Source organism: Myotis nattereri (assembly GCF_964212035.1).
Source record: "Myotis nattereri genome assembly, chromosome: 6".
Classification (NCBI taxonomy): Eukaryota; Metazoa; Chordata; class Mammalia; order Chiroptera; family Vespertilionidae; genus Myotis; species Myotis nattereri.
In genome coordinates, this window is record NC_138081.1 from 96,338,297 (window position 1) to 96,479,212 (window position 140,916).

At 45.2% G+C, this 140,916-nt stretch overlaps 6 protein-coding genes and 2 pseudogenes across 15 annotated transcripts in view; 6 read left to right on the forward strand and 2 right to left on the reverse strand.

The window, feature by feature from the left end:
• Positions 1-32,920: 32,920 nt before the first annotated feature.
• Positions 32,921-42,621, reverse strand: SOD2 (superoxide dismutase 2). Of its 2 annotated transcripts, none has more exons than XM_081093689.1 (5): positions 42,452-42,621; positions 41,145-41,347; positions 37,581-37,697; positions 35,893-36,072; positions 32,921-33,633 (listed from the first exon to the last, which is right to left on the reverse strand). In XM_081093689.1, the coding sequence occupies exons 2-5, from the start codon at positions 41,329-41,331 to the stop codon at positions 33,488-33,490; spliced, it is 630 nt and encodes a 209-aa protein (XP_080949815.1). In that variant the 5' UTR covers positions 41,332-41,347; positions 42,452-42,621; the 3' UTR covers positions 32,921-33,487. The 2 variants fall into 2 exon arrangements, with proteins under 2 accessions (XP_080949815.1, XP_080949814.1); XM_081093688.1 differs by lacking the exon at positions 42,452-42,621 and adding an exon at positions 41,718-41,870.
• A 1,287-nt stretch (positions 42,622-43,908) lies between these two features.
• Positions 43,909-47,971, forward strand: LOC308520881 (eukaryotic translation initiation factor 2 subunit 3-like; annotated as a pseudogene). The gene is made up of 3 exons: positions 43,909-44,013; positions 44,138-44,804; positions 47,920-47,971. The product of its transcript is annotated as a eukaryotic translation initiation factor 2 subunit 3-like (transcript).
• Positions 47,972-48,015: 44 nt separating this feature from the next.
• Positions 48,016-55,472, forward strand: LOC308520882 (ragulator complex protein LAMTOR1-like; annotated as a pseudogene). Its single transcript has 3 exons — positions 48,016-48,052; positions 54,448-54,509; positions 54,952-55,472. The product of its transcript is annotated as a ragulator complex protein LAMTOR1-like (transcript).
• An 8,028-nt stretch (positions 55,473-63,500) lies between these two features.
• On the forward strand, positions 63,501-91,163 carry WTAP (WT1 associated protein). 5 transcript variants are annotated; one of them, XM_081094062.1, is made up of 8 exons: positions 63,501-63,699; positions 70,416-70,453; positions 75,156-75,211; positions 78,150-78,208; positions 79,444-79,571; positions 83,307-83,485; positions 88,358-88,512; positions 89,940-91,163. In XM_081094062.1, the coding sequence occupies exons 2-8, from the start codon at positions 70,424-70,426 to the stop codon at positions 90,521-90,523; spliced, it is 1,191 nt and encodes a 396-aa protein (XP_080950188.1). In that variant the 5' UTR covers positions 63,501-63,699; positions 70,416-70,423; the 3' UTR covers positions 90,524-91,163. The 5 variants fall into 5 exon arrangements, 4 of the variants coding, with proteins under 4 accessions (XP_080950188.1, XP_080950189.1, XP_080950186.1 ...); XR_013996144.1 differs by lacking the exon at positions 63,501-63,699 and adding an exon at positions 63,815-63,971 and having other exon boundaries at positions 83,307-84,044; XM_081094060.1 differs by lacking the exon at positions 63,501-63,699 and adding an exon at positions 63,842-63,971.
• Positions 91,164-100,286: 9,123 nt separating this feature from the next.
• Positions 100,287-110,942, forward strand: ACAT2 (acetyl-CoA acetyltransferase 2; the record flags this gene model as incomplete). Its single annotated transcript, XM_081094346.1, has 9 exons — positions 100,287-100,453; positions 101,120-101,254; positions 103,855-104,036; positions 105,953-106,070; positions 107,325-107,468; positions 108,724-108,846; positions 109,683-109,837; positions 110,311-110,421; positions 110,772-110,942. Exons 1-9 carry the CDS (start codon positions 100,399-100,401, stop codon positions 110,940-110,942), a joined length of 1,194 nt encoding a protein of 397 aa, XP_080950472.1. The 5' UTR covers positions 100,287-100,398.
• A 102-nt stretch (positions 110,943-111,044) lies between these two features.
• TCP1 (t-complex 1) lies at positions 111,045-121,427 on the reverse strand. Of its 2 annotated transcripts, none has more exons than XM_081094344.1 (12): positions 121,196-121,427; positions 120,154-120,239; positions 119,836-119,964; positions 118,187-118,284; positions 117,701-117,811; positions 117,234-117,415; positions 116,755-116,881; positions 113,706-113,881; positions 113,238-113,361; positions 112,744-112,936; positions 112,207-112,370; positions 111,045-111,342 (listed from the first exon to the last, which is right to left on the reverse strand). In XM_081094344.1, the coding sequence occupies exons 1-12, from the start codon at positions 121,257-121,259 to the stop codon at positions 111,126-111,128; spliced, it is 1,671 nt and encodes a 556-aa protein (XP_080950470.1). In that variant the 5' UTR covers positions 121,260-121,427; the 3' UTR covers positions 111,045-111,125. The 2 variants fall into 2 exon arrangements, with proteins under 2 accessions (XP_080950470.1, XP_080950471.1); XM_081094345.1 differs by having other exon boundaries at positions 120,614-121,373.
• A 521-nt stretch (positions 121,428-121,948) lies between these two features.
• MRPL18 (mitochondrial ribosomal protein L18) lies at positions 121,949-125,130 on the forward strand. 2 transcript variants are annotated; one of them, XM_081094348.1, is made up of 5 exons: positions 121,949-122,370; positions 122,489-122,608; positions 122,867-123,053; positions 123,986-124,217; positions 124,741-125,130. In XM_081094348.1, the coding sequence occupies exons 2-5, from the start codon at positions 122,557-122,559 to the stop codon at positions 124,810-124,812; spliced, it is 543 nt and encodes a 180-aa protein (XP_080950474.1). In that variant the 5' UTR covers positions 121,949-122,370; positions 122,489-122,556; the 3' UTR covers positions 124,813-125,130. The 2 variants fall into 2 exon arrangements, with proteins under 2 accessions (XP_080950474.1, XP_080950473.1); XM_081094347.1 differs by lacking the exon at positions 121,949-122,370 and having other exon boundaries at positions 122,468-122,608.
• An 845-nt stretch (positions 125,131-125,975) lies between these two features.
• The window catches only part of PNLDC1 (PARN like ribonuclease domain containing exonuclease 1), a 16,966-nt gene continuing 2,025 nt past the window's right edge, over positions 125,976-140,916 (forward strand). The window contains exons 1-18 of the mRNA XM_081093975.1: positions 125,976-126,171; positions 127,079-127,136; positions 127,412-127,485; positions 129,214-129,253; positions 129,833-129,956; positions 130,120-130,208; positions 131,352-131,452; positions 133,070-133,146; positions 133,320-133,463; positions 134,132-134,201; positions 134,952-135,037; positions 136,787-136,842; positions 137,587-137,651; positions 138,134-138,187; positions 138,836-138,878; positions 140,182-140,281; positions 140,529-140,704; positions 140,811-140,909. Of these exons, the coding sequence (XP_080950101.1) occupies positions 126,096-126,171; positions 127,079-127,136; positions 127,412-127,485; positions 129,214-129,253; positions 129,833-129,956; positions 130,120-130,208; positions 131,352-131,452; positions 133,070-133,146; positions 133,320-133,463; positions 134,132-134,201; positions 134,952-135,037; positions 136,787-136,842; positions 137,587-137,651; positions 138,134-138,187; positions 138,836-138,878; positions 140,182-140,281; positions 140,529-140,704; positions 140,811-140,909 (1,532 nt within the window). The 5' untranslated portion in view covers positions 125,976-126,095. The remainder of the gene's footprint in view (positions 126,172-127,078; positions 127,137-127,411; positions 127,486-129,213; positions 129,254-129,832; positions 129,957-130,119; positions 130,209-131,351; positions 131,453-133,069; positions 133,147-133,319; positions 133,464-134,131; positions 134,202-134,951; positions 135,038-136,786; positions 136,843-137,586; positions 137,652-138,133; positions 138,188-138,835; positions 138,879-140,181; positions 140,282-140,528; positions 140,705-140,810; positions 140,910-140,916) is intronic.

The following is a 140,916-nucleotide window of genomic DNA, read 5'->3' on the forward strand; positions in this document are numbered from 1 at the left end:
AGTAAAAAAAAAAAAAAAAAAGATAAGTAAGGAAATATTACATCTTTGACTCCTGTTAAATTCACCCTCTACGATCAGAGTATCTCCATCCTGGAGTGGACATGAACATCCGAGCACCTACTCCTAGGAGTGCAGTGTACATGTCTGCATTTAACTAGAGAACAATCATGTAGTGTGACTTCCTTAAGTCATTACATAGAATTATCTAAACTTTGGCACTAAGGAAACTAAGTTTTTTGGTGAACGTCCAAGGGAGAAAAGATATCAAAAAGTAAAAATTCTATTTTTCCTTTATTCTCCCATTTAATGAAATCACTTGTTTTTCTTCCTTTTGCCTTTCATTCAATGATCATTTATTTAATCATCATGTCCTTCAGTGGGGAAGCCAGAAGACTTCAGAAACTAGAATGAGGGTGGGAGTTGACATATAATTTCCAGACATCCATACTGGACCCAAAAGACCTGTCAAGATGCCTAATTGCCCCATAAGTCATATATATGAAGCCATGAATCCTTATTCCCTGGATCCGGAAAGTAAATTTTGTCAAGAAAGCCTTTCCAGTATGATAATTAAGTCCCTTCTCCAGGTCAGCCAAACACTAGGCCCACAGGCAAATGGCTGAGTCTCAGGGGCTGGAAGTGACCGAAGAAAAGAAGCTGAAAATTGGTAGGAGAGTAAGAGGGGCCAATTCTCCATGGCCCTGAGCTCTCAGGCTCATAGACATTAGGTCACAAAGGGGACACAAAGGGAGTGCTGGTAATGGTCAAAGGGAAAACTGAGTGGAGAAAAAAATGAAATTAAAGAAACCAAAATTGTATCACATCAACCTTAGGGAAATATGCTTTATTTCCTGGTTTTGTTCAGTGAAGTGCTCCTATAGCTAATGTTGCATTTGCTTTCTTCATTTCCTCTTTCCTACTGATATTTCAATTCTCTGGATTAATTTAATGGTGCTAGACAAGTGCTATATAACTAAATAAATGTGTATACTGGATGCCAGAAAAGGTTAAATATTAGTTCATGTCACCCAGCTGGTATGGCTCAGCAGTTGAGCGTTGACCTATAAACCAGGAGGTCACAGTTCAATTCCCAGTCAGGGTACATGCCCGGGTTGCAAGCTCGATCCCTGTGGGGCGTGCAGGAGCCAGCCGATCAATGATTCTCTCTCATCACTGATGTTTCTATCTCTCTTTCCCTCTCCCTTCCTCTCTGAAATCAATAAAAATATATATATATTTAAAAACATGACTGCAGACACAGCTGATTCTCACAGCCACTTGGTCTGGAGGTCAAATCCCCCCTAGTATTATCTACAACAATCAAGGTTTAACTAAAACAAGACTGCGCACAAAGACCACTAGGGGGTGCGCCAAGAAAACATAAAAAAATGCGGAGACAAACAGGACGCAAATGTCAGAAATGGAAGATATAGAGCTCAAAACCACACTTTTAAGGTCTTTCAATAATTTTCTGGAAACTGCCGATAAATGTAGTGAGATCCTCAAGAACTCTAATGAGACCCTTGATGTTGTGATAAAGAACCAACTAGAAATTAAACATACACTGACTGAAATAAAGAATATTATACAGACTTCCAACAGCAGACTAGAGGAGCGCAAGAATCAAGTCAAAGATTTGAAATGCGAAGAAGCAAAAAACACCCAACCAGAAAAGCAAAATGAAAAAAGAATCCGAAAATACAAAGATAGTGTGTAAGGAGCCTCTGGGACAGCTTCAAGCGTACCAACATCAGAATTATAGGGGTGCCAGAAGAAGAGAGAGAGCAAGATATTGAAAACCTACTTGAAGAAATAATGATAGAAAACTTCCCCCACCTGGTGAAAAAAATAGACTTACAGGTCCAAGAAGCGCAGAGAACCCCAAACAAAAGGAATCCAAAGAGGACCACACCAAGACACATCATCATTAAAATGCCAAGAGCAAAAGACAAAGAGAGACTCTTAAAAGCAACAAGAGAAAGAAACTCAGTTACCTACAAGGGAATACCCATACGACTGTCAGCGGATTTCTCAACAGAAACTTTGCAGGCCAGAAGGGAGTGGCAAGAAATATTCAAAGTGATGAATGCCAAGAACCTACAACCAAGATTACTTTATCCAGCAAAGCTATCATTCAGAATTGAAGGTCAGATAAAGAGCTTCACAGATAAGGAAAAGCTAAAGGAGTTCATCACCACCAAACCAGTATTATATGAAATGCTGAAAGGTATCCTTTAAGAAGAGGAAGAAGAAGAAAAAGGTAAAGATACTAATTATGAACAACAAATATGCATCTATCAACAAGTGAATCTAAGAATCAAGTAAATAAATAATCTGATGAACAGAATGAACTGGTGATTATAATAGAATCAGGGGCATAGAAAGGGAATGGACTGACTATTCTTGGGGGTTAAGGGGTGTGGGAGATGTGGGAAGAGACTGGACAAAAATCGTGCACCTATGGATGAGGACAGTGGGTGGGGAGTGAGGGCGGAGGGTGGGGCGGGAACTGGGAGGAGGGGAGTTATGGGGGGGGAAGAGGAACAAATGTAATAATCTGAACAATAAAGATTTAATTTTAAAAAAATAAAAATAAAAAAATACCATAAAAAAAGAAAAAAGAACATATATATATACATATATATATGTATATATATTAGTTCATGCCTTCATAAATATTAGCATCCTAAATTTAAAATATGAAAGGTAGAGAAGGAGAAAAGCATGACTGAGAGCATACCAGAAGCTTCTCTTAGTTTCAGACAAAAATAATCAGGTAATGAGCCCTAACCAGTTTGGCTCAGTGGATAGAGCATCAGCCTGAGGACTCAAGGGTCCCAGGTTCGATTCCGGTCAAGGGCATGTACCTTGGTTGCGGGCACATCCCCAGTAGGGAGTGTGCAGGAGGCAGCTGATTGATGTCTCTCTCTCATTGATGTTTCTAACTCACTGTCCCTCTCCCTTCCTCTCTGTAAAAAATCAATAAAATATATTTTTTTAAAATAATTAGGTAATGAGGATGAGGTGATGGACAGCTGGGTGAGAAACAAGCACTCAGTCACGTTGTTCTCCCTGTGCCACCTCAGTCAGTGGCAAGAAGCCAGCTGCTCATTCAGTGGGGTCCTTCAACTGCCCAGGCAGGACTAGTGCATTTCATCTAGAGCAGACAACTGTAATATTTGCAATAATAAAGGTAATTTTTAAAAACAGAATTAATGAATGTTTTCAATAAAGTGATCAAAGTAACAAAAATATTTAAATAATTTTCCAATATACCAGCAAATATATATAATGAAAGAAGACATTCTATTAGGAAAGTATCAACAATGCTAAATACTTAGGAATAAAGAATTTGTATGCCTTTCTTTTTAAAAAATATATTTTATTGTTTTTTACAGAGAGAAAGGGAGAGGGAGAGAGATAGTTAGAAACATCGATTCAGCTGCCTCCTGCACACTCCCTAGTGGGGATGTGCCCGCAACCAAGGTACATGCCCTTGACCGGAATCGAACCTGGGACCCTTCATTCCGCAGGCCGGCGCTCTATCCACTGAGCCAAACCAGTTAGGGCTTGTATGCCTTTCTGAAAAATAACTTGTGTCCAGGAAACATAATCAAAGACCTTCTTGTAAGATGATAGCATTCAGCTCAGTGCCTGACACATACATTGTAGGTTCTCAAAAATATTTACTGAACTGACTAGAATTGAAAACGTAACACATTTTGGCAAACTGACTTGGTTTATCCAATCATGTTTGAAGATAAACACAGTTCTATGTCAAGTCTGCCAAGTTTTATCCACAAGGCTCTATGCTTGACAATTTTGTTATTGGCTAGCTTTCTTTGGTTAAAGAGAACTAACTGCTCGTGTGTGATGAGAACAGTATCTCTACGTAATGTTCAAAATGGTGTCTCCAGTGGAATGTTCGCCCAAAACCCAGAAACACCAGGGCAATTGCCTGGGCAGAGTGGTGTGAGTTGGTGGGGAGGAGGGGAGGCAGGAATCTTTGCTAAACTGGGAAGGAGACCAAGTTTTCGATCAGCATTATGGAAGCTGGTCAAAAGCCCATCTGCCTACACACACACATATGCAGCAGAATGAGAAGCAGGAGTGCTCACCATCTAAAAGTGCATCTACACATAGAGTGTAGCAGCGGGCATAGTTAGAAATAGGTCAAACTCTAGATCCCTCAAAGCTTTGCCCATTTATGGGGTACAAACGAGATCACATCAATTGTAAGAATTCAAAACTATACTGGTCTGGCCTACACTTGCCAATTTGAGACCCCTTGGTCCTCCAACCCTGCCCTCTTCTCCCCCACACAAATAGCCCCCCTCACTTTTCAGTCTTGGTATTTTCTCCAGCACTCTCCATCTCCACCATGTGCCCTGCCCCAGCTGCATTCAGGCCCTTACAGTACCTAAGCTGTTGAGGCAAAACGAGGCAGAAGCCTCATCACCCATGTGAGTTGCATGTGGGCAAGATCACTAGAGAGCGTCTGTGGTTGTCCCTGTCTTACAGAGGCTATTAGTAACATAGCGTCCAGGACATTGAACTAGAGACAGATCACAGCATCCATGGTGAAACCTGGGTTTATCTCTCCCCTCCAGGATGGACACTTGCCAACCTAGAGTGCCCCTGGTGCAGACTTGGGCAAACATGCTTACCTTGGCCTCTTCCATCACCAGTGTGCCAATCTGTCCAACTCTAGCATGGTCACAGTTCAAATTCTATCTCAGAAGTCTCCTCATCGGTGGTGGTTCCAAGAAGGCACTGAAAGAACCTGCCTTCTTTCCCCCACCCCACAATCATCAGCAGCATCCCTCTTCCATGTTCTTTTATGAGTAAAACAAATATCACCTCAATCTTGTATAAAGTACTACCCATATGCAGCTGTAAGACAAGCCCATCTAGCCTGACGACCATCCTAAGCCCACGCTATATAAAATTCTGGCATCTCTGCCTCCCAGGATTCCCACCCTCACCCCCAAAAGTGAGACTCCAGTGGGGCCTGTCCAACTCAGGTGACAGATTTGGAGGGGCACTTCTCAGTTCCCCTTAGATTCAAAACTAGGGCCCTCCAGCACCTACAGCCTAATGTCCCACCATCCTCCCCCCCCACACACACACACCCCACCCCAACACTTTCTGAACGAGCAGGGAGGCAGGAAAGCTGCACCCTCCCAAATTCCCGCTCCTACCCTATGCTGTTTTCCAAGTGGCCTTTCTAAGTAGAGGAATTTTATGATAATAAAGAACCAGAAACAAAGTATAAGAATTTTAAAAGAGTTGCTCATATCTGAATTCCCACTTGGCATGTTGAGAGCTGTACCCTCTACTTAAGAGCGAGAGGAATTAGGAAAAAAAGGATTGTCTGGCTTTAATTCAAAATGAGGACCTATTTGGAGAGGTTTTTGGTTAGATTTGAGGTGTTTGGGGTTGGCTTGTTCATTTCGTAGGGAGTGGTTCGATTGGTTCATTGATAGATGAGCATTTTAAATCGTGGAGACTAGTTTCGTTTTGACAGAGCAACTTTGACTGACTTTTAAAAAAAAACAAATAAACTCAGTGACTCAGAGACCAGAGGGAATATAAAATATCCAACCACCCTTCAGTCTTCTGCCACAGACAGTAAGGGATGAGTTTCCCCTGAAGTATTCTTTAAAAGAAGAAAAGGAAGGAAAGGAGGGAGGTAGAAAAACAGAAAGAAGAAGAAAATAAAGAAAAAATAGGTTTGTGGGGCGGGGTAATTCTTTAAAAACATTATTAAAATATGTGTGTGTGTGTGTGTGTGTGTGTGTGTTCAAAAACATAAACAGATATTGAAGGATGATTAAGAATTTAGTAATCTGCTGTTTTAAAACTTTAGCTCTGTACAGATCTCTCCTTAAAGAGAAGTAAATATATGTAGAAAGAAATAAGAAATTGGGTGTAAATTTGGAATAGCAAGCTAGGTGGTATGGCCAGAGCATTGAGGAGAAGGTAGAGTTTTTTCTAAACACAAAGAAAAGGCTTGGAATTGTACATTTATACTCTGTAAAGAAATGAGAGCACGGCTGTTAACACTCACATTTGAAACACATTACTGCTTTGGAATTTGCTTTTTATTGGACTTTGCAAATGGCTAAAACCAGGACTACTAATCATTCTCCTTGACAATGATTTTCTTCTTTTCATCGAATGCAGTCCTGTGAGAGTGGTGCTGACCGGCCTTTTCTGACCCCAGAGAAGCCCTTAGCCCAGCAGTCAGCTTCTGGAAGGGAGGACAGCACTTGGTCCCGAATACCATACAGCAGATCCAGCATTTAACTAGAAAATCAAGTTTGTCCAAATTCGTCCCCTGACACAGAAAACAACAGTGCCCACCTCCTAGGATTGTCGTGAGAGTTAAATGGGTTGACAGCTGTAGAGCACACCGCTCTGGGCTCGCTCTGACCTTGCTTTGCTTGCCTCGCCACTCTATTGGAGAACTCTGCAAGATCATTCTCAGCATTTTCCAACAATTCTTCAAATGGGAATGATCCCAGCAACCAAAAGCTGCAGATTCTCATCATCCTACATTGTCATCTATCCTGTATGACAGTGAGAAATCTCTCCTAAAGGATATCTTTAAGCAGTTGAGATGCACACATCTCTCTAAACAAATCATCCAGAAAAAATATCAAACAACTGCCAAGTAAGTTTTCCTAAACTTCATCTCTCTACCTCAAGCATCTAAAAGTGAAAACCTTTTTCTCTCAGAGAAAATAGCTTTTTCCAGCATCAAAAGTCTATTTTAATTTCTAATAAAGAAAATAAAAACAGTAAAGTCTTCTTTAAAGTCATTGAATAGAACAAAGTAGGACATCTGAAAGACAAGAGTGAATTTCTTTTAGATTTATGTAAGTTTCTTCTACTTATTTACCCAGGAAATATTTTTTTCCCATGGGCCATTAACATGTTTTGAAAGGATAACAAAGGAAAGAAAACAATAAATATATAAGTTAAAACAAGATGTATAATATGGAAATGTAAATATATCATATTTTGATGCATAAAAAATGCAATACTGCGTATATGTGGAGAGTTTTTCTTCACTTCCTCCCCACCAGCCAGATCTGAGGTGCAACATTCTCTAGTCAAGGTCCAAAAGCACTTGATCACCAGATTGTCAAGTCCTTCACCAGCCTGCCATGGGGGGTTTACTACTATACATTCCAAAGAACTGTGGGAACATCTTATAAACAGATAACAAAAGACTATGAGGGACATTGTATAGGCAAGAAAACACCTTAGTCATCAAGTCACTGCTCCTCACAGCCTCTGCCTCCTGCTGCTCTCACAGTCCTTAAGCCTTCCCCTCTTTGTGAATTTTATCTTAATTAACTAATCTAAAATATTAAAAAAAAATGCATGCATGCATACTTCCAGCTTTTACATTATTTACAATAGAAATAAATGGCCCTATCAGTTTGACTCAGTGGATAGAGCATTGACCTGGGGGCTGAAGGGTCATGGGTTCGATTCCAGTCAAGGGCATGTAGTCAATACCCAACCCTGGTTGGAGTGAGTGCAGGGGACAACCAATTGATGTGTCTCTCTCTGTCTCTGCCCCTCCATTCCACTCTCTAAAAATCAATGAAATACACTTCCAAGCTCTTTCTATGAAGGCAGCACTACCCTAATCCCAAAACCAGATAAAGACACCACAAAGAAAGAGAACTACAGGCCAATATCCTTGATGAACATAGATGCTAAAATCCTCAACAAAATTCTAGCAAATGGGATTCAGCATTACATTAGAAAGATCATTCACCATGACCAAGTGAGATTTATTCCGGGGATGCAAGGATGGTACAATATCCACAAATTAATAAATGTGATACATCACATAAACAAATTGAGAGACAAAAACCACGTAATCATATCAATCAACGCAGAAAAAGCATTTGACAAAATCCAACACCCTTTCTTGATAAAAACTCTCAGCGAAGTGGGAATAGAGGGATCATACCTCAACATAATAAAAGCCTTATATGACAAACCTACAGCCAACATCATACTCAATAGGCAAAAACTAAACTCATTTCCCCTAAGAACAGGAACAAGACAGGGATGCCCACTTTCACCACTCCTGTTTGATATAGTACTGGAAGTGCTAGCCATAGCAATCAGACAAGAGGAAGAAATAAAAGGCATCCAAATTGGAAAAAAAGAAGTAAAACTGTCCTTATTTGAAGATGATATGATACTATACATAGAAAATCCCAAAGACTCCTTCAAAAAACTACTAGACCTAATTAATGAATTCAGCAATGTGGCAGGATATAAAATTAACACCCAGAAATCTATGGCCTTTTTATACACCAATAATAAACTCACAGAAAGAGAAACAAAAAAAAATAATCCCATTTACCACTGCACCAAAAAAATTAAGATACCTAGGAATAGAGAACCCAGAAATCGACCTGAACCAATATGCTCAATTAATATTTGATAAAGGAGGCAAGAACATACAATGGAGTCAAGATAGTCTCTTCAATAAATGGTGTTGGGAAAATTGGATAGATACATGCAAAAAAAATGAAACTAGACCACCAACTTATACCATTCACAAAAATAAACTCAAAATGGATAAAGGACTTGAATGTAAGACGGGAAACCACAAAAATACTAGAGGAATCCAAAGGCAACAAAATCTCAGACTTATGCCGAAGCAATTTCTTCACTGATACAGCTCCTAGGGCAGGGGTCCTCAAACTTTTTAAACAGGGGGGCCAGTTCACTGTCCCTCAGACCGTTGGAGGACCGGACTATAGTTTAAAAAAAAACTATGAACAAATTCCTATGCACACTGCACATATCTTATTTTGAAGTAAAAAAAAAACAAAACCGGAACAAATACAATATTTGTATTTGCATGTGGCCCGCGGGCCGTAGTTTGAGGATCCCTGTCCTAGGGCATTAGAAACTAAGAAAATAGACAAATGGGACTACATCAAAATAAAAGGCTTCTGCACAGCAAAAGAAACCATCAACAAAACAACAAGAAAGCCCACTGCATGGGAGAACATATTTGCCAATGATATCACTGATAAGGGTTTAATCTCCAAAATTTACAGAGAACTCATACACTTAACAAAAGGAAGATGAATGATCCAATCAAAAAAATGGGCAAAGGATCTAAATAGACACTTTTCGAAAGAGGACATACAGAAGGCTCAGAGACATATGAAAACATGCTCAAAGTCACTACTTATTCAAGAGATGCAAATCAAAACAACGAGATACCATTTCACACCTGTCAGAATGGCTATCATCAACAAATCAACAGATGACAAGTGCTGGTGAGGATGGGGAGAAAAAGGAACCCTCCTGCACTGCTGGTGGGAATGCAGACTGGTGCAGCCATTGTGGAAGACAGTATGGAGTTTTCTCAAATAGTTAAAAATGGAACTCCCATTTGACCCAGTAATCTCACTCTTAGGACTATATCCCAAGAAACCAGAAACACCAATCAGAAAGAATATATGCACCCCTATGTTCATAGCAGCACAATTTATAATACCTAAGATTTGGAAACAGCCTAAGTGCCCATCAGCAGAAGAGTGGATTAAAAAACTGTGGTACATCTACACAATGGACTACTATGCCGCTATGAAAAAAAAGGAACTTTTAGCATTTGCAACAGCATGGATGGAACTGGAGAGCATTATGCTAAGCAAAATAAGCCAGTCAGCAAAAGATAAATATCACATGATCTCACTCATATGTGGGATATAAGGATCAACATAATTTGATGAACAAGAATAGATCCAGAGACAAATGGCAGGGGAGGGAGGGTTACAGAGCAACCAAAGGACTTGTACACATGCATATTAGCATAACCAATGGACACAGACACTAGGGCGGTGGGGGCTCGCCCGGGGTGGAAATGGCTCGGGGGGGGGGGGGTCAATTGGGGGGAAAAAAGACTTATGTAAAACTTTAGACAATAAAATAAATCAATGGAAAAATATCCTCTGGTGAGGCTTAACAAATAAATAAATACAACAGAAAAAATGAAACAACCTAAATATACAAAAGTTGAATGCTTAAATTATGGTATGCCAAGCCCATAGACTGCTGTGAAGACATTTTAAATAATGGTGATGAAGGCTATGGAAAATGAAAACATCAGAACACTTCACATCCTGAGCTTCATCCCTGTAGCTATGGCCCCAAATGTCCTTGGGTAATGAAAATTGGGAAACACAAAGACCATTTGACTGGCAAAACTTAGGAGAATCATATTATGAGGGTCAATAAATATTTGAGATTTCCCTCATAATTATTTATGAACTCCAAAATTGCAATCACTTCCTCCCCGTTCTTACACATATTCCATCCTTATCTCAATAGACACTGTGGCCCCTGTATGACTGGACGGTGAAAGGGAGTGGACAGAACCTTAAAGACAGGATGAGCATAAAATTTGTCACCCAAATGAGGAAACTGCTGAGGATATAAAGAAGCACTCTCAGAATTACGCCAGCACAGCAGTTGTAACCCAGGAATGTTCCAGTAGAACTACTACATCTCATCACCCTAGCACAGTGGTCGGCAAACTGTGGCTCGCGAGCCACATGCGGCTCTTTGGCCCCTTGAGTGTGGCTCTTCCACAAAATACCACATGTGGGCACGCACATACAATGCGATTGAAACTTTGTGGCCCGTGCGCACAAGTAGGTATTTTGTGGAAGAGCCACACTCAAGGGACCACTGACCTAGGAGTCTACAAGTTGTGGGAGAGAACACTTGTGCCTCTAACCTTAGCCTTTTTTTTCTAATTGGCTATTTTATCCTACCACATGCTCTTGCCCTTTTAGATACACCTTCCATCACCCAAAGCAAAAATCCAGGCTTTCCCAGATATCTTTTCTTTAATATATTTTTTATTGATTTCAGAGAGAAAGGGAGAGGGAGAGAGAGATAGAAACATCAATGATGAATCATTGATCACCTGCCTCCTGCATGCCCCCTACTGGGGATCGAGCCTACACCCCAGGCATGTGCCCTTGACTGGAATCGAACCTGGGACTCTTCAATCTGCAGGCCGAAGCTCTATCCACTGAGCCAAACCAGCTAGGGCTCCCAGACATCTTGATGAACCCTGCCAAAACTAGGAAATCCTGAATACCAATCCTAGATATGCATATTCTTGGCCTTTCCCGCCTGTGCCCTTTTTCACAGGGAATCAGGGATTTCCAACAAAAGAATGCAAGTGATTAGCCATTCAAAAGCATCCTATTGTAAAGAGCTGCCTCTTGCCCAGGCCCCTGTGCACTAAGAGGTCACAGTTTGATTCCTGGTCAGGGCACATGCCCAGATTGTGGGCTCGATCCCCAGTGGGAGGCATGTGGGAGGCAGCCCATCAATGTTTCTCTCTCCCTATCCCTTCCTCTCTCTCTAAAAATCAATTTTTTAAAAAAACATATAAAAGCTGGCCTAGTTGGTGCATCTCAGTTGGTTAGGCGTCACCCCATGCACCAGGAGGTTACCAGTTCCAGTCCCAGTTGGTGCACAAGCCCAGGTTTTATGCTCAATGCCATGTGGGGATGTGCAGGAGGCAGGGATTGGGGTATCTCTCTCTAAAAAAAAATTCAATGAAAACATTTTTTTAAAAAGAGCTGCCTCTTGTTCATTAAAAAAAAAAAAAAAAAAAGCATTTATTAAATGCCAGGCACCCTTCTAGGTATTAGGTGATAGGGCTTTTAAAAAGACAGGACTGTCACCCAGCTCACTGGATCATGCATTCAGAGAGGGAGGCCGACAATGAGTAAGTGATAGATCATTGTGAGACTTCCTGACTGCAGTACTCTCCTTCATCTGGGGTAGAGGGAGAGTCCAACTCAATAAGAGAAGTCAGGAAAGAATCTCTGAGAAGGTGCCATTTTACCTAACTGGCAGGACAGGCACTGGCCAGAGTGACAAGCCAGTTCCACAGGTCAACACCAATGTTGTTTCCTGCTTCCCCTGTTTGCTCCCAATTTGCGTAAACCACATGTGTTACTATCAGTGGTAGTGACACCTCAATGGTTTTCTCATGAAATGAAATGAATACAGATGAAAACCAAGAGATTTCCATTGCACACGTGGGGAAACCACGGGGAGTGGAATCATTGCCATCAATCTCACTGTTATGGGTTCACTCAGCGAGATAGACCACCAACTCAGAATTTAAATTTAAGAGCCTTTATTAAGCTGGCCAGCTGACTGCAGCTACAGCACCCCGCCGAAGCAAGGGCTGAACTGCAGCGCTGACTGCAAGAGTTACATTTTATTATTAAATTTTGTGGAGGCCTAGAGAAAAATGTGTCTTTCAAATTCTGGGCCCCCAATATGGAGGAAACTCTCTTTATTTATACTTTTTCCAGTCCTTAGTCTCCCAAATTTGGAATGAGACTTCCAGGCCTTCTGAGAAAGAAGGCCTGCATGCTGGGAAGGGGCCATGAGACCATATCTCAAGGCCTGGCCTGATGTCAGTACCTTCCTATCTATGTGTTCTAGGATAGCGTGGCCCACCTGGCCGAAGCGCCAGATATGCAGCCCAAGCACATCACGAGATGGCCACAGGTGCCCAAAACTCCGAGGCGTGTAGTTTAATCATTATGCTCCCCTAGTCATCTTTGACTTGGGGCCAGTAATTAAAGTCTATACTCAGAGAAATACTGAGGATAGATCAGTGCTCACTGGACTTAACTGACCACAGTATTTTCTCAGGACAATTTTGAGATCAGGTTTATGCTAAAGCCAGCCTGAGGGGCAGTTTTCTGAACCCATAATATTCTCATTCCCAACTTCCATTGGCTGCTGGTCCCACTAACCGAATCATTCTTGTGGTTAGGTTCTTCCTGGTGTTCAGTATTTATTCCCCCTGCTGGAAGTTTTACACTGTGATTTCTTATTCCACTGTTCTGGACTAATCAGAATACAGTAATGGAAGCTTCTCTCTTACAAACATGAGCCACAGGTCGTTAAGTCCCCATCAAGCTGGTTTGGGTGCTTAATAGTTGTTCGTATTCCTCTTTTTTTCCAAACTTCAGGTCAAGATTGTACTCCTTTCAACTTTATGCCAACATGTGATTTTTGGAAATATAACAAAAAGGAAGTCTGAATAGGCTTTTTTAGCTGGGGCCCAGCAAGAGCCAAAGGAAATGGAATAATGAAGCATGTTCTGCTCTTCAGGCCAGTTTGTTCCCATGCCTAAATGTGGCTTTTGCCTTTTATAGTATTTAGATCATATCACTGACTCATGTTCCATAAGAACCATTTTTATTTAGCCGCTATAGCCTATTCCAATCCCCACTTCCTTTCTTACTCTTTCTTCCTGTGAACCTTCTACCCAAAGCCAGTTTTTTATAACGGTATATTTGATGGTACCATTGTTCGGAGATAATTTACCCAATTGTTCTTTTTTTTTAAAATATATTTTATTGATTTTTCACAGAGAGGAGGGGAGAGGGATAGTCAGAAACATCGATGAGAGAAACATCAATCAGCTGCCTCCTGCACGCCCCCTACTGGGGATGTGCCCGCAACCAAGGTACATGCCCTTGACTGGAATCGAACCTGGGACCCTTGAGTCCGTAGGCCGATCCGCTGAGCCAAACCGGTTAGGGCCAATTGTTCTTTTTTTTTAATTTTTATGAATTCAGAGAGGAAAGGAGAGGGAGAAATAGAAACATCAATGATGAGAGAGAATCATTGATTGGCTGCCTCCTGCACACCCCACATTAAGTATCAAGCCCGCAACCCAGGTATGTGCCCTGACCAGGAATCGAACAGTGACCTTCTGGTTCATAGGTCGATGCTCAACCACTGAGGCATGCTGCTGGCCACCCAATTGTTCTTTATTAACTCTCCTTTGATTGCTTTCAGATGTTTTCTCCTACTTCACAAGTTAGGTAATATATTCCTCTTCTACATATAAAATATTTGCCATATTATTTGGTTCCTCAATAGACTGTGTGTGCTGGTTGTTGTTTTCAGGTATTCTTACCACCTGACATCCAGGTAATGCCCACTAATAACAGCAAACTCTTAAATAGCACTTACTATGCTCTAGGCCAAGCATGTCAAAATAAACGAGGCATGTGGCCCGCCAGCCGCAAGTTTGACATACTTGTTCTAGGCACTATTCTGAGCACTTTATTAACTCATGAAACCCCCAACAACCCCCAAGGAAGTAGGTATTTTCACACTAGAACAATGTGCTCACCAGAAAGGGGAACTCCAGGATTAGGAAGAGGTAGCAGACAGCTTCGAGCTGGGGTCTCCGGTACAGAAGGGGAAACATTCTGGCACAGAGGCAGTTCAGCTGCTAAGATGGCCAGTTGTTTTCACTTTTCCATCGCTTTCTGTGCTGTAAAGTGAAAGCAAGGCTCACAATCAGCAGGTCTGCATTGGGCCTAAATTACCACCTTTTATTTAAATGGTAACATGTTCTCTCTAAAATTCTTTCTAGTTAGTGACTTCAGTCAGGAAAAAAGGTTGCATCACTATTTAATGACACAGTACCATTGTAGGTGGCCTTATTTTTACAGAAGAAATGCATGCAAAAGGCAAAAGAGGTAGCTCAGTGGCTAAAATGGACATAAGTACTAGCACATACTCTCTGCCTCTCTATTCCAATTCCTTCCTCGAGGTGGCACTGGGGAACAAATGTACTCCAAGACCGACATCTGCTATATTTAGTAATAGTGTTCATGGCACCGTTAAAGACAAGGCAACAGGCCCACACCAAAATAAGGCTTCAGCACAGTCTTAGCTCCCTCCTCCCCACCCCCCCCCCCGCCACCGCCGCCCTGGAATCTTAAGCCAGGCAATCAGGAGGCGCCTGCTCAGCATTAATCCATCTGCGGGATAGACCCCTGCCACCCCCCTAAGGAAAATAATCTGCCAACAACTTACCTGCTCTTTGGCCCAGAACAAAGTCCTTGTTCCCGCGCCTTCTGCCCATAAAGCCTCTTGCCTTTCATGGCTCTCGGGGCTGCTTCCTACCTGCTCCATTTGATGCTGCCCGACTGACGAATCACTATATAAAGCCCATTTGATCTTTAAACTTCACTCCACTGGACTTAGGGTTTTGACAGCACTGACTATGAAACTGAGTGACCATACCTCATTTGTGGGCGAGAAGGCCTGGAGTTGATATTCCCTGATTAAATATTGTCCTTATTCCTAAAGTCCATCCCAGGAAGACTGTAGGAATTGATGTGAGAATCACTGATTCCAGCCTTTATTCTATTTTTATTTCAGAGAGGAAGGGACAGGGAGAGATAGAAACATCAGTGATGAGGGAGAATCATGGATCGGCTGCCTCCTGCTCCCTGGGCATGTGCCCTGAGCGGGAAGCGAACTGAGCTCCTGGTTCATGGGTAGATGCTCAACCCCTGAACCACGCCGCCCGGCTGATTCCTGTCTTAAATCCCATAATATTCTGACTTGTTTCCATTATAACTGAGCTCATATATTCAAATAAGCAAGAAAGAACCACGTCACAGAAAAGGCAGGCCTAGAAGTCCCTCTGTGCCCCCGACACACACACACACACACACACACACACACACACACACACCGCCCCCGTGAAGGCGGCTGAGCCCAGTTCTCCCGGAGAATGAATGCAGAGTCTGCCAGACACCCCTTCGCCCTTCCTGCCCGGAGCCTCGGGACCCGGGGGCCTCGGGACCCTGGAGCCTCGGGACCCGGGAGCCTCGGGACCCTGGTGACGGACTTTTTTGCCAACTGAAGGCCACGCTCGAAAGCAAGCACGGGCAAGTACTGGGAGAAAGACGGAAACGGAACCAGCGAAGAGACAGAGGGAAACAATCCCTGAGGAGCCGGCACAGGTGGGACGCCCATCGCCAGCGCCAGCTCTGCAGCTCTGGGGGGTGGCAAGGACCCACCTGTGAGGGCACTTACAGCAGGGCCTGCCCGTGGGCCGCGGGGAAACGGAGAAACCGGAGCCCCGTTTAAAATGGAGCCGGAAGGCTGTCACTCAAGCACCGGTCTGACCCCACAGCGAAGGAGGCACCTGCATCCCTGACAGGAAGTGATACTGCTTCACTGCCTCGCTGGAGGAAGGAGCGTTCCTCACGCCCAGCAACAGCCCCGCCAATGGGAGGCTGCCGTGGCCCCGCCAATGGGAGGCTGCCGTGGCCCAGCCAATGGGAGGCTGCCGTGGCCCCGCCAATGGGAGGCTGCCGTGGCCCCGCCAATGGGAGGCTGCCGTAGCCCAGCCAATGGGAGGCTGCCGTAGCCCAGCCAATGGGAAGTCACTAGGAACTATCGTTTCCTGCAATGGGATCTTCCTTTGCAACAGCATCTTCCTTTGCAACAGCCTCCCAGGTCCATAAAAGGGCATCCGTCCTTTCTCTGGACCAGCCTGCGGGTTCGCCATTAGACTGCATGTCACCAACTGCAATTGTTTGTTGTTCCCAAATAAAGCCATTTGCTGGAGGCATATCTAGCCGTTTATTTGTTTAAAGTCAACAGTAATCACTGATATTACTTTAGCAGGAAGAAGATTTAACCCAGAAGGGAGAAGAGTGCTTGAAGCAATGATGATCCTAAAACAAACAATTGAAGACTTGAAGAAACTAAACAGGAATTCATCTCAAAAATAAAGATAACAAGCCCTGGCCTGTGTGGCTCATGGGTCAGTTAGACAGTCCTCCCTGCACTGAAAGGTTGCTGGTTGGGTTCCCGGTCAGGTCACATGCCCAGGTTGCAGGTTTGATCCCCAGTTTGGTGGCGTGCAGGAGGCAGCCAATTGATGTTTCTCCCTCACATTGATGTTTCTCTCACTCTCCCTCCCTCTCTCTTACTCTCTCTCTAAAAATACATTTTAAAATATTTTTTAAAAAATTAGTCTAATTTTAAGATTACAGTAAGTTTGCACCACCCATGTTCCACATTATAAGTAACTCTTTCCACCGGCTAAGAAAATAGATAATAATGTAAGATGATAAGCAAATTCAAAAGGAAGTTAAAGCATTCTACAGTCATCGTCATGCTGAGAAGTGTGGGGCATGCAGGAGGCAGCAGGCAGCTATCAATGATTCTCATCATTGATGTTTCTCTGTCTCTCTCCCTCTCCATCTCTGAAATCAACAAAAATATTAAAGGGAATGAAATCTTTGTTTATTTATTTGGGGAATGAATTCCTTTTTGGGGGAGGGATGAATTCTTGATGTGCACAACAACATAGAGGAATCTCACCACGATTGTGCGAAGTTAAATTAATTATTTAAAAAAGAGTACATATTGTATGATTCCATTAATATAAAGTCCTAGAAAATGCAAACTAATCTATGACAGTGACTTTCAACCAGTGTGCCACAAGAATTTTTAAAACATGCAATGCCTGCCCTAGCTGGTTTGGCTCAGTGGAGAGAGTGTCGGCCTGCAACTGAAAGGTCCCAGGTTTGATTCCGGTCAAAGGCACATGCCCGGGTTGTGGGCTTGATCCCCACTGGGGGACTTGCAGGAGGCAGCCAATCCATGATTTTCTCTCATCATGGATGTTTCTCTCTCCCTCTCTTTCTTCCCCTCTGAAATCAATAAAAAAATATTTAAAAAAAAAAAAAACATGCAATGTCTGAGGATTTAGTCAGGGCACTAACCTCTTTTCCCTTAGATTGTCAAATAAAAAATTGATACCAGTCAACACTACAATAGCCTTCGAGTGTGAATGAATCAAAATCATACCTTTTTTTGTCAGATCGGCAAAAAGTACAATATATTTTTTGTTGTGCTGCAAAATTTTAGTAATTAGTTTATGTATGCATGAGATGAAAAAAAGTTGAAAATTTCTGATCTATAGCGATGGAAAGCAGATCAGTGGATACCTATGGGTGAGGAGTCAGAGCGGGACAAAGATAAGGGATTGCCAAGAAGTCTCATCATAAAACGTTGTGGGGGATGGGATGGTCATTGTTTTAAGTGCAGTGATGGTTTCATGAATGTATAAGTCAAATTTATGAAATTAAAAACTAAATATATGCAATGTGCTATATGTTAATTAGACCTCAATAAACCTGTTTAGAAAATAGTTTGATATCTGTGCACAATTGATAAAAAGATCAATGAGTAAGAATAGAGAACCTAGAAATTGACCTGTATATATATGGAAACTTGACATATGATAAAGATGGCATTACCAACCAGTGGAGAACTGATGAGCCATCCAATAAATAGTATTATAGCAAATGACTTTTCAAATTGAAAAATTAAATTAGATACATACCCCCAAATCAATACCAGATTGCTCTAAGATTCAAATATTGAAAGAAGAAAAATGGCTTAAAAGTATTAGCATAAAGTATAGGAGAATATATTTATGACTTCAAGGTAGGTAAGGATCTATTGTTGTTTTTTTAATCCTTACCCAACAATATTTTTTGCATTGATTTTTAGAGAGAGTGGAAAGGAGGGTTGGAGGGGGAGAGAGAGAGAGAAACATCAATGTGAGAGAGACGCATCGATTTGTTGACTTCCACACAGGCCTGGACTGGAGCCAGGAATCGAACCTGCAACTCAGCTACGTGCCCTTGACTGGGAATTTCACCCTGGACCCTTCGATGCTTGGGCCGATGCTCTAACCACTGAGCACAACAGCCAGAGCTAAGGATCTCTTAAATAAGACACAAAAAGCATAAATAATAAAGGAGAATATCTGTTTGACTTCATCAAATATAAACTTTAATTTTTCAAAAGATACTATAAACAGACTTAAAAGAGAAGTCACAGACTGAGAAAAAGTCTTTGCCCTTAAAACAAACCAAGAGTTAATATCCAAATATGTACTTCTTTGAAACTTACAAATCAGTAAGAAAAAGGCCAACACCCAATTAAACATGCAAAGGCAATGACTACACAATCCTCAGAGGAAGGAGTCCAAACAGTGAACAAACAAATGGGAAAAATTCAACTCCATTGGTAATTAGGGAAGTGCCCATCAAGAGTAGGAAATAGCACTTCACACTCATAAGACTAGCAAAATGTAAGATGTGAAAATATCAAGAGTTGAGAAGGATATGGAGAAATGAGAGTTCCCATACAATCCTGAGGGGCAATGTTGAACAATTCATTGGAGAGCAGGTCGGCACGATCTAATAACATTGAAAATACATTTATCTTCCAACCGAGTGGTTTTATTTGGTGGTGGGGAGAGGGAGGGAGTGATGACAGTCCAGTGAGTTTGCACCACGCATGTTCCACATTCTAAGTAACTCTTCCCACCGGCTGGGAAAGGAAATGTGGCAGAATGAGGTGACACGGGAGGAAAGGAAAGGCCATCTGTTACTGCTCCCACTCTACCGTTAGCTCATCTGCACTGACCCAGATGCCTCTCTCTTCCTGCCACACTCTGCCCTCCTGTGTGACCAGGCCTGCTTCCTCCCACATTTGTGGCTGTGGCCACCACACTACTTAGCCCTGTCAGACAGTAATGCATCTGAGCACAAGATATTAACCACAGGCCCTGGCATCGTGTCTGATCGGGCAAAACTGGGGGAGAGAGTTTTCATCCTCACCAGCAGAACTAAACAGCCTTCCCACAAGAACATAAACAACTTTTTCCATTTGCAGAAAACAGCAAAGACAATTCTGTCAGTTAGGGCATCAAGCTTGCTGGTCTCACGTGAAAATGACCTCACTGACCCCCCCCTCATTACAGCTGGAAGTTGGAGATGTTCCCTAGTCAGGGAGATGGGCTGGTGCCAGCAAACCCACACTCATCGCTCAACAGCCCTTGGTGTGGCTTGATGGGGGTGTGCGATGGAGCGAGCCCACAGCCAACAGAGGTGGAGCCCACAGCCCTGACCTCACCATGCCCTTCCATGGCCCCCAGAGCTCGCCAGACCCAGGCAGCTGCTATTCCAAGGAGAGAGACCTCAACACTTTCATCATCCTACTAATTGGAACACAAAATTACAGATGTCTGTGGGCAACCAATCAGCCAAACAGATTGTCTTCAAATATTCTTTTGATATTTATTTATTGAGGCCAATATTTACTGATTGGTTTTCTATCACTGAAAGTCATGTGCCACATAAATTTTGGTCAAAGACTGACCATATATAGCACAGTGATCCCATAATATTGTAAGGGATTATAATCAAAAAGTTTGTTTTCGCCCTGACCAGTTTGGCTCAGTGGCTAGAGCGGAGGCCTGCGGACTGAAGGGTCCCGAGTTCGATTCCAGTCAAGGGCATGTACCTTGGTTGGGGGCACATCCCCAGTGGGGGGTGTGCAGGAGGCAGCTGGTCGATGTTTCTCTCTCATCGATGTTTCTGGTTCTCTATCCCTCTCCCTTCCTATCTGTAAAAAATCAATAAAATAGCCGAAACCGGTTTGGCTCAGTGGATAGAGCGTCGGCCTGCAGACTGGGGGGTCCCAGGTTCGATTCCGGTCAAGGGCATGTACCTGGGTTGCGGGCACGTCCCCAGTGGGAGATGTGCAGGAGGCGGCTGATCGATGTTTCTCTCCCATCGATGTTTCTAACTCTCTATCTCTCTCCCTTCCTCTCTAAAAAATCAATAAAAAAATATATTTAAAAAAATCAATAAAATATATATATTTTTTTTTAAGTTTGTTTTCGATGTTGAAAGAAAAGGCTGGACCCGACTATGATGCTGAATGTACTGCTAGCTCTGGGTGGTTTAGACAAGGCTCCATGTCCTGTCCACTTGATCTGTGCCCCTCTCGGCCATGCCCTGGAGTTGATGAGGGAGCAAGAGGCACAGGCTGAGCAAGAGGGGAACCCAGGCATCTATCCCTGCCTGCCCCTGCATGCACACACACGCGCGCGCACACACACACACACACACACACACACTACTGTAAAAAGGTTTAGATACACATCTATATATATAAATGCCAAGCAACAGAAATGGTGGAACGACCAGAACGACCGGTCACTATGACGTGCACTGCGGCGGCCAACCGGCCCAATGGGGGCCCTGATCAGCACCCGCAACTTCCCACAACCTCTCCCCCTGGCCTGTCCCACCCTTGATTGACCCCCTTACCCCAATTGGGGGTGGGGCCAGTTGGCCAACTGCCCATGGCCCCTCCCCCTGGTCAGCCCCACTCCCAATTATCCCCCCCATTAGGGGCAGGGCCGGGCCAGCAGGGGAAAGTGGATGCAGGAGGCTAACCAGCCCAGCCCCGCTCCTGATGGCCCTCATCAGGACAGGCAGCTGGACCCCACCCGTGCATGAATTCATGCACCAGGCCTCTAGTTTTGTTATAATTGCCGACAGTATTCAGTACAGTAACTTGCTATACAGGCTTGTTGCTTAAGAGCAATAGCCTATGCCAGGCAGCCTAGGTGTGCAGTATGCTACACCACTTAGGTGTGTGTGTGTGCACCCTATGATGTTCGCACACTGACAAAATCACCTAAGGATGAATATATCCACATCCTTAAGCAACACATGACTATATATAAACAGGTTCATTACCAATTCATTTCCACGGGCCAACAGAGTCAATGTTTTGGGGGGGCAAAATTAGCAAGTTTCCCACTTATCTGCAGTTCTTTTTCTCTCTTCAGTTTTCCTTTGGGATTTTCAGGAATAGATGGTTCCAGAAAGCAAACACAAGGGTTTGATTAAGGATAATATAACTGATTCCAAGTAAATAGAATAACGTGTGCATCAGTTTCCACTGGCCTTGACTTTCACCTGATAACCTCTAGAACATCCCCATATCACAAAGCACAGTCAAGGTTGGTACCACCAACACCTTGTTCCAGGGCACTTTCTACCTAGGGTCGAAACTCCCGTGTCCATAGAATGACCCATATTCCTGACTTACTCCCTCGATGGAGTAAATAGATTTCTGCCAGGCGGACCTGCCCATAATTCAACTCTTACCTTAGTCCTAACCCGTCTACATGCCAGCTCAGACCCCAGCAGGAGCAGGCAGTGCTGCCAGGACGAGGGGCTCCAGGAGTCTCTGTGTTGCTGTGGGCAAAGTGAAGAGGGTCCTGCCATGGTGGGCAAGGCTCAGGGCTGAGCCACAGAGCAGCTGATCTGCCCCGTTCACCCCTCAACTGGGAACCTTTGGGCCATACAGGAACGTCACCATTTTCCAGGTATTTCTGGCCCAAACCCCTCTTCCTCAGCTTTGAGATTACCTATTTTTATCCACCTTCCCTCCATTACCACCCTTCCCACAAGAAGCCTTTTTAGAATGTTCTTTTCCTAATTGCTTCTCCCATAAAACTGTAATCCCACAGACGTCTGTCCATCTGTCCGTGGACTGAGACCCTTTGGAGGGCATGGTGCCCTGGCTGGGTAGCAGCCAAACCACAACTATTCAGAAAATGAGCCTTTGCATGAAGTTCATATTGTGGATGTCAGAGACTACAGATAGAAAATCCTTGAAGTCCACACTGGGTGGTTGGACCAGCCCACCACATCCTTGGATTTATGCAACATGAGCCATTCAATATCCTCCTTAGTTAAGCCAGTGTGAGTTGGGATTTTTTTTTTTCAACTAAAACACCCTGATTCATCCTCAATTGGGACCAACCTTCAGTCTCATGGCTCAACAAGATGTTTGTCACTGAATGTTTAACTGAGTGTACCTGTTTGTTTACACACTCAAATAAACACCTTGAAAAATGTAAAATGCAAACTGAAACTTCTAACATGATTTTTAAGTTTGAATTTGCATACTATAAAATGTGTCAACAAATTAAGTAGTGATATGGACAATAAGCATTGTATAATGGCAAGTACGCATACATGCAAATACAGCCTATTAACATAATCTTAACTAGGAGGGGGTGAAAATCAGTGTTTGAGGGGATGACACTTTACCAAAATTATATTAACAGTCTCTCCCTGTGACAGTAAAACTCAAATGCTTTGGGGGAAAGTTTTAGGGTGGAATTTTAAAAGCCCCAATAAAACTAGTGAGCAAAACTGAAGTAAACAGGAATGACACTGCGCTCAGCACAATGGCAGGATCAATGTCCATTAGCCATGTTATGCTAGGGCCAGGCTTACACAATGCCAAACATCTGGTTGAAAACTAAAAATAATCCTATATAATAAAAGCCTAATATGCAAATTGTTCCCTCAACTGGGAGTTCAACCAGGAGTTTGATGGCTCACTATGACATGTGCTGACCACCAGGGGGCAGCGTGGAACATGGCGGGTGTCAGCAATGCACTGCAACCTCTCACTGGCTACCTGGGGACGGGGGTTACAGGGAAGGAGGTGCAGTGAGAAATGCTGGGTGTCTGCCAAGCTCACTCTCACTCCCCCTGCTACCTTTCCCATGCGCCAGGGAAGCCACCGTGCTCGGGTGCCAGCGCCTGCGAGGAGCTCACCCCACACCCATGCAGCGCCTTCTGGGTGAGCTGGGTCACAGCTGCCGGGAGCACAGGGGCCCTGGGCAGGAGTGGGTCTGTAAGGCTAGCCGGGAGAGAGCATGCTGCCCACCTGGCTTCCATGCAGCACTGCTGGGTGGCCCAGAGGCCCACGCTATGCCCTGGCCTGCGGCGTCCGGCTGTGCTCCATGTGAGGACTCAGACGCCATGATTCAGGAGTAGGGGTGCGTGCAGGGGCCAGGGACCCAGGTGCTGCCCAGGGTCCAGAGGCCAGTTGGGACCTGCCCTCCCATGCCAGGCGCTCGTGCTTTGATCACCAGCCAGGTCTAGGGATGGCACCCATGCACGAATTTTGTGCACTGAGCCTCTAGTCAAATAATAATGTGTGTCCCAAATCGTCACAGATTTGGAATATGAAGTAGAAATTCATGTTCACATATAAAAGTTTTATATGATGGTCTGACTTTAATACTTTTGCTGTTTCTCAAAGGCAGAATTAAATTTAAAAACTAAATTTTAACATTTGTGTATTTTGCTAATTAATATCTAACATGTTTTATTCGTAAACCACGAGAACTTCTCTATAAATAAAACCAGAAAATAAAACATGAAATTGAATTTAATACAGCCATCTAAATATTGAGGCTCTCATACATTTTCAAGATGTAGATTCTACATTAATTTCATAATTAGATTTTGAAACATAATTCCATTTCAAGTGTTCACAGATGTTAGAGTTCAAAAACTCAAATTTAAGACAAATACATTATTTGGCAGTAGTAAAGTATATACTGTATTTTTGAAGAATCCACAGAATACTTCAGAAAACATTTGTGTAAAGTCAGGAAAATAAAACATTTTAACTGAGGTTTGCTTCATGACAATTACTAAACACTGGAAACAGATAATAAACCTATTTATTATCATCTAAACAAACATCAGTAAGTTTTAGGTAAAATATATAACGAATAGTCTAGTATATAACAAAATGGTAAGCACCATCTCCAAAGAAAATTTTAAAATATTTGACTTAAGTGGAAAATAAAAAGCAATAGTCTTGGGATTTGCCCAAGACATGCATTCTCAAATTCTTATATTTACTTACCAGAGCTACATTGGACCTTTCATCTCAAGAAGTCCAACTTCATGTTAAAAATCTTAAAAACAGTCAGAGGCAAGCATACAGTCTGATCCTCCTCAAAGATCCCAAAAGAGATTATGTCACCATCAAAATTTAAGGACCAGCCTGGCCAATGTGGCTCAGTGGTTGAGCATCAACCCATAAACCAGGAGGTCACAATTTGATCCCCAGTGGAGGGTGTGCAGGAGGCAGCCAATTAATGATTCTTTCTCATCACTGATGTTTCTATCTATCCCTCTCCCTTTCTCTCTCTGAAATTAATAGAAACATATTTTTTTAATTAAGGGCCAGCTTAAACAATTATATTTAAAAAATAACTCCTCTCTTCTCTCCTCCTCCTTTCTCCCCCGCAACACACACACACACACCCCACATGCACACACTCACAAAGAAATAATATCAATTGGATTATTTGGGTCTGAATGAATAGGCAATAAGTAACTATTTCTCCTAATATTTTTTAATTCTCACCCAAGCATATGTTTTTATTGGTTTTAGAGAAAGAGGTGGGGAGGGAAAGAGGGAGGGAGACAAAGAGAGAGAGAGAGAGAGAGAGAGAGAGAGAGAGAGAGAGAGAGAGAGAGAAACATAGATGTGCAAGAGAAACATCAGTTGGTTGCCGCCCATACCCACCCCAACCAGAGATGGAACCCAAGACCTAGGTATATGCCCTGACCAGGAGTCGAACCCAACACCATTGGCTGTACTGGACGATGCTCCAACCAACCGAGCCACCCAGCCAGGGCTATTTCTCCAAATGTTTTTAACTACAGTCCTCTGATATATTTTTGAATACTCTCAGGTTTTTCTACACAAATTAGTAAAATTTTACCTCAGTAGTAATATAAACATTTTAATGGAAACCGCTTCCTGGGCGATGTGGAAGCCTGCCTTACGTCTGAGGAGAACAGAACAATCTCCTTAGCAGTGCGCGTACTGATGACACGGCCGCCAGGCAGTACCACTTGAAGTTGGTGGTAAGCCAGAAACGAGCTGACTAGATCGATGAGGCATTTTTAACCCCACAGTGGTAAGAGCTATACTGCACTGCAGATGGCAGAGGAATGTGTATTTTGCAATATTGGAGTAAAGGAGAGAGTTAGGAGAGTTGGATGGCCTCGGGGAATAGTGGGGAAGCCTGCCAAGGAGAACACGGGGGGGGGGGGAGGGCGGGGGGGAGGGCGGGGGGGCAGCCGAGGTACAGTGTTCACATGGGAGATGCGATTTAGTTTCACGGATGCGGTTCATTTGAATTATGTCTTTGAATTTTGTTTGCATTAAATGATACATTTATTTGATTTTATAGTTGTATAAGATCTGTAAAAATTGTTTTTATATAGGTTTGAGTTTTTACATATTTACATTAAATATAATAAATAAATCATTTATGTTTAAAAAAACACACTCAACGGAGTCTCCTAAACTCTTCCACTTACACACACACACACACACACACACACACACACAATGGGTTTCCTTATCTAGTCTTACCATTTCTCTGAAATCTTCTTGTCTGATTTTCCAACAAATTGGCAGAGCAGGAACATTTCAGATCATTGCTAAATCATGACAAAAGCTGGTCCCCCTGGCCCACATCTTGCAGGCATGAAATTTAGTCTTGCGATGTATTTTTACATGGATAGGTTTTTACGCAATAATACCATTGCCTGTGGCTCTCTGAGCAGAGGTTTTATAATGTGAGGCTCTCACATCATGGTAGTAAAGAAAATAGAAAGTATCACACTGATTCGACATATTCAGTTATTCAACCCACACTTATCAAGCACACGGGCAGTGCAGTGGGTCCTGCAGATGCAATGCGCGCCATGGGCTCTGCCTGGTGGTCTAGCGGAGGAAATGGCCAGTAACCCAACGGTTACGCAGGCAACGGAGTAATGACCAACCTTGTACATGCCTGGGAGCTGGCAGAGACTAGCTTTCTGGGAGTCAACACACACAAAAATATAAACTTGGAAGTCACACAAGTCAGACTTTTCATAATCTTATCTGAGAACCAACCAGCTGCTCAGGACATAGATGAACTGATGCTATAATTTGAGAGGACATTTTCCTGTTGATGTACCAGAAGGAGGAGGGGAAGGAGAGAGGAAGAGGGCCTCGCAAATTTCAGAGAACAGGCGGACGGCACCACCTTTGTCGTCATCATTCTCAACACGAGGAGAATGAGGGTGAGAGAGCAGAATCCACCCGAGGAGGGATCCATGCCATGTACCAAGCAGGTATGCTTCGGACAGACTTCTACAAAGACTTTTTCTTGATCTTTATGAACATTGGTCAGCAGAGAGTTTGAGGTTTTACTTTGACAACCATCTGAAGTGCAAATTCTATTCTGCAAGTTCCAGGCAGGTCCACACACCTTCCTCACAGCTGGGTTGAGGTCAGTCAACCACAATGCACATGAGCAGGCCGCTCGATCCGCAGGGAGGTGGCCCAAGGGACAGCAGGAGGCAGAGCCACCCTCTTCCCCAGAGGACAATTTTAGGTCCACTTCAACACAAAGACAGGTGGACCCTTGAAGTGCAAGTTGTAGGCCATTAAGGATACCTGCAATAATGCTCACCAGTGTTTTTACTTATTTTTTAATAGATTTTTATTGATTTCAGAGAGAGGAGGGGAGAGGGAAAGATAGAAACATCAATGAGAGAGAATCATGGATCAGCTGCCTCTTGCACACCTCCTACTGGGGATCGAGCCAGCAACCCAGGCAAGTGCCCTGACCGAGAATCTAACCTGGAACCTCTTGGTTCTTGGGTCAATGCTCAACCACTGAGCCACGCCAGCCAGGCCAGTGTTTCCCTGTTTAAACTGACCATGGCCTAAATCCAAGCCCTGAGATAAGCTGTAAGGGTAACAAAATGAATCAAGACCTGATTCCTCCTCTGAAGAAACTCAAAGCTTCATGGAGAGAATAGATCTAAAAGCCACTTATAAGTACCAGGACAGAGGGGCAGACAGAGCACAGAGGAATGGCCGTCTGACCCGGGTGTCTAAACTAGACAGCATCACACTGAAGCTTAGAGAGCAGTGACTTTTCCCAGGAAAAGAAAGAGATGAAAGGAGCAAATGAAATATTTAAAGAAATAAGAATTATAACCTACACATATCTGATTACCTGCTTGTGGGAAGAAACTCGTGGGCAGGAAGGGGAAAAAACAAAATCCATCTACATCCTGGTTGACACCCACACGGCTTTTCTCTAAAACCTCTGAAAAGTGAGGATGCCATCGCCATAACCTAAATAAGTCAGAACAAAGAATTTGAAAAAAGAACATGAAAAATGAGCTCGGGCCTGAAGGGAATTATTTTTCAGATGACTAAGAACGAGAACTAGTAAGGGCGAATGGAAATCGGCATACCACAGACTCACCTCTGGCAGATTTAGAGCTTTCCGCTTGGAGCCTTTACAAGACTGTGCATGTAGGCTAACTACCCAGGCCAAATATATCGGAGGCACAAAACAAAGAAAAGAGTGTTTTCCCCCCGTACCACCGGTCGCACAGCGTCTGTGATGTGGGGACCTTCTAACCACACATGGCAGCATCGACGGCAGGAGACATAACTAAACACAGTGGTGATTCTGGACTGGGATCCTTTTGCTATAAAGGGCATTATCGGGACAGTTATTGAACGGTATCTGAGAATTACAGGATAGAATATGTAATTGTTAAGTTCCTGATTTTGAAGGCTGCCTAGGACATATGTACTAGAATACCCTTTTTTGCAGGAGATACAAAGTACTTGGCAGTGATGGGGCATCCTATGGGCCATGGACCCTCAAAAAAGTCTGAAAAAACAAGGGTTCTTGTTTCTTATAATTGCTTTTATATAAATTTGAGATTGTTTCAAAATAAAAAGAAACGTTTAAAATTTTAAAAAAGAACATCCTTTGTCAAACGAACAAAAAAAGGTTCGGTACTGGTAATGTGTGTGTGCGGTGGGGCAGGGACGGGGTGGGGTTGGGGGAGGGGAGGGGGCTCCTTTAAGTCCTTCCCATACCCTGAACCATTCTTTCATTTCAATCCTGTTTTCAGCAGTGCCTGGAGGGAGAAAAGCATATAAATACTGCCACCTAGTGGCTTTAGAGAAAATACAGGGTATGGCAAATATAGGTTTACAGTCTTGAGTACGCAAGTTTCTTGTATTATTAATTATTGTATTTTTTTAATATATTTTGATTTTTTACAGAGAGGAAGGGAGAGGGATAGAGAGTTAGAAACATCAATGAGAGAGAAGCATCGATCAGCTGCAACCAAGGTACATGCCCTTGACGGGAATCGAACCTGGGACCCTTCAGTCCCCAGCCCGATGCTCTATCCAGTGAGCCAAACTGGCTAGGGCTTATTGTATTATTTTCCTAATAACTGTAAAACTGCTTTCTCCCCCACCCTGTTTACTTATGGTAATGGAGGCAAACCAGAGGTTTTCTGGATGAGGGAACAGAGCTTTTCATGGGGATTAACTTTTGAATGAAGGCCATTGCAGAAAAAGGGAAACAGGTCGTTGAGCCTTGGGGCTGCATCCGGACAATAGAATACTCTTCAGTGCTAAGGAAATGAGCCATGAAAAGACACCTCCAATGCATGTTCCTACATGAAAGAAGCTAATCTGACACACGCTATGATTGCAACTATATGACATTCGGGAAAAAGACAAAACTACGGAGACAATAAAAGGATGTGGTTTCCAGGATGAACAGGTGGAGCACAGGGGATTCTTAGGGCAGTGAACCCACCCGTCTGATACTCCAATGGTGGAGGCAGGCCACTGTGTGCTTGTCACCCACCCAAGCAGCCCTGCACAGAGGCGACAGGGCACTCCAGCTTCTCTGGCTGGTCCCTTTCCGTCGCTGCAGGGCTGTTCATGGCCCTCGGCCCTGGGTGCACAGTAGGGTCACCTGGGAATCTTTTAAAATATACCCATGCCGCCCTGGATGGTTTTACTCAATGGTTAGAGCATCGGCCTGCATTTATCCACTATCATTTTAGTTAATAAGACAGATAAATCCCTAACATGCTAGAGTTGGCACCTAAGATCCTCTGTCCAAACCCATTATTTTACATGAGAGGAATAAGGCCCAAATCAGGCTGACAGTATCACACCGGTGCTGAGTAAAGGCACCAGGACCCAGGCCTCCCAGGACCTAATTCCTTGCTCTTTCTGTGCCGTGTGCAAAGTCAAGCAGCAGGAGAGGAGTGAGCCGAGGGCCCTCGCAGTCCCAGAAGCAAGGCCGTCACACAGACTGTGGGGTTTGGTGTTCATGAGCCTTGGGGGTACCATTATTTACATTACGATGACGCTACTAAATCACATCCCTTAATAAAAATATGTGAATATGGGCTCAGGATTTTGTGCGTAATACCAAAGACACACACACACAAACAAGAACCTTCTGGCGGGGGCATCAGAAGCTCACGTGGAATTACCACTAAGTTGTGCATTACAATAGGAAAATAAATGTTTTACTAATGAACAATTAAGGACCTTATCGGGTTTTTCATATGGACTCACCGAAAGTACGACTAGCAGGAAGCAGGAACTCCAGAGCATTCACTCTTTCCCTGTCAAACTGAGACATCACATGTTTCTCAGAACGTGTTCCAAAAGCACCTGAGAGCAGAAGTACTCACTATTGTAAGCACACACACCCGGCAAACAGCGCGGCTTCACGAAACACAGGTGAACTTCACCTTGCTTTCCCAAAACATTACCCTGGCAGTCCAGGGAAAGGGGCACTAGGTAAGCTCATACTCACCAACACCAGCAGGAATAAAAGATCACCTTTTACTTAAGTCCAGAACTTTAGCTAAAATGCACCTTGTGATAATTCTACTTTTTTCCAGAGTTTAGGCAATATTCCATGTATGGTTAATGTTCTAAGATGTTACGGTAACTTTATAACTTAGTAGATAAAATACTGTGCCATTACATTATCAGATGATGTTCCTGCAGATAGGGAGATAGAGTTCATATGCCTTCTGCGTTTTAAGGGTAAAATTTCACCTACCTACCATTTAGTATTCCTTTCCCACAGTAAAAGTAAAGCACTGTAGAGTGTTGATGTTTTGACACACATGCATAACACACCTCTTTTGATAGTTGACAGACTTTTAGTAACAACCTAAAAACTTCACACTTACAACAGGAAAGTAAATGTTTCACAAATGAAGAATTAAGTGAAAACTACCAGGATCTTATAGGTTTTTTAATATGTACTATGAGTATCTTAGAAGACAGAACATCAGCTTGCTAGATCATAGGGTATGACTGAAAATGAGACAGTATTTTAAGTTACCTAATAGCTTTCCCAAACAGTTCCCCTGAAATTAAACCAGGAAATGAAGTTTTAGATATGAGTCACCATGCACGTCCATCTGACTTTTATGATTTTGCTGTTACTTTTTAAAGGTGCTCAACAAAGCCCAGTGGAGTGGCTCAGTAGTTGAGCACCAATTCCCAGTCAGGGCACATGCCGGGGTTGCAGGCTCCATCCCGTGTGGGGCATGCAGGAGGCAGCCAATCGATGATTCTCTCTCATCATTGACGTTTGTCTCTTTCCTGCTCCCTTCCTCTCTGAAATCAATAAAAATATTTTTTTTTAAATAACAGGGCTGAAGAGCATCCTGCTCTCATTTTCCACTGAAGGACTGAAATCTTTTCTCTGTAAATTATCTTAGTCTCTTAATATCTATCTGACAGGGAGGAAAAGGCCAATCTCAGTAAGTGTGCTTTCCCTCAACACGAAGGCAAAGCGAAAAGGAGCCCTGCAGAAATGTGAGCACTGGGAATTGCTGAGCTCTTAAAGCGCAGTAACAGCCAAAAGGCTTTAAATACATCAGTAGTCTCTGCATGTCTCTGTTAGTTCAATACATAACATGACCGAGCAGAATACTTCTATTCAAAAGCTCATCTTTCCAAAAGGCCCTACCTCTCCCAGATGGCCTGTGGAGTTCACTGCCTGTGTACAGATATACAGGCACATAGATTACATATGTAAGCAGTGATCACATGACTCCCTGGTACTCCAGGCAAGCCATTTTACTGTGGTGTGTAGAGAACAGTCTCTGAAGTATTTTCAGGCCACACACATGCACACGCAGTTATCATCAACTTCATCACCTGACAATTTAGAAAGCCTACATGCTTTTCTGTGAATTCTGAAAAAGTGCCTTGAATTTAATTGTTTTAAAAACTTCAGTCTTCAATATTGAAACTACTAAGTTATTCCATTTTCTATTTAAAAAATAGGAAAACTGCCTTAACCAGTTTGGCTCAGTGGATGGAGCATCAGCCTGCGGACTGAAGGGTCCTGGGTTCGATTCCAGTCAAGGGCATGTACCTTGGTTGTGGGCATATCCCCAGTGCGGGGTGTGCAGGAGGCAGCTTATCGATGTTTCTAACTCTCTATCCCTCTCCCTTCCTCTCTGTAAAAAAATCAATAAAATATATATATGTTTTTTTAATAGAGCTACCTATTTTTTAAAAAATAGGAAATAAAGTGTGGGGAGGGGCAAAAAAATAAACTTGGGGAAAACATCCTGCTACTAAATAGGTTTAAGAATAAAACCTCTGTCGAGAAAATATTCCAAGAGAAGGTAAAACCTCTGAGGGTTGCTCAACACAGAATTATTTGTAATAAAACAATTAGAAAAAAATGAATTGCTCATTAACAGAACTGTAAAAACCAATTAGGAAATGTCCAATTGATAAAATATTCTACAGCCATTGAAAGACGAGGGCCTAGCCGGTGTGGCTCAGTTGGTTGGGTATCATCCTGTGCACTGAAAGATCAAGGGTTTGGTTCCCGGTCAGGGAACATACAGGGGTTGCGGGTTTGATCCTGGTCGGGGTGCCTGCAGGGGACACCCAGTTGATCTATTTCTCTCTCTCTCTCTCTAATACCAATAAAAACATTTTTTAAAAAGACAACGAGGAAGACGCTGACACATAGGATGGACAACAATGTTGAGCCAAACACACCATGGCTACGTGCCGCGTCGAACAGCTCCGTTGGCCACACCGAACAGCACGTGATCTGGTACGCTGTGCTGCTCTATGATGTGCAGTTTCCCCTTCATTGAAAACACTCAGCAATATAAAGCTTCTACAGTGACTGTACATTATCCAAAAGAGAAAAACATCAAAATGGATGCAGTGACTCAAAAACAAGTCTTCCAGCACAAATGTTCCTGCAGGAGGCACGCCACTGAGCGTCTCTGCCACTTTCTGGGAAGACAGCATCGGGCCTGCATTCGCCCCTTTTGGGCACTTAGACAATACACATTGCTATGTCTGAGGACAAAATTACACACAAGCCTTTTATTTGCCCCTACAGAAAAATTCAGATGCACAGCTAGTTCCTTCTCACAATAAAGCAATGCTCAATTAGCAATCACATTATATTAATTTTTAATGACAAAATGGTGTTAACTTTGTGCAAATTGTGGTCAAAAATAATTAAAGACCGTTGGGTGATATCTACCAGAAGTAATATTAGACACAGGATTACTTACAAAACAAGCAATTGTCAATAGAAAACTAAATATTTCCCTTGGGAAAAAATGTAATGTTTTATTATTAAACAACTCAGGCAAAAGTCTAGATTTTCTATAAGTGCAGAACAGATCAGAAAGGCTTCCACGGGGGCCCCATAGTGGAGGGATGTGATTCTTTGGATGGCTTTATGATGACATTTATAACCTCCTGGGTATTTGAGCTCTCTGAAGAAAATGTTCATTCAAAAGACTAAATCATACAAAGCATTTAATACCTTCAAATGGATGCCTAATAACAAAACTTTGTAACAAGAAGTAAGTCATAGCACTAAATTGTGTTTATCAAATACTTGAATAAGCTACATTCAGAAACGACAGAGCAGCTTACAGGTACACGGAGGTACTCTGCACTACCACAAAAGCAGCCACAAAGAGCTTTATGTACTCGAGGTAAAGCTGACGGTTTACTTTTTGCAAGCCATGTATCTCTCAGTGACATTCTGCCAGTTGATTATATTCCAAATAGCTTTCAGGTAGTCAGGCCTGACGTTTTTATACTGGAGGTAATACGCATGCTCCCACACGTCAATCCCCAGCAATGGAATAAGACCTATTGGAAAGAAGGAGAAAAAACAAAAACTATCAATTTCAATTTAAACACTGCATCTTCTCAATGTAACCTTTATCCTATGCATCCACAATTACCCTTTACAACATTCTCACCCATTTTGCAGTTTCTTATATAAACAGAAAATGTGGTAAGAATAAATACCCCTATAAAAAGATTTTCAACTTTACTCTTTGGAAGGGAAATGTGATTAATATTAGAAATAATTAAAATAGCGCCGAAACCGGTTTGGCTCAGTGGATAGAGCGTCAGCCTGCAGACTCAAGGGTCCCAGGTTCGATTCCGGTCAAGGGCATGTACCTTGGTTGCGGGCACATCCCCAGTAGGGAGTGTGCAGGAGGCAGCTGATCGATGTTTCTCTCTCATCGATGTTTCTAACTCTCTATCTCTCTCCCTTCCTCTCTGTAAAAAATCAATAAAATATATTTAAAAAAAAATCTGAGAAAAATAAATTAACTACAGTATTTTAATAGCTGTTCTTAAAATGCCAACAGATACAAGAGCCAGTTCTTAGGCGTCCTTACTGGGGATCTCAGTAAGAGTATGTTGTTTGTGGGGTGACTGAGGACCCTCCAAAGGTCCTGAGTACTCAGGGAGGTGATGAGAAACCTGCCCTGCCCCCAAGGCTATTAGGCTTGGAGAATAAAAGCGTTTATGAGGCGCTAATAGAACAAGTTAACAAGGAAAACTAGAGACACACAGGAGGTGTGGCCAGGATCCACCTGGAAGTCAAGCCTCTCCAGGTGGTCCCTTCAGAGGTAGGCCTGACTCCCTAAGCATGTCACGCTCACAGGTCTTCTGCTGCTTTTACAAATCCTGTAGCATCTCACTTTCTCAGAAGAGCGGTATAGGTTCAGGAAAATCTGAGCGTGTCCAGGGAAGCGTCATGCAACCACGTCTTCGGATGTGTGCACAGGTCATAAAGGCAGCTTTGGCTTCTTTGCATCAGAGGTCACAGCTCTAGCTAACTGCTGGACGGTGTGGGATTCTTTCTCCTAAAGGGCTTCTAATGCAATCTGGCTCAACATGAAAAAGGACGGGGTGAGCCCAGCCTGGCGCCTCCAAGCCAAATATTGTCGTATACCAAAACCCCTGGAGAGGCAGCCGTCTGGAAATCGGCGCGCTCCTCCCAGTCTGACCACAAGTGCTCAGTAAAGAGTGGTCCAAGGTCTGAAATCAGACGTCTTTTCCTCGTTCTTGTTGTTTATCTAATTTTAGTGCATATAATTATGTAAGCTGATATGAACTATCAAATGAAGCAGTTTATGTTTAAGACATTTTTTGTTAATGTATCTATTAAATTACATGTGTTTTTTATACATATACTAGAAGCCCAGGGCGGGGATCAGGCCGAAACTAGCTCTCCGACATCCCCCAAGGGTCTCACCCAGGGTGGTTCTTGGGTGATGCACCCCGGAATCGGGCTCCCTCTTCTCTGGTTCTGGGTGTGTCACCTGAGAACCGTAGCTGCCAAGTCACTGCAGCTCGGCAACTTCTGCGTTGAGCGTCTGCCCCTGGTGGCCAGTGCGCGTCATAGCTATGAGTCGGAGCTCTGCCCCCTGGTGGTCATTGCAGACATAGCTACCGGTCGGACGGTCGCTTAGATTTTTATATATATAGTTTTTTTATTGATTTCAGAGAGGGAGGGAAAGGGAGAGAGACAGAAACACCAATGATGAGACTCATCGATTGGCTGCTACATGCCCCCTACTGGGGACAGAGCCCACAACCTGGGCACATGCCCTGACAGGGAGTTAAACTGTGACCTCCTGGTTTATAGGTCAACACTCAACCACTGAGTCACACCCGACCAGGCATGTGTGCTTATGTTTTATAAGACTTAAGATTTCAAAATATCAAGAACTTTTAAAGCACTTTTGCTTAGACTCTGGGTATCATCTGTTAAGATTTGCTCAGCCGAAACCGGTTTGGCTCAGTGGATGGAGCGTCAGCTTGCGGACTGAAAGGTCCCAGGTTCGATTCCAGTCAAGGGCATGTACCTGGGTTGCGGGCACATCGCCGGTGGGAGATGTGCAGGAGGCAGCTGATCGATGTTTCTCTCTCATTGATGTTTCTAACTCTCTATCTCTCTCCCTTCCTCTCTGTGAAAAATCAATAAAATATATTAAAAAAAAAAAAAAGATTTGCTCAAATAAGTCTACAGATAAGCATGAGCCCTGCTAGTTTTCTGTATGTGAACCATCTCCCCTGAATGGATGGGTAACAATTTTCCAATCTAACCTGTTGTTCCTTGAAGGGGATCCTGATTAGAACAAGCAGCAATCTGTAAGCGTCCTTGTTCCTTATTGAAACCAAGCCAACCCCAACCGGAGCCCTGAACGCCAGCGGACACAGTGGTCAACTTCTCCTTAAATGTGGCGAAGGAACCAAAGTCACGTTTGATGGCTTCCAGCAGTTCCCCTGTTTTAAAAAAATCCAAAGAACACTCACAATGAACATTTGGCAATGACTACAATATTCTGTTACGTATATGAAAATGTTCCTGTCCTATGGCCCAAGACACAACTAGACACCAGGTAGAAGACACAACAAAGCCAGCGAGCCTCCACAACACGGCATTCTCGGCCCTGGGGCAACGTCCCAGGCCTCACGATGTTAATTCACGTGTTTGCCACGGAAGCTTTGCAGAGGGATTTCCCCCCTCACGGTGCTACTGCCATCAGGAAAGAAAGAACAGTTTCCATGAGCCTTCTTTTTGTCCACTCAGCAGAAAATTTTACTTTGACCTCTACCCTACTTATTCTGTCTTAATTTGGGACTAAAATGTTATGGCTGTTATGTTTCTTCCCCAAGGCAGCCTAGATCTTTCCTATCTCAGTGATATCATTTTAGAAAGAGTTATTTTCTCCCTTCTGTTACTGAACTAAGGATACGCTTGAAGAGCTTAGCCCTTTTATTCTGTAGCAATACAGAATATAATTCTAGACTGAGCACATCAACCAAATCAACTAGGCCAAAAACTTCGCCTCTCTGTTAAAAGGAATCATCTGTCATAAGCACGAATGAGGAATAAAGTGACACAGACAACACAAAGTGCAGACAGTACCAACACCTGTTGATTGAATAGAGTTGTATCTGATACTCTGGTAACTCACACACTCAACACTATTAAGTCAGAGTCTGAAAACCTAAGTCACAAAAAATAAATTGTCCAGCTTCTCATTCATTAATGCTTCCTAATAAAATTGCTTATTTCAAGTGCCTAAGATGTCTTCTAGAACACAATTAAAATACACACACACACACACACACACACACAAACTTAAGGTACATTCCAGAAGCCCAGAAACGAGGGAGGGAGCTATGTTCATGCCCCACACCTTCCCTGGGGTGCGGGGGATAATTAAAGTCTCCGCACACTGCACACGACCTCCAGTGAACAAGGGGAGTGGCCCAGCCATCAGCTCTGTCCTCCTTCATTACCTATGTTTTCTGGGACAAAGGACTTAGGAAGAAAAGTAAAATAATATCAAAAAGCACTATTCTAAGTTCTTTGTATATAATAACTCATTTAATTCTCCTATTATTATCCCCGTATCATACTGAGGAAAAAAGTACGGTTCAGAATGGTTAAGTCTCAGCCCAGGTCCGAGAGCTGGTGAGTGAAGCTTGTCTTTTCTAAAAACCATTTCTCAGTCTCTCCCTAATGAATAGTGCAATACATTCCAACCAAAAGTCAACACCACATGTGACTTTGTATGCAGGTATATGTAATCTGGGGACACAACTCCGTGAATGCACTCCATTCTTCCATGTGTCCCTTTGAAAGTTACTACAACTTGATTGCACATCTTGCTATGAAAAATATGCCATTATGATACCTCAGAGAAAACTAGGGTAGCATTAAAAAAAAAAGTCATTCCTATCATGCACAAAATGTAGCTAAGCTAGTACCAAGATATACCAACCTTTGGGTTCTCCGCCACCATTTGGGCTCAGGTTTGTCCAGAAAATGCTATGATTGATATGGCCTCCACCGTTGAACTTCAGCGCAGGCTGAAGAGCTACCTGAGTTGTGACGTCACCTGAAATGTTAAAATGCAAATACACTTTTTTAAATGCTTACTTTGTCAGCCATTCTGTACACTATTTTCTTCTTTGTAAAATGTCAGATAATTGGATCAGCTTCTCTGTAACATCCTATAGGTCCTAAAATTCTACAATTTCAGGATTCTACCAAAAAAGAACTTCCCAAAATTACTTGTCCCAGTGGATTTTCAGGTGATTAGGAACATGCTGAACAACTAGTGAGGCAGCAGGGTTGGCAAAGCTAGCAGAAAATCCACTCTGAACTTCAAAGAACTCAGTTTTCCTGGATAGAAAAGATTTTGGCAAATTAAATAATGAAGAACAAAGATAGAAAATGGAATGCTAAAATGTCTGGTTCCATATACTGACTATATGAAAATTTTCCACCTCTTGTTTCCTAAATAGACAACTATTCACTGGGAAATCTCTCAGTGTTACGTGAACAAGAAACCCAACATATTCAAAACTGAACTCCTGACTGTCAACCCCAAGCTCACCCCGGCTGTGGGCTTCCAACCCACATGCCAGCTGCCTCCTCAGGACATTCTGATAATCTGGTCGTCTTGGGGCCTCCCTCTCACACCCACATCTCACCCACCAGCACGGCCAGCTCGCCCTTTCACACACATGCGGACCAGCGGCATCCATCTCCCACCAGCGCCTGCCACCCTCGGCGCTGATCTCCCGCTTCCACATCTGCCCCACAGTCTGTTCTCACCGCCGTGGCCAGAGCCTCCTCTAGACCCCACATCCATCACGGCACTCCTCTAGCCAACCCCTCCCCAGGCTGCTCTTCTGAGCGAACCCCAGGTCCTTACAACGGCTACAGAAATGCCCGCCATGTGACCTGTGCAGCTCCTGGCGGGCCCCCTCCAGCCACACTGGCCTCCTTGCGCTTACATGACCAGCTCAGCGCTCCCCGCTCAGGGCTTCCACCGCTTCCTGCGCGGGACACTCTTCCCCGGGGCAGCCTCGTGCTTCGCTCCCCCCTTTCTCCTTCAGGTTTCTACCGAACCAACAACTCCATCAGTGAAGCCTTCTCGAACCACAGCGAAAACTGGGCAACTCCCCTACTTGGTTTTCCTGCGTGAGATTTACAACCCCTGCCATCCTACATACTCACTGGTTCATCTGTCTCCCCAATAGGATGAAAGGACTCTCATGCACTGCTGTGTCCGAGAGCCCATTATAGTGCCTCATACACAGCAGGCGCTCAATCGATGTTTGATTGACTAGATAATGGAATACATTGAATGTAGTTTCTAAGGTAAAAAATTCTCTGGTATCTATAGCACTTAATAAAAAGAATGGCCCTGGCCAGTGTGTCTCAGTTGGTTGGAGGGTCGTCCCATACTCCAAAGGTTTTGATTCCTGGTCGGGGCACATACCCAGGTTTCAGGTTCAATCCCCAGTCGGGGTACACGTCAGAGGCAGTATCTCTCTCTCCATCTCTAAAATAAAAAAAGAAACATATCCTTCTAAAAAAAAGTTATGTTTGAAAATTTTTTTTCTACCTTGCTTAATAAGTAGACAAAATAAAAAATTTTTGCTATGCCTTCCAGAAGCTACAGATGAACTGAACGTTCCTCTCAGGAAAAATGGGCATTTCCTTACTAAATAAACATTGATTCACAAGATACCAAAAGGCAAAATGAAGGACAGAAAAACCACTGAGCGCTGCTCAGAGATTACATAATAGAAAAAGTTCTCTACTTCTGTTCTTAGGGCACATTCGAACATATGTAAGAAATACTATTGTTTCCTTAAACAAAGCCAAATCTCCACTTGCTTAGCAATTCAGAGAGGAGCGGACCATCTGATATCTAAATACACAGTTGATCTTTGAGAGTTTTTTTAAGATGCCAACATTTTGCTGTTATGTTTATAAAATGATTTTCTCACAGATCAGTGTCTCTATTAATTTTTCTTGGAAAGTCACCCTAAAAATAAATGTAAGTTATTAAATTATGTTTTATTAAGTCAACAGTAACTACATATTTCTAATGGGAAAGAAATATATTGAAAATTAGTTTAATAATTTCAATCTCTTAAAGTTTAGTTCATCCTTTGTAAATTTTAATAGAAATTGGAGGGCTTAGTATCTGCTTTTAAGAACACTTTTCTGAAGTTCAACATTTTCTTTGGCTTCACTTCAGTTTTCTTCTGTTAAACACAGTAAAAATTAAATGTTTCTTTGAAAAATATGTTACTTACATGTGATGAGGCTGATGATGTAATTTTACTGTATGCCTTTAATCCCAAATTGCAAACATGAGAATTTAGATCTTTAACAATTTTTAAAATATAACTTTTTAAAGAAAGGTCTGTGGCTACTTATTAATTTATGATCAACATGGAATATAATGTAAAGCTTTTTTCCCAGTGGCTTTCATTGAAAAAGGAAAGCGTCAAGTGCACCAGAAAAGGAGGGAAAGTGAGCTGTTTTTAACATATTGAAGAGACAGGTTCAGGGGTGTCAGGATGTGGTCATGTAGGAAATAGTTTCACAACTGGAATATTCCCCAGCCACGTACCACCTCCTTCCTGCATTTGTTATGTCCTAAATCGCCAAAATTTTCTCGTATTCAGAACCTTTAGCCATACTTGAGGTTTCTCTGACGGTCAGAAGTAAACATTCCAGAATGTGGCAACTTCCTCTGGTTTTTGCTTAGCCATTTACCTTGTACACAATCAGGCTGAAATACTACATTTTTCCACTAGATGCCCCCAGTCAACAACGTGTCGCTGTCTAAAATTTACTCCACCAATTTCATCGCGCTAAAATTCAATAAAAATGCATATATTTAAGAAAAAAACACACATTTTTTTAACTGTGTAGCTCATGAAGCCATATCTGTAGTCTGGAAACACGACTGTCAATTACTTCCTCTGCAAACCACTGCTTAAACTCAGAGATTGAAAAATGTAATCGCTTTTTGTACAGAAACACTATAACATAGTATTCCCATACACACCCCCAGACACAAAACAGAGTCCACATGCTACTGGTTTTGTCAACCGGACTCTTTTAAAAATATAGTAACTCCATGTTATATTTTAACGGAATTCTAAATGTTAGTAAACAAATACACGCCTTTCCAGTTTCCCACAAATGGGTATTTTCCTTGTGCATTTCAAGAACACGCGGAGTGACCTAGCGAGCAGAGGAGCATCTCCTCACGGAGATGCGTCCTGTTTCCATGGGCCAGTTTCTCCGGGTCCAGGGCAGGCCGCTGGCACCTGCCCTGCGCCCGCGCCCGCGCCCGCACCCGCCCTTGGCCCGCACCTGCCCTTGGTCCGCACCTGCCCTTGGCCCCCACCTGCCCTGCGCCCGCACCCAACCTTGGCCCGCACCTGCCCTGCGCCCGCACCGGCCCTGCGCCCGCACCCACCCTTGGTCCGCACCTGCCCTGCGCCCGCACCCGCCCTGAGCCCGCACCCACCCTTGGCCAGCGCCTCTTGGTACTTCTCCTCCGTGGCGTTCAGGTTGTTCACATAGGCCGCGTGGTGCTTGCCGTGGTGCAGCTGCATGATCTGGCCGCTGATGTGAGGCTCCAGGGCGCCAAAGTCGTACGGCAGGTCGGGGAGGGTGTGCTTCCGCCGGGAGCCCAGGGTCCCCAGAGCCGGCATCAGCTCCCGGCTCGCGCTGGAAAGACAACCCCCACCGACCGGTCGGCTCCCGCGGGCAGTCGCTTCCACGCGTCTGTCCGCGCCGACGAGGCTACAGGCAGGCGGCGCCGAGGGCCTCTCCGCCGTCCGCCCGCCCGCCCGCCGCCGCTTTCCCTGAAGCACAAACTCACGCAGCGGCCCGGCGCCTCGGCCGCACCTGGACGCGCCCCACGCACACCTGTCGGGAGGCAGGGCCGCCCGCCGCGGCCCGCGCCACCCGCGCCACCCGCGCCACCCGCGCCCGAAGGCGCCCTCGGCCCGCCGCGGCCCCGCATCCGCCCGCCGGCCGTGCCGCCCCTCCCCGGGGCCGGGACCGCGTCCCCTGCGCCGCGGCCCGGGCGCCTCACCTGCACGCCGCCCGGCACAACATGGTGACGCCGCAGTCCTCGCCGCGCCGCGCTGACCGCTCGGGACGAACAGTGAACCGGTGACCGGGCCGCGCCGCAAGGACACCGCCGCCGGCCAGGCTCCGCCCCCTGCGCGCCAGGCTCCGCCCCCTGCGCGCCGCTCCCACCCCCCCGGGGGGTGCGCGGCCCCCGGACCCGCCCCGTCCGCTCCCCGCCCGCGCCCCGGGCCCGGGAAACGCGGGGACGGAGACGGCAGAGTCCCTCCGCTGGGACCGCGGGGCCGGGGCACCCCGCCGTGCTGTCCGCCGTGTCGCCCAGGGGAAGGCCGCATCCGCCCCCCCCCCCGCGGCAGATGGTGCGGTCCGCGCTCCGCCCGCGCCGGCGCCGCCCCGCGGGTCCGGGTGGAGGAGCGGGGTCGCGGGGTCTGGAGTGCGGCCCGCCCTTTCCTGGAGGCCGCGTCGGGGCCAGCCCCGGGTCGGGCGACTTTACGGGAGGAGAGACTCGCGTTTCCCTGAACGGCCTTGGCGCCGCCCCAGCGCGTCCGCGGGAAGGCGGGTCCTGGGCGCTGGAAGCCGTAGGGCCAGGCCCTCCCCCGCCCCGCACACACTGCCCCGCGGCCTTTCTTTCCGAAACCACTGACCTTGGGGCCTCCCCGGGCCTGAGCCCGGCCAAGGGCGGTTGCTTAGCCGCAAGCGCGGGCCTGAGCTTGCGCTGCGGGGTTTGCATACATTTACCTTTATTTCTCCCGGGACGGGTGTCCTGGACTCCAGGCTACAGTGAGTTCACTCAAGTTAAGCAGGTTGTCCCGGTCCCGGTTAATTAGTGAGAGAGTCAAGATTAGAACTCAAAGTTCATGCTCGAGCACCAGGTCCCATCCGGCACGTCATGAGTATGTGCTAGGAGTGACTTCCATGGACCAGCCCTAACCTCCGGGAGAACATGAAAGTGGGCAGGGGCCGGTGGCCCAGTGGGTGAGCCTCGACCTATGAACCCGGAGGTCTCGGTTCCATTCCTAGTCAGGGCACCTGCCCGGGCTGCGGGCTCCATCACCAACGCGGGGCCTGCAGGAGGCAGCCGCTCCATGGTTCTCCCTCTCCAGTCCTCTCTGAAATCAATAAAAATATAAATTAATAAGAGCAGGAGCCGGGTAGAGGGGATTAATGGGGGGAAATGGGGATATCTATAATACTTTCAACAATAAAGATACATTAACAAAACAAAACAAAATAGAGCAGAGGATTCTTTCCTACGGTGTCTAGTAGTCTAATAAGCTGTAAGTATCAAATGCTTTCTTAACAATTAAAAAAAAATCCTGAGTTGTGTGAATATAGAAGTTAGGACAGCTTTACACTGTTTTTGGCCTGAGTAGAGCCCTTATTGAACAGAATACTATAAAAGGAAGCAGATAGGTACTTAATAAAGAATTTCATCCCTCCGGGCAGGATGGCAGAGGTGGGGGTGCGTGGTGAGGGGGGCCTGGAAGGACTCAGGCTGCTGCATCTTCCCAGGATCTCGCAGCTTGGGATGTTACCACATTGATGCCACTTTCACAGGAAGTTATCAGCAGAAAAGTCACAATTAATATCGACAGTTAGTATCAATACAGTTAGTCATGTAGCTCATGGGAAATCCGGTTGTAAAGCTGTTTCTGGGGTTCACACTGTCGAGTTCAAAAATGGACTAGAAAGAAATAGTCAAGCTTGGATAACCAATGCTAAGGTTTATAAACTTGATGACTCAGTTGTCCTCCTCCAGAATGTGACAGATCCTATGGATGTAATACACCCGATGAGTTTCCTAGACACTCCAGGGACCAAAGGCAACTTCACATTAGCCGGACATGTTTCCTTTGTCGATGTCCTGGCCTCGATATATTTTTTAAATATATTTTTATTAATTTCAGAGATGAAGGGAGAGGGAGAGAGAGAATCATTGATCTGTCGCCTTTGCACACCCCCTACTGGGAATCAAGCCTGCAACCCAGGCATGTGCCCTGACCAGGAATCGAACTGTGACCTCCTGGTTCATAGGTTGCTGCTCAAACACTGAGCCACACTGGCTGAGCTGGGCTTGGCCACGATATTTTGAAAGCTGAACCTGCAGCAGTGATGGAGGTAGCTCTTCTGTTGTAGCTGGTCATGAGTCTTGTCCTCAGCCTCAGACTTCTGAACACCGGGCTGTTATAGAAATCATGAAACGAAAGCATATTTGGATTCTACAAAATAAAATTGATTTGGTAAAAGAAAGCCTGCCTAAAGAACCGTATGGACAGATCCTTACGTTTGTACGAGGTACCGTAGAACAGTGGTTACACCCCATAACAAAGAAACAGAATTTCCGGAGGATGAGGCCCAGAAATCAGGATTTTAAAAAGATTCCCAGGTGATTCTAATGTGCAGCCAAGGTTGAGAACCACTGCTGTAGAAGAAGGAGCTCCTATTATTCCAATTTCTGCCCAGCTTGAAATGCTTATTGTTATCAGCTCATTTGATGTCAACAAACGTGGCTCTACAGTGGATGACCTGACGGGGGTGTAGCTGGTGGTGGTGTTCTAAAAGCAGTGTGAAAGGTGGGCCGGGAGATAGAAGTCAGACCCGGTGTTGTTTCCGTAGATAGTGAAGGAAAACTCATGCGTAAACCAATTTTTCCCCAAAATTGTGTCACTGTCTGCAGAACATAATGCTGCTCCAGACGCTCTTACAGGAATTGGAACAAAAATCAACCCCACTGTGTGCCGGGCTAACAGTCAGGCAGGTGCTTGGTGCAGCTGGAGCTTCACCTGAGACCTTCACAGAATTAGAAATCTGTTTCCTGTTTAGACGGCTTGCAGGTGTACGCACTGAAGGAGACAAAAAAGCAGCAACGGTGCCACAGTTGTCTAAGAATGAAGTGTTCCCGGTGAACATAGCGTCCCTTTGAATGGAGAAGTTAATGCAGTCAAGGCCGATTTGGGGCAAAATCGTTTAGATTTAATCCTGGGTCCACAGAAGTCGGAGAAAAAATTGCCCTTCGCCGAAGAGTTGAGAAACACTGGTGTTTGATTGGATGGGGTCAAATAAGAAGAGTGATGATCGCCCTAGTGCAGCCGTGGGCAAACTACGGCCCGCGGGCCAGATCCGGCCCGTTTGAAATGAATAAAACTATTGGAAAAAAAGACCGTACCCTTTTATGTAATGATGTTTACTTTGAATTTATATTAGTTCACACAAACACTCCATCCATGCTTTTGTTCCAGCCCTCCGGTCCAGTTTAAGAACCCATTGTGGCCCTTGAGTCAAAAAGTTTGCCCACCCCTGGCCTAGCCAGCTTGGCTCAGTGGATAGAGCGTTGGCCTGAGGACTGAAGGGTCGTGGGTTTGATTCCTGCCGAGGGCACATGCCTGGCTTTCGGGCTTGGTCCCCTGTAGGGGACGTGCAGGAGGCAGCCAATCAATGATTCTCTCTCATCATTGATGTTTCTCTCTCCCTCTCTCTTCCTCTCTGAAATCAATAAAAATATATTATTTTTTTTTAAAAAAAAAGCCCTGACCGGTTTGGCTCAGTGGATAGAGCATCGGCCTGCGGACTGAGGGGTCCCGGGTTCGATTCCGGGACTCCTCAAGGGCATGTACTTTGGTTGCAGGCACATCCCCAGTGGGATGTGTGCAGGAGGCAGCTGATCGATGTTTCAAACTCTCTATCCCTCTCCCTTCCTCTCTGTAAAAAATCAATAAAATATATTTTTAAAAAAATCAGAAAAAAAAAAAGAGTGATGATCAAGCCAACAGTAGATGAAGGCTGGAAATTTTGAATAAAGTCAGATTTTCTCTTAACCAGGGTATATTTTCAAAGCAATGCTGGGGAATGACTTTCACAGCTCATTACCTTAATAGTAACTGCTTTTTTCTTTTCTTTTTTTAAAATATATTTTATTGACTTTTTACAGAGAGGAAGGGAGAGGGATAGAGAGTTAGAAATATCGATGAGAGAGAAACATCAATCACCTGCCTCCTGCACACTCCCTACTGGGGATGTGCCCGCGACCAAGGTACGTGCCCTTGACGGGAATCGAACCTGGGACCCTTCAGTCCACAGGCCGACACTCTATCTACTGAGCCAAACCGGTCAGGGCAGTAGCTGCTATTTTCATGTTTTGGTGATGAAAATTTAATCTCTAGTACTTAAAATAGTGTCTACAATAAATGCAAAAGTTGGCATAATGTTGGGTTGAATTGACTAGAAATTAATTACTTCCAAATAATGTCTAACATATCCATGCAGGTTTGAAGTGAAACGATTTGCTACAACCAGCTCCTGCCAGAGCACACCTACCGCAGGACCTGTTTGCAATAGCGTTTTTCTTCTCATCCTCACCCTTCGGTTTGGAGCAGCTCCGGGCTTGAAGGGTTGTTGTGCCGGTAAAAACCCGAAGACGCAAACACGTAGACCATCTCCCCTTTGCCTCATACTTTATGTTTCTTTATCTTCCCAATTTTGAGTGAAAAGAAATTAGTAGATTCAAATAAAATTATCCTTTAAAGCATGGAAAAAAAAGAATTTCAGTTATTTTCTTTCACCTCCTTCACAACCCTGTGCTCCCTCTCCCCCGCCTCCCCACCCTCCCGCCCCCCGTCTCTCCCCGCCCCCAGGGATGACTAGGCTTTGGATTAGGGGAATGGCAAGGGGAAGCACCCGGAACGACTTCCCAGCAAGAAGCCGGGCTTGCTGGCAGTCAGGAGAATGTAACCAAGGGTGTGGCTGGGTGAAGGAGGGAACTCAGGTTGGAAGCAGATGATGGATGCCCTGAAAACAAACACAAGGTTGGTTACAGGAAATTGAGAAGCATTTTAGCTGAAGTGAAACACAACCAAAGTACTTTTTCAGGCCCTGGACAGTGTTGCTCAGTGGTTAGATTCTGTTCCCAGTCAAGGGCACATACTTGGGTGGGAGGTTGGATCCCCAACCCAATCTGGGCAAGTGCAGGAGGCAAACCATCAGTGTCTCTCTCTCACACACTGATGTTTCTCCCTCCCTTCCATTCTCTCTAAAAATCAATGGGGGGTGAGGGGAGCAGTTTTTCGGCAAGGTAGTCTGGCATTGACACCACAAGGGGCAGGCTAGTTAAGAAGCTGTTGCATGAATCCTTGTATACAGCACCAAGAGCCAGGTTAGGGTATCAGCTATGAGAACTGGAAGAAAAAGTGATTTTCAGGGATGCAACAACAGGATTCAGGGGCAGCTCAGTCACTAATAAAAGGCCTTGATCTCGTGAGAACAGAGTATCACTGAGACACCCAGGCAGGCTGCATCCAGGTGCTTCTTGTTTGCTCAGATGATGATACTTTGAGACTAAATTGACCCCCAGGACATGCCTTTTTAAATTTTTTTATTTAAGTATCGTTTGTACACAATTTTGTGTGTGTGTGTTTGTGTTTAATATGTTTTTATTGATTTTTAGAAAGAGAGGAAGGGGGAGAGAGAGAGAGAGAGAGAGCGAGAGAGAGAGAGAGAGAGAGAAACATCAATGATGAGAGAGAAACATAGATCAGCTGCCTCCTGCACCCACTATGAGCCTGAAACTCGGGCATGTGCCCTGACAGGCAATTGAACCAGTAACCTCTTGGTTCATGGGTTGACGCCCAACCACTAAGTACACGAGCCAGGCAGTTGGTATACAGCCTTATATTGGTTATATTAGTTTCAGGTGTACAATATAAGGATTTGACATTTTTATACCTGACAATGTGATCACCCCAATAATTCTAGTAATCATCTGTCACCGTATAAACTATCCCAATATTATTGACTATATTCCCCTATCCCTTTCGCAGTTTTATTCAGTCATTTCATTTGCAAGAGAGGAAGAATATACAAACTGGATATTGATAGATCCTCCCTTCCCCCAACTGGTGGGCGGAGTATGACGTAACCTGCAGCTCGGAAATACCTGAGTGACTAACCATGTACCTTATATGGACTATACATTGGACCACCAATCCACACCTGCCAAATACCCTAAGCCCTTGTCCTATATGGACCATACAGTAAACCACCAATCAGTGTGCGCCGAGTACACTAAGCCCCCATTCCTTCCCATTCCGCCCTCAAAAGGCGTGCCCACCTCTGCACGTGCTGCTGCTCTCCCCTTGCGAGACAGCCCGGCAGGTGCTTCTCCTCTAATAAAGCCTGTAGTCCTGGTTTCCGGCCTCTGTCTGATTTTTCAGATATTCTGATTTACTCAGGTATCAGATGAGATATGATGAGACCAGAATATGACAAAGGAGTTGAGTGTATAATAGGTAATTACAGTAAGATGGGATATGAGCTATGAAAGGGATAAAGTACAGTGGAAAGAAGGTAAGATCAACAGTTTAGATGTACCTTATTGTGTTCAAGTATTGTTGAAACCAGAATGAGAGAGAGAGTGAGCTGGTGAAAATATTAAAAAAAAAAAACATATTGGAGGTAATCACCAGATATAGAATATCAATTACTACCCTGGCCAGTGGGCTAAGTGGTTAGAGCATCAGTCCACACACCACAGGGTCATGTGTTTGATTCATTCTCAGTCAAAGGCACATACCTGGGTTGCAGGTTCAATCCCCAGCCCCAGTAAGGGCCCGTGTGGGAGGCAACCAATTGATGTGTCTCTTTCACATTGATGTCTCTCTCTCTCTCTCTCTCTCTCTCTCTCTCTCTCTTTTCTCGCTACCTTCCACTCTCTCTAAAAATCAATGGAAAAAATATCTTCGGGTGAGGATTAACAAAAAAAATTAGAATATGGATTAACTCTAAAAAGACTGTGGGAAATGCTGTTGAGGTGGAAGAGAAGTGCGATTTATTTTTATTTGTTTTCAATTACAATTGACATTCAATATTACTTTATATTAGTTTCAGGTAAGACATTTGTAAAATTTAAGAAGTGATCCCCCAATAGGTCTAGTACCCACCTGGCACCGCATGTAGTTATTACAAAGGACATGCCCTTTAGAGCAAGCAACAAAGATTGGGGAGTGGGTAAGTGACAATAACCGTCAAGCAGGAGTGTCCCCAACATAATATCTGACATCATCCTTCCAGAAGACACCCCAGCTATGGGAATATCTGAGGTTGAGACCAAGGGCCTGAGGGGCATGGGAGGTAATGAGAAGAAAGTTTCTTACATTCTCTGTCTACATCCAAGGTACCTTTACTTTTTATGCGGCCACTGTAAGCAGTTCTCATTCAATTAGCCCAGGGATTTAGATAGACTACAGTTGACCAGGGTCTGTCCCAAATTCCCCTAGCCAGCTCAGGATGTCACCTGCCACATCAGGACCCCATGACTGTGGGTTTCCCTTGAATAAACTTCTGAAGGCTACTTCACAGCCATCCTCAGACCCACCACAAACTAGACCAATGATGGCGAAACTATGACACACGTGTCAGAGGTGACACGCGAACTCATTTTTTTGGTTGATTTTTCTTTGTTAAATGGCATTTAAATATATAAAATAAATATCAAAAATATAAATCTTTGTTTTACTATGGTTGCAAATGTCAAAAAATGTCTATAGGTGACACGGCACCAGAGTTAAGTTAGGGTTTTTCAAGATGCTGACACACCGAGCTCAAAAGGCTCGCCATCACTGAACTAGACCAACACATTGGTTGGAGGAGGCAAAATGTGGGTTCAGGTAAAATCGTGTTGAGCCAGTTATTAACCAGGGGTCCTCAAACTACGGCCCGCGGGCCACATGCAAATACAAATATTGTATTTGTTCCCGTTTTGTTTTTTTACTTCAAAATAAGATATGTGCAGTGTGCATAGGAATTTGTTCATCGTTTTTTTTTAAACTATAGCCCGGCCCTCCAATGGTCTGAGGGACAGTGAACTGGCCCCCTGTTTAAAAAGTTTGAGGACCCCGATCTACACTAATAAAAGAGAAACATGCAAATTGGTGTCACTCCGCTACGCCCACCAGCCAATCAGGATGAGTACGCAAATTAACCCAACAAAGATGATGGTTAATTTGCATATGCAGACGCAGAGCGAAGACTGAATACGACTGAAGACAACTGAAGACTGAAGAGGCTTGGCTTCTCCACTGCGGCCGGAGTGAAGGCCTGGGTCCCAGGTGGCAGAGGAAAACCGGTGCCGACAACCAGGGGAAGGAAGGCCTATTGCATGAATCTCTTCGTGCAATGGGCCTCTAGTATGCTAATAACAGAGATCCAGCCACAGAATATCAAACACAGAAGAGTGTGTTCCCTCGTGTAAAAGAGACCCGGAGTCGGCAGTCCAGGGCTGGGATGACAGCGTCATTGGAGACTCGGGCTCCTCTGGCCTCAGAGTTGCCCCATGATCCATGATAGCCCCTACAGTGCCAGCCAGCTCACCCCCTTTCCATGAACAGGGAAGGGCAGAGGTTGGGCCCCAGCTGTCTCCCTTTTAGGGATCATTTGCGGTAAATTCACCCAACACATTCCACTCAGAATTTAGGTACCAGGCTACACCTAGCTACAGAGGATGCTGGAAAACATAGTCACTTAGCTATGCCCATTTCCAGTCTGAAAAAAAAGTGGAATTCTATAACAAGGGAAATGAAGTAATGGATTGGAAAATACAGTCTCTGCCACACATCCTCCTACAAGGCAGTATTTCTACATACTTGGATATGAACTCTGACCATTCATGCAATGATCTTAGCGCCTCTCTCTCTCTCTCTCTCTCTCTCTCTCTCTCTCTCTCTTTTTCTCTCTCTCTCCTCCTTTTCAACATTTGTATCACAAATATTACCCAGGTAGGAATCTAAGTGAAAATACCAACTTTCCCTTTGTATAACTGGGGTTGTTAATAGGACCGACAGTAGTACTTAAATTGCTAAAATAAAATCAGTGATCCAGACCAGCTGGTGTGGCTCAGTGGTTGAGCATAGACCTATGAAACAGGAGGTTACGGTTGAATTCCGTCAGGGCAGGTGCCCTGGTTGCAGGCTCCATCCCCAGGGTAGGGTGTGCAGGAGGCAGCTGATCAATGATTCTCTCTCATTATTGATGTTTCTCTCTCTCCATCTCCCTTCCTCTCTGAAATCAATAAAAATATATATTTTTAAAAATCAGTGATCCAGGCTATAAGAGAAAGTGATGATAGAGAAGTAGCCCTAGCCAGTTTGGCTCAGTGGATAGAGCATTGGCCTGCAGACTGAAAGGTCCTGGGTTTGATTCTGGTCAAGGGAACATGCCCGGGTTGGGGGCTCAATCCCCAGTGGGAGGCGTGCAGGAAGCAGCCAATCAATGATTCTCTCAATATTGATGATTCTATCTCTCTTTCCCTCTCCCTTCCTCACAGATTAAAATAATAACTTTTTTTTAATAAAAGAGAGCAGTAGTATCATTAACAGAGGGTTCAAAGTGAGCTTCCTGTCCCTCCCCACCTTGCATCGGCAAGCTCATTATAATCAGACTAGAAGCCCAGTGCACAAAATTTGTGCACTCAGGGTCAGGGGGTCCCTCAGCCCAGCCTGTGCCCTCTCACAGTCCGGGAGCCCTTATGGGATGTCTGACTGATCTGGGAGCGGGCCTAAGCTGGCAGTCAGACATCCTTAGCGCTGCCGCGGAGGTGGGAGAGGCTCCTGCCACTGCCACTGCGCTCACCAGCCGTGAGCCCAGCTTCTGGCTGAGCGGCGCTCCCCTGTGGGAGGGCACTAACTACCGGGGGCAGCTCCTGCGTTGAGTGTCTGCCCCCTGGTGGTCAGTGCACATCATAACAACCAGTTGTTCTGCCGTTCGGTCAATTTGCATATTAGCCTTTTATTATATAGGATTGCATCCTCAAAGAACACATTAACTACTGTAAAGGAAAGTACTATGTAAACTGATTTTTTGAAAAGGAAAAAGTTATTTTAATGAGAACTAAGTGGAATGGTCAATAAAAGGTGAGCCTCTAAAAATAATGGCTGTTCAAATAGATGTGGGCAAAGAAACATATAAGACCGGGAAAATCATTCAACAGCTGAAGGATCAGATTCGTTACAGGTGTCATTAAATTCCCACTCCACTTCAGAAACTTGAAAATGAAAATCAAAAACAATGCATTAGTCATGTGGTGTTATGTAGGTCCAATGGCCTCCTGCCTCTTCATCTGAAAAGTATTAAAAGAATATGCATTTGTATGTTTTCAGTTAAAACGCATTGTTTAAGGTAAGCATGTGGCATTTTATTCTGACTTCAACTTTGATCACATGGGATAAAAAGCCTTCATCTTTTAGTGCTAAGAACAAATGTCTCCAGAGCACACTCTGGAAGCTGTGTTTAAGTGTCTGGTCTGTGCTGCACACAAGCTCTGGGCTCTATGAATTCTGAATTCTGAGGTCCCGATCAGTCAGAGACATCTTTCCACCTGGGCAATGGTGCTCATTTGCAGACTGTGGCTACTCCATCTTCTCCCCCACCCCCAGCTCTATTGAGGCATCATTGACAAATAAAATTGTAAAGACAGTGAGAATAAATGTCAGATCTTTGATACAATGTCTATTTTTGTTAAAAGATGACTCTCCGCCCTGACCAGTTTGGCTCAGTGGATAGAGCATCGGCCTGTGGACTGAAGGGTCCCAGGTTCGATTCCCATCAAGGGCATGTACCTTGTACCTTGGTTGCGGGCACAACCCCAGTAGGGAGTGTGCAGGAGGCAGCTGATCGATATTTCTAACTCTCTATCCCTCTCCCTTCCTCTGTAAAAAATCAATAAAATATATATATATTTTTTTAAAAAGATGACTTTCCATTGGCTGACTTTTCTTTTAGGTTTTCCTTTTGACATCCAAAGAAGAGGTTTGGTTTTCTTTTCTTAAGGTTCCCTGGAACACAGCATACTAGTAGTCTTAGTTTTTGGACTGAAGTCTAAGTGAGAAATTCTCAGTGATGGTGTGGTCTCCAAAACCAGAAGAAAGAGTCTGCTTCGAACAAGGGCCAGGCAAGACAACAGTGGTCAAATAAGATGCTCCACAACGTGCCCCACACAGGCTGCCACATGAACAGTAACCCCACACCTCCTCCCTCCTGCAGCTCCCTGCCTGGAGAAGTCAGAAACCAGGATTAGTCTGCTAACAGGGGAGGAGCAGAACAAGACCGGAAAGTAGAAGCCTCCAACCAGCTCCCCACTACTTCCTCCCACCAGCTCCCCAGCTCCCTCGCTCTTTCTCCCACCGCGGCTGCTAGCCTGCTATAGGCCTGAGCTGAAGAGGGAGAAGCCTCAATTTGAAGAAAGAGTCAGAGTTTTATTGCCTAGGACTGGGCATTTAAGATTGAGCCTGTGTTCTGACTTAAAGTGATTATATGACCTTATGTTACCTAAGAATTAAAAAAAAAAAAATCAGTGTGGTGAAGGCCTGGAGTGCTGGGGGGAGAGGGAGTGGAGACAGGGTGGAGGGGGCCATTGGGGACAAAGGGGGTACATTTGTAATACTTTCAACAATAAAGATACATTTTTAAAAAAAAAATCAAGGGACCAGCATTTTGGTCCAGGGACAAAGAAAAACAAATCCACCAGGCCAATATGAAGACATGGTGGGTGACGTAGGACAGGAAAAAGGCCTCTTTTTCTTTGCTGTGGCTTTCCACAATTTATGAGAAGCACCTGGCAATTAAACCCCAAGAGTGTTAGCTCCTCTGATTCAAACAGCCCCTCTGTTCAAACTACAAGACAAGATAGGCTACTCTCAAGCCTACATTCTTGCATTCCCCCTCCTCCCTGCTGTTTTAGGAACTCAGGGATAATTTGCACCAAGGAGTCTCTAGTTAGTAGAAAGTTCCCTTCCCCCTACCCTCCAAACAAGGCTCTTTTGAACTCTTCAAAACTTTTACCCTAAGCATGTTTTACAGGCTTCGGAAAAATACTGATAAGACACCTCCCTAGGACATCTGCCGGACTATCTCCTGAAAAGCAAACAAACTGTATTTTCAAGACAACCCCTGATGTCTGCTCAACGTCAGCCCCAAACCCTCCTCCCTGCCCGGTCACCTAGCACCAGCAGCCATGACCCTTTAAAAGGGGAAGCCGCCTTTTGTTTCTTTCCCTGTATTGATTAGCAATGCACCGGCCCTTTCCTGCCTTGGAAAGTAAAAATACACTTCCTCTCTGCATCTCTTCTTTCACTTGTCAATTCTTTCACAGCCTATGTCACTGGCCAAACCCTAACAGGTGACAAAAGGGAAGTCACGTTATGATCACATCCATGAGTCACTGTTGCTCAATGTCACTGTTACTCAATGTGCTAGTAACACAACATCAACAAATTGCCTACCAGAAATTCTCCCTTATTTCTGGCACTTGAATGTAACTCCAGTGTTCTAGCACTAATGTGGGTTTTTTCCCCCCATGAGTCATGTAGGTGGGGATTTTAGAGCTTACACCACCATCTTGCCTAGGAGCACCCACCCCCAAACAAATGTGACCTTTAAGTTTAGAAAGTAGTACACATATTTACAACTTAGATTCTCCCAGTTTATGGCTTCCTTGGTTGTTTCCAAACATCTCTTGAAATTATTTTAGAAGTGTGTTAAGGGTATCAAGCATTACCTGCTCTGGCAGATGATAAACTCCTACCTCTTCAGGGTTTGCATCCCTATCACAGTCCAGTATGCATGTTCCCTGCCTTTCTCTCCATCAGCTGGAGACTGGGAAAGAGAATGAGAAAGGTGGTTTTAGGCCCAGCCTTGAAATGCCATATACCCGCTCTGGCCACATACCACCATCTGGAACTCAATCGCAGGGCCACAGAAGAGGGACCATGTTGCTCATCTCTACGACCAGGAAGAAGAGGAAATGAGCTTGGTGAGTATTTAACAAGTCCAGTCGCTAATATATATTAAGGATTCCACAACTGGTAAATGTTAAGATATAAATTAATATTCACAGGATACCAAGAAGTATGATGACATCATTCTATTAGGTAAGGAGGGAAATTTTTCCTCTACCCTTCCAGATTCTTTTGACTGGTCTAATAATTAAGTTGACATAGATTAACTGGAGAAAAGAAAAACAAATTTAATTTTGTATGTACAGGAGCCCCAAAGATATGAGACTCAAGGGCAAGGCAAGCAGTTGAGGCTCATGTGCCATCCTGAGCTCAGGAATGGTAGGAGACTGGGTCTTCAAAGGAGAAGAGGGCAATTTATAGGACAATAAGAAGAGATGTTTGGTAATTAGATGTTTGTCCTGCCATATAGATCAGTTTTATAGATAAAAAGTTATCTCTGGCTCCTTGCGGCCTGAGCGCAGCCCGACCCCGGCCCTGGGGTGCTGCTACAGCAGCGAGAACGAGGACTCGGACCAGGACCGAGATAAGCGGAAGCTGCTGCTGGACCCTAGCAGCTCCCCACCAAAGCCCTCAATGGAGCCGAGCCCAATTCCCACAGCCTGCCTTCCGCTCGCACAGATGAGCGGGCCCTGCTCTCCTCCATTCTTGCCAAGACAGCCAGCAACGCCATTGACGTGTCTGCTGCAGGCTCCCAGGGCATGGAGCAGCATGAGTGCATGGAGCAGCACGAGTACATGGACCGGGCAAGGCAGTACAGCACCCGCGTGGCTGTGCTGAGCAGCAGCCTGACTCATGGGAAGAAGCTGCCGCCACTGCCATCTCTCACCAGTCAGCCCCGCCACGTGCTGGCCAGCGAACCCATCCCCTTCTCTGACCTGCAGCAGGTCTCCAGAACAGCTGCTTCTGCCTACAGTGCACTTTCTCAGATTCGTGTGGATGCAAGAGAGGAGCTGGATGTACAGTTTGGGATCCCATGACGACAGTGGTCCTTGGACCGCGCTTCTTTCCCTCTCTTCACCCCGCCTCCCCTGGCCCCAGCCTGACTATGGCTTATGCAGTACCCTGACCTGCTACGAATCACAGAGAAGAATGTGGAGCAGGAGGAGGAGAGCGAGGCTAGAAGCCTGGACAAGCAAGGATGGAGCAAGAGAGGATAGAACCGTTTGGGACTGGCCTTTGAAGCCCTGGCCAGGGGTGGGGTGGGGCTCAAAAGGACAGGGCCTGGTAGGTCTTCACTGTCACTGGGCAGGGGTGGAGGTAACACTGTGAGGGTGGTCACTAGGAGGCCTATGAAGGCCCCTTTCCCTCTCTTTCTCTTGGCCTCACTCTTTGCCCCTCTCCCTGACTTGGTGCTCACAGGACCTCACTAGGGTTTGTGACCAGTGTCTGGACAAGATTGAATTTTAATGAACTGAGTTTGCATTTGTAAAAAAAAAGTTATCGCTGATAAGTTATTATCACAGATAACTTAAAAATATTAAAAGTACTCATTCTGGGCCTGGTCCCCTATGTAAATTCTTTTAGGTAAACAGGGAAAGGTAAACATTTTTTTTTTTTAAGGTAAACATTTTTCTTGAGTCTGCTGGGTTTTGATTGACTTCAGCTCAAAACAATCTCCATGCCAAAGTGGCACATTTTGGGGTGGCATATTCTGTTCTCCTTCATCCACTTTCTAAAGCATTTAGAAATGCAGTAAATGTACGCTTTAGCTGAATGCCTAATGACCAATTGTCATGACCAGTATTTGGTCAAAGACAAATAGCACCATCACAGAAGGAACTTCAGAAATTCAAGAATAAATCTGAAACTGTATTCAAAATAAAATTATTCTTTTGTTAAAATATGTAGAAGTAGCAGTTCAAATTTAAATTACTTTTAAACATATTACAATAATTTCCCAGCATGTCAGCTGTTAGATTATTACTGAGGTCATCGCTGAACCCCATGATGTCACGCCACCTTCTCCAAAGGCCAAGGCTAAAGCCACACACGTAGTGAATTTTGGAAAATACCAAGGTCAAAGGCATAGCATGGTTTATCCTTTAAAAACTTAATACTCATTAACTTTTTAATGCCTTCTAGTAAGACTCCTGTGCAGAACAAGCACGTTCATCTGCCGGCGTTTATCCTGTATACCTTGATCATTCCTTGTTTTCCATGTCTGAGGCCCTGGAACACTTCCTGGCCCTCACTCGTCCCTTCTTCTAGGGGCTGGCTCCCCTTCTCTGCCAGTAGCAGTCCCGTCTCCTGGCTGTGCAGCCCCGCCTCCCTCCCAGTCTTCGAAGAGCCCTCATTGGCTTGGCTGTCACCCAGGGCTTGGAAGCTCAGCATTGAGATTTTTTGCTTTTGTTCCCCCGCTAGGTGGCGCTCTTTCCCAGAGTTCCATAAAGCCTGCCTGTAATTGACTTGGATTCGGGGTACCCCGGTGGTGAGACAATTCTGCTCTGGTGTCACCCCAATTCACCACATCCCAGGTCACTGGTGCTTCGACCAGAACCTGTGCTGGTGTGGATGGATGGGGGTGTTGTCCAGAGAGTGGACAGTAAAACATGAAGGTCTTTATATTTTAAAAAGCCCAACAACTGGCAGCCCCTGGGTTACTTTGGAAGCTCAACCATGTCCTCCGGGGCCTAGGGACGTCCACCCTCCACTCTGCCTTCTCAGCAGGCTGGCTTCTGTTCTCCCCCTGGGTGCTCGTGGTCATGACGGTTTCTACTGATGCACGTATCACAGCCTCTCCCACCTGCTAAGAGACAAGGAGGAAGGGAGGGCGGACAAAGCACTTTCGCCTCCTGCACATCTCTTACTGGAGAAGACAATCTTCCTCAGAAGCCCCAGATTTCCTCTGGGCCGGCCAGAACTCGTCAACTGGCCCATTCTGTCTGGAAGAAGACTGGACGTCAGTATTTGGTAAAGAAGACCAAGGTACCCACAATGGACCGGGGTTCTCACCAGGTATCCTGTCCTTCGAGAGGTGTTGGAAATACAGGAGCAGTTTCAGCTGTCACACAAAGAGAGGTGCTGTTGATATTTAGTGGGTTGGCCCAGGGTCCTAAAATGCACAGAACACATTTGCACACAGAAAAAGATTCATCCTAGGGCCAGTGGTTCTCAACCTTTTGGCCCTTTAAATACAGTTCCTCATGTTGTGACCCAACCATAAAATTATTTTTGTTGCTACTTCGTAACTGTAATGTTGCTACTGTTATGAATCGTCATGTAAATATCTGATATGCAGAATGGTCTTAGACGAACCATATGGAAGGGTCGTTCGACCGCCAAAGGGGTCGCGACCCACAGGTTGAGAACCGCTGTCCTAGGCGGTACCCCATCTAAGGAACACGTGGGGGAGAGGCGGTACACCACCTGAGCCGTGTCCCAGGCATTGGCAGGGGGATGGGATTTGGCGAATGAAAGGCTTCAGCTGTTCAGTGGGAAATATGTGGATTATTTCATATGTATATTGTATTTGACAGTCATGGGGTTTTGTTTGTTTGTTTAATATATTTTATTGATTTTTTACAGAGAGGAAGGGAGAGGGATAGTTAGAAACATCGATCAGCTGCCTCCAGCACACCCCCTACTGGGGATGTGCCCACAACCAAGGTACATGCCCTTGACTGGAATCGAACCTGGGACCCTTCAGTCCACAGGCCGATGCTCTATCCACTGAGCCAAACTGTTTTGAAAACACTGAATGTTTTTTAAACATACCTTTTTATGCAGTAAGTATGGCAATAGCATCCTGAAAACACACCTTAGAATGAGGTGAACTCAATAAAAAATTGCCAAGCCTCTCATGGCCAAAAAAAAAAAAAAAAAAGATTCATCCTATCCCAAATACCAATACCATTCCTGTTAGGAAACATTGGCTTAGACCAGCCATAATTCATCCCCTGGGCTGAAGATATTACGACTCAAACACAATCATGGGACCATCAGCAAGAACAGTGTGTCTCCAGGAGCCTGTGCCATGGACCCTGGTGGAAGTTGGAAGGAGAATGGCGATGCTTAGTCATGCTGGCACATGGAATCCTTTTCAGAAAGTGGTGTTATTTGCATGGAATGGGTGACAAGGAAAAAACTACAGAAGTCAAGACGGTCTCCAAGGGCTGACTTTATTTTTTCTAATGGAGGGATTTCCCAGTACTTGCACAAGCTTGTTTCCAAGGAGTGACTCTGAGTTCTCCATCCCTCTATTATCTCTGCTCCCTGCCCCCACCAAGGGTTCAGAATGGTTAGAACCCAACTGTATAGCCACATTGTTGTTGTTATTGTTGTTTTTTTTTGGGGGGGGGAATCATTGTAGATCCTGTACTTAGTACAATGTGGCAGGTATTCAGTAAATGTTTCTTGGGTATATGACAAATACACTAACTCAAAACAATACAAGGAAACAAAGCCTGGAAAATTGTTAAGCATTATGTTCAAGGATATAGGTACAACGAAATATAATTTTAAAAACAGTAGTAGCCTGGCCAGGGTGGCTCAGTGGTTGAGAGTCGACCCATGAACCAGGAGGGCACCAGTTCAATTCCCAGTCAGGGCACATGCCCAGGCTGCAGGCTTGACCCCCAGTAGTGGGTGTGCAGGAGGCAGCCAATCAATGATTCTCTCTCAAAACTGATGTTTCTATCTTTCCCTCCCATCTCCTTTCCTCTCTCTGAAATCAATAAAGACACATTTTTAAAAAGTAGTAAAAATTGTGATAGAAATATTTTAAAAATACATTTTTTAAGAGTGCCAGTGGAGCCCTTGGAGGGGACTGAAGGGTCTCAGGTTCAGGTCAAGGGCATGTACCTTGGTTGCAGACTCCAGCCCCAGCCCTGGTTGGGGTACATGTGAAGCAACCAATCCATGTGTCCCTCTCACACTGATGTTTCTTTCTCTCCGTCTCTCCTCCTCCCTTCCATTCTCTCTAAAAAACTGATGGGAAAAATATCCTCTGGTATTTACAACAACAACAAAACACATACACACTAGCTTAGAAAATTAGTCTAGAAAGCTTGGTTTAGCTCCACATTTATAAAACCACAAATCTCTATGTTTGACACAATAAGCTAATTGCTGATGAGGAGAACAGGAGATAGCCTGGCGAGGAAGCATGGGAAGAACACTGCAGACAGAGGGAATGAACCCAGCAAAGGTACTGGCTCCTGGGAGAGCATGATCCATTCATGCTCAGGGTCATGGTCACACCAGCTCTGAGGCTCAGGAGAGCGTCCATGAATCACTGTCAACTTCTTCAACCACCGTTCTGCCTATGTCACAGGTCCCTGGACTTTTTGGACATCAATGACCCAGGCCAGGCTTATTGTAGATGCCGTTTTCTTTCTTCCCTCTGGACTCCCTATGAACATTTTATTAGGTAGCTGCGAAATCAAAGTAGTAGGAATAAAGGTTATAGGCTAAGAAGGAGGCAGGTGGGAAAGAAGGGGCCAATTTACTTAACATCAATCTAAACAGTGCTATTTAGAACAGTCATATCTAAAAAATTTCATTATCCTTTGGTATCTCACTTGAAACTGCAGCTTGAAGTGGCATGGATATTGAAGACTATGCTGGGCCTAACGCAGGTGTTGATGGTTTCATAAAGTTTTTCCTGGGGGGTAAGAGTTAATTTTACTAGTGTTTTCAGATTTGCACTATTACTCTTTCTCCTGTACTTTCTGCAAATTGGAGGTTGTCTATTGCAGATTCTAAATTTGACCACCAGATGGCTCCACTACACAAGCGTGCTCTCTGCATTCAGCTGAATTCCCTGTGTAGTGGTGTTTTGGCGCCACATGAATACTGCCATTTCTCAGCAATCTGTCATCTAAAGGTTTTTAAGTTCATGGATAATTCTTGCTTAAATTAATTATTTCTTTAAGATTTGTGTAACAGTCATGTTCTAACTACATCATTTAGTCTACATTTATTTGCTAGCACCCTATTGTAAAGGCAGGGCAAATACTGTATTTCCCTTTAACAATTAATGTTCAGAGTGAAAAGTTGGTGTAGCAGTCATTTTTAATTATAGAAAAATAGTCTCCCCCCGCTTTTCACCAGGTATAACTATAAAGATTTTTTATCTATTCCATTTAGTCATTTGCTACAATTGCCCTAAATTTGGCCTCTGGGAGATCTTTCAAACTGGCTTGTCTTTTTAAAATTTACTTTTCAAAACCAAATATACAAATGGGCATGGCCAGACCATATATAAAAATAGAATTTTGACCCACAACCTGCAGCAAAGTGCCTAGGAAACCAGCCCCCTTACCTCCAGTAACTAGCCCAGGAAGCCAGCCTGCTATGCATCAGACTTGGAGAAAGTCAATCTACTATTTTTGTAACAATCCAGAAAGCTAAACAAACCCTCTTACAGTGATGGCGAACCTATGACACGCGAACTCATTTTTTTGGTTGATTTTTCTTTGTTAAATGGCATTTAAATATATAAAATAAATATCAAAAATATAAATCTTTGTTTTACTATGGTTGCAAATATCAAAAAAATTCTATAGGTGACACGGCACCAGAGTTAAGTTAGGGTTTTTCAAAATGCTGGCACGCCGAGCTCAAAAGGTTCGCCATCACTGCATAACAACCAGCTCAAAATGACCAGGATGTGATTACAAACTGACAGCTTCCCGAATTTTTGTCCCCCCTTGCAACTGAGAGCCAACGGAAGAAAGCCAAACAGACACCCTAACTGACCACAGGGAGGCCCACCGCTGACCAGCTGCCTCCAGCTCCCAGGCCCACAGCCCCTCAGGGCACATGGGCCGGCCTCTCCCCCTCTAAGCGCTCCCTCTCCTGCCCACCTTGGCGTCTCTGCCAAACACACGTGATGGCAGCTGACCCTCTTGCGGCAGCAGGTTCTGGGTAAGTAGCCTTTGCTTGTCCTTGCTTGGTTGGTCTGTTTCCACACTTTACTGAAGTATAATTTAAAGTTTAATTTGAAGTATAAGTAAATCCAAGATGCTCTGGATTTATTTAGTGGGAAATGGAATTTAGAAACCGTGATCTGATTGGCAAGGGTGTTCATTATTACTGTAGGTGACCAACCAACACGGTTTGCCTGGGAGAGTTCTAGCATTAACACGGAAAGCCCAACATCCAGGGAAATCCCGTCCCTGGCAAACTGGAACAACTGGTCAACCTACTGCTCCGAGGTCCTTTCAGTGCACAGGACTAGGAAATTTATTTTAAAAATTATGTGCTCGAAATGATATTTCCAATTTAAACACATTACAGCTTTTTTCCTGAACTTCCTTGATCTTACATTTGTATCTCATTTTCTCTTACACTGAGTCTTGTATAACACTAAAACATTTGTGTACCCTACAATACAGTTTCAAAACCATAGCAACAATATTACCATTCTGTTGTTGTTCAAATGTTTTTATTTATTTTAGAGAGAGAGGAAAGGAGAGATGGAAACATCAACTGGCTGCATCTTGCATGCCCCACGCTGGGGACCAAGTTGGCAACCCAGGCAGGTGCCCTGACTGGGAATTGAACCAGTGACGTCTTGGTGCCTGGGTCGATGCTCAACCACTGAGCCACACCAGCCAGGCCTTGTTACCATTATTATAAACCACGGAGTGAAGCTGACGATTCCTTTGCAGTTCTTTTTTCATCCTTGGGTTACATACTCTCTGAGTACTATGTTAAAAATATCTGCGGAAGCATCCACCCAGACACCAAAAAGGGTGCAAATTTGATTTGGTCTGGGCACATACCTAGGTTGCAAGTTCAATCCCTGGTCGGGGTGCATATGGGAGGCAATAGATTGATGTTTTTTTCTCTCTCTCTCTCAAGTCAGTAAGAACATATCCTTGGGTGAGGATAAAAAAATAAAAATACCTGGGGAATAATTCTTTTCTGTGTTTAATGACATAGTTACCAATTTTTGCCCAAAGTTAAGCTCACTGATTTCAATTTGCTTTCCACTTTGGGTTGACTTGCTTTTGCCAGTTACTCTTTGGCTATGTAAACACTTTAGTTCAAAGACGGAGAAGTCTTGCTTCTGTCCCCCCTCACCCCCCCCCCCCCCCCGCCTCCCTGCGGGTAACCATTTTCGTTGCTCCTAAGTCAGGATGTCCTTCCAGTTTTACCTGGGGCTCATTCCCAAGCAACAAAACACTGTCGTCCTGACAATGTGCACCCCGCTGCCAGGGAGCACGAACAGCCTTTTCCTAGTAAGTTTAGGGACCACTGCTATGCTCTCCTGTGTGACGTCTGTTCCTGCTCTTGCCCATTTTTCTCTCTGGGTTTTGGTCCTTTTCAGTTTTGAAGAGTCCTGGCATGTAAGTTGCAAATACTTCCTCCATGCGGATCTGACTTGCCGGGGACGCCCCACGACCCCTTTGCCCATCTGGAGCCACCTCATCCCAGGGCACCTGCGGGGATTAGAGTTTGGGTAAAGCCGGGTCAGAGCAGACCAGGCGAAGGAGGACCCGCGCCCCGTGGTGAGCGCCAGGGCTGCTCCTCCTCCCCCGGGAGACGCCGCCGCCCTTGGGCCGTGGGCGGCAGGCACGCAGTCCCGCGTGAGGGAATTGCAGAACCGCTTCCATCGGGTCCACGGAAGCCACCAGGAGCCTCCTTCTCGCTGCGGGGCCAGCAAGGTGCCCCGAGTGCTGCCGACCCAGGCACCACCTCCACCTGCTCATAGCGCCTCCGCTGCGCCTCGCCAGGCCGAACCGAGCGGCCAGGAGGCTGCACTTCTCGCCGGAAGACAAAGCGTCGGCTCCCAGCTCTCCCAGCTGCACCCGGGAGGCCAAGGGCCGCCCACACAGCCCCGGCTCCGCTCCCGCTCGCACCTGGCCGCGGCGCGCGGAGGCATCCCGGCGCGGCGGTGCGTGCGGCCAGCTGTCCAATCACGCGCCGCCTTTGCCCAGATCCCTCCGCCGGGCCGGGCCGGGCCGCGCCGCAGCCGCAGGTGGCCCGCGAGCGCGTCCAGCCCCCGCCGCCGCCCGCGTCCCCGCCGCCCTTCCCGTGGTGCCTTGCGGCTGACCTCCGACCTCGCGGCCCACCCTCCCCGCGGGCCGCCTCTCTGCCCGCCCCCGCCGAGCTCGCGGCGCTCCGGGGGTGCCACCTGAGCGCAGGTCTCCCTCAGCGCCTCAAGCCCGCGGCGCGCGCCGTCCCTTCGCCTTCCCTCCCCGCGGCGGGCCCGGCGGCGGCCGTGCGGTTACGGCCGTGACGGGAGGTGACCACTCGGTGAGGGGCGGGGCGCGGGGCGGGAGTGGGCGGGCGGCGGCGCGCACGGACCGGGGCTGGGTCGGCAGCGGGCGGGGCGGGCGGGGCGGGCGGGGCGGAAAGGGGGTGGGGCGGCGGAGCCTCACTTCCTCCCTCAGCGCCATTTTGTGGCGGCGAGACCCGCAAATAAAGGGGAGCGCGGGGGGCTTCGGGAGCGCGATCGGGCGGCGATCCGGCAGCGCGGCCTCGGCCTATGTGACTGGGCGGCGCCGGCGCGGCCTCCGGCTGGAGAGGTAGGTGCGGGCGGGAGGCGGGCGCGGCCGCGAGGGGCTCCGGGTCCCGAGGGCTGAGGCGCGGCCGCGCTCGCCCGGGCAGCGGTGCCGAGAGCCCTGAGGGCGACTGGGCTCGCGGGGCCCGCCGGCCTCCGGTAGCCGCTCCGCCTTCCCGCCCGAGGGGCACTTCCGCCGCCTCGAGGCCATTTTCCCTCCCTTCCCGTCCCCGGGGCCGGGGTGAGGCGGGCGCTCCTGCGGCCGGCCGGCGGGACCGGAGTCCGCCCCCTCGGTGCGCGCCCCGCTCCGCCCCGGCGGCGCCCCCTCCCGCCCCGGCAGGTCCGGCCGGCGCCCCCGGGCGAGTCCGCACGGGCAGGAGCGCGGCGCTCGCGGACCACATCGGCGTCGCAGCTGCGTCCCCGGCGGCTTCCATGTTCGCACGGGCGGCGCGTCCCGAGCGCAGGCGGCCCCGCAGCTCCGAGCCGACTCCGCTCGCGCCCCGGCCTCGCCGCGGGGCCTGGTCGGGCTGCTCGTGGAGTGTCCCCGAGTCCGGTCTTACCAGCGGGGAGCGCGAGTCCAGGTTCTTGTTTTGGTGACACATAATTGGGTGTTTGCTCCCAAAGGACCCTGTTAAAAACCCTCAGTAACCGTGTTTATATGGTAAAGAAAAAACTAAAAAAAAAAAGCCTCTTCCCCAGGGTGGTATGATATTCTCTGCGCACCCTACGACCCTGAATGGCACTGGTCGTTCCCCACCCCGAGGGGTTAGTGATGGCATCGCGGGGAGCCCCGAGGTGCACGTGGACGTGGGAGTGGGAGTAGCTGCCCACGTGTCCGCGTGCGTTACCGTCCGGGCCCCGGAAAGCGCCGGGTGGGCACAGCGGGGCTACAGTGGTCGGTGCGGAGAACAGTAACAAGAAGGAACACCTGCCGGGCTCCCGGCGGTAAGCCCCCGTCCTCCACTCCTATACTTAGTAGCAGTCTTGGTCATTCATTGCGTGGTGTGTTGCTCTTGGAAAAAAGTGTATGTTGGTAGGTCATGTAGCAAAACACGACCTCGGTAGTTTTAGATTATCTCCCACTTTTTTTTCTTTTTTTTTTTTTGCCTCTACATAATTTTCTATTACTAGACTTAGAAAAACTTTTTAATAGGCCCATAGTAGTATATTGGTTATGAAAGTGGTGCATCAGGCTAGAGTTCAACGTTATAAATAAATGTTCTCCCCCAAATACACATTGAAACTGTCTTTTACGTTAGTGTGAGTGTTTTATTTGAAAGATTCCCCCCCTTTTTTGGGGGGAGTGGGGGGCTATGGCACCTAAAGCATTGAGGTGTGCAGCACTTCGTGAGGAAGTGAAAGTTGGTGTCCCCTTTTTGCTGTTTTGGAGACTGTAGCCCAGAGAGTTAAGTGACCTGCTCAGGATCACAGGGCTGAGGGGTACAAGAGTCAGGATGGGTGGCCTTCCGATTCCTAACTAGTACCCTTTCTGTTCCAGGCTAGTACCATGTGTATTATTCATTCGTTGTGTTTAGCTGTGAGTTTCAGCTAGGCACATGCTTTCTTACTGAAGTTGTGTTGGCTGGTGCTTGCCTCTCCGTTTACAGAGAACTGAGTTGCATAACTTAGGATCATAATGCTAAGAGTCAGGGACGTACTGGGATTTGGGATGCTAGCCACCCAGCCAACTCAAGCTGAGCCTCTAATCTAGATCATCATCTGTTGTTCAATATTAAGGCATCAAGAGTGGTTCTGACATTCTAAACTTGAGCTATATTATGTTTTTTAATTATCCACATGAGTAACTGAAACCGTTACATAATTTTAAAATCATGTTTAACTAGTTTTCTTAAATGTACTAAAAGGTAACCAGATTGGCCAATTTCGAATTTTACTTATTTTGCTTTTCTGCATTTTCTAGCTATAAGCTGCTTGATCACTATTTAGGATGAGAGAGGGGAGAATTACCCATCTTCATTAGTTACTAACTTTTGTCATTTCATCATCTGGAAAATGGGGACTAACTTTGAAAAGTTAAAATTATTAAATGAATGGCTCATAGCACTGAACATATACTCATTTTTTTCCTTCAAGGTTCAGTCATTCCATTTTTCCGATACAAGAATAGATTGATTGTACTAAGAACCTGGAATGTCCATTGTCTTTATGACTCTGGAATTGACTTTAGGTGGTTATTGTGTGCTGTCAGTTGTGCCAAAAAAAATTGTATTGGGAAATAATAAATTCCTTAGCACATTTGTGCAATGTGAAAGTCAAAACCAGGTTCTATTTTGATTAATTAGTTGGATGTTGATGTTTTTAAATTTTAAACTTGTTTTAATTTGCCTTTTGCCAAACTGCCCATTTAACTATTGTGCAATATCATGGACTCTCAAGGAAAGATTGACTTGTCATCAGTTAAAGATGCTTTGAATTCCCAGCTTACATATCCCATAATATGTGGAATGACATGTGACTGATAATCGACATGTGAAATGCAAAGATTTATACCAGGCCTGTATTTATCCTTGACTTATATTACAAATTTTGAAATTTATTTTTGTACGTAAAGAAAATACAGCCTGGCCGGTGTTGGACAGTGGTTGAGCGTTGATCTGTGAACCAGGTGGTCATGGTTCGATTTCCAGGTCAGGGCACATGCCTGGATTGAGGGCTGGATCTCCAGTAGAGGGCATGTAAGAGGCAGCCAATTGGTGATTCTAATCATTGATGTTTCTATCTTTTTCTCTCCCTTTATCTCTGATATCAATGAAAATATATTTTTAAAAAAGAAAAAAATATAAATATCCTCTAAGCAGTTTGTTTTTAAAATCTACCCAGCATCAAACTTTTTATAAGAGGATGTAAGCCAATGTTAGAAATTAAAATAACTCGCTGTTTATAATTCTAAAAATTGGAGATCACCAAAAATTCTACAGTGAGGCTTAGAAACAAATACTGTTATTGTCAACCTGTCGATTCTCCCTTGGGCTTTTCGAGAAATAGTGATTGAGGGTCTTTGTGGGTTTTTTTTTTTTAATGAGGAGCAAACTAGTAATTAAATGCTTATTTTGTGCCAGTCTCCATGCTAAAGTCTAATGTTTATCTTTAAAAATAGCACAATAATTTTGAACCTTCGTGGTGGTGATCATTTTTAAATGGGGAAATTGAGGCTCAGGTTATGCTGCCTTTTTTTTTTTTTTCCAAAGTTTGTCACCCTGTTCTGGAAAAGTAGGGCTAGTAGAACTTCTCCATCATGTAAATGTCCTTAAAAAAAAAACTTTAGCATATTTATTGCTAGTTAAGTTTGCAGTTAACTTTATTTTAATAGACTAAAAAGCTGAGTAACTATGTATTAAGAAAAGAATGAATAAATAAACCTGGGCAAAGTGTCAGGTTGTAGAAACTTATACTCATTTATAACGAATTTAATGTTTAATCTATATTAAATAGCATCCATAATACTTAAGTTTTATAACTAAGATTTTATTTTGAGTGGCTCTGGTGCCCAGTAACTAGGTAACAGGTAGATTCCCTATCCACCGTGGTAACTTTAGCTGTTTTCAAACTGTCACTAATAGAGCTCTATCACAATACCTGTTAATATTAAGTTCCACATATATACTCAAAATTTTACAGGATTGTCATCTTGGTTGATTTGGGGGGAAAACTAGATTTGTTTATTTACCTCACTTTTTTAAATTTAAATTCTTTACTGTTGAAAGTATTACATGTGTCTCATTTTTCCCCCCATTGACCTCTCTCTCCCTGGCCGCTCCCACCCCCCAGCACATGCCCTCATCCCCTTACTGTGTCCATTGGTTATGCTTATATGCATGCAAGTATGTAGCTCACCTTTTGTGATTTAATAGTAACAAGCAAATTCACTTGTTTAGCATATGTTTGAGTGCCTACCATGTACTGAGGCATCAGCAGTGAATGGAAGTTTTCTCATGGAGCTTATTTCATAACTGGGAGAAACATCCTATATAATAAAAGCCTAATAGGCTAAGTGTCTGGTCAACTGGTCGGCCTTTCAACCAATCAAAGTGTAATATGCTAATGCCGCTCAACCGCTCACTATGACATGCACTGACCACCAGGGTGCAGACAGTCAACCGGTCGACCAGTCACTATGATGTGCACTGACCACTAGGGGGAAGATGCTCCAACTGGTAGATTAGTTTGCTGCTGGGGTCTGGCCAGTTGGGACTGAGTGAGATGGGCCAGACATGCCCTGGAGCCCTCCCGCGGTACTCCCTTGGCCCTGATCGTGCAGCAGTGGGGTCCCTTGGCCTGGCCTGTGCCCTCTCGCAATCCGGAACCCCTCAGGGATCTCAGAGAGCCAGTTTTGGCCCAATCCCGCAGGCCAGGCCAAGGGACCCCACTGGTGCACAAATTCGTGCACTGGGCCTCTAGTAATTATATAAAATATCAGTTCGTGCTAAGAGCAATGAAGAAAAATAACCCTCAATAAAAGGGCAAGGAATTGGCATGTACTGTTTTGAGTAAGATGAAAAGCCTTTAGAAAGATTTACCTAGAATAGTGACATACATTGGTACACATTTATATACTAGTTAAATATGGCTAAAACTTCAAATGACTATAATTGTCTTATAGGTTTTTTTTATTCAATAGATTATTGATATTTACCTATTATATTTAGCTCTGGACAAATGGGCAATTGCAAGTAAATGCCAAACTTTCTGGGTTCTGAAAGGTAAACAGCCTAGTGAAATGAATGCACATTAAAGCTAAAATAGAAATAGGCCTCTGTGGAGATGAACTTGGAGAGGGTGATATACTCAGCTTTTTGCTAGCGACATCCAATGATAAGCTTATTAAAGAGGGAAGAATTAAGCCAGTAATTTATGATGTGATCAATTTACGATTATTTCTAACATGTCCCAATTCCTTCACAATGTACCTAATCTGAAAGTCAGGGTTTAGGCAGTGGTTCTCAACCTTCTGGCCCTTTAAATACAGTTCCTCATGTTGTGACCCAACCATAAAATTATTTTTGTTGCTACTTCATAACTGTAATGTTGCTATTGTTAGGAATCCTAATGTAAATATCTGATATGCAGGATGGTCTTAGGCGACCCCTGTGAAAGGGTCGTTCAACCACCAAAGGGGTCATGACCCACAGGTTGAGATCCGCTGGTTTAGAGTATTTGACTTAACAGAGTTGGGATTGTATGTGATATGAAAAATAGAATACCATTCTCACATATTTACCATGCTGTATATTACCATGACTTATTTCTATTTAGTTAAATTTTTAATAATTTGGAGTATGGGCAGGTAAAATAAACTATAGGGAAAGTTTATAAGGGACATTCATTACTGTCCTTTATAATAAAAGACTAATATGCAAATCAACTGAACAGTGGAACTACTGGTCGCTATGATGCACATTGACCACCAGGGGGCAGATGCTCAACGCAGGAGCTGCCCCCTGGTGGTCAGTGCGCTCCCACAGGGGGAGGGCTGTTCGGCCAGAAGCCAGGCTCACAGCTGGCGAGTGGCGGGAGCCTCTCCCACTTTTGTGGCAAGCGGACATCCCCGGAGGGGTCCTGGACTGTGAGAGGGTGCAGGCTGGGCTGAGGGACATTCATCCTCCTCCCTGCCCCCCACCACCACCCAGTGCATGAGTGTCATGCACCGGGCCTCTAGTACTATTATAAATGATACCTAGCAATAAGTTTAAATTAGCTTGCCTCGTTAAATTTGAATATTGGGACATAACCAGAAGTATTTTCAGTAAGCATATAAAGCTAATGAGAATAGTTCTTCAATTTATCTTTTGCAACAAGAGTAAGTTAATTTTGTATAAATTTATATAAAGAAACATTTTGAGATACAAATTACTGTGACGTGATTAGTGTAGGAATGTTTTTATTAAGGTGTATATATTATATGTAAGCATTGTACAGTAGTGAATTATGGCAATAATAGCTTCTACCTTAACCATATTGCTGTAAAAGAAAAGGCTTAGCAACTGGTCCTCCTCTTCTATATCAGTTCAGCAAGGTGCCTGGGATACTACCTGAGGTCAATATCTGACTTAAGCACAAAATTGTCACTTCTGCAAGATTTGTCTTTCATAGGGCAGTTGTAAGAATGCATTGAAAAATTATCTCTCAATCCTTTATGGCAACATCAGAAAGAACAACTTTTTTATAGAAGAATTTTTTTAATAACCTAATAGTTGCAATATAATGTAGTAGTAACGCTAGTGTAAGGTGTTAACTTGAGAGACTGGGTGTGGCAGTCTCAGGAGCCCGGTAATACCTTTGCAGCTGTTCTGCAAATCTAAGACAAAAGATTTATTTAAAGTCAAAACCCTTAATGATTTGGTCATAATTGAGTTCACTAATAAATTGGTTTGAAAAGGCCAGTATTTTTTGTTCCTACTTTCAATGGAAAAAAATCAATTGAACCTCATCTCTCTATCCCTTTTTCTAGGATTCAAGATGACCAACGAGGAACCTCTTCCCAAAAAGGTGTGTTTTTCCAGCAGTTTTTAAGCATTTTATTTACACACACACACACACACACAATCTCGAGTGTTTGTTTAATGTTCACTCCTTTGCCTATGATAATAATAGCATCATGGGTATATAATGTACTATAAGTTAACTTCTTTTTTCCTAATTTAAATTCCTTTGATTGTAGTGTAAATTTATTTTTATATGTTTCAAAAAGAGGTTACAACTGTTTAGTTCTTAGATTCTACCTTTTCCTCTGGTCTCATTATCCCCCTGTTCTGTATTCCTATTAGTTCAGTATAGTCAATATTTTATACACACACACGCACACAGTTACAAAGAAGTAATAATAAAATTTCAGACATTCCTCGTAGCAATATTTTTTCTGATATATCTCCTCAGGCAAGGGAGACAAAAGAAAAAAATAAACAAATGGGACTACATCAAACTAAAAAGATTTTACACAGCAAAGGAAACCATCAGCAAAGTGAGAAAACAACCCACTAAATGGGAAAACATACTCACCAATACATCTGATAAGGGGTTAATATCCAAAATTTATAAAGAACTTATAAAACTCAATACAAAAAAAAATTTTTTTTTAAATGAGCAGAAGACCTGAATAGACGCGTCTTTAAATAGGACATTCAGATGGTCAGTAGACAAATGAAAAGATGCTCAATGTTACTAATCAGAGAGATGCAAATTAAAACCACAATGAGATATCATTTCACACCTGTCAGAATGGCTATCATCAATAAATCACAAGCAACAAGTCTTGGCTAGGATGTGGAGAAAAGGGAACTCTCATGCACTGTTGATGGATATGCAAATTGGTGCAGCTACTGTGAGAAGCAGTATGGAGTTACCTAAAAAATTAAAAATGGAACTGCCTTATGACCCAGAGATTCTTCCTCTGGGAATTTATCCGAAGAAACCCGAAACACTAATTTGAAAGACTATATGCACCCCTATGTTCATTGCAGCATTATTTACAATAGCCAAGATTTGGAAGCAGCCCAAGTGTCTGTAGATGAGTGGATAAAAAAGCCGTGGTACATTTACACAGTGGAATACTACTAGGCCTTAAAAAAAAGAAGGAAATCTTACCTTTTGTGACAGCATGGATGGACCTGGAGAGCGTTATGCTAAGTGAAATAGGCCATTCAGAGAAAGACAAGTATCGGATGATTGCATTCTTACGGAATCTTATCAACAGAATGAATTAAGCAAAATAAAGACAAACTCAGAGAGGAGGCTGACAGCTGTTGAGGGTGGTATGGGCAGGTGGAAGATTGAGGGGGAAAAAACTCATGGATACAGACAACAGTATAGTGATTGGTGGGGGAGGTGTAGGGTATATGGGGTGATAAATGGTGATGGAAGGAGACTTGACTTGGCATGGTGAACACAGTACAGTGTACAGATGATGTGTGGCAATGTGCACCTCAAACCTGTATGATTTTGTTAACCAGTGTCCATCATTACATTCAGTTGAAAGGAGGAAAAAAGAAATAGTGGAGATGGGACTTCATATTCTAGTTGTTAGCTTGCCTTGGTACAGAGCACAAAGTCAGATGTCTGCCAAAGCATTAAATCATATTTTGTGTTATTAAAAAAAGTAACATTTCTAAGAGGAATTTATAATTCAATTTGGGAAAGCGGGATATAAGTGTATATTAGAAGGGAAACTATAGTATAGCCATAATTTTTTTAAAATATGTTTTTATTGATTTCAGAGAGGAAGGGAGAGAGAGAAAGAAATATAGTGATGTGAGAGACTCATTGATTAGTTGCCTCCTGCATGCCCCCTACTGGGGATTGAGCCTGCACCTTGGCATGTGCCCTGACAGAATCGAACCGGGGACCCTTCAGTCCATCGTCTGATGCTCTATCCTCTGAGCCAAACTGGCTAGGACTATAGCCATAATTTTATACTAGAGTAGAAGAGGTACCTCACCTTTATAATCATTTGGTATAGAGAAAACAATATTCCTCAATTTACGAAGTAATTTCAGCTAGCTAGCTAGACCAGTGGTTGGTAAACTGCAGCTCACGAGCCACATGTGGCTCTTTGGCCCCTTGAGTGGCCGCGAAGTTTCAATCACACTGTACGTGCGCACCCGCACGTGGTATTTTGTGGAAGAGCCACACTCAAGGGGCTGCAGTTTGCCGACCACTGAGCTAGACTATTATGCCCATTTTTTAAAACTTTATCTTCTATCTATATGTATATATAAAAGGCTAATATGTAAAATGTCCCCTTGGGAGTTCAACTAGGAGTTTGATCGCTCACTATGATGTGCACTGACCACCAGGGGGCAGTGCAGAATGAAGGAAGGCCCTGGCCAGCAGCCAGAAGGCTCTGATGGGCCCTGATTGCTGGCCACGCCTAGGGACCCTACCTGTGCATGAATTTCGTGCACTGGGCCTCTAGCTTTGAAATAATTATTGATTCACAAAACATTGCAAAGAAATGTGCTGAGATGTTCTATACACTCTTCCTCCAGCCTCCTTCAAGGTTGACATCTTGCATAACATCAAAACCAGGAACTCAACACAGAGCTTATTGATACAATCCACAGAGCTTATTCAGATTTCACAGGTTATATATGCAGAGAGTGCGTATGTGTGTCTATGTAGTTTTATCTCACATAACTTAGTGTTACCAACACTACAACCAGATTAGCTAACTCATCACCTCAAGCTTCCCTTGTGTCATTTCTTGGTAGCCATATCCATTCCCTCCTTCTCAATCCCCAACACCTGGCAAACATTAAGCAGTTTTCATAATTATGCTACTTTACAAATGTGTATAAATGAAATCATGCAGTATATGTGTCCTTTTGAGATTTTTTTCCCCCCAGTATAATTTTCCTTGAGGCTTATCCAAATTGCTTATGTCTGTTTTTAGTATCCCATGGTGTGGATATATCATAATTTAATTATTCACCTGTTGAAGTATGGGTAGTTTCCAAGTTTTGGCTTTTGCAAATAAAGCTGTACATTCATGTACAAGTTGCTGTGTGAAAATACATTTTCATTTCTTTGGGATATGTGCTTAAGAGTTCAAATGCTGGGCCCTAACCGGTTTGGCTCAGCAGATAGAGCGTTGGCCTGCGGACTCAAAGGTCCCAGGTTCGATTCCGGTCAAGGGCATGTACCTTGGTTTCGGGCACATCCCCAGTGGGGAGTGTGCAGGAGGCAGCTGATCGGTGTTTCTCTCTCGTTGATGTTTCTAAACTCTCTATCCCTCTCCCTTCCTCTCTGTAAAAAATTAATAAAATATATTTAAAAAAAAAAAGTTCAAATGCTGGGTTGTCTAGCACATCTATTTTTAGGTTTTGTTTTTTTAAAAATATATTTCATTAATTTTTCACAGAGAGGGAGAGGGACAGCGAGTCAGAAACATCGATGAGAGAGAAACATCGGTCAGCTGCCTCCTGCACACCTCCCACTGGGGATGTGCCCACAACCAAGGCACATGCCCCTGACCGGAATCGAACCCGGGACCCCTCAGTCTGCAGGCCGATGCTCCATCCACTGAGCCAAACTGGCTTTGGCTCTATTTTTAGTTTTAAAAGGAACCACCAAACTGTTTTTCAGAGCAGCCATACCATTTTACATTCTCACCAGCAATCTTATTCTGCATCTTTACCTACCATTTGGAGTTGTTACCACAATCTTTTATTTAGCCATTTTAATAGGTGTGTAATGATAGCTCATTGGGGTTTTAATTTGCATGTCCCTAATAATGATGCGCATCTATATATATATATAAAAGGTTAATATGCAAAGTGTCCCCTAGGGAATTCAACTGGGAGACCAGGAGTTCAATAGCTCGCTATGATGTGCGCTGACCACCAGGGGGCAGCGCGGAACAAAGGAAGGCCCTGGCTGGCAGCTGGAAGGCCCTGATTGCTGGCCAGGCCTAGGGACCCTACCCATTCATGAATTTCGTGCACTGGGCCTCTCGTTTTAGAGATAAATGGTTTACTTTTTTAAAACTACTTTACAATAAAATAAGAGTTATGTGTGTGTTTTTTAAGTATAGTATACTAGAGACCTGGTGCACGAATTTGTGCACTGGTGGGGTCCGGCTAGCTGCCCCTATTGGGGCCAATCAGAGAGGGCCGGCCAGGTGGAGGGGACACAGGAGTTGGCTGGCCAGCCCCACCCAGGTGGTTGGCGGGCAGCCCTGCCCCCTGGTCGAACTTCCAGTCGAGGGGACAATTTGCATATTAGCCTTTTATTATATAGGATACTGGACCATTTCTAAGTCTCAGGCTTGGAGATGTTTCATATGTCTCAGTATAGTGCTCCTTTTGGAAGGGCTTTGAATGTCTTAGTGCAGCGGTTCTCAACCTGTGGGTCGCAACTCCTTTGGCGGTTGAACGACCCTTTCACAGGGGTCGCCTAAGACCATCCTGCATATCAGATATTTACATTACAATTCATCACAGTAGCAACATTGCAGTTATGAAGTAGCAACGAAAATAATTTTATGGTTGGTTCACAGCATGAGGAATTGTATTTAAAGGGCCAGAAGGTTGAGAACTACTGTCTTAGTGATAAAGGGATTGCTATTAGAAACCAGCGCTTGAGGCATTAGAAGTTATCCTATCTTCATAAAATATGAAAAGTGTAAGCAACAGTGGTATGTACATTTAAAATGTTTAGAAAAAGCACCCAGTTCATATTTCAATTCTCTTTATAGGTTCGACTGAGTGAGACAGACTTCAAAGTTATGGCACGAGATGAGTTAATTTTAAGGTAAAATGTTCTTTTATTTTTCAAAATATAAAAATATTTTTATAGAGCATTATATTGTAATTCTATACTATAAAGTTTTTGTCTGTTAGGTATTTTATTTTTAATGTGCATACATATTCAAATCATTTAATGTACTTTTGAAATGTGTTTTTTACGGCCTGTTTCTTTATTATATAATCATTGAGGAAAGCATAACACTTTAAAGATCTAAAGCACTAGTTTGGGTAACTTCTAGACTAATAGGTAACCTGAATTTTTTCCTTGCAAAAATTAGTTTAATGTAGTTATTCCTTTCCTGTTTAATATGCAAAAAAGTTATAGTCCTAAAGGATATGTTTCCAGTTATGGAAGAAATACATTATTTACTGATGAAGGCAAGTTACTCTTTCTTCTAAGGAACCTTAGTCAGCTCATTTAACTCTATATCCTTCATTTTCTCATCTTGGAGTTAAAGGAGTTGGATTAAATTACTTCTAACAGTTACTTCTAGCTCTGATTTTCTGGGGTTATCTTATAATTGTCTTGCAAAAATAGATTGAGAAATGCAGCATTATGGTATTCATTCTTTTAAATGCAAGAAATCAGAAAAAGAATCACATGTTCTGTGTTTTATAACTTAAATATATTCTTTCTGCATTTTATTACTGTGGTTGATAAGTTTTTACATGACATTTTTAGGTAAAAAATAAAAATATTTTTCAGGGTCTTTGAACTTTCTCTAGAAATTGCACAGAATTTTTACTTGAAGGACTAAATAAATTTAATCGGCTAGAGTAGAGAGAAGAGGTGTTTTGTAAGATAGACACAGGTTACTCGTTCTATTGTTTCCTAGAGTCTGATAATTTCCCACTCGTTCTACTTACTCTGTTGTGGACTTCTCTTTATCTTCCTTTGCATAATCTCATGCATAGGACACTTTTTCCATTGCACACCCTTTATTTTCCTCCACATAAATTTTGAATCCTTAGTATTCTAAAACACTTGTCCTTCCCTGCTGCGGTAGGCACTTGCTTATGATATACTGCCACTCACCTGTTGTTCTCTTTGTACCCCTGATATGAGACAGTCCTTGCCTTTTATCCTTTCTTAGATAATTCCTCTGGTTAGTATGTGCAGTCTTTTTCTTGATTTAATTGAGTGTGTGTGTGGGTGGGGGATATTCTTGAGGTCAGATTAAATTCTTTCTTTAGGGAATTCTCATGAGTTTTTCCCTCATTAATTCTCTTGGTGATTTTAAATCAACTGTTACTTATTTAACTAGTCTGTACTTTTTGGCTTCTTGATAAGGATGTTTTTGTTGACTTTTTCATATTTTTCTATTCTTCTAAAACAAATAGTTCTTATATTGCCTCCACAAGAGACCTTTATTGATCCCCAAATATTGAATGCACTTGATTTGTACCCTCGGTTGTCTTGGCCATAAAAATAACATGCTCTTGGCTGAACAGTAGTCTTTATATGGAAGGTAGATTAGCTTGGTATTTTTTGGTCATTGTGTTGTAATAGTAAATCTTATAGCTGACCTGTCAAAGTTTTTAAGATTATAAAAAGATTTTCTAAAATTAAATTTTGATTAGCTGCTACTAAAGAGTGGCTTGAAAACATAGCTCTTCCGTAAGCAAGACAGCGACATTCAGGGCAGGTTACGCTTGCATTAGCAGTTGCTTAAACATATGACTGGGAAAAGCTTTGTTGTTTATGTGCAATCATTGCAAGAGCAGCTCATATAAGCCTATGTTTTGTGGGTAGGGGAATATAATGAGGAAGAAAGGCCTTCTTATACTCTGACAGTATATAGCATTTATGCAAATTGATACAGCTTTACAAATAGACTGGAAAAGTAGTATTTTCTCTCCCCCTTTTTTTTACAAGTAAAAATAAATATTATTTTTGAGAGAGTCACATGGTATTTTCACAAAAGAGCCAAGATAACCTGCAGCCTCTTATAATTAGGCATATATATTTTTTTTAAATATATTCCATTGATTTTTCACAGAGAGGAAGGGAGAGAGATAGAAAGTTAGAAACATCGATGAGAGAGAAACATTGATCAGCCGCCTCCTGCACATCTCCCACTGGGGACGTGCCCGCAACCCAGGTACATGCCCTTGACCGGAATCGAACCCGGGACCCTTCAGTCCGCAGGCCGACGCTCTATCCACTGACCCAAACCGGTTTCGGCATATAATTAGGCATATTTTATACTAGAGGCCCAGTGCATGAATTCGTGCTCCAGTGGGATCCCTCGGCCTGGCCTGTGGGATCGGGCTGAAACGGGCTCTCTGACATCCCCCGAGGGGTCCGGGATCACAACAGGGCTCAGGCCAGGCCAAGGGACCCCACTGGTGCAGTTGGTGCCAGGGAGGGACACGGAAGGGTTCCAGGGCGTTTCTGGCCTATCTTGCGCAGTCCTGCTCAGTCCTAATCAGCCAGTCCCCAGTAGCAAGCTAACCTACTGGTCAGAGCATCTGCCCCCTGGTGGTCAGTGCACATCATCAAGTGGTTGAGCATCCTTAGCATATTAGACTTTTATTATATCAGATGCTTTTGTTTGTGGTGGAAAGCATATCTGAAAGTTGTCATAGGTTTTTTACTCAGCGTCCATTATCCAGGCATTGAGCTGAACATAAGTGATACAAAGTCTTATATGGTGTGTGATCTGACCCAGAGACACACACTTGGTAAGTTCTCAGGAGAAAACACTTCTCTCTGTGTTTCCTTTTACATAGTTCCATTAAGTTGAGAAGGAATAATGAAGTGACTCATTTATTATTGGTTAAACTAGACTTATAATTATCTCAAAATGGAATTGACCTTAAAAATCATGCAGTGGAATTCTTGGTGTTAAATTTACAAGTTTACAGATGTGACTTTTTTTTAGTTTCTTAATAAAGCAGTTTCAATTTAACAACTAATAACGAATTTATTTTTGTACTAGATGGAAACAGTATGAAGCATATGTGCAAGCTTTGGAGGGCAAGTACACAGATCTGAACTGTAAGTTTGAGTTGTAGCTCCTAAAGACCATGCAGATATCTCTTTTTAGATTGTTATAGACATTCAGAATAATTGGTTTTGCTAAGCAAATGTAATTTTTATTCAAACATTAAAGAACTATGGGCACTATATTGGGTGCTAGGAAATAGGTGAATGACACATGATCTCTCTTTTTGGGGAGTTCCCACTCGGGGAAGACTGACATGCAATAATATAATAGCATGACTATTTTAGCAGAATTATGTACAAAATTCTGAGAGAATATGGATAGGGAAACTCACAACTACTTTACACTTTCCTAGATCTGTCCCTAACACCTTCCACAGGAATTTGAATTAAAGCATGAGTTATTAGTCTAGGTATGCACAAAGAACTAGTAATAAATTTATTTAAATTGTAACTTAATTATTACTTAAATCATAAAAATAGGATATGGCTATATTTTTTACAGATTTTTCAAAATCTAAAAATACCAACAAACCTTTTTAGTCTGTCACTTTTCATTGAGAGTAACAATATTTGTGAGTATAAAAACCAATATGATGCCCAACCGGTGTGGCTCAGTGGTTGAGTGTCAACCCATGAACCAAGATATCACTGTCTGGGCACATACCCGGGTTTCAGGCTTGATCCCCAGTAGAAGGCAGCCAATCAATGCTTCTTTCTTATCATTGATGTTTCTCTCTCTCCCTCTCCCTTCCTCTCTCTCAAAAATCAATAAAAACATATTAAAAATAAATAAAAACCAATATTGTTTTCCAAGCCCAGAAAGCTTAGTACCCTGAAATTTCAGTTATTAAAACTATATTATAATCCATAGATGTTATGAACATTATGAAAACTTGATGTAACAATTGTACAGTTATAGACATGTTTATTATATTGAATAGGTTAAAATCAGTCCTAACCAGGACTCTGAATACTGTATAATATAAGCAAATACAAAAGTTTCCTGTGTGAGGTTGAAGCAGATTAGACTGTAACAACGTAATTCCATCTAATATTAGGTGGCTTTGGACCACTATAGCACCATTATCTCCTAAAAGAGCACTGTGCTTGGGAACAAGCTTCCTTGTTCTAAAAGTAGTTAAGAGAGAAACTAAAAGACTTGATGAATTTTTTACCCTGGTTTTTATTATCCTGACAAAGACAATCAGAATTTTCATTTCATTAGTTCCGTTTGGTTTTGAAATTGTATTTCATGTTTTGAAAAAAAATTTTTTTTAAATCATCAGCTAATGATGTAACTGGCTTAAGGGAGTCGGAAGAAAAACTAAAGCAACAACAGCAAGAGTCTGCACGAAGGGAAAACATCCTTGTAATGCGACTAGCAACCAAGGAGCAAGAGATGCAAGAGTGTACTGTAAGTATTTCAAATGCTTTAACTCTCTGAGGAATTGGTTTTTAGTCCACATTACATGTGTTAATTAGTACTTAGCTAATTCTATATACTTAATAATAATTATAAATTCACATTTTGCTAGTTAGATATGCTTTGAGATATAAATAGCAAGATGTAAATTTTCAATAGATAGCCTGTCATCATTGGATTTAAAATAGGTTTGTGCTCTGGCTGGGTAGCTCGTCGGCGTTGGTTAGAGCATCGTCCTAATACATGGGTTTCATCCCCCGCTCGGCACATACAAGAATCAATCAGTGGCCCAGTTGTAGTGGCTCAGTGGTTGAGCATTGATCTGTGAATCAGGGGGTCACGATTCTTCTATTCCCAGTCAGGATACATGCCCAGGTTACAGGCTCGTTCCTCAGTAGGGGGCATGCAGAAGGCAGCCAGTCGATGATTATTTTTCATCATTGATGTTTCTCCCTTCCTCTCTGAAATCAATAAAAATATATATATTTTTTAAAAGAATCAACCATCTGATTAGTTTCTTCTCTTTACCCCTCAATGTGTCAGCAACTTCTACCACATTTTCTTTTTCATTATTGCAGCTTTCATTTGTATCATGTCTACATAGATCTAAAATGTAGTGACATATTTGATGGTTTAGCTGTGGTTGAATTTAGATTCAATTTTATGCTGTCCTAAACAGTGTTAGCCTTTTTTTAAATTTAGTGTTGGTATATGTAAGTTATACTAAGTAGAGGAAGCTCTGTCACTGTTTCTAATTTTAAAATCTGAACTTTTCTTGCGTTTTATATAATCTCCATTTGACACATTTATAAAAATCTAATATATAAGGCAATATTCTGGTCACTGGGGACTAATGTTGGGCACAGTCCTATTCCTATTTCTTCTCTCATTCTTTTACTTCCTGTGCAGAGATTGTCTACATTTCCACAAAAGTCTCTTGTCCCTCTTCACTTTTTCAAAATGACTCTTCACCTGTCACTTTGCTTAAGAAAACAGTAGCCTTTGTCATTTTCTCTACCTACTCTTCACTTTTTCTCCTATTGTTTCCATCTTCACTACCACTAATTTTTACCCCTTTAAGGTCACTAACTAATGCATTAAATTTCTCTTTTTCTCAGTACTCATGCCTTCACTTTCTGTATTTTCAACTATTAAACCATCCTCACCTTTGGCCATTGGTTTCAAGAAGTCTCATCAGTAGTTTGAATATTATTGTTTTCTTCCTATGTAACACACACTCCTCCAACAAAAATTTTTTTCTCTCTTATGAATTTCATGTCTAATGAAGTGGGCAGTGCATCTCAGTTGCCCAGTCTCAAAATTATTTAATTATTTCCTTTTTCTGATAGTTAGGATTCTAGATTCTACCATTTACTCGTTTAATAATTTTAGTTCTCCCTGTTTGCATGGCATTGTGTTAAGATGCTTACCCATGCAAAGGATAAATCTTTTTTTTTTTTTAATATATTTTACTGATTTTTTACAGAGAGGAAGGGAGAGAGACAGAGAGCTAGAAACATCGATGAGAGAGAAACATCGATCAGCTGCCTCCTGCACACCTCCCACTGGGGATATGCCCGCAACCCAGGCACATGCCCCTGACCGGAATCGAACCTGGGACCCCTCAGTCCGCAGGCCGACGCTCTATCCACTGAGCCAAACCGGTTTCGGCGCAAAGGATAAATCTTACTTTCCAGTGCTAACACCTGGATAGTGTGTGTAGCTAGAGTAAAAATGGGTAGTTATGGTAAAACCTCATAACACCTGTGTGTTTTGAACCCTCTCTTCTTGAGTCTTCTTGTTATCCTAGTTCAGGTATATCTCACCATTTGCTTTAGACCAGCAGTCGCCAACCTTTGGAACCTTACGGACCCCCAGTGGTCCGCAGACCACCGGTTGGCGACTGCTGCTTTAGACAGACAGTATGTGCTGCTGGTTCCTTTATGATTCTTCAGCTATCATATATACACTTTCAGTTTGAACGTTCATGCCTGATCAAGCCTTTGTTGATGCCCCATCACTCTTGTCTTTTTCAACCTAGATTTCAAAGTTATCTCAACTAGAGCCTAACCTTCCCAACCACATTTTTATAGCTCTCCCCTGCACAGGCCTGCTGAACAACTCACAACTGCATTCTTTCAGTTAGAATACAGAGGGAAGTTTTGCAGAAAGGGCAGCAGGAACAAAAATAGGGAAAGGTCAAGGTTAATGTGGCAGATGTAGTTCTCTGTAAATCTAAATAGCAACTATGTTGGTGTTGGAGAGGCAGTGTTTTCTTTAATGATAGTAGTATGTGCTATGTACTATATGACATGCTTTATTCCTATTAAATTGTCTTAGCAACTGGCCTTACATTGAATAAACAGTTGTATTTTCTTATTTAAAATGAGTTACTTAAGCCCTAGCCAGTTTAGCTCAGTGGATAAGAGCTTTGGCCTGCGGACTGAAGGGTCCCGGGTTCGATTTCGGTCAAGGGCGCATGCCCGGGTTGCAAGTTTGATCCCCAGTAGGGGGCATGCAGGAGGCAGCCAGACAATGATTCTCTCATCATTTATATTTCTCTCTCTCTCCCCCCTCTCCCTTCCTTTCCAAAATTAATACAAATATTTTTTTAAATGAGTTACTTAAAATAAATCTCCCTGAGTTAAGTAAAAATTAGTTCTCTTTGCTCAGTGAAATAGTAATTAAATGTATCCTAAATCCATTCAGTATATTTTTGGCTTTTATAAAATGTATGATAGAAATTAGCTACTTCTGAAATGTTAACCTAAATCCTGTTTAAGCCTTAGTGTGGAGCAAGATCTTGAACCCTATCTTCTTTGGGTGTGAAGCAAGTGATACATTTAAAGCCAATAAACTGTATTTCATATTTTAGAAAGGTATTTTTAAGGTGATAGTAAATAGTACACTGAGAGAAATGGAAGGTTTCGTGTGTAAGTAGGGAAGTTCTGGTATGGTGGGGAAAGCCCTAGATCGGAGTCAGGAGGCTTGAGAGCTACAATTCTAGTCCCAGTTCTGGCACTGAACTAACTGTATTCGTGGACGCTTGGTTTATTTAATTTCTCAAAAATAAGTTTGGACTAGGTCAGTCACCTTCCAGCTTTACAATTCTATTATTCAAATCTACTCCGAAGGGAAAAAAATAAACATAGAATTTCTTTTGACTTAAGATGCTATTTATAAAGCTATTTATAAGATGCTGTTTATAAAGTAATGCCAGCTCATGTAAATATAAATACTGCATATTTTTAAATCTAGAAATGCAAGTGTGTGTTTTAAATTATAACCTTGTACCTGGTATATTTTTAAGGGATTTGTATTGTACTTAAAATAACTTCCATGGGCACAAATTTGAATGAGTAAAGTACTGTAGTGTTATATAATTAATATTTTAAAATTGGCTTTTTCCCAGTGATTGCTAGCATTTTTAATAAATATAACCGATTTTTTTGGTACTGTTCTGGTTGCAAAGTAAGATGTAGCCTCTTTATTTAAAGGTTCCAAATATGGAAATGCAACCAACTGGCCTTAATTTCTTAAATATCCTTAATTTAAGGGTAACCTTAAATGGTTGTTTTTAATTTTTACTTGAGAGGATTTTAAGATCAAAGAGGGAGAGTTTTCATAAACAAGTTGGCAAATACAGCGAATGAAATGGATTTTAGCCCACCTTCTTATGTCTGTTTCCTTTGATTTGGCAGTAATTGTTTCTTTTGCTTTGTACAGACTCAAATCCAGTACCTCAAGCAAGTCCAGCAGCCCAGTGTCGCCCAACTGAGATCAACAATGGTGGACCCCGCGATCAACTTGTTTTTCCTAAAAATGAAAGGTGAACTGGAACAGACTAAAGACAAACTGGAACAAGCCCAAAATGAACTGAGTGCCTGGAAGTTTACGCCTGATAGGTAAACAAATCATACTCCCCAGTCAAGACTTCCCTGACAGTCCCACTACGAGAAAGCTGTGGTGGGACAGCCAAGTACTCGTTTCCACACCAAGACTCAGACTTTTTGAGCCAAAAAAGCCACATTCTTATACTATCCAGCGTGTAATGGTTAATGTAACACTGACCAGATGAACCTTTGTTTCAGCTTTTTTCTCTTCCCCTCCCCTTGCTTCAGAGGCCTGATGGCGTCGGACTATTCCGAAGAAGTGGCCACCTCCGAAAAATTCCCCTTCTAGGACATGTAGACACTTGAGAAATGTTTCTGTTTGAAGAAAATAGAGGGAGAAACAAGTCTTAAGTCTGTGGCACACTGTGTCTTCAGACAGTTTGGAGGAATGAAAACCTAGAGATTTAAAATAATGAATTGAACATGTAAAATTCCAGTAAAATGTAAAAATGGAATATGCATCGCTCTTAACCTTGAGCATAGTGACTTAGAGACACTGTATATCAGTTTTGCCTATAAGACTGTGGACTTCATGATTGTTGTTGAACTTCTTGATCAAAACTTAAATGAGGTGAATTTTGCATTTCAAGGGTTTATTTGCTAAGAAACTACTTAATAGATATCAGTACAAGTAGTTCATATATTTAACCATTTCGTTTGGGGCTCTCTATTACTTGATTGAGCCTTAAATCAATGTGGTTTGAATCAATGGTTTGTTCTTTGAATGGTTGCTAATACTGTAGACAATCTTACTGAGGACTGTACAAACATGAAGGTGTGGTATCAAACTTCAGGTTTAAACTGTGAAGCATTATAAACATTCATTTCACGACTAGATTGTATAAGGATATTGGCTGTGATGAGACTCGCTGCGTTATTTTTTAGTAGTGAAATTTATTAAATCCCCATTTCATTCAACAGGCACAAGTTGAAAGAGCATTGTCATTGGTGTTAATGGGGGAATGTGTTCCTTCATTGTATTTTGAGCCTTTTGTATCGCACTTTTGATATTAAATTAAATGTGCCTTTAATAGTTGTTTTTTTTTTAAGTTCAAGGAATACTATGATGATTTTGTTGTAATTTTAACATTTTGATTTTGGGGGCTGTGGAGAGCAGATTGATTTGGGAAAATTGTTGCTGTGCTCTTCAAAGGAAAGGAAAGGCTATGCCTCTGTTTCCCAGCTGGTGTCATAAAAGACGAGGAGACTTGACACTTGGTACTTTTTGACGCCTTGTCCCAGGATATTGAAGTAGAAATTACTGTGGGACAGCTTCACAGGGTGCCTGTCAGAAGATTGGGAAAATAATGTATGGGAACTGTGGGCTGGCCTAAGTGAGACATTTTGTGAATTGAAAAAAAAAGGTATAGTGATCATATCCAGCAAATTCATTTGATCATTTAGATAAATGAGGCATTTTCTTCATGCTTCCATCTAGTCCTGGAGGTGAAATTTTTTTCTTCAGATCATTCTGTAAGTCACCAATTCGAATTTTCTCTTGGTGATAATGGAGTCTAAGATGAGTGAAGATAAATGTTCCAGATTGTCCCAACGTTTAATTTTAACAAGGGTGACTTAAGTTCTCTCTTAATCATTCAAATCAATTGTAAGTATCATATATGTTTCTGCTTTAGGGAACTGATTGTGGGGCAGAGGGTGGGTTTAAGAAGTGGTTTGTTGTGTGACTTTATAGCAGGAAATCCGCTTCTAAGATTCTCATTTTTAATGGGGGTTGGAGAGTAAGTAACCAAATCTGTTTGAAATTAGCTTATGGTGCCCGCATTAAGGCTTTTGTATATATTTTATGCCATTTAAGATCATAGTAGAAATGGCCTAAATATTTTTTGTAGGTCAAGAAATAATTTATAAAATGTATTAACAGCATGTACTTAAATGTAGCCAGCGTCTTTCTTTGCATTTAGGTAACAGTTAGTTTGGGGTTTGTGGGTTTTTTTCTTCTTACTGTTAAACATTTTTTTAATTGATAAGATAATACATGCTCATGAATAAAGTTGAAAAAGAATGAAGAAAAGTGAAGACGACAAGTGAGAGTCACTCCTGGATGTGGCCTTGCCCTTCCCCATTCTATTCTCCAGGATCAGTAACCACTGTTAAAATTTCTTGGGTGTCATCAAGATAATTGCTATGCATATAAAGTCATCTCATATATTGGTTTTAAACAAATGTGAACGTGCTACAGATGGTTGGCTGCTTTGGCTTTTGTTTTCCACTTTATCTCTTGGACATTCTACTTTTTTTTTAGTTCATTTAGTTTCATATTTAATGGTTACATAATATTTCCATTGTATTAGTGTATTTTAATCACCTATAAATGGATTTTTAGTCTCTGGAAAAATAGGCTGTAAACCAGGGTATTCTAGATACTACATGTAAATACATCATTAGCTTAAAACAAATAGTATATAATCAATACTATATCTGGAATAATTCAAATAGAATGGGTTGTGATTTTGCTTTTGGTGTTTTTTTTCCTATTCTGTTTTCATTTTGAGAGAGCTTCCCTGAATTACTTTGTCCACGGTAGTTAAAATATTTTATGCATGTGATAATCATATGTTTTACAGTATTTAGAGGGTATGTTTCAGTATTTTGGCAGTGTTCAGTTTTCAGTTAACCATTTAGGTAATTGTGTGTACAACTCTCCCAAGATATCCTGGCTCCTTGATAACAAAGCAATGTGCAGTGTCCATTCTTTTGTATAAGTATTTTCTATGAACCAGTTCCTATTATGTTTTCTTTGTGAATTATTTGATTTTAGGAATGGGTTAGATTTTTTTTTGTAGTTAAAAAAAAGATATTCTTTCCAGAAAGTTACTTATAATTAAATTTTTATGTTTTTGTGATATAACGAACACAGCACAAATTTTAAATGACATAAAGTTATAGAATGTTTAAAGAAGAACAGTTTTGTTAAGATTTATTTTAGTAATCATTAATTTTAGAAGTGATAGGATTATCTTAGAGCAGGCATTTGTTTATATAACGGTATGACTTCATAAATGAAATGGTATACTTTCATAAATGAAACATTTTTGCATTAGAATTTGTGCTACTTTGTGAGATTAAGTCATCTCACAAATTATTGATTTTAGTTTTTTTCTAATCTTTGTTCAGTTTATATAAAAGATTTTTCAGGTTAGTTGGAAAACACTGATGTTACATACTTAGCAAGAAAAAGTCATGGGAGCATAGCAATAAAGTGGGAGGAAGGAGCATCAGCATGATTGATAGTGCTGCCTGTTTCTTAATTCCTCATTTGATTTCTAAACTCTTGTTCAGTGGCTGCTCAAGTCTGCTCAGGGGAAATGGGAGCGATCTGTAGCAACAGTAGCCACAAACAGGAAAGGGAGCTAATAATCTTTTACTACCGCTGACGTGCTGCTTTCACCTGAGGCTTTGAGCCAGTAGTAACCCAAGGTTGTACTTCACCACAGTTTGCCTAAGGATAATAGGTTCGAACAAGTGCTCTCATAAGAGTCAAAGAATGAGCATTACTTACAGAGCGCTCCCACTTAACAGTCCCAAGGCTTAGTAACATCAGATGCATTCTTAAATATATTGGGCAAGGGGGGGGAACCTCACTAAAAGAATAAAGAAATACAAATTGTCAGCAAAAAAAGTTTTATAGCCAGTAAGGTCATTCTGAACTTAATTCCATTACAAGAATATCAAACTTCATATCCATGTCTCAAAGGTAATATATACGATTATATATTTAAATCAGATCCCTTGAAAAGTCATTATTTCTATTGTGATTGCTGAAGCAAAAAAAGCAGTAAAATTTTATTGAGACAGGACTTTTGATTGCATTTTTTATAGTTGTTGTATATATGCATGTAGGCTCTATAGTATGTTGTACTAGCACTAGGTAACTAATTTGTGAAAGTATACATTCCTAATTTGGCAAATATTTGCATTATTTATCATCTTATTTTTGTGTCCTAAGGATAATCTTTTATAACATCAATAAAAACTACGTATCACTAATAAATTTTTTAAACCTTAATGTCATATTGTAAGATAACTCAAAAGTATGTCCTATAAAGAAGTTAAATGAGGGACTGACGAATATGGATAGTCTCAAGCTTCTTTTTAAAAGCTTCTTTATTTTTTTTTTATAATGTATTTTATTGATTTTTTTACAGAGAGGAAGGGAGAGAGATAGAGAGTTAGAAACATCGATGGGAGAGAAACATCGATCAGCCGCCTCCTGCACATCTCCCACTGGGGATGTGCCCACAGCCCAGGTACATGCCCTTGACCGGAATCGAACCTGGGACCCCTCAGTCCGCAGGCCGACGCTCTATCCACGGAGCCAAACCGGTTTCAGCAAAAGCTTCTTTAAAAACAATTACTGAACACACCTCCATTAATGCAGTAAACATTCCTATGAGAATTGCCTATTAAGAGGCATCCTTATTAAATGCTGTTCTGGCAAGAATAAATATACTCGCATTTACATTTATTTGTACTGATTTTCACATACTAGTTATTTTAAAGAATTGCACATTTGTGGTGGTGCATTTATTTTTTCAAGGGCTTTTCTGTGCCATAAAGCTAAGTACCTTAGTGTTTTATTAATATTGGCATAGCTGAGATATGTGTTAATTCACTGGCAAGTAATAGCAATAAAGTGACCATTTGGGTGCTTTTGGCTTAGGGTTTATTTTTGCTGCTGTATTGGCAGAATACTGAAATGCAGAAGATGGATGTGTTCCAGAGAAGAAGATGGTAATCACAGGGAGGCATATGCTGTGACATAGTTATGTTCTTTACCTGTTACCTGAATCGCGTACTAATTGCAAGCAAAGAAGATAGACCGTATTGTCTTCATTTTGTGATGGATGGCTCTTTCCTTTGCAGCCAAACAGGCAAAAAGTTAATGGCGAAGTGCCGAATGCTTATCCAGGAGAATCAAGAGCTTGGAAGGCAGCTGTCCCAGGGACGTATTGCACAACTTGAAGCAGAGTTGGCTTTACAGAAGAAATATAGTGAGGAGCTTAAAAGCAGTCAGGATGGTAAGGGGGTTTTTGAAAAGTTTGGTTAATGTTGCACTGGCTTTAAAAAACTGCCAGGCATGAATATTTCAGATTAGGTTCTCTACATGGTAATCTCTAGCCAATGGTTCTGTAAAATTATGAATGAAACATATCTAGTTAGTTAGCAGACAAAGCCATTTAATTGTAGTGGTTTTCTCCCCACTCTCCTGATTGTTTGTGTAAATTTCATAAGTTTTTGTTTTTCAGGGTGGAGTTTGGTAAAAGAGAAAGGCTATTACATTACTAAGGCATTACACAGATCTACAAATTTATAATCAGTGCTTTCAAAGGAGAATATTTTTATTTAACCAATTTCTCTAATTGTAAATCTTGTAAGTATTTGGCTACTTCCAGTGGTCTAAAAGTATATCATGGATTGTACCTGTTGAGGTTCTATTTAATGAATAAAAAATCATATTTAAATTTGCTAAGACAAACCACCATCCATGTCAGCCACCATCCTTTTTTCGGGCAAGTATATAGGTGTTTCCTCCTCTTTATGAGGAAGATTAATAGTAAGGAAAATATCTAAACTCTGAAAATTAAATTATTAATTACTATATCAGATAGTTAATTGCAAAGATTAGTAGTCAAATATCTTTAAAACTACCTTTTCAAAGTGAGTTCTTAGCTCTTATTCTTTGTAAACACAGTAAATCTGAGATTTTGTATAGTAGTGAGAACTTCTTCCCCCAAAAGCTTTTAGATCTTAATGGACATTTGTATTCATAAATTTTCAAGAGTTATTTTCTCTGTTGGGTTGTTTTGTTTTTTTGGTGTGGAGTGGTCCCTTGGTTACAGCCTAGGCCTCTTTGGAGTGTTAGAGTCGAGGACCACATTGTTCCCTAGGGGCTAACCCAGCTGTGGAGCTGAAAAGAATCACTTGCTAAGAGGATGGATAAGAGAACCAGGCATGTGGGCCCACTGGTTAAAACCAAGGGTGGGGAACCTTTTTTCTGCCAACGGCTATTTGGGTATTTATAACATCATTTGTGGGCCAAAATTCTCAACTTAAAAATTAGTCTGCTATATTTGGTCAAACAGTTAATTAACTCTCCCGAATGCCTTGACAGGGCCAGACCAAATGATTTCCTGGGCCTTACATGGCCCGTGGGCCGGATGTTCCCCAATCCTGGAAACAAGCCTGAAGCAGATTTTATGGGCTGTAATCAGTTGTATATGGCTAGATGGTTTGAGTCAATTTAAACTTGGTTGCTTTAATATATTTATTTTAACCAGCTACTGCCCCCCCCCCCAAAAAAAAAACAAAACACAAACAAACCAACTCATTCTTGAATGGCTGTTTTAAAATTCCAAGCAAAATTTAAAAAATCAATTCTAGAATTGAAGTATTGTAAAATATGTTATAAAAGATATTAAAGTAGGTTTGACTCTCCTTTGCACAGAACTGAATGACTTCATCATTCAACTTGACGAAGAAGTAGAGGGTATGCAGAGTACCATTCTAGTTCTTCAGCAACAACTGAAGGAGACACGCCAGCAGTTGGCTCAGTACCAACAGCAGCAGGCTCAAGCCCCAGCCCCAAGTACCAGCAGGACTTCATCTTCTGAGCCTGTAGGACAGGCAGAGGCCCCAGGTAAAGACTGCAGTCGGCTGGCCAACGGACCAAGCAACGGCAGTTCCTCCCGGCCGAGGACGTCTGGGTCTGGATGTCACAGGGAGGGGGACACCACTGAAGATGGCTTTCCTCCTTCTCCAGGGAATGGTAATAAGGCCTCCAACAGCTCAGAGGAGAGAACTGGCAAAGGAGGTAGTAGTTACGTAAACCAACTCAGTGCGGGGTATGAAAGTGTAGACTCTCCCACGGGCAGTGAAAACTCTCTCACACACCACTTAAATGACACAGACTCCAATCATGACCCTCAAGAGGAGAAAACAGTGAGTGGGAAAGGTAACCGAACTGCGGGTTCCCGCCACATTCAGAATGGCTTGGACTCAAGTGTAAATGTACAGGGCTCAGTTTTGTAATATTTTTCCAGCAAATTTTTATACAGTGTCATTTAATTTGGGAGAGGATGCTATCAGAAAATTAATGCATACTTTTGTCACAATTTGCCTTTTTTGGTGGGTGTGTTTTTTTTTCTTTGCTTCAATACCTCTGCCACTTTGGAAATTGTAACAGTTAATTACTTTGTTGCTAAAAGGACATTTTGTGTAAGGTCAGGTTATTTTTATATGAGTTTAATGTGAAATTGTAAATGGAACTCTTTCCTTAAAGTATAACACAATGATGTCTGTATAAATCTGTGTCTCTCTAGAACCTGTGCTGTGTAGGGCATTCTTACTCATGCTGTTACTATGCTTATGCACCATTCAGACTTGTTAGAGTAGATGTGGGTTTATGACTGCCAAGTTTGCCCAGTACAGTAGTTTTATCACTAAAAGTTGGACTTGTTGATGGAGTCCTATGGTAGTTTCAGTGTTAGATACAGTTTTTTTTCCACCATCTGCATTTTCTCTTTAGGTGACTGAATGTTTAAGAAATTTGTGTGCATAGTTACTCAGTTTTTATGAACTGTTGTACCCTGTTCATGCATATTGCTCTGTGACTCCAGTATATCTTCCCTGTACTGACCAAACCTAAATAAAGACTTTCTTGTAACTCCTGCATTCATTTTGTTTTGTGTGTGTGTGCACGTGTGCGCGCGCTCTTAGCACATGTTATTTATTTTTCCTGAGTTGCTTAATTTTTACTCATTATCCTTCAGTATCATACCACAAAAGTGAAACAAGCCTGTGCATTAATTTTGACTGTGTGCTTAATATTTTTAGGGTGTATGCCTTGTTGCCCTGGCTGATGTGGCTCAGTTGGTGAAGCACCGTCTCATCCACTGGCAGGTTGCTGGTTGGGTTCCGGGTCAGGGCACATGCCCAGGTTTGGGGCTCGATCCCCGGTCGTGGTGTGTGTGGGAGGCAGCCAGTCATGTTTCTCACATCAATGTTTCTCTCCCTCTCTATCTTAAAAAAAATAAAAAATAAAATATTCCTTGTTTTGCAAAATAAACTTGGAGTTTGGGACTACACTTTAAGTTTTTTCCCTGACTTGTAAAAATAAATGTAATATTCAAAAATACAGAAACTATAAAGAAGAAAATAGTCAACCTTTGTTTTAATTTTTAGTTGAAAAGCAGACTGTTTTGGTGAAATGATTTCAGGTAATTAGTGATGTTTCAAAACATTGGCCAAATGCTACACTTATTAACACATTTGCTAATATTACATAGTAAGGTTATGGGGTGTTAGAATGAAGGAGAAAATGTTTTTAAGATGAAAGACTGTTTGCTTTGTTGTTTTAATATATTTTTATTGATTTCAGAGAAGAAGGGAGAGAGAAAATCAATGATGAGAGAATCATCAATCAGCTGCCTCCTGCACGCTCCACACTGGGGATCGAGCCCAAAATCTGGGCATGTGCCCTGACCAGGAATGGAACTGTGACTTCCTGGTTCATAGGTCAGTGTCACCTTTGTGGTATGATACTGAAGGATAATGAGTCGGCCTGCTTTGTTATTTTAAACATTAACCCTTTGAGTGCACCAATATCCTAGTAACTATGCTAAAATTGCCAAGGCATTTTTGCTGATTTTACAGCAGTTTAGGAAAAAAATTATGATAGTGCTCCCAGCACTTTTGGCGAAAGACAGGAGGAGCACGATTGTGCTCCCCGGCACTCTAGGGGTTAAGTATCAAGGTCTATGGTATAAAGAATATAATTTTATGACTAAATTCATTATAGACTTATTATGTGTCATTACCAATTTTCATGCTTCTGTCGAATCTGCATTAATGAATTAACGTGGGGAAAGAGAACTTGGGATTGTGCAAAGTCAACATCCTTCACTTCTGGGTTTTGATGCCTTTGCTGTAAAAGAAAGCCAGCCCCCTGTGTTTACTTCCTCGTTAAAAGTACATTGCTTCTCAAGCGGGAGCGTGCAGCGTCCTTCAGCTGTCTCGTGAACGGAGAAACCCAGATTTGGGCGAAAACTTGATGAATGCTGCCAAAGAGGGTTATTTTTTAAGGACAGCCAACTTGGATAAAGTCCAAGATACAGTAAGAGTTTTTTTTTTTAATATATTTTATTTTTTTACAGAGAGGAAGGGAGAGGGATAGAGAGAAACATCAATCAGCTGCCTCCTGCACACTCTCTGCTGGGGATGTGCCCGCAACCAAGGTACATGCCCTTGACCGGAATTGAACCCGGGACCCTTCAGTCCGCAGGCTGACGCTCTATCCACTGAGCCAAATAGGTCAGGGCCAGTAAGCGCTTTAATGTTTCTACTTTAACACTAGAGGCCCGATGCACAAAATTCGTGCAAGAGTAGGCCTTCCTTCCCCTGACTGTCAGCAGCGGCTTCCCTCATAGCCCGGCTTCATCCAGAAGGACGTCTGGTCTAATTAGCATATTACGCTTTTATTATTATAGATTATTCCAGAGTGAGTTGAAGGTAATAAAAATGCCTTAGCGTTTTTGGACATCTATTGAGTACATACATGCTGGAAACTGACAGGTATTTTATATGCATTATGACGATCATCACCCAATGAGATAGGCACTTGGTATCCCCATTTACAGAACAGGAAATGGACTTAGAAGGGTTAAGTAGCTGCCAAAGGGTTGGTAAGTTGGAGCTGCCCGCTGGGTACTGTCTTCAAAGCTCCCTGGACAACACCTGGAAGCTGGCAGCTGAATCAAGTCTGATAACAAGAGGCCAGACTTGCCACTGTCATAATACATCCTCTTGAAAGGGGCGAAGGAACGTTAACCTGAGCTGCTGAGGGTGAATGTTGCAGGACAGATACATCTTAGTTGGGAACAATCACATGAAATGGTAATACAGTGGTGGCAAAAATGCAAACTGAAGATCTTAAGTAGCTCAAGAAGCTGGCTAAGGTAAGAGGAGTTAGTCTCTTAGAAGGACTTAACTTGGTCCTTGTAGGAAACGCTGTCAGTGCACGAGGAATGAGAACATTTCTCAAAGGTCTGGCATTGGAGGATGTCCCAGGTACCATCGCTTCACGTAAGGTTTAGTGGACACAACTTACTTCTGGGAAGGTTTTCGTGAGAACAAAAGTGTAAAAGGCCTTGTTACATAGGGTTCATTAGATTCACTAGAAAGCTGTTAGTTCTGTTGGCCTTCCAGTTGGATTTAAAGCAACTGACCAATCGGGGACACCATTTTTTCTGACAATGTTCTCTCAAGACGGTCCTTATTTCTCATTAAGAGCAGTTTGTCCCCTGTACCTAGTCGTTCCTACTGCTCTTCTCTGATGACACTTTCTTGAGAGTTCATTTAGTTCCATGGTTATAACTAACACTTCTTACAACCCTAGGTCATGCCATTACCTTTGATCGGGACCCATCATGGGAGAGTTGAGCAACCCGTTTTAAGGAATACATGTCCAACTCTAGCCCTTCAGGCCAACAAGAATTTGCTGCATGGGAGGTTGGTGAGTTCTGCCTTCTGCTAAAATCTTGTCTGGGTTCCTGCAACCCTGTTTGTTTTTTGTTGTCGTCATTGTTTTCTGCAACCCTGTTTGTGAAACAACCAAGAAGTGCTGCAAGGCCCTTTCAGGAAACACTGGCCTGGGAGCGCTGCTCTGACTGTGGCTTCCCTCAGCAGCCCAGGTGGCATGTGATCCTAGATCCGGATGTACTTTTTATTTTTTTATTTTTATTTTTTTAAAATATATTTTATTGATTTTTTACAGAGAGGAAGGGAGAGAGATAGAGAGCTAGAAACATCGATGAGAGAAACATCGATCAGCTGCCTCCTGCACACCCCCCACTGGGGATGTGCCCGCAACCCAGGTACATGCCCTTGACCGGAATCAAACCCGGGACCCTTCAGTCCGCAGGCCGACGCACTATCCACTGAGCCAAACCGGTTTTGGCCGGATGTACTTTTTAAAATGATTTCTTCTTGTACCTATTCATTACTGTTGGTCCCCATCAGGCCCATGCTTGGCTTTATGTAGATGATTGATGAGCAACTAATGATAACTCCCCAAAGGACAGATGCTGTGTGGCCACACAATAAAAGCAAGCAATTTTCTTCTCAATTTTTGCTCTTAATTTGGTTCTGGATAGAGCCCCCAGGTAGGAAACAAGTAAATACTTTCCGTGCATCCAGAATATATTCCTTTCAGATATGTTAGGTACTGGGCATAAAGAATATATTATCATTCATATTTAATGCCTGTAATGTGCTAGGAGCTGTGCATCAAGCTGTATAACAAGATTGTCTTGCAAAGCTTATATAGTCTAGTAGAGGAGACAGATGGAACTAGAAATGATAACATATGGTAAACAGAAATAAAGTTAAGATGCCAAGGAGACCCAATGCAGGAGGTAGACATCACTTCCTCCAGGGAGCCTTCCTACGTGGAATACTACAGGGTAGGTTGGTTAACAGAAGAGTTACAGTGCTCACTGACATTTTGAATAGAGAAGTAAGAAAGGCTGAAAGAGGTGGATATAATGAGAGCTTTAGATGTGTTAAGTTTGATGGGCTTATGGGAAATTTTAATGGCAAAGGCCTGTTTACTCAGGAAACAACTAGGCTAGAGAGAGATTCAGAGGTCAGCATTGGGGTGGTAACTGAAGCCATGGGAGTAACTGCAAAGTAAGAACCTCAGGGACTATCGTAAGGAGCCAGTAAGCTCACAAAGGAGACAGGAGTGGCCAGAGGGGTACGTGGACACAGAACAGAGCATGAAACCACAGAACAAGTTTCCTAAATTCCTTGGACTCCCACTTGTTTCAGCACAGGCAGCACATGCCAGACAGTAGAATCTCAGAGTGTACTGCAGAGTTCTTGGGGAGGACTGCTGATTCCATCACGGTATTAGACCTGAGGCATTTCTCCTGGAGAAAACACTGTTAGCCAAGCTTTTCCCTCCCCCACCCCCATCTGAGGCTTATGCTGTAGTTATCTTCTCTGGTTATCTGACCCATCCACATATCTCTAAAGTTTTGATGTATGTCCCCAGGACCAAATGAATTTTCAATCCACTCTAAAGTTTTTCAGGATTCCCCAGGATTGTCAAGATTTTCTCTCCATAATCTTGTGACAAGTCTCTTGCTCCAGTGTCTGGAAACCCTCCTTGCTAGCATATTAGGTTGTTTCTCCTTGAATTATCAAACATCTAAAAATCTCAACTTTCTACCAAGAAGTCAGCCTGGATAAATCAGGATGCTTTCAATTTTTTTAAAAAAATACATTTTATTGATTTTTTACAGAGAGGAAGGGACAGGATAGAGTTAGAAACATTGACCAGCTGCCTCCTGCACACCCCCTACTGGGGATGTGCTAGCACCAAGGTACATGCCCTTGACAGGAATTGAACCTGGGACCCTTCAGTCCGCATGCTGATGCTCTAGCCCAGCCGTGGGCAAACTACGGCCCGCGGGCCGGATCCGGCCCATATGAAAGGAATAAAACTAAAAAAAAAAAAAAAAAAAAAGACCGTACCCTTTTATGTAATGATGTTTACTTTGAATTTATATTAGTTCACACAAACACTCCATCCATGCTTTTGTTCTGGCCCTACTGTCCAGTTTAAGAACCCATTGTGGCCCTCGAGTCAAAAAGTTTGCCCACCCCTGGTCTAGCCACTGAGCCAAACCAGTTAAGGCAGGATGCTTTCAATTACTTGTAACAGGAGCTTACCGACCTCAAGCTGGCTTAAACAATAAGGAAGATTTGTTTCATGGCTGGAAGATCAGAGTTTGAGTGGATTCTAGGGTTGGCTTCAAAGATATCCTCAAAGCTGCGGTTGTTGGCCTCGCAGTCATGCCGGCTCCACTCATGCTCAAAAGGTGTGTCCAGCACTTCCAGGCCTCACACCCAGATACCATAATGTGCAAAGGGAAAAGGATTATCTTCTCTGTATCTCTTAGAAGAGAGAATAGCTTTCCTCCACAACCTTCCCATTTGGGGAGTAAACATTGGGTCACATTTCCATTGGCTAATTATGCCAGGGTCCAGCCCCAGCGGGTCCAGGGGTCCCCAAAGGTGTGGACGGAGTCGGCGAAGAAGGAATGACACGGAGACAGCGTTCAGTTGATCAGCAGCCTAGCCAGGATCTCTAGCCAGGATCTCTAGCCAAGTTCTGGTCTGGATCTGCAGCGAAGTTCTGCTTAGGATCTCCAGCCAGGTTCTGTGTCCATGTTCTCTTGCTAGGTTCTCCAGGTTCTCCAGCCAGGTCCTGTAGCCATGTTCCCTTGCTAGGTTCTCCAGCCAGGTTCTGTCCAGGTTCTCCAGCCAGGTTCAGTTACCAGGTTCTAGTCAGGTTCTCTTGCCAATTTCTGTAGTCAGGTTCAGTCCAGGATCTTTTGCCATGTTCTCTCGCTAGGTTCTGTCTCTAGGTTCTGAGGCCAGTTTCTGTCCAGGATCTTTTGCCATGTTCTCTCCAGCGAAGTTCTTCTGTCTCTAGAGAACGTTCTGTGTAGGTTCTGTGCCAATTTCTGTCTCTCTCTCTGTCTCTTAAGTTCTGACTTGTTACATCTGTATTTATACCAGTTGATTCCAATCCTATCAATCTCTATTCCAAAGGTTAGGGCGTTTCTTATCTCCATTCCAGGGAGTAAAGATTATGTAGCTTAAGCATGATTGTTCATAGTTAAAGTGATTAATTACCCACCTGGCATTTAGTTAAGAGGTTTTATTCCCTCCCTAACTTCAGGGGAAAATCCCTACCTGGGGAAACAACCTTTCTCAGAGACCTTGGTTAAAACACATAGTGCCAAGAAGGTGAGCAAACATATTAAGAACAGTATGCCATATATGCCAGGTCCCTTGAAACAGCAAGCATGGACCGGCTCCTGGCATAATTATATGGAGTAAAATGGATACTGGAAATCAATTGTCATAACTGGATTCATAGAGAGGTGAGATTCCAGCCATGTGTTTACCCTTTACTCAAACACACCTTGCCAGTATTGACAATTGGTGGCTGATTGATGTTAATTACCTTCAGATACTTGTGTGGTAAGAAATGTCCAGATCTGTAGAGAATTTTCAAGGGTTTCTTTGACCCAAACTGACAATTGCCAGGAAGTAAAATCTCAAAAGACTGAGAAAATGCTCCAGAGAATGGCAGTTTTGCAGCTTATTTTATACATTACAATCAAAGAAGGAGATGAAGGGGGGTTGGCAGGTGAGGGACGCAGGAGAAAGCAAAGCAGGGAAATCTCTGAGAGTGAATAAAGAATAAAACAGACAAATACTTTTTTTATACTGGTGGGTACTGGGTAGTTAACAATCAACGTTTTCAGCACATAGAGATGGTGTGCAGGGAACAAGATAACAACGAGGGGTGTGTGGTCTCCTGCCCTGGGGTGGTGGGTGTAACTTGAGACCCCTGGAAAAGGGTTACTCCGATATTCCAGGGTATGTTATCTTACATGTATAAGAACAAGACAGCTCATTTAGGTAAAGACTGACTTGTGTCAAAGAAGTGAAAACTCCATGACCTGCTTTTAGTCAGGAACTTTTATGTTCAGACCATCCTATGCAGTTACTTTTGGACTCTGAGTTTGTGCCTGCCCTGCTGCCCTCCCCTGAGCTTGTCAGATTTGGTACTTGAAAATCTCCCTATCTAACCTCTCTATCTAGGGCAGTGGTTCTCAACCTTGGCTGCACATTAGAATCACCTGGGAATCTTTTTAAAATCCTTATTTCTGGGCCTCATCCTCCGGAAATTCTGTTTCTTTGTTACTAATGTTGTGGCCCCACCCCATAACGAAACAGAATTTCCAGAGGATGAGGCCCAGAAACCAGGATTTTAAAAAGATTCCCAGGTGATTCTAATGTGCAGCGAAGGTTGAGAACCGCTGCTCTAGGGCCTCATGCTGCCCTGGGGATTGCTAAAGCTTTTAGATTATAATCATGAAAATTCATTAAGACTCGATAAGCATTAATTAAGTCCCTACTGCGTATCCAACACTGTCCTAGGTGCCAGAGAGAATAAGACAAAGCGAGGCCTCTGGGAGATTAGGCAGGGAGGGGTGTCCAGGGGAAGACAGCCGGAGCTGGGGCTGGAAGAGGGTCGGGCCAGACGTTCAGGTTCCTAGAGCTTTAGGAGATTTAAAACTTCACCCAGTTGGGGACGGAAAGTTGTACAGGGTTTCAGAAGGAGATTGACCCGACTTGTTTTACCTCCTCTCCTTCAGGCTGTGCACACTGTCAGCCCGAGGCAATCCTCTTGACTTGTGCGACACTCAGACACCCAGCCTCACCTGGAGCTCTGGTCCCGGTGAGAAAGGCACCTGGTGTCAAGCCACAGGCAGAGTCCTCCCAGGGGCCTGCATAGAGGAGAACCAAGGTAACCCCTATGGGAATGAGGATTATGGGCACTCGGGCCAAACATGGGGGGACTTTCGCAGCCAGGAAACCAAAAGCACGCAGCAGAGCGCAGCGCAGGCCTGTCCTTGCAGATTCGCACTGATACTCTGGCCCTGGGGATCCCAGTGCTGGCAGAACCTTTCACGGACTCGGACAACACTAAGTTCAAGGACACCAACACCCCTCGCCAAACAAAAAATGTCATGACAGAAACTGCAATGAGTTCCTTGAAACATAATTCGCTTTTCCGCGGGCCAGAAGTGGGTTTGGGGCAGGTCAGTAGTATACAGAATGGTGATTTTATTTATTATTACTCTCTGGGAAAGGTGATCATACAACTTCAGAAAGTGAAATCACGTTTCTAAGGTGAAGAATCCCCTTTGTTGCACTATCCCCTAGAATAGTGCTATGCAGAGTGGGTGCTTGAATTGTGGGTTAAAAATATAAAACTGGCCCTAACCGGTTTGGGTCAGTGGATAGAGCAGGGGTGGGCAAACTTTTTGACTCGAGGGCCACAATGGGTTCTTAAACTGGACCGGAGGGCCGGAACAAAAGCATGGATGGAGTGTTTGTGTGAACTAATATAAATTCAAAGTAAACATCATTACATAAAAGGGTACAAAAAAAAAAAAAAAAAAAAGAAAGCCGAAACCGGTTTGGCTCGGTGGATAGAGCGTCGGCTTGCGGACTGGAGGGTCCCAGGTTCGATTCCGGTCAAGGGCATGTACCTGGGTTGCGGGCACATCCCCAGTGGGAGATGTGCAGGAGGCAGCTGATCGATGTTTCTCTCTCTCATCGATGTTTCTAGCTCTCTATCTCTCTCTTTTCCTCTCTGTAAAAAATCAATAAAATATATTTAAAAAATAAAAAAAAAAAAATAAAAAAAAAAGGGTACGATCTTTTTTTTTAGTTTTATTCATTTCAAACAGGCAGATTCGGCGGGCGTAGTTTGCCAACGGCTGGGATAGAGCGTCAGCCTGCGGACTCAAGGGTCCCAGGTTCGATTCAGGTCAAGGGCATGTACCTTGATTGCAGGCACATCCCCAGTAGGGAGTGTGCAGAAGGCAGCTGATCGATGTTTCTCTCTATCCCTCTCCCTTCCTCTCTGTAAAAAATCAATAAAATATATTAAAAAATATATATATATATATATATATATATAAAACTGGTAAATGTGCGTATCTTCAAGGCTGGCTTAAGTATAAACTTGTTTTTTTAAAACACTTGAAAAGATAAAAGATTTGTTTCATATTTTTAAAAAAGAAAGGAAATGCTATGCTAAGACCTGCATGTAGAGTCTTACGCGTAGTGGGCGGTGTGTTTCCCAATCACGGGTCCCTCCCCAACGCCCAACCTCGCGCCTGCGCACGGCGCCGGCGGGGGCGGTGGGCGGGGCGAGGCCCCGCCCACAGTGTGATCGGCCAGGGGCCCGAGAGTCTTCCTCGCTCGCCGCAGCATCGGGTCCACAGCTGTGCGTGGAGAGGTCCTGCGGCAGGATGAGTGCAGGCTCGGACCCCGTGGTCATCGTCTCGGCGGCGCGGACCGGCATAGGTGAGTGGCTGGCAGGTCCGGCGCGGCGTGGGAGACGCGGGCCCGGCGGGCCGCGGGGACCCCTGGGACGCTGGGACCCTCGGAACAAGGAGCCTCACACCTCCCCGATCTGCCCGGAAGACTCGCCCCCTCGGCCCGGGAGGATGTGTCCCTTCCGCCTGTTCTGATTGGCTCTCGAGGTAGAGCCACTGCGCCGTTCGACCTTCCCATTGGCTGGCAGGAAGAGGCGCTCTCTCGCGAGCTCCTGATTTGCCGTCTCAGCTCAGTGGTCTCAGGGGCGGGGCTACTGGGTGGTTGGGGCAGGGGCAGCGGGCAGGGGTCTTGCTGGTGTCCGACGGGTAATGCCAGCTGCCTTGGCCTCGTTAGTGCTGGGGAGGCTTCAGAGCGCGGGAGGGCGACCTGTTTCGTTGGGTCGTGTGGCCCGGCCCCTCTGGCCTGGGAATGGACCGGGCAGCAGTCGTCCCGCGGGTCTGAGGGTCTCCCCCCACCCCCCGCGGTCTGCGAGCCGCCTGCCCGGGTCCCGGCTGCTGCGAGCCCCACGCGCCCCGCCCTGTGCCCACAGGTGCTGCGCCTGTGCAGGGGCAGAGCCGGGGTCCGCCAGCCCCCCCCCCCCCCAACCCCCCGTGGGCGGCCCCTTCACTCCCCTCGCCTTCCCTTCTGTCCTAGGCTCCTTCAATGGCGCCTTGTCCACCGTTCCCGTCCATGACCTGGGCTCAACGGTCATCAAGGAAGCCCTGAAGCGGGCCGCTGTGGCCCCCGAAGAGGTGTCGGAGGTCGTATTTGGACACGTTTTGGCAGCAGGTACCTCCTTGGTGACGCCAAAGAGGGTCATGCTTATAGAAGCCGTCCATCCACCACCCCACCCACACACACAAACTTGTGTTCTGGCCTCCATCGCCCCCCCTCTGCCAAGTCCCGGGAATAGATTCTCTCCTGCATGCATTTGTCCTGAGCCCTGAAGGAGCCTAGACCCCCTCCCTCCCCTGACTTCATTCTGCAGAAGCAGGGCCAGCCGGGCACGTGGGAGAGCATGCAGGACCCTCCGTATTTCCCTGCAGTGTCACTCATTCAATAAACATGCATCGAATTCCTCTTTTGTGCACTGCACTGTGCTGGGTGCTGGGGTAGGGCTCCACCCCCATGGAAGCCCCAGGGAAGGTCCTCACCCCCATGATCTCACTTCTGAGCGGGGAAGACAGGTTGGCTTCACACTGCTCACAGGCAGGTGAGTCACTCCTGGGATGGGCACAGGTATGTCACCAGAGGGCTCCATTCTTCTGATTCCCACCCAGCAATCCCTGCCAGTGCCTAGTGAGTAACTATAACTAGTCTCCTGCTGAGTATAAACTCGTTATTCATAGTGATAACTGGTAATGCTCACTAACCACCCACTTTTGTCCCTACCCCTTCTTAGACCTGATCCGTTTTTTCTGTGTATTTACTTTGCAGTTTTGTAGTTACTCTTCCCAGTTCTCCTTTCTCCCCTTGCCCTATGGGCCTTCAGACGAAAGCACACTGATTTCTCATGACGGCAAGTCTTTAAATATCTGAGTCCTGCCTCAGACTGGCTACCTTCAGTCACTCTCTCCTTCCTCCTTCCCACACTCGTGACTCAGACTTACTCAGTTGCTGTAGGGTGCTCAACTACTGGTTTTTCTTTTTCTCTTTTTTAAATTAAATATGTTTTTAATTGATTTTAGAGAGAGGAAAGGAGAAGGATAGAGAGAGAGAAACACTGATGAGAAGCATCAGTCAGCTGCCTCCTGCACGCCCCCCTGCTGGGGATCCAGCCCTCAGCTAGGGCGTGTGCCCTGACCAGACTCAAACCAGCCACCTCTAGGCGCATGGGCTGACACTCAACCCACTGACACCTGCCAGGCTGGTTTCTTATCTTTTCCACATCGTTCCTCTCCAGTGTCTCCACATGTTATAATAGAACTAGAGCTGTGTTTATGGAGGGCCTGCTTGGTGCTGGCTTTTAAAGCACTATGGTTAGTGCTTGCCTTTCATCCCCTTAGTTTGTTCTCTCAGTAAGTCTATTGGTCGTGGTATCTCCATTTTACAAATGAGCACCTGAGATTTTGGGAGGTTAAGTAACTTCTCCGGGATCCAGTTTGAAGACGAGCTAGCTCTTTACCCACATCTGTCCTCCCTAAGCTGGGGTAGGGCTCCAGCAAGGCAGGGAAGGTCCTCACCCCCATGATCTCACAGTTGTTGCTGTGAGGTACTGTCCACAGTTGTTGCTGCCAAAGGTAAACTGAGTGGGGGGGTGAAAGGATTAAGGAAAGACAGATAAGAGAATGAAAGCTGGGTCTCGGTGGGACGCTGCTCCCTGATGAGACAGCGCCAGCACCCACAAGCCATGTCTTTATTTGATAGCAGATGCCACGGGGCAAAGCAGGGGCATGATCATGTTGTTTACAGAATTCTCGTGAGCTCCAACTCTACTCAACGACATGCACCTGAACTCTACCACAAGGCACATGGGGCCACGTGTTCGGACCACAGGTTCAAGCTCACAACCACAGCCATTGGCTATAATTGTGTTGGGAGGGCCCTGCCCTCCAGCTGGGACTTGCATGTGGCAGTGAGAGGACCTTGTCCTTTCATTAGTCCGAGGCTTGAACCTGGCCAAAACACCGTAACCGCACCCCACACACAGTCACATCACAAATATTTACTGAGCACCTGCGGTTCTCTGTCAGCTAGAACAATGAAATGTGACATAAGATAGAAATCATCATTCTCATGGAGCTCATTTTCTGCTAAATGCCAGACTGTTACTTCTGTTCAACAGATAAGGATTATAACTAAATACATAAGAAACTTATAAAGAAGTTATTTATTTAAATGCATTTGTAATTCGTGTTGCTTAGAAAGCAGGAATCTTAGCCCTAACTGGTGTGGCTCAGTGGATAGAGCAACGGCTTGTGGACTGAAGGGTCCCAGGTTTGATTCTGGTCAAAGGCACATGCCCACAGATTGAGGGCTCGATCCCCAGTGGAGGATGTGCAGGAAGTGGCTGATCAATGGTTCTCTAATCACTTGAGGACAGGAGTTTTTTTTCTTTTAATAATACATATTTTTTATTGATTTCAGAGAGGAAGGGAGAGGGAGAGAGAGATAGAAACATCAATGATAAGAGAGAATCATTGACCAGCTGCTTCCTGCACACCCACTAATGGGATTCGAGCCTGCAACCTAGGCATGTGCCTTAGACCGGAATCGAACCTGGGACCCTTCAGTCTGCAGGCTGGCACTCTATCCACTGAGCCAAACCACTAGGGCCGGCCTTGTTGCCTCTGGTAGCGCTTGCCTGGGCAGGCAGGAGACACAGTCGCAATCTCCCGATGTTACCTTTCCCTTTCATTGCTGAGAGGCCTCCATTTCCCTTCTTCCAGGTTGTGGGCAGAATCCGGTTCGACAAGCCAGTGTGGGAGCAGGGATCCCCTACTCTGTTCCAGCATGGAGCTGCCAAATGATTTGTGGGTCAGGCCTCAAGGCTGTGTGTCTCGCAGCACAGTCGATCCGGATAGGGGACTCCAGCATTGTGGTTGCAGGAGGCATGGAAAATATGAGCAAGGTAAGGCCTCCGGAGAAATGGCTGTCAGACCTCTCGCCAATAAACTCATGTCCATGCCACGGCGGGGTAAATCGATTCATTATCAGAGCTGGAACCAAGCAGTAAACAAATAAACAAAAAATGGATTCAACCTTGATCCCAACCTGAAAGTTAATTATTTTTCAAATCAGATGGGAAATTGGGGTTGAAGAAAAAGCTTGTCAACCAATGTGATTAGAATAGGATGGTTCTCCTAAAATATTAATGAGACAATATTTTCTGAATTAAACCTATAACATTAGTCAGTAGATATCCTTGGTCTTCAATTTCTTTCTCATTACGAGGAAAAGTCAGTGTTGCCACTTACCTTCCTGCATGTGACAAAGAGGAACCCAGGGGTCAAGTTTGTTCACCTTTGGGAGCTATGGAACTAGAGAGGACGGCTGAGCGGTGCCCTTCTCTAATAAGTTTGCCAGGTGGGATTTGTTTCACCACGTTCCATCCCTCAAACTGGCCATGAAAAAGGAAAAAGTATATCCCCTGCTTCCTACAGGCAGGTCCATGGATGATCTGAGGAGCCCCTAGGCCAGGGGTGGGGAACCTTTTTTTCTGCCAAGGGCCATTGGGTATTTATAACATCATTTGAGGGCCATACAAATTATCAACTTAAAAACTAGCTTGCTAGGCCCTAGCTGGTTTTGGCTCCGTGGATAGAGCATCGGCTTGCACACTTAAGGGTCCCGGGTTCGATCACAGTCAAGGGCACGTACCTCGGTTGTGGGCTCCATCCCCCTGCATGAGGTATCCAATCAGTGTGTCTCTCTCGGATCTCTGTTTCTCTATCTCTTCCCCTTCCTTCTACTCTCTTCCACTCTCTAAAAAATCCATGGAAAAAATATCCTCAGGTGAGGATTAACAAACAAAAATTGGCCTGCTATATTTGGTCAAACATTTAATGAACTCACCTCTACTGCTTGGCAGGACCAGACCAAATGATTTTGAGGGCCTTATATTGTCTGTTCAGCACAGCCATTGCTGAGGCCCAGGAGAAGACAGGCCTACGGTAGCAAATAGGATTAGAGTGGTTATGATGGGACCCTCCTAATATCTGTGTAGTCATATACGAGTTGCTTTTATACAGGCAGTCACAGCAGCCCTTAGGGCAGCCGTGGGCAAACTACGGCCCGCGGGCCGGATCCGGCCCGTTTGAAATGAATAAAACTAAAAAAAAAAAAAGACCGTACCCTTTTATGTAATGATGTTTACTTTGAATTTATATTAGTTCACACAAACACTCCATCCATGCTTTTGTTCTGGCCCTCCGGTCCAGTTTAAGAACCCACTGTGGCCCTCGAGTCAAAAAGTTTGCCCACCCCTGCCTTAGGGGGTAGATGGTGTCATTGTTAATTTACAGATAGGTAAACTGAGGCCCAGAGCCAGAATTCAAATATAGATCTTCTGACTCCCATGGCCTTCTATTCTAGTATAGCTGCTGTTGAGTTGGTGAGAGTTAAGAGGGTGCCCCTCCCAGAAATCCTCCCCTTCAGTTAATTAGGAAACCTAGTTATCACTGTAGGCATTATGCCTCCCATCAGAATAAGTAACACATTGTTCACATCAGTTAAACTCTTGGATGAGGTCTTCGTTTAACAGAGAACTAGTTGCATCTGGAACGAATGAATGAGGTTCTTAAGGAAATAGGACACAGAAGAGAGGTTTGATGGAAAATGGAAATGGGTAGGTAGGAAAGTAACAGGCTCCCAGGAGTAGACAGGGTGGGCCCTGGACCCGGGGTAAGGAGACGAGGCCGGAACTGGGGAGACGGGTCACAAGGGGACTAGATGAGGACTTGGAGTTACTGAGCAGTTAAGAGTGGTGTCCTAGGCAGAGCACTAGTTATTACCAAGCCTAAACTCATTGGGATTTCTTGTTTTCAGGCTCCTCACCTGGCTCACTTGAGGACAGGAGTCAGGATTGGGGAGACACCACTGACTGACAGTATTCTGTGCGACGGGCTTACAGATGCATTCCACAACTACCACATGGGCATTACAGGTACGGCGGGGGTGGCGGAGAATGCACTGCAGAAAGGTTCAAAAGCATGTAATGAGTGACTCCACGGGGCTTTCCTCAGGAGGCCATGTGTCGTAAGTGGGCCACTTACGTCCAAATTAGGGACATGTGACAAAAGAACTGGCCCCTGCTCTTCCAAAATGTCAAGGTTAAGAAACACGGATAGTCTAGCCCTGACTAGTTTGGCTCAGTGGATAGAGCGTCGGCCTGCGGACTGAAGGGTCCCGGGTTCGATTCCGGTCAAGGGCATGTACCTTGGTTGCGGGACATCCCCAGTAGGGGGTGTGCAGGAGGCAGCTGATCGATGTTTCTCTCATCGATGTTTCTAACTCTGTAGCCCTCTCCCTTCCTCTCTGTAAAAAGTCAATAAAATAAAATTAAAACAAAAAAAACCCCACACAGTCTGAAGAACTCTACCAAATAAAAAAAAACTTAAGAAATTGACAGTGCAATGCAGTACATGATCCTGATTGGATCCTGGACCGAACAAATATATCAGCACAAAGAACATCACTGGGCCCTGGCCGGTGTGGCTCGTTGGTTGGGCATTATTTCATGTACCAAAAGGTTGATGGTTTGATTCCTGGTTAGGACACATGCCTTGGTTGGGGGCTCGGTCCCAAGCAGGGGGCGCGCAGCGGAAGCCAGTCAATGTTCCATTTTCGCATTGATGTTTCTTTCTCCCTCTCTCTTCCTCTAAAAATCAATAAAAATGTATTTTTAAAAAAAAAGACATAATTGGGACAAGTGAAACATGAATATGGATCAAGAATTACATAATAGTATTGTATTGATATATTTCCTAATTTTGAAAGCTGTGGTTATATAAGAAAATGGCCTTGTTTGTGGGGAAATATACACTGAAATGAAAATTTAGGGATAAAGTAGCAGGATATCTAGAACTTTCAAATGGTTTAGAAAGAGAATGATAAAGCAATTGGGGCAAAATAGACAATTGGGAAATCTGCATAAAGGAGATTTCTGAAAGTTTCCATTATTTAATGGAAAAGAGAGAAGGAAGGAAGCAAAGAAAGAAAATGGCTTCTTGGGTCCCTGCAAGATTTTCATATTCATTGCCAGTGGGAGGCAAGATTGTCAATAGAGCACTGTCCCTTAGCCTGCCAGCGAGCCTGCTGATATTGGGCTCTCAGTGCTTATTTAAATGTGAAAAACTTGAGCTACCAAAAACCAGGTCCTGTAAATGTTTATATTTTGCTTTGTCTATTTTTTTCACAGCTGAAAATGTCGCCAAAAAATGGCAAGTGAATAGAGAAGATCAGGACAAGTTGGCAGTTCTGTCCCAGAACAGGACGGAGAATGCACAGAAAGCTGGCCACTTTGACAAAGAGATTGTACCAGTGTTTGTGCCTTCTAGAAAAGGTGGGTTCAGGCCTGGCCGGCGTCAGCCTATGAACCAGGAGGTCACAGTTCAATTCCTGGTCAGTTCACATGCCCGGGTTGCTGGTTCAGTCCCCAGTGTGGGGCGTGCACGAGGCAGCCAATGATTCTCTCATCATTGATGTTTCTGTCTCTCCTTGTCCTTTCCTCTCTGAAATCAGTAAAAATAAAAACGAAAAGGTGGGTGCATAAATCATAATGATCTAAACATCAACATAGCTCTTTAAAGAATAATATCTGAAAGAATAATATATAGGACTGGTGTATAAATGGTGTCCTAGCCAGCCCTTTCAGGCTGAAAGGTATCCCCTGGAAGCCTCTGAATAAGGCTTGGGGTGTGGGGCCATGTTTATGGGGCGAGCAAACATGGGAAGCTGTGCCAGCATCCAGACACTTGGTCCCAGTGTCCACACTGCTAGGTGGGTGGGGCCAGTTTCAGGAGAAACTAGAGCACTGACAGGTTGTGAGGCCACAGCTGGCCTGTTACAGGCTAATCTCAGAGGTGAACATCCATTACTTCCTCTTGCTTCTGTGTGCGGCTATTTCTTGGGTGGATCTTTATGGGTCCCTTTGCTTTTATCTAATACTAGAGGCCCGGTAGACGGATTTGTGCATGGGTGGGGCCCCTTGGCCTCGCTGGTGATCAAGGCTTATCGGGGGGCCAGCCAGCCGTGGGAGGGATCCTGGGAGGTTGGCCAGGGGGTCGGGAGTGCGAGGTTGGCTGTGGGAGCACACTGACCACCAGGGTTGAGCGTTTTCCCCCTGGTGGTCAGTGAGTGTCATAGCGAGTGTTGAACGGTTGTTCTGGTTGGTTGTAGTGGTTGCTTAAGCTTTTATATATATATATAGATAGATGGTGCTTGAGTCAAATTCTCTTAGCAGTGAACTGACATCCCTTATGTCCAGCTCTAGTGAGGCTGGCTCTCACACTCCAGGATCCAGTCCTCTGTAAGCAGCCAAGTCCTGTGTCTGACCATAGCCATCTTGCCCAAGACTCTCTGCCTTCCTCAGACGTGGAAAACACTCGGAATGCCTGACCATAGTGTTCATAAAATGCCCCAACGTACATACAATAAATGCTAGTGTGCATACTTTTCTCTTACTGGAATGAAAGTTCTTTTTAAATAAACCTTGTCTTCAAATACGAATCTTCATGAATCAGGTCTGAGGAGCCCACCATTCGGAGCATGCTGACTGCCATCTCTGACCTGACCTCAGGATTTATTTTCCTTTTCAGGCCTTATTGAAGTTAAAACAGACGAGTTTCCTCGCCATGGGAGCAACATAGAAGCCATGTCTAAACTAAAGCCCGCCTTCCTTACGGATGGAACAGGAACGGTGACTGCAGCCAATGCTTCAGGTTAGGGGAACATTTTTTTACTTGATGTTAGAGAGAGGAAGCGGGGAAGACAAGTTGTTGTTCCCCTTATTGGTACACTCACTGGTTGCTTCTTACATGTGCCCTGACCAGGGATCACACCCAAAACCTTGATGTATTGGGATGATCCTCTAACTCTGGTTGCCAATCTTCCGGGCCTCACAGATCACCAGTGACCAATGGACCACTGGTTGGCGACCGCTGCTCTAACCAACTGAGCTACCCGGCCAGGCCAGGTTAGATTTTCTGAAGGACAGTTGGGGAATCTCATCTTCTGGTAATTCTACCATGTTAACACCTTTTTTCTTTTATTTCATTATCTATTTATACACATTATTCTAAAACCTTGTTTTAGCAGCTTTAGGGGAAAATGTAGTTCTGTATATTTGGTCATTAGTTTTTTCCATACTTGATTAGAAACTTTATATATACTGAGTGATGGATTTGCTTTACCAATATCCTAACTAGATGCACAGGTGAAAAAGCAAATTAGGGAACCCCAGTTTATCTAGTATCTTTGTACTTTTCCAAAAACAGAATCTGTTGTCAGTGTTCTCCCGTGAAGTTGGGGCTATTTCTTCCATTTTTTTCATTAACCTCCCCTCCCCCACTGTTTGAATCTTTCCACTTTCCCACTGGAATGTTTTGGGATTATGTCCTATTGCCTAATTTACCATTTCAGATTACACAGTGAAGTCTGAAATATGGCAAATGGCTTTTGCCAAGATGTGTTAATAATTTAACTCACGTCTAAAAGTAAACAGGTACACAACTGTAATAAGCGTTATTTTAGAAATCAAGACAGTCGTGTTTTGCAGGAATGAATGATGGTGCTGCAGCTGTGGTTCTTATGAAGAAGTCGGAGGCTGATAACCGTGGGCTGACACCTTTAGCAGAGATAGTTTCCTGGTCACAAGCAGGAGTGGAGCCTTCCATTATGGGAATAGGACCAATTCCAGCAATAAAGCAAGCTGTGAGTTTTCTTTGAACATCACCACCTGTCCTTTGCTGTTACTTTACCTCAAAGACTAGACCAATAACCTGCAAGTGCATATTAAGGTATGCCTTAACTTGCCCAGGTCCTTTCCACTCCACAATGCCAAGATCGGGCTTTGTCTTCGTGTTCATGCCCATCAGCTTTCATGTGTTGTTTCCTTTTTGTGAAAGCCTTCCAGTCAGCCTCAAGTGAGCCCCTTTCCTATTCCCCCCACACCAAGGGCAGCCCACAACATTGGGATCAAGGGGAGCGAATGCTCTGTCACCGCTCCTACACATGACAGATGTTACTGGTTCAGAATTTTAGTTTATAATTTCCAAGGGCTGTTTTATCCTGAAGTCACTAGGCTGATGTAGCAGCCCCAAATGGCATTTTCTGGGATCCTTCAGTATCGTATATATTCTTTTTAATGTACATGAATAGACCTCTCCCATTAATCTTTCCTTTAGGTTGCAAAAGCAGGCTGGTCACTGGAGGATGTGGACGTATTTGAAATCAATGAAGCCTTTGCAGTCCTCTCAGTTGCAATAACTAAGGAACTTGGATTGAACCCGGAAAAGGTAAACTTGAGTAAGCAGCCCTTCATGAAAGCTTGCAAATGAACATTCACAATGCAGTTTAAGATTGTAAACACACATAGCATAGTTAGATAAAGTCCCAGGTATTGGCCATATGGTAGTCATAGGCGGGACTGCAGGTTCATTTACCCTGTTGCTTCCAAAGGCAAAAACCCTAGACTGCATTGGTTACTTCAAACATAACAGGGCTCCAAAAAAATTTAAAGGAAGGACTAGGGAAGATAGGGTATAAATCAAAGAGGGTAGCTTATTGGTACAGCATTAAGAGGAAAAAGGTTAGTTTAGGATTTTAGCCCTCTATCTACAGAATGACAAGTCTTTTCTCCCTTTAGGTCAACATTCAAGGAGGGGCTATAGCCCTGGGCCACCCTCTCGGGGCATCTGGCTGTCGGATTCTCGTTACCCTGTTACACACAATGGAACGAAAGGGTGGGCGTCGTGGTGTTGCTGCCCTATGCATTGGGGGTGGGATGGGGATAGCAATGTGTGTTCAGAGAGGGTGAACCTGCTTCGCTAAGCTTGACCCTCATTTCTTTCTACTAATATGTGAAACCAGGACCAATGTGAGGGTGGGAGCCATCTTCCACTTCACAAGAACCCAGGGCTTGATGCTTGTACTTTTAATGAGTGATACACAAGGTACAAGACAACTGCATCTTACAATGTTATAAATAAAAGAAATCAGATCAGTCATCAAGGGCTCCTGAGTGAACAGCATCTTCATAACCTCCATGCTTATCATCTTTGCTTTCTGGATGCAATTTAATAAGATCATCAATTCGAAGAATGGTAATTGCAGCTTCTGTTGCAAACTTCAAACTTTTAACTTTAACTACAGTTGGTTCAAACACCCCTGCTTGTTTGTTGTCTCGAGGTTTACCATTAACCAGATCAAGACCAATCCTGCAATTTAGGGGCAAAAAATATTAACAAAAATTAGCATAAAACAGTTGTAGAAAGGCACTACATGGTAGTAAAGCTGTAACACTATTACTGTATTATAAAGAGGATGCTTAAAGATGGTTACGTATCGCCCCAAAGGAATATCCTGCATTCCTCTAGTGCAGCGGTTCTCAACCTGTGGGTTGCAACCCTTTGGGGGTCGAACAACCCTTTCATAGGGGTCACCCAAGACCATCAGAAAACACATATATGCTGAAGCCGGTTTGGCTCAGTGGATAGAGCGTCGGCCTGCGGGCTGGAAGGTCCCAGGTTCGATTCCGGTCAAGGGCATGTACCTGGGTTGCAGGCACTTCCCCAGTGGGGGATGTGCAGGAGGCAGCTGATTGATGTTTCTCTCTCATCGATGTTTCTAACTCTCTATCTCTCTCCCTTCCTCTCTGTAAAAAATCAATAAAATATATTAAAAAAAAATAGAAGAAAAAAAAAAGAAAACATATAATTACATATTTGTGATTAATCACTATGCTTTAATTACGTTCAATTTGTAATAATGAAAATACATCCTGCATATCAGATATTTATATTACAATACATAACAGTAGCAAAATTACAGTTATGAAGTAGCAATGAAAATAATTTTATGGTTGGGGGTCACTACAACATGAGGAACTGTATTAAAGAGTCACGACATTAGGAAGGTTGAGAACCACTGCTCTAGTGCGTCATCCTGTAAAGTGAGTACCCAGAGAGGCCAGGAAGGGTTAGTACAACCCAAGACACATCAATGCTAATGAAACCACCAGAGAACACAACCGATACATCTGATATACAGATGACAATGAAAAAGGGAAATTGTATACTTACCATTTTAGATTCTTGCGTTCTGGGTTAACTTGAGCCTCATTATGAAAAGCTCTTAACTTTGCAACCAGATCAGTGGAGTCTTGGGCAGCATTAACTGCAAGTGTGTTAGGAATAACAAGAAGAGATCGTGCAAATTCTGCAATAGCAAGCTGTTCCCGAGACCCCTAGAAGACAGACAATGAGGTAGCATCAAAAAAGGAAGAAAATCAGCCCTAACCAGTTTGGCTCAGTGGGTAGAGCATCGGCCTGTGGACTGAAGGGTCCCAGGTTCAATTCCAGTCAAGAGCAAGTACCTTGGTGGTGGGCACATCCCCAGTAGGGGCTATGCAGGAAGCAGCTGATCGATGTTTCTAACTCTATCCCTCTCCCTTCCTCTCTGTAAAAAAATCAATAAAATATATTTTTTTTTAAAAAAAGGAACATCAAAAGACGCAGTGGCAGCTTAGGGTTTCAGTTTCATGAGGGCGATTAACAAAACGCCTGAGACAATCACCTGAGCGCTGCTTGGAAAGAAAGCGGGTCACTGGAGGTTCTTACCATGCTGGTTGCGTAGTTTTCGAGGTATATGGAAAGGGCTGCTTCCACAGCACCCCCACCCGGGACCACAGATTTTGACTCCAAAACTCTCTTCACCACACAAACAGCATCATGTAAAGAGCGCTCCATCTCATCGCACATGTAGTCATTTGCCCCACGTAAGATAATTGATGCGGACGTGCGAGCCTTAGTGCTATTGAAAAAAGGAAGGGGAAGTCTTAAAGCAACACTTTTATAGGAGAGATCTAAACAGACATTTATTTTAAGCACTTTGATTAAATCCTGCTTCCATACGGACACTTGTCTAGACCATGCATACAGAAGAGATGAAATGGTTACTCCATCTCAATTGACAATGGTCTAATGTTATTTTATCCCATGCGTATAACTGCTCATACCATTGAAAAGACTATAGCAGCAAATAAATGGGAAGGGGTCTGTTTTACTCATTAATAAAACCTATGTAGTTTTGTAATTTAGAAAGTAGCTCTTACTTTTTGACCAGGATCAGTTCATCATCACAAATTCTCTCCTGTACCACCTCTTCTGCTTGCCCCAGCATTGCTGCCTCAAAGGTTTCCTCGCCTTCCAAATTGGCCAGGCTTGACACAACAATTGCTATTAAGGTAATTACAAAGATCTGTAAACATTTTTATACCGTCTAAGATTCAGGAACATTTATAAAAAAGCGATGCATAAATACAAGTTTACGGTTTACAGTTAGGCACCAGACATGGAACTGTCATTTTGAGGTTAAGAAATTCAGCAAACTAAAGAACTTTTCCAATTACATGAAAAATGGCCCTATAAATACATCTGTAGTACCAATCATTACAGGGAGGAGTACAAGGAAAAGAGGGTTGTTTTTTGAAGCTGCTTAATACTGACATCCCCATGTAAAGAGATATGGTCACGTTACAAGAATGTGAAACGTCACACCTGAGAGCTGGCAGAAGACATACCTCCAGAAGCTTTAGCAATGCGCTTAAGGTCCTTTTTTAAAACTCTTCTGACTGCCATTGCGCCAGCCTCCACAAAATACTTCAGACACATGTCGTCAATGCCACCAGTGGTGAGAATAACGTTGGCTCCAGTTGCCAGGATCTTCTGGATTCGTTCCTTGCTGATATCTGATTCTCTACAGATAAAGTATTTGCGTAGTAAGCCAAAGTTACCTTCTGTGTTTTTCATATAACAAAGCTTTAAGTTCCGTATTTTTCACAAAATAATTGCAGATTAAGTTTGACTCTCCCCTTTTTTCTTTTCTTTTTTTAAAAAATATATTTTATTGATTTTTTTTTTACAGAGAGGGAGGGGGAGGGATAGAGAGTTAGAAAACACTGATGAGAGAGAAACATCGATCAGCTGCCTCCTGCACACTCCCCACTGGGGATGTGCCCGCAACCAAGGTACATGCCCTTGACCGGAATCGAACCGGGGACCCTTCAGTCTGCAGGCGATGCTCTATCCACTGAGCCAAACCGGTTAGGGCAACTCTTTTCCTTTTATGACCAGAATTTAAATGAGTCCAATTCACATGAAAGATTCAGGCATTAAAAATCCCACTTAGCATCCCCAATTTGCATCTCTAACCAAGAACTGTGATTAAGAAGTGTCCCTGCCTTCAATGATCTGGCAGCCTGTCAACCACAGTTCGTGGCCAATGCTACCACAAGTGCAATACAGAGACCACCAGCACATGGGAGACAGTAATCCATCCTGGCAGATGGGACAAGAAGGTCTGAAGTCCAGAGGGTTCCAGAGCTGAAACTGCAGGTAGGACCAGAACATGAAGAAGCCTGTAGGGGTGTTAAAGAGTCTGGAGTGCTTCATCTTTTAAAATTAGGAATTGCCGAACTGGTTTGGCTCAGTGAATAGAGCGTCGGCCTGCGGACTGAGAGGTCCCGGGTTCGATTCCGGTCAAGGGCATGTACCTGGGTTGCGGGCACATCCCCAGTGGGAGATGTGCAGGAGGCAGCTGATCGATGTTTCTCTCCCATCGATGTTTCTAACTCTCTATCTCTCTCCCTTCCTCTCTGTAAAAAACCAATAAAATATATTTAAAAAAAATAAAATTAGGAATAGCATCATCAAACCTGTTTTCAAAAGGACCCCCTGATGTCAATGTGGAAACTGTACTGGGAAGGTGAAGGACTGAGGCAAGGAGACAATCACTGGAGATATAGATGAGCAGAGGAGAGAGTAAAGCCTATAGCTTAGCTAACGGAGGGTCAGCCTCCGACCCCTGGAGTAAGAGACATACTAGCAGGTTGCAGGCAAGATGAGAAGGAAGAGTTGATTTCAACAACATGCGTTTGAAGTCGCTGTGTCATTCAGGTGATGCTTCCAGGAGGCAGTCAGACATGCATGGAAATCAAGCTCTGGGAGAGTCACTATGTAGGTAAATGAAGCCATTTCACCTACCATTCAAAGAATAGTGGATAAGAGAATTCAAAGATTTCTTAAAGTAAAACGAATTGAATATTAACCTCAAAATAAACCTCTTTGTATATACTGAACAAAGACTGCATGCCAGCAACTACTAAACACAGGCGGCTACAAAGCCAAGGAAATAATTCAGTCTCTACCTTCAGAACTACAATCTAAGTCATACAAACACAAACTGTGTTAAGCCCCAGGAAGACACACATAGAAAGGCACAGTAGAGTGTAATTTAGATTAAGGGATCAAGAGAAGCTTCTTTGAGAGACTGACCACTTAAAGAGCAAGTAAAAAATTATAACAGTCCTAGCTGGTCTGGCTCAGTGGATAGAGCGTCAGCCTACAGACTGAAGGGTCCCAGGTTCGATTCTGGTCAAGGGCACATGCCCAGGTTGTGAGCTTGATCCCCACTAGATGGCGTGCAGGAGGCAGGTGATCAATGATTCATCATTAATGTTTCTCTCTCTCTCCCTTCTCCAAAATCAATAAAACTATATTTAAAATAATTAAAACAAGTAGGCAGAGAGTATGTTACAGGCAGAGGGGGGGGCATTCCAGTCTGTGGAGAACGTTTGTGAGTCCTAGTCCCTGTTGTGGCTAAACTACAATGTAAGGAACATGGAAGGTATTGAAAAGGCTCTGGTCTTGCAAGTAATGACATGGACTTGGCTGCCCTGTGGAAGGCGCCTGGGAGGGAAGGAATGAGAAAGCGGCCTCCAGATGACCAGTGTGGTGCTTCTGCAATAGTCCGAGCAAGAGAATGCAAATGGAAAATAGGTGAATGTGAGATTTAATTTGAAGATAGAAATCAAGTGGTCTTAGTGAAAAAGTATGAGAGAAGTTATTAGGTTAAAAAAAAGAAGTAAAGATACTTTCTAGCTTTCTGCCTGGGTAGAGAGGTTCCCATCACCAAAGTAATCAAGAGGAGATTTGGGGTGTATCATCACAAGTTGTTTTAAAAAATATTCAACCAGACAAATACATGTGTGTTTGGTGCTCAGAGAACTAGATGTGCGAGTCTCCCACATGATAAATGAGGAGTTATCCTGGAGAGCAGGGGACAGGAGCTGGCCAGGCACAGGAATACGGATGAGGCGGTAGCACAGAGCCACTCCACCCTCCAACCGTCTCAAGAAAGCAGTAGTCAAAGGCTCGATCAAGGTCAAGTGAAGGTTGAACATGTCTAGTGAGTATCCGTCACCAGTGAGCTTAGCAAGATGGAGCTCGGAGAACAAAGCTATAAAAGGAATGAGAAATAAAGTGCCAGAAAACAGTTTTTGTGTAAATCACTCTTGAGATGGCTGGCTGTAAAGAGTGGGAAAGGAGAGCGAGGAACTAGAGCAAATTGTGTGAGCAACAAGTGAAATCTAGAAAGGAATGAACAGTAGAGTTTGTAGTTGAAGATGCAGATGGGAAAGAACTATAAGTGAAGCAACCCTCTAAGGCAGAATGCAACAGAATCTAGAACATTTATTGTAGAGGGAGGGACTGGCCTCTGACGGAAGGACAGTTATGCCAGGAAGGAGGAAAGAGATGTAATGCAGTTACTTTGAACACCTGTCAGCATACCTCTGTCTAATCTGGTCCAGGTTCTCAGGGTCTGTAATTAGCACCTGCACACCAAGCTTCATTTTTGTTTTCTGCAGGCTGAAGTCAAGGCAAGCAATTTTTGCATTAACTATTCTCTTGGGCATGCCTATAATTGAACATAATATTAAAATATTAAGTCCTTTCACAGAAACTACTAATAACAGTACATTTTATACACCCAACCATAAAGCATGAGACTGTCGTATGTAAACACAAATTTCAATTTGTTTAACATAACACATTTTTATGGCATTAAACACACGTACTGTCTTCTAATTTGCATTTTTCCTAAGTTATGTGCTTAAGTTACTAAAGAGAAACTGACAACGTGACGTACATTCCTTAAAGAACAGGTAAGTGCACAGCTTGGACAGTTCATCTGAAGATGCACAGGAAGCAGCCAGAAAGCTAATTTTAACCCCTAGTCCTCTTGTTAGTGACCACATCCCGAGCCTTACCCTGAGACCCCACCACACAGTTGAGGGCATAGCCATTGATGAGCACACTCTCCATCTGACTTCTCCCATGGGCTTTCAGAATATTAATGGAATTGACCGGATAGCGAGGCTGGCCTCTTGCGTCTGTGTATTTAATAGCAAGTACGGCATCTACCACCATACTAGCGAAGAAATCACCATCTCTAAGGCGATAGTTAAGGGGAACAAGAGACTTGGAATGGAGAACAGGGAACCATGAAAACCAAGGGTAATTCAAAGGCACTTCCCTTTTGCAATCTCATCAAGAAAACAAGGATTACTTATCATTACCTGCAGCTCATACTACTTTCACTCTTTATATTACCTCCCCCCTAAAGAAGCAGGGAAGGAAACAGGCAATTTCAAAACAGCATCACCTGGCATGAAAACTAACACAAGTTCTTTCTTTTAAAAAAAGCCCAAACTTTGTTGGACCACCACAAGGATACATTCCAATGATTTTGGATGACATTGATGTTTTAGCAGCATTAGTCAGGCAATCTCTTCCAAGTTCATCTGTGTTAATAATTAGATTTTCACTGATATAACGCACTGCTTCCCTGTTTAAAGCGTGGGGGAGAAAACAATTACAAATTAATTCACTATTCAAACTTTTGTTTTACCACAGTGTCAAAATGTCACAGGCACCAATTTTCTGTTCAGCCATTTCATATAGGAGGAGGACACAAATAAATCCTCCCTCTTCAGATCATGGCAATTTTAATCTATCCCATAAGCATAGCCACTAAAATCTATTAGGAGAAAATGTGGTAGTCAAATGGGAAGATACTGGCTCTACTTCTTCAAATATCACTTAAATGCTATAATGTAACTTTAAAAAAATAAGATGTAGTTATTAATGAAAACATTTAAACACAGTTTGCAATTATTACATCAAATAATATAAAATTTTCTCTGAATACAGACAATCTTACTTGCAAGCAAGTCGATAGCCACTAATAACAGACGTGGGATGAATTTTCTGTTTGACTAGTTCATCTGCGTTTTTTAGAAGTTCTGCTGCAATAATAACCTGTTGAGAAAACATTCGTGGCTATAATACTAGACTAGCACTCTACTTGCAATGTGTATGTAAAAGCAGCAAAATTACAGATATTAACCAGAATTGTGATGGCAGTAAAATGAGTAACTGATCAGAAACCTGAAAAAAAGATAACTCTACTCAGTGTTTCATATTCAAATGGCCAAAACCAAGAAAAAGCCAGAAAAATGTTCTGGCTAATACACCAGTTCTGCAGTACAATAGTCAAAGACTACCCATCCATTACTTTTAAAGATTAAGTGTCCAACAAATGCTAAGAGTCTGGCCTTTACTATTTTAGGTTATTATTTGGCTTATTATAAAAATCATTTAAAGACACTAAAAATACTTTTTAAATATTTTTTTTATTCTTTTATTTCAGAGAGAAGGGAGAGAGAGAGAAATATCAATGAGAGGGAATCACTGGCTGCCTCCTGCACATTGGACCAAACCCACAACCCAGGCATGTGCCCTTGACCTGAATCGATCCTGGGACCCTTCAGTCCGCAGGCCGACACTCTATCCATTGAGCCAAACCAGCTAGGGCTAAAAATATTTTTTAATTAAAAAGACTTCAGCCCAGCTGGCATGGATCCGTGGTTGAGCCTCGACTTATGAACCAGGAGGTAAGGGTTCGATTCCTGGTCAGCTAACATGCCTGAGTTGCGGGCTCGATCCCCAGTGTGGGGTGTGCAGGAGGCAGCTGATCCCATGATTCTATCTCTCCCTCCCTCTCCAAAATCAATAAAAATATATATATATATATTTTAATATATTTTATTGATTTTTTACAGAGAGGAAGGGAGAGGGATAGAGTTAGAAACATCGATGAGAGAGAAACATCGATCAGCTGCTTCCTGCACACCCCCGACTGGGTATGTGTCTGCAACCCAGGTACATGCCCTTGACCAGAATCGAACCTGGGACCCTTGAGTCCTCAGGCCGACGCTCTATTCACTGAGCTAAACTGGTTAGGGCAATAAAAATATATTTTAAAAAAGAAAGAGTTCAAAAATGCTGCTTTTGAGGGAAATTCTAATTTTAAGACCATTTTTATTTTATAAGCGGTAGAGTCCATTCTTTCATGGCTTATAGTTTAATTTAGAAATGCAAACATTTCCCCATACAATACATTGTTTCTTTAGAGCAAATTACTTGTTTCTATATCCATGTGCTGGATGCTCTCCACATTTATAATACTGATCACACTCCCATTCTGAACTCATGAGATTGCCTCGCCGGCATGTAAAATATAAAAGCATCTTGTTTTTATAAACCGGTGAAATTTTATTTAATTATAAAGGGAAGGTTTTAGAAATTTCTAAGTCTCAGGTCAGGAGGGGACCATACTGAAATATTTCTTAAGTTTCTTCTCTAAAAGCGTACAAACTAGCTATAACCATCAGCTTTTTCAAGTTTAGTTTCAGAATCACCGCCCATTTCCCCCTCTGAACTCGTTTTGAACTCAGGAACAAGTACTGACTGCGGCTCGCTGCTGGCTGGCCCAGGAAAGCGAGTCTTTGGCGCCTGCCGGCCACCTACCACGGAGGTGGTCCCGTCGCCCACTTCTCTGTCTTGCAGGTCAGCGAGCTCACAAAGAACTTTGGCTGCAGGGTGCTCCACCTCCAGTAACTTCAGGATGGTCGCGCCGTCATTAGTGATGGTGATATCCTAAGGAATGTGCAGGGGAGGGGAAACCGCAATTATGTACAGAAACAGGACATCCCCTCAGTAACAACCACATTATGGCACACCTGCACCCCTTCCAATACAAGCACTCTGAGTAAAAACCAACAATTTACATAGCAAAACATTTAAGATCTCATTAATTTAAAGACACAAACATCCAGCTGTACTTACACCAATATCATCCACCAACATTTTATCCAAGCCAACTGGTCCAAGAGAACTCTTCACAATATTGGCAATAGAAGCTGCAGCCATAACTACAGAAATGAAACAATGAAATTAGGAAAACCCACTACTTCAAAGGGCAATTTCAGCTTCAAGAAAGTAAATGACAGCCAACAGCCCCTGAACTTTCCCAATCTACAAATCTGTCCTAATCCCTTAAAATAAAACGGTCATCTGCTAGTCATAATTTGGGTTCTGTCACCTCGTGTAGAAAAAGGAAAACTAGCGACTTTTTCTTTAAAAACCCCTACTAAAATCAGCAGTCTTTATCTGTGAATAAAAAAAAAAGTGCGAACCAGAGCTTCTGACCTTACTGCAAATTCATCCAAGACAAGAATTCGTAACCAACGGCTAGATGGACAGGCATCCATGCCCTGGGAGTGCACGCGCTGCCAAAGGGGCTCACCAACAAGCGCTTCGGTCCGGGCCAACGCCACCAGAATAAGTTCACTGTTTATCGCTTATACAACATCCAACTAGGCCCCTGGGCTACTCTTATTTCAACGGCTGCCACGATGGGCGAGGACAGACGAGCTCCGGACGCCGGGCACCGCATCTCAGGCGACAGCGCGGGCCTTGCAGCCATTGCTCCTCAGGGGACCGAGCGCGCGGGGAGGCTGGTCTTTCCCGGCTCATGGTCCTCAAACGAGGCCTCGAGGCTGAGAGATGCTCCGCGTGGTCAGAACCGGAACAGAGGGGCTCAGAGGTGCCGAAGGGACGCCAGGCGTGGCCCGCACGTGTCGGTACCGGGGACCCACCGCCCGACACTCCCGTCCGGCGCGGGTCTCCAAACCGGCCGCGCTTTCCTACGGGAAGGGGCCGCTGCCGCCCCGCCCAGAAGGCACGGACCCGCGGGGGCAGGTTACGCACCGCACCCCGACCCTATTTTGGGGAGAGAAGGGAAGCACCAGGATCGGAACCCGGCCCCGGCGGGCAGGGCTGGGGGGAGCGCTCCGCGTCACCCAGCCGAGGCCTCGCCCGTCCTTACCGTTCTGGGAGCGGATCGCCTCCCCCGTGCTGCGGTCCCCGAACACGGACAGAGGCCCCTCCATCTTCGCGGCAGGGTACACCTCGCGCTTCACGTACACCGCGGACGGCTAACGTCGGTTCCGAGGCCCAGCGGCGGCCACACCAGCACCAGCGGCAGCGGCAGCGCGGCGTGGACCGGGCCCAGGCGATGCCGCAGGGGATGCTGGGAGCACCACTCCACCTCTTCCCCCGCCCACCCGGCCCTTCAGCCCTTGCGCCGCCGCGGGGCAGGGCGGGAAAGAGAGGAGGGGAGGGGGCTGGAAGCGTGAATGTGTAGGAAGTGAGGAGCCGGAAGGGCGGGTTCATCACTTTTGCCCAATTAGAGAGCGAATAGGAAGGGCGCGAAGGCAGAACGGAAGTCCGGCTCCTGCACCGCGGTAGGAAATTGCCCGGGTGCGCGTGCGCATTTGCACATTCTAGTGCCTTCTAGAAAAGGGGGTTCACGGTGGGGTGGGGCCTGGAGTGTGACGGAAGGAGGGTGGGCACTTCTTAAAGGTACAGCGGGGCCTCTGAGCTACTCTCGCGTGTTTATACCAGCAATTGTTTTTCACAAACTAGTAAAACTGCAGCTCACCAAGAAATATACTTTTGCCTATTTGGTTCATTCACATTGTACAGCTATTGTAGTGGCTATTTTTTTTACTTCAGAAAAGAGGTCAGTGCTCCCGACTAAAGAGTCAGCTATTGCGTGTTTTAAAAACTATTGTAGTTTATACAGTAAATATTTTCCTTGTTCTCCTTACACGTAGGAACGTGTTTGGAGAGCAGCCGGCAAGTCGCAGGCTTTGTTCCTGGGCTCCGAGTGCAAGCTGGGCCAGGGTGGGACGGGCAAGGCTTTCCCCGGTAAAATGCCGGCCATCGTTTCTGCAGAGAAAGCTGTGCGCCTTGCTCTGCCCCGTCTCCTCCCAGTGCCCGACCGCTGTGTGTGGCGTCACGGTCGGTGAGCTCTGCCACCAGAAGGCCCAAATAAGGGAGCGCGAAGTCCCGGCTTCCTCCCGGGCTCCAGCGCAAATCTGCAAAAGGCGTCGCGGAAACGAAGGGGTCGCGTCCACCCCCGAGGGCTTTACTGTGAGGTGGTTGGTCGGCTCCGGCGGCTGCGTGACCCCAGCGTAAGCGATGATTGGAGGAGCTGAGGTAACAGGTGGCCCTCTCGGCCACTCAGCGGCCGGGAAACTGTTAGTTCCGGGTGGAGGGTCGACGGCCGACGGGATCCGGAGGCTTTTCCCTGAGTTAACATGGCTGCGCCCGGCAGGTCGTCGGGTCGTGGGTGAGGGAAGGTGGCGAAGCGTTCCCTCGGCTTTGCCCACGGTCCCCTCGGCGATGGCGCTTCGGTCAAGGTGCTGGGAGTTGTTGTCGGCTCGCAGGAACCCCGGTAATCTCCCCTCTTCTCCGAGACCCCTCCCCGGGGCCTGCAGGGTAACGTGCCCGTACCAGTCGGGTCTTACATTGCACGTCCCCATCAAAGGGGGACGAGCCGACAGCATTGTGAGGGGGCCTGAGGTCACTGCGCCCTGTGGCCAAGCGCAGCTCTTGTCCCCCGTCCAGGGCCAGAAGGTGGGGGGACGGATGGGAAAGGTCTGGTTTTGTCTGGGGTCACTTTTAAAGGCGCGTGCGCTGGTTTCTGTTGCAGGGCGCGGGGTCGCGGCGCTGTCCACCCGTTCCGAGCCGGAGGTGCAGCCTGAAGCCGACCCTCTGGGAAACGAAGCTGTGGCCCCCGAGTTCACCAACCGGAACCCCCGGAATCTGGAACTCTTGGCCGTGGCCCGGAAGGAGCGGGGCTGGGGCACCGTGTGGCCCTCCCGGGAGTTCTGGCACAGGTAGGTCGGCCGACAGGGACGGGCCTCGGATTGCTCTCACCCGGCCATTCCCACGCGCCAGGGCCTGCGGGGCCCCTTGTCCGGAAGCCCGGGTGGGTGGGTAGAGCAGGGGCCAGCGGAAGTGGGGGCACGGAAGCAAACGAGAGGTGTCACGGAGGACACTGAAAAGGGTGCTGGTTGAATGGGGGGGGGGGGGTGCCCAGTTATCTGCCAAGAAGAGCATTGGCGCCGAGGGAGCAGCAGGGCGGCCAGGAGCCCGGTGTGAGGTGGAGTGGACACGGGTGAAGGGTGCGAGATGAAGACGGGGAAGCAGGTGGGATACCGATGGATTCTTCACTTTGTAAAGCGAAGTGAGCACTTCAGACTGTATTTCCGCTGCAGCGAGAACCTGTGAGGGGCTTTACAGGTGGAGTCCGAGTTAAAGGTCATTCTGGTTACCTCCGGGAGAAGACGTTTTTAAGGGGCGAGGGTAGAAGCGAGAAGACGGTTCCGAGTCTTGTATAAAGATGGTTATTTACTGAACACTTTGTATTTGCCCGGAACCATGCTAGTTGCTTTATGCATGCAGGGCTTTGGTCCATCTTACACTTATTTGGTGTGAGCTGGGAAATGCAAGTGTAGAGTAAGTTTATCTTTACCCAGTGTGCAGTCAGCAACGTAGCTCTATCTACTCAGACCCTTTTCTAAAATAGGTGCTGGATAAATACATCTCCACTCTCAGAAATACCAAGTTTCTCTTTGACATGAGAGGTTGAGCGGAAGTGCTTGGTTTATTGTTGAGGATATCCTCATAAAGGCAAGGAAAAATACCTTTCCCAAGTAAAATCGGGGTGAAGTACATTGAAGCAAATGAGCACAATATTTAGGCACGTATTCACCTGAAGTCACTTATCTTTAGAATTCTTTTATGATTTTACTCTCTCCTCATTTAGGCTGCGAGTTATAAGGACTCAGCACCATGTAGAAGCACTTGTTGAGCATCGCAACGGCCAGGTTGTGGTTTCTGCCTCCACACGTGAGTGGGCTATTAAAAAGCACCTTTACAGCACCAAAAACGTGGCGGCTTGTGAGAACATAGGACGGGTGCTGGCGGAACGATGCCTTGAGGCAGGAATCAACTTCATGGTCTACCAACCAACTCCTTGGGAGGCAGCCTCAGAATCGGTATTTTGGTTTTCATGTACTTACCTTGAAAGTATTGTGTTAATTCTTGATATTAGATACATAATAATAGTTCCATATTTCAAATTCTTTTTATGTGTCGGACTCTGAGGTGGGTATCCTGATGTGCATGACCTAGTTTCATCCTCACAGCAGCCCAAGGGTCAGGACTAGTGTTCCCGGTTCCGTATATAAGTAACCGAGACTGGCCAGTCCAGCCGTGGTGGGGGAGGTTTCAAACCCACGGCGACTAATTCTACAGCCATCTTGTCGACCACTCTACTTCCTTGTTCATGTATTAGCACCCTGTCTGTATAATATTTAAAACACTGCTTGATATCCTTGAGGTTTCTGCATTCTCTGTTTTCTTATCTGGGTCGTTATGAAGGTCAGTTTCAGAAAATCCAGCGTAGGTGTGAAGTTAACAAAGAGCAAATCAGTTCTCTTTCTCTTAGGAAGTAGACTGTTTATTGTCAGCTTACTTGTGCGTACTTAACCCTTTCCCTTTCTTGGTCCTTAAAACCAGATGCAGCGACTGCAGAGGGCTGTGACGGAAGGTGGTGTGGTGCTCCGGGAGCCTCGGAGAATTTATGAATGAGACAAGCATTGTTTGGAACTTGTCATTGTTAAGCTGTCAGCCACCATATCCCTCAGAAGGGAGCCCCTGGAAGAACAGCCGACTGGGAAGCTGTAACTGCAGAATGTTGTTAGCAGTTACACACAGCCCCTTCTCCCCTTGTGTGCGGGGAAGGCTAAAGTCTTCCCTCTTGGACATGAGAGAAGTATCTGAGAAAAGCTGTCACCAGTCATAATTAACTTTTGAAGGACAAATTAAAGGTTTATAAGTTAAAGAATAAAAGCATAGTGTGAACTTGAAATTTCTAATTATATTAAATTTCTTCACGTTTTCAGCTCACTCTGGCAAGACTACACATGAGGTTTATGCAAAGCAGTTGTTATCATGTCTGGCTCATGGGGGGTGATCTACATGATCGCTGTTGCTGCTCAGGATGTGGAGTTGGTTTTTAAATATGAAACATCAATATCAGTGTGTTACAAGCAGTCTTAGTGATGTGAGGATAAAGGACAAATTCTAACTCCAGTTGGGCTCCTGGACCCTAATGGGCAGAGCCAGATTTGAAAGGATAAAGGACTGCAAAGAGGAACTGGACAGGGACAGTGATTCTGAATTTGCCGTGAAGGAACATGGTTAGATGGGAGACGAAGCTTGGAGCGCATCCAGCTCACCTGAAGTTGAACCCGGGCTAGATGGGGTCATGGCAGCGCTACAGGAGTTGATTAAATCAAGGTGTTGGCGTTAGTGTGAAGAGGAAGAGCCTGTGAACAGTTAGGCGGCTTCAGCGTCTGCCCTTCGATTAAATGTGTGGCCAATTTTATTCTTATTTGGAAGTGGAAATGACCACTGTCAATCTGGGTATTCAGTAGGTTTTTATTTTTATTTTTTTGTTGTTGCGCTTCAATTTATTTTCACAGGCATATTGTTTTCTTCGTGTGTTTTTTTCAGTATGTTTTTTAAAGATAAATATTCACCAACATTTTTTTAAAGTATAATTGAGCCTGAGAGGCCTTCAGAATGCAATGCCTTAGTCCCCTTTTGATCAGTAAATACCCCAGTGGAGACATTATTTATTTATTTATTATGTAAACAAATTGGTTTTTAGGGACAGAAACATTGACCTGCACCCGCCCATGCATTGGTTGCTAAAACCCAACTCCTTAGAGCGAGCAGAAGGCGCGGGGCCTTAGCCCAATAGGGAGGCGCCGGCGCGGGGCGGCCCGTTTCCCTGCGCGCGCCCTTTAAGGCCAGCGCGCGGCGCGTGGCCGCAGTGGGTGCCCGCGGAGCTACGCGGCAGCGTGGCCATGGACGTGGGCGCGGACGAGTTCGAGCAGAACCTCCCTCTGCTGCAGGAGCTGGTCCAGGGCGCGGACTTCCTGGGTAAGGTCCGCGGGTTCCGGGCCTGGTCGCAGGGCCTTCTGCGCTGGGGGAGCCTGCGGAGGGGTGTTGGGGGTGGCGGGAGTGGCGCGGGGCGGGGGTGGTGAGGCCCGGCAGGGGCAGCCGCTAGGCCAGGCCAGGCCGTGGAGGCTCAGGGAGGGCCCCTTCGAAGGACCGGTTCCTCCTCGGCCTGGGGCGTCCAGCCGCAGTTACCCTCTGGCCCACGGTGGGCCGGGCGGAACCGCGCCGCGGGACCCAGGTGGCCTGGCCTGGCCTTGCTTTGGCTCCCTCCGTTTTCCCTTTGAACCCACCTGGCGTCTTGAGCACAAAGGTGAGCCCAGCACTTTGCCACCTGCAGCATTTACAGTCATTTTCCAGCATGAACAGCGGTGGCACTGGTCTGCGCCTGGGGACTCCTGTCTTTTTTTTTTTTTTTTTTTTAAATATATGTATATATATTTTTTATTGATTTCAGAGAGGAAGGGAGAGGAAGAGAGAGGTAGAAACATCAATGATGAGAGGGAATCATTGATTGGCTGCCTCCTGCACGTTGGACGGAGCCCGCAACCCAGGCATAGTGCCCTTGATTGGAATTGAACCTGGGACCCTTCCATCCATAGGCCGACGCTCTATCCACTGAGCCAAACCAGCTAGGGCAGTGGTCGGCAAACTCATTAGTCCACAGAGCCAAATATCAGCAGTACAACGATTGAAATTTCTTTTGAGAGCCAAATTTTTTAAACTTAAACTATATAGGTAGGTACATTGTTATTAACTTAATTAGGGTACTCCTAAAGCTTAGGAAGAGCCACGCTCGAGGGGCCAAAGAGCCGCATGTGGCTTGCGAGCCGCAGTTTGCCGACCACGGAGCTAGGGCATGGGACTCTTGTCTTTTTTGCCTTCCCGGCAGGTCTGGACATAGAGTTCACGGGCCTTCGCACTAACCTGTCCGGGTCCCAGCAGATCAGGTAAAGCTAAAGCTGCCTTAGAGCCGAGCTAGAGAGGCGCTCACCTGTGCCCCTCGGGTGGCATCCTGGCCATACCAGTCTGGTTTCTCAGCAGGCACCCATTGGCGCTGGGCGGGCAGGATAACGTGTTGTGTGAGGCTCTGGGGACCTGGCCTCCGCCCACTAAATGCTGGTAGTGTTCCCCATAAGTGGTTGAGAGGTGCTGATCCAGCGCGAGGCTGGGCGCCTTGATGCCATCTCACGGCCTATGGAATGAGATGCCCGTTTTTTCACAGTCTTTTTGACTTGCCATCGGAGTGGTACCTAAAGACCCGTCGGAGTGTTCAGCAATTTACAATCTGTCAGATTGGTGAGTGTGATCATGAGTTACTAGGAGAGCTACTTTTATTGTCTTCCTGTTCGTACTGATCAGACAGCTTGGACATCTTTCAAAGGGCCTGGCTATCACCTTTTGTGCTTGTTTGGTTTTTGGTCGTGTTATGCCTGTCAGACCTTACACTTTGGGACAAGCGGAAGTTGATTTAGCAGCACTATTTCATGCCTAACTAAATCAACATTAAGGAACCTGAACCTTCTTTCAAGGAAAAATGTGTATGATTTTTCTTTAGAGAAAACTTACATAAACAAGGTCATACTGGGCACATTTTGTTCTGCATCTTTTTGTTTTCACTTAGGGCAGCAGTTCTCAACCTGTGGGTCGCGACCCCTTTGGCGGTCGAATGATCCTTTCACAGGGGTCGCCTAAGACCCTCCTGCATATCAGATATTTACATGACAATTCATAACAGTAGCAACATGACAGTTATGAAGTAGCAACGAAAATAATTTTATGGTTGGGGGTAAAAACATGAGGAGCTCTTTTAAAGGGCCAGAAGGTTGAGAACCACTGACTTAGGGGTGTAGAGCTCAGGCTATAGCAGCATACGCAGACCTCTTGTTCATTTTTAATAATTGTACTCCAAACTATGAATGTATCCATTGACTCAATCGCCTACTGATGCATGCTTTGATTACCATTTGTGTCTGATAAAACAAGGTTGCACTGACTAGCTGAGTATTTGTACATCACTTTAGTGAGTATATGTTATACTAAGTATGTGGGGTACTTCCGCAGTGGAATTGCAGAGTTAAAGAGGATGTGTTAAAGTCTCGTGTGGTGCCAACCTGTTCCTCCTCCTACCAACCATCCACAAGATGACAGTGACTCCCACTGACAACGTGAATGTGCCTGCTCCCGTCCCTCACTCTGGCTGTTATCACTCTTAAATGGCTGTTGCTCACCGAGTGGAGGAAAAATGATGTGCTTGTTATTCTGATGGACATGATTAATACAGAGTCAACAAACCTTTCTGTAAAGGCCATACAGTAAATCTGTTCGGTTTTACAGGCCATGTGGTCTGTTACACTACTCAGTTTTGCCATTGTTGATGGAAATCAGCCACAGACAGTATATACATGAATGAGCATGGCTGTATTCCAATAAAACTTTATTTATAAAAACAGGCCTGGACAGATTTTACTGACCCTTGCTTGTCCTGTGAATGATGGTGAACATCTCTGTGTGTGTGTTGCTGTCTCCTTGTCCTTTGCTCATTCTATTGTGGTTGTTTAACTTGATGGTAAGGCCTCTTTGAAAAGTATGGGAAATAGATCTGTTTCTATTGTTTTCCCCCTACTCAGAAGTACTTTTCACTTTGTGAACGGTCTTTTTAACAATGCAGACATTTGAAGGCGATTACATATATACATCTTCATGGTTTGGGGTGTTCCCTCTGGTTAGTTTTAAAACTATAAACATGTCGCTTTAACGTCTGTGTTTGAAGAACCGTTCACAATTATGTTTGAGTAATTTCAGTGTGAATTACAATTTGACCAGGTTGGCGTTTTGGATCTGTCTTTTCTTCCTCTCCTTCTGCTCCTCCTGTTCCTCCTGCTCCTCCTCCTCCCTTTTTTTATGAGCTTATCCTCTTCTAAAGCCCCTGCAGTATTTCTGGATTCAAAGCACTGTTCAAACGTTTTGTTTCAGTAGTTAACTTCTGGTAGCTCTTTGGTGCTCATCCCCCTGCCATTCTTCCAGGTCTGTCTGTGTTTTCCAGTGTCGAAGGCGAGTCGAACAAGTACGTATGAAGACGTTTGCATGACACCTGGCTCTGCCCAGTGATCGTCTCCACCTCCGCTCCCCAAATTCTGCTTCAGGCTCTCAGCCACGTTGGCCCCGGGCGCCCCATCCTCTCCCCTGCTTCTGTGCCCTGCACCTGCTCTCTCCCCTGCAGACTCGGCTTGTCCTTCAAGTCTCTGGAAGCAACACCTTTTCTGGGGGCCTTTCCTGACACCTGCCCTGCACCTTCATCGCTCCTTTCCCTGTTGCCATGGCGTCCTGCGTGGGCCTCCAGGGTGGCAGTGAACACAGTGTTACCTCGAGGGGTGGGCGAGGTAGCTCAGGCACCAACGGTCAGAGACGATGGGATGGCGGAGCCGAGGGCTCAGGAAGGGGGGGGGGGGCAGGTCCTGCTCTTCAAGGGCAGGGTCTCTGCCTCTCTTCATGGACCCCCTCGCCCCTGGGGCCAGTCACAGGACTGGGAACAGCCGACATCCAGATGCTTCTCAGGGAAAAGGAGCCCACCCGAAGCCTGCTCCGAGCCAGAGTTTTGAAAATGGGTTTGGCTTCTCCTCCTTATGCTCACGTTCTTTTGTAGGTACATAGCCCATTCCTGTAACTTCTTTCTCTTCCCTACGACGTTTGGGATTCTGGACTCGGAATTCTCTTTCCAGGCCTCTAGCGTACAGTTTCTGAATCAGTATGGCTTCGACTATAACAAGGTGCGCCACGGGGGAGGGAGACGGGGTTCGGGAGGGTCTCTGGTCCCGTTTCCTTCCCGTTCATGTCCACGTGAAACCGGACGAGGGAGGGTTCTTTTCGCTCTGCTCCCCACGCAGAGGGTGGCTCCACCGGCCAGCCTCCTGCTTCTCTTCCTGTCTTTAGTTTCTCAAACATGGAATCCCCTACATGAACGAAGAGCAGGAGAAGCAAATCAAACACAGCATCCTGACTGGGAACTGGAGAGTCCGCAGGTACAGCCACGCTCGGGTGCCTGGTGGGGTTCTCCGGGGCTGGGTTTGTGGGCCTCCGGAGTGTGGTGACCTCGCGCGTCCCCTAAGCTGGGGAGGCATCTGGCCTGCCTCAGTCGCACATCACTGCTCCTAGTGCTGGCGAACCCATCCCCACGCCAAGCGGGCAGCCTCTCCGCCCCGAGTGGGAGCTCAGGGCTTCAAATGAAGGGAGAAGGCAAAGAGCCGTAACTTGGTGCTCTGAGCAGGACCTGCCCTCAGGGCTGTGGGGACACGGCTCTGTGGGACTCACTGCGGATGGTGTGTTGGCCTTCAGTGTGACCTTGGGAGTTTTTAGGGGAACCCTGATCAAGCTGGTCACATGCCTCAACTTGGATGGACATGTCCCCTGAGGGCAGGGCTTCTGCCCTTTCCCCTCGGCCCCCAGTGCCAGCTGTCATCCTTGAGTCCTGCCCTCCTGCAGAGTGGGGTTGGGGGTGGCAGCATGTGTACTGGAAGGAGCAGCCCCCGGGCCCGGGCAGGCCCTGTGTCAGTTCCCTGGTTTTGAACAAACTGTTTAACCTCCTTGGGCTTCAGGTTCATGCCTTTGACAGCTGTTAACTCTGCAGAATGAGGAGTCATCATTGGGTCCAGGTCGTTGTCTTATGTGATGTTGGAGTTTCTTGCTTTTTTAAAAAATTTTACTCTTTTTGTGGTTTTCACATAAAAATGTAGCTTTTTGTAAGGGGAAAAAAACATGTGAAATTTGAGCCTTCTGTTATTTTCATGGAAAGGCTTTCTGTACCTCAAATAACATGATGTTCTGCTTTCCTAAGACAGGAGGTGTGCTCGCAGAGTTCCTGTCTCCTCCCCACTCCACCAGATGGTGCCTTCTCCCCTCGGAGCGCTGAGTGAGGCAGCCAGGCCTCCTCCCAGGGCCGGGCAGCCAGGGATGGCGCAGTCCCCTGTGCACGCGTGGGCGGGGCCTGCCGAGCGCCTGTGTCCTGCTGCAGAGCCGCTCGGAAAACAAATGGTCTTTTCTGGGTGCATTTTCTTGCCAGGATCACAGTGTTAACACTGGAGGCTCAGGAGCCGCTCCCAGGTTCACATCATCTCGCGGTTCTGGAGGGTTCCTCCAACGTTCCGCCTTCCTGTGCCCATTCTCAGTTCCCTGGACAAAGACCAAATGAAGGCGGTGATCGATGAGGTGACTCGGTGGCTGCACCTGGCGGAGGAAGGCGACTGGATGACGCTCCCTGGTATCGCGGGTAGGCAGGCGGCGTCGGTCCAGTGGTCACTCACGCACCCTCCTCTCCCCAGCCAGGCACTGGCTCAGGGTCTCGGTGGAGAGAGAAAGCTCTGCCCTCAGTTCCGAGGTGAAGGCTGTTGGACTTTCTGAATGTTAAGGTGGAGGAAGGGACGTTCACCTTGGAGCCCAGCCCTGAGTGTCCTGTGTCCCCGTGTTCACTCTGATCCTGGAGTTCCCCCCACTGTGAGAGTGCAACCCCAGTGAACATGCCCTGATCCGTGGACCCCAGGGGTCTCAGGCCCTTTCCAAGGGGTCCGTGAGGTCAGAAGTAGTGTCACAATACCACTCAGCTATCACTTGCCGCTGTCAGGTGCCATCTGCACTGATGGCATCGAAGCACAGGTGGGCGGACCTGTCAGCACCTGGCACAGATGAAGGCATGCCGTCCTCATGCTAGGCATCAGTGGATTCTGTCACCAGTTACTCTCAGTTTTATTTTTTTATTTTTTAAAAATATATTTTATTGATTTTTTTACAGAGAGGAAGGGAGAGGGATAGAGAGTTAGAAAAACATCGATCAGCTGCCTCCTGAACACCCCCTACTGGGGATGTGCCCACAACCAAGGTACATGCCCTTGACCAGAATCGAACCTGGGACCTTTCAGTCTGCAGGCTGACGCTTTATCCACTGAGCCAAACCCGTTAGGGCTACTCTCAGTTTTAAAAAATTCAATTTTGCCCTGGCCAGTGTGGCTCGGTTGGTTGGAGTGTTGTCCTGCACATCGAAGGGTCGCAGGCTAGAGTCCTGGTCAGGGAACATACCTTGGTGGTGGGTTCAGGCTCCAGTTCAGGTGCGTACGAGAGGCAACCGATTGGTCTCTCTCTCTCTCCCTCCCTCCCTCCCTCCCTTTCTTTCTGTAAAATCAATGAATATATCCTCAAGTGAGGATTTTAAAAAATCAAGTTTCACTTACTCTCCTTGGCAAAGCAGTAATAATTCTTCATTTTATTAAATCTCCATCTTTGCTCATCTTTTTAAACATTCTGTGTGTCCAGATGCACATGTCGAGAAGTCGGTACGCATTAGACGTTGCTGCCGCCTACGACACTGCAGGGCCTGTCTTGAGGAAAAGAACTAGTGCACGTTTTGAGTTGAGAGCTGAATTAGCAGCTTTTTTATTTTCTTTCATGGAATATTATTTTTTCTTAAAGAACCGAATGTAGTTATTTTGACGAGGGTATTTTTAATCATATAGTCAAATGAAAAACAGTGAGCCTGTCTCTTCGCGGAGAATTCCTGACAGTCTTTGCTGGTGCCACACTGGGGTTGCCGTCAGACACTGGAAGTTTGGAAAACTTGAGTCTGCAGCGCACGGTGGCCAGCGTCCCAGGCCTGAGGCCTTTCTGTGGGGCTGCGGCCGCGTAGGCAAGGCCTCCCGTTGCTGTTCTGCAGTGAAATGTGTGAGCCTTGGAAGATCTGCACAACCCGCAGTCCCTGGTCCCTGCGCATGGGCCTTGGGCTTGTCGCCCTTTCCCATCTGCCGGGCCTCTCAGCTCCTGTTCCCTCGGCCCCTCTCGAGGGGAGGCGGAGAGGTGGTCCAGGGGGTTCTGTGTGAGCTGTGTCTCCTTGCTGTAGGCTTCCAGGCCTTCGAGGTCCAGCTGGTGCTGAGGCAGGCCCTCCCGGACATCTGGACGGTGCTGGGAGACCAGGCGGTGAGCCACCCGTCCTCTCTCTCCTCGGCCAAAGCGGCCTCTGAGGAATGTGTCTGTCTGTCTCTTTCTGTCCCTCTCCCGCCCTCTCCGCCTCTTCCCCCTCCCCTTTGAGATGAAGGACCTGGTCTTCGGCAGCGCTCCTGGGACTGGGGAACTGTCTCCTTTCATCCCAGGTGATAGTGAAGAAGGTGAGCAGGCAGCACCGCTGGTACCTCCAGAACACCTCCTCCGACCGAGAGAGCTGCTGGAAGGAGAAGATCCTGCTCTCCGCCAGGGGCTTCTCTGTGTTTTTCCAGATGCTGGTGAAAGCCCAGAAGGTAGGAAAGGTTCTCTCGCCCTAGCCGGTTTGGCTCAGTGGATAGAGCGTCGGCCTGTGGACTGAAGGGTCCCAGGTTCGATTCCGGTCAAGGGCATGTACCTTGGTTGCGGGCACTTCCCCAGTAGGAGGTGTGCAGGAGGCAGCTGATCGGTGTTTCTGACTCTATCCCTCTCCCTTCCTCTCTGTAAAAGACCAATAACATATATTTAAAAAAAAAAAGAAAGTCTCTCTCTCCTGGGTCTGCAGCGGCCTCTCTCTCTGGCCGTGGCACTGCTGGGCTCCGACAGGGAGATCTTGAGAGGAGTGGTTCCTCCCTGTTGAGAATTGAGAACTGGCTGTGCGGATCTGACTGGCACCAAAGCATGGTGGGTAGACTGGAAGAGAGACTGTCCGTAGGCATTTCAGCGCTGATTGACCTAAAACTCCCGGGAAAGAGTGCTTCTCTGCTTCCCAGTTTGGGTCCCAGTGTGGCCGGCCTCAGGCCCCCCCTGCTCACTGCTTTTCTCCTTTTCCGGGAGGGAGAGGAGGGTGGCGATGGGATGGCCACGTGGTCAGGATGCAGTGGGTTCTGCAGCTGCACCCTTTGCAAGCGACCATTGGTCTGCGGCACCCGTTCCTCTCCTTCGTAAAGCTTCCTTTTCCTCCCTGTCGCTTTCCTCCAAGCAGCCCTTGGTGGGACATAACATGCTGATGGACCTGCTGCATCTGCATGAGAAGTTCTTCAGGCCCCTCCCAGGTAGGCCCGTCTGGCGCTCTCCTTCCCTTGATCCTTGTTCGCCGCCCGGAGGTGCGTTGGCCCAGAATCCTGCTCCCGTAGGAGCACCCGCACGCGCACCCCTCCCCAGGGGCTGTGATGAGGGGCTGTGATGAGGCTGTGATGTGGGTGAGAGGTAGCCTGGCTTCACAGAGGGAGGCCAGTGGTGAAGGGCCTAACGCTGGAAAGCCACCTGTCAGGCAGATGTGATGTTAGAGCGGTGGGCATGGCACCAACAGGAAAAGAAGGAACGCAGTTAGTTGCCTTGGGGAGCAGAAATGTAAGGGGGCAGGAGAGCCGGGGAGGGGTGGGGGTGTTGTTTGTGTTTGTGGGAAACCTGTTTAAACTCCATGCAGCTGTAATTTTGATGAGCATACCAAGTTAGAAATCGTTATCAGGGCACGACCCTCATAATGTTTCTAGTGGGTTTTTCCCTGGACAGTCGTTTACAAATGCTGATTCCCAGCAACACCTCTTCCTCCTTTTCCCAGTGGCTAGAACTTTGCCAACTCCATGGAGCAGAACTTCCTGGGAAACCGTTTGGCTTTTGCTGTTGCAAACGGTGGCGGCGGCTGGGATTGAGATTGAGAAACCCTTCACGAGCAGGAATGAGGGTCTCCTCTGTCTCTCTTTCGTTTTACTCATTAACCAGTGGTGACAAGTGAGGTGGAAGAACTCTCCTTCCCATTTTGCCATCAAACTCACCTCTGCCCGTCTGGGTCTCTCCTTCAGAAAGCTACCACCAGTTCAAGCGCAACATCCACAGCCTCTTTCCCGTCCTCCTTGACACCAAGAATGTGACCAAGGACATATGGAAGGTAAAGGACGCACCTGCCTCAGGCTAAGGGCTGCTCTATCTCAGCAGCACCGCCCTCTCCCTCTCCACAAGTTGTTCCTTGAACCCTTTCCTCATGGTTTACAGCCAGCGTCGCTTTCCTTCTGGGCTCTAGCCCCTCCGGCTCATAGTAGCTTCCAATAACCCTTGCCTCCCTCCCTCACGCTCCCGTGTGTTGACTTACTCGTGTCCAGTTGCTGTGCTTGTTTAGGTCCGACAACAGCAGTTGACACATGCCTAGTATTTGCTCCACGCTTAAAGGGCATGGGGTGGGGGCCCTCTTGAAAAATCTTGAGGAAAACATCTCTATTGAGCCTTAGCCTTAAGGTCCTGGGTTTTCAACCCGACAGCCCATTAGAACCACCTGGAGCTAAGTCCTGACACCTGGCCCTACCGTCAGCTCCTCTGGTTGGGGGAGGGGGTGGATTTCTGAGGCTCTCAGGTGACTTCTGTTGTGCATTTGGAGGGAAGTGCCCAATTGGTTTAAATGCAGTTAAGAAGTTAAACTGAGGCCCAGGCGTGGCTCTGTGGTTGAGTGTTGACCTATGAACCATGAGGTCACGATTTAATTCCTGGTCAGGGCACATGCCTGGATTGCGGGCTCGGTCTCCAGTGTGGGACATGCAGGAGGCAGCTGCTCAATGATTCTCTCTCATCATTGATGTTTCTCTCTCGCTCTCTCTCTCTCTCTCTTCCTCTCTGAAATCAATAAAAAATATATATATATATTTTTTAAATACATTTTATTGATTTTTTACAGAGAGGAAGGGAGAGGGGATAGAGAGTTAGAAACATCGATCAGCTGCCTCCTGCACACCCCTCACTGGAGATGTGCCCACAACCAAGGTACATGCCCTTGACGAATCGAACCTGGGACCCTTCAGTCCGCAGGCCAATGCTCTATCCATTGAGCCAAACTGGTCAGGGCTAAAATATGTTTTTAAATAAAAGTTAAACTGAGTAACAAAGATAGAGAAAAAAAATATATATATATATATGTATATATATATATATATATAAAACACACATATATATATATAAGAGGCCCTATGCACGAAATTCGTGCAAGAGTAGGCCTTCCTTCCCTGGCTGCTGGCAATAGTTTCACTCTGGCACCCGGGACCTGGGCTTCCCTGGCAGCCCCGGCTTTGTCTGGAAGATCATCTGGAAGGATGTCTGGTTAAATTAGCATATTATGCTTTTATTATTTTATATATTTATATATATGTATTTTCCTGGAGATGCATGCTTTTTGTAGCTCACATATCTCAGCCCTGATGGTGTTTGTGTTGCTGCTGGTCTCCAGGTCACTGTTGTCCTAGGGGTGAGAGGGTGGGGGTGGGGCTCATCTCAGGGACCCAGCGGTGCTCCTTTCCAGGCCCGCGGTCCTTGCCATGCCTGGTCCCACGTGTGTGCCCTGGCCTGGGGCTGATGCCTTGGAGTCTGAGTTTCTAGAAGCCCTTAGGCACTTGTCTTTGAAGGAAGACGGGATGAGCTGTGTCTGTGGCAGCTTTTGCTCACTTAGGTGATGGGGGCCCAGAGGGACCCAGGCCCAGGCCCAGGCCATAGGAGCCCTGGCGTCCGAAATAAGGAGGGGATGTCTGAAGAGAAGAGGTGGTGGGAATTGACATTTTTTTCCGGGTCATTTCAGTGACCATTTGACAACACCTGAAGCAGATAATAAACCAAAGCAAACCCTTCCTTCCCCCTCGTTTGTTTTCCGTGACGGCAGGACCTGAATTTCCCGAGGGTTTCCAATCTCTCCGAGGTGTACGAAGTCCTGAGCAGGTGCGGAGCCGTCGTCCGGAGCTGCTGCTGGGCGGTTTGGCTCCCAGGACACGTCGGCCATGCCGAGACACTTACCACCGGGGGTGCCACTGACGCCTGGGAGCGAGGCCAGGACGCACCGGAGGCCCCGGCCCAGCGCCCTCCCGCCCGATCGATGTTCCTGGTGCTGAGGTCGAGGAGCTCCGTTCTCGAGGGAGGGGCCGGGCCCATCGTCAGCACAGCTGTTGGACGATGTGGTGCTTCCCGTGGGCCAGGCCTTCAGTTCTCCTTTGAGCTGTGTCCGGTTGCCGGGGTGATGAGCTGTGTGAGAACAGGGTGGTTTGGTGTTTCTTGGGAACCTGGCATTTCTCTCGGGCCTAAAGCAGTGCCAGGCCTAGTAGGTGCACATTCAACATTGCATGTGGGTGCCTGGTCAGGCCTCAGCTGGTGGCCTCGCGGGATGCGGGTGTGGTCATCTCTGTTTTTCCGGAAGACCCCAGGACAGCCAGCCCCCGGCAGGGCCGGTGTGAGTTCATGTGGCGCCCGGGCTCAGGTGAAGGGGCCGCGGAGCACGCTGTTCTCTACCGTCCCGTGGCCGCGCTCCCAAGGCCTTATTTGCCCGGGCCTGGTCCCTGCCTTTTTCTCGGTCCCTTAGAGGTGTCTCGGGGCTGAGGACAGTTTTATCCATACGAACCTGAGGCGGCGGGAGGAGAAGCAGAGGGACTGTCCTCAGCGAATGGTCTTTATCCTCTTCTCTCCTGACAGTGACTTGAATCCCACCAAGGACTCTGGGCCAGTGATCGTTCACGCCAGCAAGTGCGAGAGATACGGTATGTGCCGCAGTGCGGGTTCCTCACAGCTGGCAAAGCACCGAGGGTAGAGCTCAGGCGGGGCCCCGGCGGCAGGGGTGTTCTCCACGGTGTCCCGGGCTGTGCCCCCCGGAACCCCTCGCTCGAAAGGAGCCATCCCGGCGGCACCCGAGGCCCTGGGTGGGGGCGTCTGCTCCCCTTGGCCATGGTGAGTCGCCTGCAGGGGGGCTCTCAGCTCTCCGCTGCCTCCTCCTGTGGGTGCTCATGGGTCGTGGTGGGGGCGGCGCCGTGAGGATTGGAGGTGAGTGTGGGGGGAGAAGCGTGCTCAGGTCTCTGGAGGAAGGAGGTGGAGGCTGTGTGTGCACGGCCAGTGCCCGTGTAGAATTGGGGCGGGGACGGGGTGGTTCACAGCCCACGCCTGTGATGCTAGGTGGGGGGAGCCTCCTTTTCCAGGTGGTTCTAACCGCTGCTTGACTCTCTCCTGCCTCCGGAACTCGCCTCAGCTGAGACAAAGTACCCCCACGAAGCAGCATACGACGCCTTCCTCTGCGGATCAGGTGGGTCGCTGTCCCTTTAAAGGGAGACTGGCCTGACTGGTGTGGCTCATTGGCCTAGGAACTAGGAGGTCAGGGTTCTGGTCAGGGCACAGGCTCAGGTTGTGGGCTTGGTCCCCAGTAGGGGGCGTGTAGGAGGCGGCCAATCAGTGATTCTCTCTCATTGTTGATGTTTCCGTCTCTCTCTCTCCCTTCTTCTCTGAAACCAATACAAATACTTGTTAAAAAAATAAAAGACTAGTCTTGGTTACCCTGGCCGTGGCTCAGTGGTTAGAGCACCAGCTGTGCATGCAAAGGTCTCGGGTTCGATTCCCAGTCCAGTGCATGTACTTGGGTTGCAGGTTTAATCCCTGGCCCCGGTCAGGTGTATGTGGGATGCAACTAACCACTGTGTCTCCCTCACATGAATGTTTCTCTCTCTCCTCCTCCCTCCCATCCACTGTCTCTCAACAATCAGAGGAAAAAACATGCTCTGGTGAAGATTAACAAAAAATAAATAAGTAAAGGAGGCTCATGCTTTATTCGTGCTAACCCCTGCCATCCCGTGCATTCCCAGTGGGTTGCACATAACGGGGAAAAGGCATGCGTCCGCATGTGTGACCAGGTGGTCAGGTTGAGCCCTGACGTCTTCCGTTTCTGCTTTCCCCCCAGTTCTTCTGAAAGTGGCGCACTTGCTCCTGTGGAGAGTGCACGGGTGAGTGTCCCTGCCTTTCCTCCTGCGTTAGCCTTGCTGTGGGCCAGGACCTCCCAAAGAAGGGAGGGCGCATGCGGAATGTCACTGTGGATGCAGTCCCCGACGGGTAGCAGTCCTTTGCCCACACCCGCCCCGTGCTGGCCCCGGCCCTCGGGCCTCCTGTCGGGCGCTGGGAAGACCCGTGTGTCAGGAGCCACGGCCGTGGGGTCCAGCTTAGATTCTCACCTGCCCCCGTGCCTCTCAGTGGCTGGGCTGGCTTCTCTGTCACCACGTTTCTCATAACTATGCAGATCACAGCCAGGTAGGAGGCGGATGTTCAGGTCAGTCAAGGACACGTCCTTGGGGTCCGCGGAAGGGCACAGGGGGAGATGCCTGATCCCCAGGCTGGAGGCCTGCACTTCCTGGGGCAGCACTGTCCTGAGGTCTGCGGTGCCAGCCCGCGGGCACCGGCCCACACCTGAAACTCACCTCCCGTCGCTCCGTCCGTCCGTCCATCCGTCCGTGGTGTTACATTGCTCAGGGGGACTCGGCACAATTGTCACGTGTTCTCTGTGGCTGACTGGGAAATAATTGTGGAGTCCTCTGTTCAGCTGGGTTTGGCCTATGTCTGTCCATTTTAGTAACAGATACTGTGCACAGAAATCTACAGCCTATAGCTGTGAGGCTCACAACTTCAACAAGAAACCTGCCACCCCACCTCCCTCCTTCCTGTGTGTTGATGGCACCTGAGTGCCCACAGGGAGGTTCGTGTGCCAGCGGCGGAGGCAGCCCCCTGCAGAGGCGTCCCTAGTGCCGGGTGCCTGGGCCTTACAGCCTTGTTCCTATTGCTCCTCAAGCCCTGAAGCCCCCCGGGGCTCAGAGGAGTGCGGCAGTGGCCCTCTGCCCACTCTGCAGTCTGCAGTCCGCCTCTGGGACCTATGCTTGGGGGCGTGGCCAGGTCTGGACGGAGGCGGGGCTGGTGGTGGAGTGAGGTGGTGGGAAGAGGGACGCCACGCTGAGTAGAGGGAGTTGTCGCGTCCAGGGATGATAAAGTCACCGCCTGACCAGTGGCCTCTCTCTCATTCTAATGTTGGTCAGCAGAGGGATCGTCAGCAAACTGTCACCAGCAGACGGTGACCCCTGGAAGCTCTGGCGTGGGCCCTGAGGGACCTTTCTGGGGTTGGTTGGGGGCCATGGGTGGGGGGAGCACCGACCTGAGCCCAGGGCTTGTGGGGGGAGAGGGGAGTTGTCCCCGAGCTGCAGCCTCAGCCGAGGCGTGTGCATGGCGCCAGGTGCTGAGTGCCCGGGCGCTCTGTCCTTGCAGGGCCGGCCCCACCCCGGAGCCCTCCTTCCCCCGGTACCTGGACGTGCTGGCCCCCTACGTGAACCAGGTGAACCTGATCCGCGCCGGGGTCCCCAAGATCGTGAGTACGGTCCTGTCACTCCTCCCTGGTCAGAGGCTGCCCCGGGAGGTGGCCAGGTCCTGGGGCGTCTGAGGGGGGCCCTGATAACAACCAAAGTCAGAGTTGAGGCGGGTGTCGGACCCGCTGAGTGCTCCTTGCCCTCCCTCTCCCGCCCCAGAAGGAGCCCTTCCCAGTTTCTCTCAGGATTTCCGGACTGGGTGGGTCGTCAGGAGGGATGGTGGGAGTCTCCGTCTGTCCTGTCTTCCAGAACTTCTCTGGCCCAGATTATCCCAGTATCCGGCCCCCGATCCTCGTCCTCAGCGTCCGGAGGTGGCCGGGGGTCACCGAGCAGCAGATCTATCGCGAGTTCCAGAGTCTCTGCAAATTCGACGTCCGGCGACTCACGCGGAACCAGTTCCTGCTCTTGACCAACAAGTTCAAGGAGTAGGTGCCCTGGGTCTCGACCGCGCTGGCCCTGTCTCCTCCAGCCACCCCCTCCTCGCCCGGAGCCGCAGGTGCGCGGCCCGCCTGACCGAGCCGTCTCCCGCAGCGCCCGGAGCGTCCTGAGGGAGTACCGGGGCCACCCCACGCTGCAGGTGTCGCTGTACCGGTACTGGAGGCACTCCCCGGACGTCCGCTGCCTGCTGCGGTAAGTC

Bases quoted from the DNA above. Each gene is read 5' to 3' on its own strand.
- TCP1 (XM_081094344.1), bottom strand. From the start codon at position 121,259: ATGGAGGGGCCTCTGTCCGTGTTCGGGGACCGCAGCACGGGGGAGGCG. The intron at 118,285-119,835 runs GTAGGTGGCCGG...TTTTCTCAACAG, and splicing joins GCGACGGGACCACCTCCGTG to GTTATTATTGCAGCAGAACT. The intron at 117,812-118,186 runs GTAAGATTGTCT...CGCTTTAAACAG, and splicing joins GGCTATCGACTTGCTTGCAA to GGAAGCAGTGCGTTATATCA.
- MRPL18 (XM_081094348.1), top strand. From the start codon at position 122,557: ATGGCGCTTCGGTCAAGGTGCTGGGAGTTGTTGTCGGCTCGCAGGAAC. The intron at 122,609-122,866 runs GTAATCTCCCCT...TTTCTGTTGCAG, and splicing joins GTCGGCTCGCAGGAACCCCG to GGCGCGGGGTCGCGGCGCTG. The intron at 123,054-123,985 runs GTAGGTCGGCCG...CTCCTCATTTAG, and splicing joins TCCCGGGAGTTCTGGCACAG to GCTGCGAGTTATAAGGACTC.
- WTAP (XM_081094062.1), top strand. From the start codon at position 70,424: ATGACCAACGAGGAACCTCTTCCCAAAAAG. The intron at 70,454-75,155 runs GTGTGTTTTTCC...TTCTCTTTATAG, and splicing joins AGGAACCTCTTCCCAAAAAG to GTTCGACTGAGTGAGACAGA. The intron at 83,486-88,357 runs GTAAACAAATCA...TTTCCTTTGCAG, and splicing joins TGGAAGTTTACGCCTGATAG to CCAAACAGGCAAAAAGTTAA.
- SOD2 (XM_081093688.1), bottom strand. From the start codon at position 41,740: ATGTTGTGCCGGGCGGCGTGCAG. The intron at 36,073-37,580 runs GTTGGTATATCT...TTTTTAAAACAG, and splicing joins TGGTGGCGGAGAACCCAAAG to GGGAACTGCTGGAAGCCATC. The intron at 33,634-35,892 runs GTTAGATTGGAA...TCTTTCCAATAG, and splicing joins TCCCCTTCAAGGAACAACAG to GTCTTATTCCATTGCTGGGG.